This window comes from Bos grunniens, chromosome 1, assembly GCF_055505025.1.
Source record: "Bos grunniens cultivar Pamir isolate PY7600 chromosome 1, Bosgru_T2T1.0, whole genome shotgun sequence".
Lineage (NCBI taxonomy): Eukaryota > Metazoa > Chordata > Mammalia > Artiodactyla > Bovidae > Bos > Bos grunniens.
The window spans coordinates 56,630,177-56,774,355 of NC_141165.1; the positions used below are offsets into that span (position 1 = coordinate 56,630,177).

Here is a 144,179-nt window from a genome sequence, read left to right on the forward strand (position 1 = left end):
GGTATGGGGAGGGAGGAGGGAGGAGGGTTCAGGATGGGGAGCACATGTATACTTGTGATGGATTCATTTTGATATTTGGCAAAACTAATACAATTATGTAAAGCTTAAAAAAAAAACTAAAAAAAAAAAAAATTAGAGAAATAGCAAGTTAAATCCTCCCCAGAAGAGGATGGAGAAAATAAAAAAAATAAATAAAAAAATAAATAAAATCACTATGCTGTTCAACCAAGCCTGAAGAAAGAAAGTATGTCAAGATTTGAAGTAATTAAGGTTAACTTGGTAATGCTTATGGAAATATTTATTAGTTTGCTGGTTTTACTGGTATTTCAATTAAATGTGATAGCAATACAAAATTAGTTTTCCTTTTTACTTTAGTTTTATGATGTATGAAAACTATAGAGATTAACTCATTTTGAAAATAATCCCTGAAGCTTTAAAGTGCTATTTTTAAATAATCAACCATCTCCTCATTTTGTCACCTTTGTATCAAAACATTTCTAATGCTAAGCTAATCAAATAATTATGTTTTGTTATACATGTGTTCATCTATAAACCCATATAAAAAATTAAAAGCAGAATTATGATGTATTTTAACTATGAAAATTTTATATCCAGACAGTAAAAACTTGAATAAACTCACATACAAATGCACCCCTTATTTTGGGTTGCAACAATTACATTATTAAAATGTACCTTTAATATTATAATACATATTTAATTATCTAAAAAGAACTATGTATTCTTTCTCATTAAATCTACATAAAATCCTGTAAGATACAAAGAGGTGAAGTGACTTACCTAAGACTAAAGAGAATGGAAGTCTTCCGTTTTATGGCAGGTGCTTTCATTCATTCTCTGTCTCATTCTTTCTTTGGAAAAAAATCAACGATTTCAGTGAAAGAAATGTTTCTATTCCCTGGATAGTCTTGAAAAAAATATGTCTGCATAACTGTTCATGTATTTATTCTTTCTAAATCCTTACCAAAACATTTTTAGATAGTAACATGCTGATTAGTGTTGTAATGTTAAATATATCACAAACATGTTAATATTAACTGGAGAATGTATCATTAGCATGCTGTTCTACAAAATGCAAAGTTCAATATTAATCAAGAAAAGATTATACTACTAGCACCAAGATTATTATTAAAGTAAAAAAAATGTTATAAATAATAACTGAGATTTGAAACCTACTGCAAAAACAATGTGTTTGAGCTCATGGACTGTCTCTTATGAAAGAATGAGTATATATTTGAAAGACATAATTATTAACCGATTAGGATGAGGTCTTCAAGAAGCATGAATGGGCATAAGATGATCGTCAAAATGACTTCTAAGAAAGGTGGAGTCCTCTTCATGTGAAAGTGCCTGAGAGCTGTCCTCTGGAGGTAATTTTCTCAGAACAATGGAAGGCACACAAAGGATCACTAACTGAGGTCTGGTTGCTCTATTCTTTACCCAACATTATTCATGATTAAGAAATATTTTACAAATATGGTTTTGAAGAGGCTGCATATTCATCCTGGAGGAATATGCCCTTTTTCCAGAACCTAAAGATCAGCACTGAGACAACCCTATCATGATTTGTGAGGAACCTCATGAGGCATCTTCATATTTCATAGATGCCTCCTGAATACAGCCTGGAGCTGGTGCAGTGTGTCCTCAAAAATGGCAGCCTTCCGAGTCACATGGCAAATAGATTAGAGGAGTATTCCCAAAGCATGTTATACACAATCTTACCAGAACTCAAAAGAAGTTGATAAAATACTATGCGTCTTTTAACTGTTGGATATTCAAGACGAAATATATCACCCCCTCTTTTTTTAGAGGGCTTCTCAGGGGGCTCCGTGTTAAAGAATCTCCTGCTAAGCAGGAGAGGTGCATTGGGTCCCTGGGTCAGGAAGACCTGCTGGAGAAGGAAATGACACCCACTCCAGTATTCTTGCCTGGGAAATCTCACGGTCAGAGGAGCCTGACGGGCTACAGTCCATAGGGCTGCAAAGAGTTGAATATGACTTAGCATTTAAACAACAAAACCTTTTTTAGAGGTGTTATCCCAGAGTGCTCACATCCTATGTATTACACTGATCATAAAAGATAGTAGAAAAGCTTATCTTCCAATCACTGCTATGCAGGTGCCTTTCCAGTGTATCAGGAATATTTGCAGATTGTCAGGTCTTATTAACACAATGTCATCAAGATAGTGCATCAGTAGATGTTCTGTCAAAATGTCAATATGAGAAAATTTTACACAAACTATATAGAGACAGAAAGCAGGGAGAGTCAACTCTGCCCCAGAGCAAAACTAAAAATGATTACTACAGTCTGATGTTCTTTCTTGATGGGATTGAAAAGAAGGAATTCACCAGATCAACAGCTGAATAAAAAATTCTGGAGGCTGTAAACACGTTGTAGAAAAGATACTACATCAAGTGAGGCAGTGCAAATTGGGACCACAACTTATTTTTAAGTTTAACTTAATTATCTTCTGCTGTAATTCATCAGGATTTTGCGTCAGTAATTTTGATAAAATAAAAGCAAATATGATGGGCAGCATCCGTGCTGCATTCTTTAAGTCTGTATATTATGAGCGGTTCTAATTTCTGTCACTGCATCTGTGATAAAATGTTGTTTCAGTTTCATTAATCTGCCAAAGGAGAGAAGCTTTAAAGACCTCCATTTGCCTTTTCCTCAATAATTGTTCTTGTTGTTGTTCTTGAAAAATATGTTCCCTGCATAGGCCAGGGAACCCATTGTTAATCTTCTGCTAACTTTGTTGTTGTTCAGTCACTCAGACGTGTCTGACTCTTTGTGACCCCATGGACTGCAGCACGTCAGGCTTCGCTGTCCTTCACCATACCCCATGGTTTGCTCAAATTCGTGTCCATTGAGTCAATAATGCCATCCAATCATCTCATCCTCTGCCGCCCCTTTCTCCTACTGCTCTCAATCTTTCCCAGCATGCTGGGAAATATATAGGATGTGAGCATTCTGGGATAACTCCTCTAAAAAAGGTTTGTTGTTGTTTAAACACTGTCATATTCAACTCTTTGCAGCCCTATGGACTGTAGCCCATCAGGCTCCTCTGACCAAGGGATTTCCCAGGCAAGAATACTGCCTTCTCCAGTGGGTCTTCCTGACCAAGGGATCTAATGCACCTCTCCTGCTTAGCAGGAGATTCTTTAACACGGAGCCACCTGGGAAGCCCTCTATAAAAAGAGAGGGCGATATATTTCATCTTGAATCTCCAACAGTTAAAAGAGGCACAGTATTTTATCAGCTTCTTTGAATTCTGATAAGATTGTATACAACATGCTTTGGGAATACTCCTCTAATCTATTTGCCATGTGACTCGGAAGGTTGCCATTTTTGAGAACACACTGCACCAGCTCAAGGCTGTATTCAGGAGGCATCTATGAAATAAGAAGATGCCTCATGAGGTTCCTCACAAATCATGATAGGGTTGTCTCAGTGCTGATCTTTAGGTTCTGGAAAAAGGGCATATCCCTCCAGGATAAATATGCAGCCTCTTCAAAACCATATTTCTAAAATATTTCTTAATCATGAATAATGTTGGGTAAAGAATAGAGCAACCAGATGTCAGTTAGTGATCTTTTGTGTCCCTTCCATTGTTCTGAGAAAATTGCCTGCAGAGGACAGCTCTAAGGCACATATTAAGAGGACTCCACCTTTCTTAGAAGTCATTTTGACAATCATCTTATGCCCATTCATCCCCAGAGGTGGATGGTCATTTGTTGAGTAACTATATCCAGAGTAAAGATATCTTTCAAGGGCTATTGGATATAGTCTAGGGAGAGAACTAATATCAAGAGACTCTAAATACTGTCATGTGTGTGTGTTAGTCGCTCAGTCATGTCTGACTCTGTGATCCCATGGACTGTGACCTATCTGCCTCCTCTGTCCATGGGATTTTCCAGACAAGAATACTCGAGTATTCCTTGTCAAATGACATTTCCTTTCTCCAGGGATCTTTATGACCCAGGGATCCAACCCTTGTATCCTTCATCTCTTGTTGTGTAGGTGGATTCTTTACCTGCTGAGCCATCAGGGAAGCCCCCAAATATTGTCATACTTCCCCTCTTACAGTGAGATTATACAGAAACACTGTGATTAGGATAAGGACTTGGTCCAGGTCCAAGACCATTTCATAAGAATTCTGTAAGTTTAGATGCTATCGATGGCTATTTCACCTATTCCTTTACTCCGGATATAGTTACTGGACAAATGACCACCCACCTCTGGGAAATAGCTACTCTTTATATTTGCTGTAACATTACAAGTTTCTTCCTCAAGAGAACACAGTCTCTTCCTTTGAAATTCTCTGATTTTTAATTTTCTCTTTCTTATAAACCCATTCAACATACAGAGTAGCTTAGCCATCATTTTAAGCATCTACTTTGCTACTCAAAGTGTGGGGCCTGGGACCAAATGCCTTTTTATCATCTAGAAGACTTGTTAGGTCACTTAAACTTACTGAATCAGAAATCTGCATTTTTATCAACATGCTTAGGCATTCCTTAAGTATATTAAAGTTTGTGACATGCCAGTTTCACACAAATATTGGTCATGTGTGTTAACTAATATTTCAAGTTCTGTCATTTTTATCTTTAAAATAAGATACAAAGTTAGCTAAGGATAAGAACTTAGAAAAACATTTTTATGCTCTGAAAAAAATGCCTTAAAATAAAAAGTTACTGAATTAAGAACTTAATTAATGATTTTCAGTTACATGCTATTAATGTATGGAACCTATCATAGTGGAGTTTTAATTCATAAATTATGGATTCATGCACTCAGAGTCTCCTTTGTATGAGTGTACTTTTTAAACATTTCACAGAAATTGGCACTTTCTGTTGCCTATACATTATGGATTCTACAATGCACCAATTACTCACAGGATGTTCCACTAATACAAGATATAATATAACTGTAAACAGAGAAATATAACTATAGTTCTATGGCTAAGAGTACTTGAAGTAGAAGATTCTTTGCTCAGAAAGTAATGATTGAAGTACATTTTGAAACACAAAAACCAACTACCAATTATATAAAATAACAGTCTTATCTACTTAATGATATGGCAAATTAGATGGAGATTCTTGCATTCCTTGAGTTCAATTAAATCAGTTGATTGTTTTGTGTTTTTAAATTGTAAGATAACTTTTGTTTAACAACATTCAACCACATTTTCCAAATAAATCATTGAGCATTTTTTTTGAGACTCTACGTGTTGTAAACCAAAGATTTTTTATTCATTATTATCCTCAAAACGGCTTAATTGGAGAATAAACTGTGTATTGTGTTCCAAAAATAGAATTATAGAATAAACTGATACTCTATATTAAACAGTGGTACACTATATCACATATATGCAAACAAATGTAAATGTAAACGTATCTATATCTAGGAATACATAAATAGGGATACATGTGATATGGAGACAGATATAGCCACCTATACACAAAGACATAGATATAAAAATAGATATAGTTGGTATATTTAATGTCTCTCTGTTACAAAAGTTTTAACTTGATTATCATTATTGAAGTTACAAGTCAATTCTCCTCATTTGACTCAGAGAGATACTGAGGTGCATAGGGGTGAATTACCAGTTGTTGCTGCTGCTAAGTCTCTTCAGTCGTGTCCAACTCTGTGCGACCCCATAGATGGCAGCCCACCAGGCTCCCCTGTCCCTGGGATTCTCCAGGCAAGAACAATGGAGTGGGGTGCCATTGCCTTCTCCAGAATTACCTCTTAGGAAAACATTAAGCCAGTAGCAGAATCAAATCTAAATTGGTCTTCTCAATACCTAGCATATGAAAGTGAAAAGAGAAAGTGAAGTCTATCAGTCATGTATGACTCTTAGCGACCCCATGGACTGCAGCCTACCAGGCTCCTCCGTCCATGGGATTTTCCAGGCAAGAGTACTGGAGTGGGGTGCCATTGCCTTCTCCAGAATTACCTCTTAGGAAAACATTAAGCCAGTAGCAGAATCAAATCTAAATTGGTCTTCTCAATACCTAGCACGGTAATCCTTTCTGAGGTTTCCTTTTTATTCAGGAACTTTCTATTATGGCTCTTTACATTGCTTAATTAACATATATTTTAAAAGTCTGAAAAAGAAAGTATGTGCTACTGATAAAACATGGACTCATTTTAATGTCAAATAATCAAATACTTTTTGCAGTGTTCTCTGCTTTTAACAGCCCAGTGGGATTCATTCTGCCACATTATTCTTCAAAGTAATAAGTGTCCTAATTGCATGTGAAATGTTACACTGCATTAGTATGAAGGTATAATCAATAAGTGGCCAGTTCATTCAGTATTTTGAAGACTCTGCAGAATGGAAGGTCATGCCTGATGAGAATACAATAGCAAGAGTGTCACCAAGTGATTCCAGTGATTCCACAGTAATTAGAGTATTACTTTTACTTAGATGCAGTGCTTACCTTGCTTACTACCTAAGGTAAAATTTAATATCAAACTCTTCTTGCTTTAAATATTTTATCATCATTCCAATTCCTAATTGAAATGTAAAATCAGTACCTCACTATAAATGTCCTTGAAGTGTAGTCCATTTTGAGTCTATGAGAGCATACCTTTCAACAAGTGATGTAGTTAAGCACAACTTAAGAGGCATACAGTCAAATTTCTAAGAATTTTTTCAATAAAAAAAATTCAGCAGAATGATGAGTTCAGTATGATAGGTCACAATGAATACTGCAGCCAACAAATTTAAAAAGTAATAGCAATAATAATAATAATGATAATAAAAAACAGTAACAGTTATTCAGTTCAGTTCAGTTCAGTCACTCAGTCGTGTCTGACTCTGTGACCCCATGAATCGCAGCACACCAGGCCTCCCTGTCCATCACCAACTCCCGGAGTTCACCCAAACCCATGTCCATCAAGTCAGTGATGCCATCCAACCATCTCATACTCTGTCGTGCCCTTCTCCTTCTGCCTCGAATCCTTCCCAGCAGCAGAGTCTTTTCTAATGAGACAACCCTTCACATGAGGTGGGCAAAGTATTGGAGTTTCAGCCTCAGCATCAGTTCTTCCAATGAACACCCAGGACTGGTCTCCTTTAGGATGAATTGGTTGGATCTCCTTGCAGTCCAAGGGACTCGCAAGAGTCTTCTCCAACACCACAGTTTAAAAGCATCAGTTCTTCGGTGCTCAGCTTTCTTCACAGTCCAACTCTCACATCCATACATGACCACTGGAAAAACCATAGCCTTGACTAGACGAACCTTTGTTGGCAAAGTAATGTCTCTGCTTTTTGAATATGCTATCTATGTTGGTCATAACTTTCCTTCCAAGGAGTAAGCGTCTTTTAATTTCATGGCTGCAATCACCATCTGCAGTGATTTTGGAGCCCAAAAATAAAGTCTGACACTGTTTCCACTGTTTCCCCATCTATTTCCCATGAAGTGATGGGACCAGATGCCATGATCTTCGTTTTCTGAATGTTGAGCTTTAAGCCAACTTTTTCACTCTCCACTTTCACTTTCATCAAGAGGCTTTTTAGTTCCTCTTCACGTTCTGCCATAAGGATGGTGTCATCTGCATATCTGAGGTTATTGATATTTCTCCCAGCAATCTGATTCCAGCTTGTGCTTCTCCCAGCCCAGAGTTTCTCATGATGTACTCAGCATAGACATTAAATAAGCAGGGTGAAAATACACAGCCTTGACATACTCCTTTTCCTATTTGGAACCAGTCTGTTGTTCCATGTCTAGTTTTAACTGTTGCTTCCTGACCTGCATATAGGTTTCTCAAGAGGCAGGTCAGGTGGTCTGGTATGCCCATCTCTTTCAGAATATTCCACAGTTTATTGTGATCCACACAGTCAAAGGCTTTGGCATAGTCAATAAAGCAGAAATAGATGTTTTTCTGGAACTCTTTTGCTTTTTTGATGATCTAGCAGATGTTGGCAATTTGATCTATAACAATAATATAGTAATAATAATAAAAGATATCATTCCATTGCATTAACAAGCTTTTCCCCCTGGACACTGCAATTTCAATTTTATAAATATGCAAACTGAAAACTTAAATAATTTGCTTAGTATCATTCAACTGTATGAATGTTAACAATTTGAACTCATTTATTTTCAAGAAAAGTGTTCTGTATTTATGTCAAATCTGAGAACAATGGTTCCTGCTCACAAAGCTTCCATTACCTAGTGATGGATGGAATAGACAGTCAACAACACAACAAGCAACATTTAGCAGAATACATAAATGTTTCAGTTCAGTTGCTCAGTTGTGTCCTACTCTTTGAGACTTTCGCCAAAACAGTAAGTGAACTCTATAGAGTCACATTTAAATTTGACTTTAGTAAATGCAGCTAAATATCCCCAGATAAGGTAATATTTTACCTTAGATTTACATGGTGATTTCTTATGGACAAACAAAAAAAAGTTGACTTTATTTCCATGATACTGAAGTTTATGAGGAACAACAAATCAAGAATGACCCTGGCATGTCTGAGTATTATCAAGCAATTTGGTACCTACAAAACACAAAATACATAAAGAACAGGAGAAGAGGGTTCAGTATTTAGACATAAGATTATAAAAAGTCATTAGAATAAAACTTATGAAGTACTCAACTTGCCATGCTAAGACATTTTAAAATTTTTCTACTAGCAATAAAAAGAAATATAAAAAATGAACACTGAGATTTCTCTGGGAATGGTGTAAGGTGAAATGGCATGCAGAGTGACTGAAACCCAAGGGTGTAATTTTGGAGAATATTTTAAGGGTTTAACTGCAGTGAGATACCCCTCTCCACTTATGCATATATCTAATGAGTAAGTGTGCATCCAGAATCATTCCATAAACTGTATGGTTAATATTATTTATGATAATGGAATCCATTTTGATATTACTCTATAGCCTAAAATTAATCTCATTTATGCATGCAAAGATGGGCTCGATAAAGGACAGAAATGATATGAACCTAACAGAAGCAGAAGATATTAAGAAGAGATGGCAAGATTACACGGAAGAACTGTACAAAAAAGATCTTCAAGACCCAGGTAATCATCACGGTGTGATCACTCACCTAGAGCCAGACATCCTGGAATGAGAAGTCAAGTGGGCCTTAGAAAGCATCACTATGAACAAAGCTAGTGGAGGTGATGGAACTCCAGTTGAGCTATTTTAAATCCTAAAAGATGATGCTGTGAAAGTGTTGCACTCAGTGTGCCAGCAAATTTGGAAAACTCAGCAGTGGCCACAGGACTGGGAAAGGTCAGTTTTCATTCCAATCCCAAAGGAAGGCAATGCCAAAGAATGCTCAAACTACCGCACAATTGCACTCATCTCACATGCTAGTAAAGTAATGCTCAAAATTCTCCAAGCCAGGCTTCAGCAATATGTGAACTGTGAACTTCCTGATGTTCAAACTGGTTTTAGAAAAGGCAGAGGAACCAGAGATCAAATTGCCAGCATCCTCTAGATCACTGAAAAAGCAAGAGAGTTCCAGAAAAACATCTATTTCTGCCAAAGCCTTTGACTGTGTGGATCCCAATAAACTGTGGAATATTCTGAAAGATATGGGCATACCAGACCACCTGACTCACCTCTTGAGAAACCTATATGTGGATCAGGAAGACTGGTTCCAAGTACGAAAAGGAGTACGTCAAGGCTGTGTATTGTCACCCTGCTTATTTAACTTATACGCAGAGTACATAATGAGAAACGCTGGGCTGGAAGAAGCACAAGGTGGAATCAAGATTGCTGGGAGAAATCTCAATAACCTCAGATATGCAGATGACACCACCCTTATGGCAGAAAGTGAAGAGGAACTAAAAAGCCTCTTGATGAAAGTAAAAGAGGAGAGTAAAAAAGTTGGCTTAAAGCTCAGCATTCAGAAAACGCAGATCATGGCATCCGGTCCCATCACTTCATGGGAAATAGATGGGGAAACAGCGGAAACAGTGTCAGACTTTCTTTTTGGGGGATCCAAAATCACTGCAGATGGTGATTGCAGCCATGAAATTAAAAGACACTCCTTGGAAGCAAAGTTATGACCAACCTAGATAGCATATTCAAAAACAGAGACAGTACTTTGCCTACAAAGGTCCGTCTAGTCAAGGCTATGGTTTTTCCAGTGGTCATGTATGGATGTGAGAGTTGGACTGTGAAGAAGCTGAGTGCCAAAGAATTGATGCTTTTGAACTGTGGTGTTGGAGAAGACTCTTGAGAGTCCCTTGGACTGCAAGGAGATCCAACCAATCCATCCTAAAGGAGACCAGTCCTGGGTGTTCATTGGAAGGACTGATGCTGAGGCTGAAACTCCAATACTTTGCCCACCTCATGTGAAGAGTTGACTCACTGGAAAAGACTGATGCTGAGAAGCATTGGGGGCAGGAGGAGAAGGGCACGACAGAGGATGAGATGTCTGGATGGCATCACTGACTCAATGCAAATAGTTTGGGTGAACTCCGGGAGTTGATAACGGACAGGGAGGCCTGGTGTGCTGCGATTTATGGGGTTGCAAAGAGTGGTACAAGACTGAGTGACTGAACTGAACTAAACTGATGTATGCTCAGTCATGTCCGACTCTCTGCAGCCCCATGGACTGTAGCCTGCCAGGCTCCACTCCCCATGGAATTTTCCAGGCAAGAATACTGGAGTAGGTTGCCATGCTCTACTCCATGGGATCTTCTGGACCCAAGGATCAAACCCACATCTCTTTGCATCTCTTGCATTTGCAGGCAGATTCTTCACCACTTGCACGACCTGGGAAGTCCAAATGTTAAAGTAATCTCACATACAACTATATTCAACCTGGGGTGTGGGGGACATGGAAAAAGCAATACAGGTATTTTACCAGTATTCTGAAGTACAGAAAAAGTATTATATTAGAAAATATAATGTAAAATATAATATTGTATTAGAAATATGAAAATACCTGCTCAGATTCATAAAGCAATTACTGGAGAAAACTAAATGAAACCTTGAGCCTCCTGACCCTATTCATCATCTTATGGTAAGTTCTAAGTAACAAAGATACAAGATATCACATTTTAATCTGTGTTTATAAATATCAATATTTAATTTGATATTATTTATAAAGCACTGAATAGAGTGATACTTTGTATGTGTCTGCTTATTACAATTAGAAAACCATAGTACTAATAACTAATACTTATATTTTGCTAGTACAAATGAATCATTGATAAGGAAGAAGAGCTACCTATTCCTTAATGAAATCTCAAACCTCGCAGAGAACAGAGAAATTAATGTAATAATTACTAAAATCATAATTCCTCTTTACCTACTAATTAATTTTAAAAACCATAGTAATTTACGTATTTAATTTATATCCCTTCATCCACAATGCAACAGAACACATTCAGGTAAAATGTCTTGAATTAAATGTTATAAACTACTTAAAATCTTGTCAAAAGTAAGAGTCCAGTTCTTATCATCTCTTTTGGACACAGTCTGCTAGCAAGATTTTTGGAAATATACTTCAAAAGCTCTGAAATCAAAGTTTTGCTGGGAAGTAAAGACGGCTTATGAAAGAAAAAGAAGAAGATGAAGGACTTACAGCTCAGCTCCCCCACATAACTTCACAAAAGAAAATCAAGGAGATTTTTCTGTCAAAGGGAATATATGGGGTTCAATCATGATAAAGCTTTCAAAAGTATATCTAGACACACCTAGATCAAAATGACACATGGCTGAGCATTGAACACTGTAGAGTCTCCAATTTTTTTACACATGGATATATAGAAAAATGAAAATTCTCAGCAACTTGGAAAATGAAAGACTGGCAAATAAATAGAATTGGAGAGGGAATCTCTTTTTAATGATAAGATATTAAAGCATCCAAAGCTGAGAAACCGAACTGAAATTGAAATTATAGCACATGCTATAATTGCTTAATGAGAAGACATCAAGGAAAAAGCTAGAAAGTCATTTCATTCTTATGTCTATTATCTAACATCCACTGACCCACAAACTTGGGGCACAGAATGCTCAGTAAAGATGGCAGGAGTTACTTCCTCACCTGGAGAATTGTCTTATAAGATGTACCCTGCTTTCAACCTCTGAAATTCTATATTTTCCATATCATAGTATATTTTTAAAGTAGGCTAAGTAGTTGTAAATATCACAAGTCAAAAGCTGAAATTGGGAACTGACTGGTGGTAGCATTGTGCATTTAGAGATGTCAAGTCATGAAAAAGCATAGAATGAAGACTTGTGTACCACAAAAGCTTTAGCAACTTGAAAACCAGGCAAACAGAATAAAAATAAGACACCGTGGAAAATTTAAAAAAAAAAAGAAAAAAGTGCTAAAATCAAGAAATGTGCTAGAAATCTGGTATTTCTTGAGTTTACTTCCAGCTAGAGAACTGAAAAGTTTTTTAAGCCTTTTTAGGAGGTTGAATGGTGAACAGATGCTTCCTACTCCACATTATTGGATAATCACTGTAGTCTTTTCTAATAGGTAAAAAAGAATATGTGGGGTCAATGTATAACATCTAGGATAATCATGAAAAAGCTGGTTAATATTAAAAGGCAAGAAAAAATTAAATATTCAATAGAAGAAATAAGGAAAAATGTCATGGAAATGACAAATCTCTTCAAATTTATACTAAAAAATAAAGAACAGAATTAATCAAATCCAATTAACAACAAAAGAAACAAACAAAAAACCAATAAAGCACTAGAACAACTCACAGGTGTTGAGCATATTTGAGGAATAGTTCTTAGAATGGAAAAGAAAGGACAAAGAAGTCAGCATTATGAATGAGAGAATATTATTACAGATAATTGGGAACAAAAATCCAACATGTGCATACTAAAATAACAAATCATATGATACAGAAATTAAACTACTTGTGTACAGGAGAGATCCATACAGTCAGGCAAAAACAATAACAACAGCAAATATGCAGGTAATTTCTAATATTAATATCTAAACTTATAGATATTAGTAAGTTTATTGGCTACTAAAATGCAGTAATCAACTATATAAAATGCTCAGAGTTTTAAAGCAAAATTACTACCCTTAAACAACGTCTCCCTTGAAACTTGTAATAATATAAATACATCCTTGAGGTGTAATGCACAGCATAGTGATTATAGCCAATCATATTGTATTATAAAATTCAAATTTTCTAAGAGACTGGAATTTAACTGTTCTCACAATCCAAACAGTTATAATTATTTGTTAGAGCTGTTAGCTAACACAATAGTGATAAACTTATTGCTATGTACATGTATCAAATCAAAATATTTCACATCTTAAATTTATACAATATTTCATGTGCATTCAGTTCAGTTCAGTTCAGTCGCTCAGTCGTGTCTGACTCCTTGCGACCCCATCAATCGCAGCACGCCAGGCCTCCCTGTCCATCACCATCTCCCGGAGTTCACTCAAATTCACGTCCATCGAGTCAGTGATGCCATCCAGCCATCTCATCCTCTGTCGTCCCCTTCTCCTCCTGCCCCCAATCCCTCCCAGCATCAGAGTCTTTCCCAATGAGTCAACTCTTCGCATGAGGTGGCCAAAGTACTGGAGTTTCAGCTTTAGCATCATTCCTTCCAAAGAACACTCAGGTTATATCTGAATAAAAAAATAATAAAATTATAAAAAATAAAATTAAATTAAATTTAAAAAAAGAAAACGAAAAAAAATAAAATTATTAGACATGCAATGAAACAGAAAACTGTGCCCCACCTTTAGAGGGAAAACTAATAAATAAAATATTAATTTCAAGAAGGCTCATATTTTGAATTTAGCAGTAAGACTTCAAGGAGGCTAATATAAACATGCTACAACACAAGAATGAGGCACAATAAATAAATAAATAAATAAATAGTAAACTTACTGGAAAAGGAGTTTAAAAAGTACTTGCAACATGCATTACTGTATATGTATAAAATACTAAAAAAAAAAAAAAAACACAAAATTCTACTGGAATTAACTAAGTGGATTTAGTAAATAAGTAGACTAGGAAATCAATTTATAGCAACTAATTTATACATACCAGAAGTAAGTAGTGCAACATATAATACATTTAACTGTTTTTAACCATTCATCATATTACTAAAAGAAAATAGAATATTTTTAGCAAAGATCTGCAAGTCCTATACAATAAAATCTACAAAATACTATTGAATAATTAAAGCAGGCTTGGGCAAAGGGCTAACCACCCTGCTTTCATGATTTGTAAGGCTCAGATGTGTTAAAGAGGTAATTCTCCCCAAAGTGATTTATACATTTAATGTTATCCCAAACACAATCTCATCAGACTTTTTATAGACACTCACTAGCTTATTCTCAATTCATATACATAAAAACTGACATTAAAAAGCCAATATAAATTTTAAAATAAAAAAATAATACAGTTAAGGACTTGCAGTACATTATTGTTATACTATGATCAGGGCAGTATAGTATTGCTACAAGTACATACAGTAATTGTGTAAGTTATTGGAATGAAAAGAGTCTTCGCATGGGTTCAGACAGCAACCCACACATACACGGATTCAACTTAATTTCTTTAAAATGCCAAAGTAATTCAGTGTGAAAAGTATGGTCTTCCCAACAAAAGACAAACATGACACAAACAAAAAGTAAGAGCTAAAATCAGAAACTTCTAAAAGAAACCTTGGGGAAAATACATGTGACCTTTGGTTAGCAAATATTTCTTTGATAAGACACAAAATACACAAATCTTAGAAAAAATGATAAACTAAACTTTGTAAAAATTATTAAGTTTTCGCCAGCTGAGGACACTATTCAGAAAATGAAGAGAGGGACAGATTAATAGATTTTCTTTCTTCTGACACGGCCAGGTTCTCTGTTCTGAAGTGTGGCCGGCGCTGCACACACCTTTCCCCAGGAAATACTAGGGGGTGAAACTGCCTGTGTGATGTGCATGCGCTCAGCACACCAGGCGACCGGGGCCGTGGCATGCTAGGGGGATTCTGGGATCACAGTTTTCCCATAAATGCTGCCCCTCACTCCCACTCCTCCCATATTTGGTTCCCAGCATAGGCAGGCAGGGTTCTTCTGTGGCCTCCTGATGGGGAAATGCTGCAGATTGGCACCCCGACAGCTTGGAGCCTCGCTGACCTCCAAGCCGCATGGCTGGCCTCACCTGGACACCCAGTGCCAGTCGGCCCAGTGGCTCCTGTTCCTGCTCAGCAGCTTTTTTGGCCGGGCTCAGCCACTCCAGCTGCTCCAAGCGCTCCAGTTCTTCATGACATTTGGACATGCGGGTTCAACTACTTGAGCATCATCTTGGAGAGGTGCCTGAGAAGGAGCAGCGTGAGGTGTGTCCAGGATGCCAGGGCTTTCTTATTACTGGTTGGGGTCTGTGTCCTGGGACCACTGGGCATCCTGAACCATAGTTTACCTGCAGGGAAGAAGTGGCGATGGCTTCTGCAGTAACCCTGTCCACCCCCGGCTACCCCAGAATGGAGCACTGCACTGAAGGGTTACCAGGCCAGAGGAGGCAAGCTCAGGGGAGCACACACCTCCTATCCACCCTTGTTATGTGGCGGCCCCTCCACATGTCCTGATGCAGAGGCACCTCACGGGGCAGATGCTGCAGACCCCTGGGTGGTTAGGGGAGGAGGTGGGACTAGGTGGGTCCCAGGAAGAGCAGGGATAGGGTGCCATTTCTTTCTGCTGCTTGGCAACCAAATACGTGCCAATCCAAGCTAAGCTTCCTCCTGGACAAGGTCTCTTTTGTAAACTTTTTCCCATGGTAACTACAGGATTGGTTCCTATCCTATTTCCAGAAGGGCCTGAGGGTCAGGGATAGCACCCAGAAACCCCCTACTCCAATGGGGCTAGCTTTGCATTCAGCCGGTCCTGTCAGCTGGCCTGGGAAACATCAACCCTCTGTGAACCATGCTGCACTGAATTCTTCCTTTACCACAACCTGCTTGTCTGCTTCTCAAAATCTACAGCCATCGCTTCTCATGTTTTATGCTGAGCCTAGGCAGCAGCACCAGGCCATGATGTACAGGAAATGGTACAGGAAATGGGGGATGGTACAGGAAAGCATGGTCTAGCTAGGAACTTAAGAACCTACAGCCTTTTCCTAGTTAAACCTAAGAGCTGTTCTGGGAAGCAGTCCTGCGGGAGATATAGCTGTCCCCTATCCTGTGCTGTCTAGCCTTACCCTACCAGTGTCAGCAACACTGTCCTTTCCTCTCATATCAGTGCTGCAGAGCATGTCCTGATCATCCCCCATTCCTGGAAGTGGAGTCAATGTCTGGGACCCCAGTTAAATCTGTCTCCAACATTTCCCACATGCACTTCCCTTGCCCGGTCCCCCCGACACATGCTTCACTATAAATATTACTTCCTTTCCAGAAATTCCAAGGAAGCAAGACCCACTTGTTTACCAAGGATCCATTTTAGGTTGGAAGGCAAGTCTCAACTCCTCCAGGGAGGCACACTGTGGTCACCCTGGCCAGGAACTAAACCAGGCCCAGAGACTCTGGCCCTGCTGGGAGGAGCTTGGGAAGTAGAAGGCATCTGTTAATCAGCACCTAAAACGTGTAGCCGCCTTGGGTGCTGGTGCTGGGAGGCAGAGTTAGGGCTCTACACTTTATACTTGTAGCACTGTCCAGGCATCAGGTTGACCTGCACTTCTTGTGCAGAGAATATGTGTGGAGGCTTGCTCAGTATCAGATGCAGGGACTCTTACCCACCCCTCTCCAGCCTTTCCCCCAGGTGTATCCATCTACCAACTCAGCCACCCCTCTGTGAACCCGGCAAATCATTCAATCTATCAAAGCCTCTAAGCCCCAGTTTTTTCACCTGTAAAGTGGATAAATATAGGGGAGTCATGTAGGTCAGCCCCTGGCCCTGATGCCTATAGTCTCAATAATTAATGCTTATTTCAGGAGCTACAGAATGGTAAAACATACCCAGCCAGTGCTCAATGCACTACACATACCGTGAAGTGTTTAGCTTGACTTGTTAAAACACGTCATTGTAACACCTAAGAAAATATCCAAGAAATGTACACACACATAAAGAAAAAAAGAGAGACGGAAATCAAAGCAAAAAAAAAAAAAAAATCAAGATGAAAGCAGTAATGGAGAAAATGTGGAAGAAGGTATAAAACATATAGAAAACAAATAGCAAAACGGCATAAGTACTTTCTTATCAGTAATTATTGAGCTGGCCAAAAAGTTCGTTAAAGTTTCAGAAACACCCAAACTTTTTGGCCCACCCAATACTTTAAAATAGATAAATTAGTTTTGCCAATTAAAAAGCAGAGATTGACAGAAAGATAAAGACATGATCCAACAACATACTGTCTATAAAAGATTCATTTTGGACTGATAAAGTTGGGGTGAAAAGGTGGAAAAATAGCCCGTGGAAATTCATAATCTAAAGAGAGTTAGGGTGGCTATACTAATATCAGACAAAATACACTGTAAATGAGGAACAACAGCACTATATATTGATGAGTCCATTCATGAAGAAGATGTAACAGTTATCAACATATATGCACCAAACAGCAGAAATTCAAAATATACAAAGCAAGTATTTATGTTTTCTGTGAGTTGCAGTACTTGGATGCAATCTCAAAAATGAAAGAATGATCTCTGTTCGTTTCCAAGGCAAACCATTCAATATCACAGTAATCCAAGTCTATGCCCAAACCAGTAACGCTGAAGAAGCTGAAGTTGAACAGTTCTATGAAGACCTACAAGACCTTTTAGAACTAACACCCAAAAATGATGACCTTTTCATTATAGGGGACTGGAATGCAAAAGTAGGAAACAAGAAACACCTGGGGTAACAGGCAAATTTGGCCTTGGAATACGGACTGAAGCAGGGCAAAGATTAATAGACTTTTGCCAAGAAAATGCACAGGTCATAGCAAACATGCTCTTCCAACAACACAAGAGAAGATTCTACACATGGACATCACCAGATGGTCAACACCAAAATCAGACTGATTATATTCTTTGCAGCCAAAGATGGAGAAGCTCTATACAGTCAAGAAAAACAAGACCGGGAGCTGACTGAGACTCAGATCATGAACTCCTTATTACCAAATTCAGACTGAAATTGAAGAAAGTGGGGGAAACCACTAGACCATTCAGGTATGACCTAAATCAAATCCCTTATGATTATACAGTGGAAGTGAGTAATAGATTTAAGGGCCTAGATCTGATAGATAGAGTGCCTGATGAACTATGGATGAAGGTTCGTGTCATTGTACAGGAGACAGGGATCAAGACAATCCCCATGGAAAAGACAGGCAAAAAAGCAAAATGGCTGTCTGGGGAGGCCTTACAAATCACTGTGAAAAGAAGAGAAGCAAAAAGTAAAAGAAAAAGGAAAGACATAAGCATCTTATATCTTTAGAATGCAGAGTTCCAAAGAATAGCAAGAAGAGATAAGAAAGCCTTCCTCAGAGATCAGTGCAAAGAAATAGAGGAAAACAACAGAATGGGGAAGACTAGAGATCTCTTCAAGAAAATTAGAGATACCAAGGGAACATTTCATGCAAAGATGGGCTCGATAAAGGACAGAAATGGTATGGACATAACAGAAGCAGAAGATATTAAGAAGAGGTGGCAAGAATACACAGAAGAACTGTACAAAAAAGATCTTCATGACCCAGATAATCATGATGGTGTGATCACTGACCTAGAGCCAGACATCCTGGAATGTGAAGTCAAGTGGGCCTTAGAGCATCACTATTAACAAAGCTAGTGGAGGTGATGGAATTCCAGTGGAGCTATTTCAAATCCTGAAAGATGATGTGGTCAAAGTGCTGCACTCAATATGCCAGCAAATTTTGAAAACTCAGCAGTGGCCACAGGACTGGAAAAGGTCAATTTTCATTCCAATCCCAAAGAAAAGCAATGCCAAAGAATGCTCAAACTACTGCATAATTGCACTCATCTCACACGCTAGTAAAGCAATGCTCAAAATTCTCCAAGCCAGGCTTCAGCAATACATGAACCGTGAACTTCCTACATTCAAGCTGGTTTTAGAAAAGGCAGAGGAATCAGAGACCAAAAAGCCAACATCCTCTGGGTCATTGAAAAAGCAAGAGAGTTCCAGAAAAACATCTATTTCTGCTTTATTGACTATATCAAAGCCTTTGAATGTGTGGATTACAATAAACTGTGGAAAATTCTTCAAGAGATGAGAATACCAGACCACCTGACCTGCCTATTGAGAAATTTGTATGCAGGTCAGGAAGCAACAGTTAGAACTGGACATGGAACAACAGACTGGTTCCAAATAGGAAAAGGAGTACATCAGGGCTGTATATTGTCCCCTGCTTATTTAACTTCTATGCAAAGTACATCATGAGAAATGCTGGGCTGGAAGAACCACAAGCTTGAATCAAGATTTCAGGACAAATATCAATAACCTCAGATATGCAGATGACACCACCCTATGGCAGAAAGTGAAGAGGAACTAAAAAGCCTCTTGATGAAGGTGAAAGAGGAGAGTGAAAAAGTTGGCTTAAAGCTCAACATTCAGAAAATGAAGATCATGGCATCTGGTCCCATCACTTAATGAGAAATAGATGGGGAAACAGTGGAAACAGTGTCAGACTTTATTTTTTGGGCTCCAAAATCACTGCAGGCATGAAATTAAAATTACTCCTTGGAAGAAAAGTTATGACCAACTAGATAGCATATTGAAAAGCAGAAACATTACTTTGCCAACAATGGTCCGTCTAGTCAAGGCTATGGTTTTTCCTGTGGTCATATATGGATGTGAGAGTTGGACTGTGAAGAAAACTGAGTCCGAAGAATTGATGCTTTTGAACTGTGGTGTTGGAGAAGACTCTTGAGAGTCCCTTGGACTGCAAGGAGATCCAACCAGTCCATTCTGAAGGAGATCAGCCCTGGGATTTCTTTGGAAGGAATGATGCTAAAGCTGAAACTCTTGTACTTTGGCCACCTCATGAGAAGAGTTGACTCATTGGAAAAGACTCTGATGCTGGGAGGGATTGGGGGAGGAGGAGAAGGGGATGACAGAGGATGAGATGGCTGGATGGCATCACTGACTCGATTGACGTGAGTCTGAGTGAACTCCAGGAGTTGGTGATGGACAGGGAGACCTGGCGAGCTGCGATTCATGGGGTCGCAAAGAGGTTCAGACTGAGTGACTGAACTGAACTGAACTGAAGTATTTATGTAATTAATAGGAGAAATGGAGAAAAGTAGTATAATGAGTTGGAGACTTCAATATTCTGCTTTCAATAATGCGTAAAGCATCTAGACAAAAGATTAATAAGCAGATAGATGACTTGAACCACACTGTAACTAGATCAGAAAACATAAGAACATGACTTATTTATTTATTGAATATGGTTGATTTACAATATTGTGTTTCAGGTATAAAGAAAAATGATTAGGATACATATAATTTTTCAGATTCTTTTCCTTTATAGGTTGTCTCAACCTGTATGTTGAATATAGTTCCTTCTGCTATACAGTAAGACTGTGCATGCCTGCCGAGTTGCTTCAGTTGTGTCTGACTCTGTGCAACCCTATTGACTGTAGCCCACCAGGCTCCTGTGTCCATGGGATTCTCCAGGCAAGAATACTGGAGTGGGTTGTCATTCCCTCCTCCAGGGAATCAAACCCTGGTCTCTTATGTCTCCTGCATTGACAGGTGGGTTCTTTACACTTAGTGCCACCTGGGAAGCCCCAGTAACTTGTTTATCTATTCTGTAAACCATAATTTCCATCTGCTAATATCAAACTCCTAATTTACATCTTGCTTCCTCTTTTGTAGCCATAAGTTTGTTTCCTATGTCTGTGATTATATTTCCATTTTGAAAATAAGTTTATTTGTATTATTTTAGATTCCACATATAAGTGTTATTATATTTATCTTTGTCTAATTTACTTCACTCAGTATGACAATTTCTGTGTCCATTCATTCTGCTGCAAACAGCAATATTTCATTCTTTTTATCAGATCAGATCAGTCGTTCAGTCATGTCCGACTCTTTTCGACCCATGAATCGCAGCATGACAGGCCTCCCTGTCCATCACCAACTCCCGGAGTTCACTCAGACTCACATCCATCGAGTCAGTGATACCATCCAGCCATCTCATCCTCTGTCATCCCCTTCTCCTCCTGCCCCGAATCCCTCCCAGCATCAGAGTCTTTTCCAATGAGTCAACTCTTCGTATAAGGTAGCCAAAGTACTGGAATTTCAGCTTTAGCATCATTCCTTCCAAAGAAATCCCAGGGCTGATCTCCTTCAGAATGGACTGGTTGGATCTCCTTGCAGTCCAAGGGACTCTCAAGAGTATTCTCCAACACCACAGTTCAAAAGCGAGTTGCCAGTCCAGGTTCGATGCATGATACTGGATGCTTGGGGCTAGTGCACTGGGACAATCCAGAGGGATGGTATGGGGAGGGAGGAGGGAGGAGGGTTCAGGATGGGGAACACATGTATACCCGTGGCGGATTCATTTTGATATTTGGCAAAACTAATACAATTATGTAAAGTTTAAAAATAAAATAAAATTAAAAAAACAAAACAAAACAAAAGCATCAATTCTTCGGTGCTCAGCCTTCTTCACAGTCCAACTCTCACATCCATACATGACCACAGGAAAAACCATAGCCTTGACTAGCGGACCTTTGTTGGCAAAGTAATGTCTCTGTTTTTGAATATGCTGTCTAGGTTGGTCATAACTTTCCTTCCAAGGAGTAAGCGTCTTTTAATTTCATGGCTGCAGTCTCCATCTGCAGTGATTTTGGAGCCCAGAAAAATACAGTCTGACACTGTTTTCACTGTTTCCCCATCTATTTCCCATAACGTGATGGGACCGGATGCCATGATCTTCGTTTTCTGAATGTTGAGCTTTAAGCCAACTTTTTCACTCTCCACCTTCACTTTCATCAAGAGGCTTTTTAGCTCCTCTTCACTTTCTGCCATAAACGTGGTGTCATCTGCATATCTGAAGTTATTGATATTTCTCCCGGAAATCTTGATTCCATCTTGTGTTTCTTCCAGTCCAGCGTTTCTCATGATGTACTCTGCATATAAGTTAAATAAACAGGGTGACAATATACAGCCTTGATGAACTCCTTTTCCTATTTGGAACCAGTCTGTTGTTCCATGTCCAGTTCTAACTGTTGCTTCCTGACCTGCATACAAATTTCTCAAGAGGCAGGTCAGGTGGTCTGGTATTCCCGTCTCTTCCAGAATTTCCCACAGTTTATTGTGATCCACACACTCAAAGGCTTTGGCATAGTCAATAAAGCAGAAATAGATGTTTTTCTGGAACTCTCTTGCTTTTTCCATGATCCAGAGGATGTTGGCAATTTGATCTCTGGTTCCTCTGCCCTTTCTAAAACCAGCTTGAACATCAGGAAGTTCACGGTTCACATATTGCTGAAGCCTGGCTTGGAGAATTTTGAGCATTACTTTACTAGCGTGTGAGATGAGTGCAATTGTGTGGTAGTTTGAGCATTCTTTGGCATTGCCTTTCTTTGGGATTGGAATGAAAACTGACCTTTTCCAGTCCTGTGGCCACTGCTGAGTTTTCCAAATTTGCTGGCATATTGAGTGCAGCACTTTGACAGCATCATCTTTCAGGATTTGGAATAGCTCAACTGGAATTCCATCACCTCCACTAGCATTGTTCGTAGTGATGCTTTCTAAGGCCCACTTGACTTCACATTCCAGGATGTCTGGCTCTAGGTTCTAGATTCTTTTTATGGCTAAGTAATATTCCATTCCATATGTTTCCATATCACATCTTCTTTATCTGTTTGTCTGTCAGTGGACACCTAGGTGACTTCTATGTCTTGTCTATTGTAAGTAATGCTACTGTGAAAATTGGGGTGTAGTTATCCCTCACAGCTCAGTTGGTAAAGAATCTGCCTGCAAAGCAGGAGACCCCGATTCAGTTCCTGGGGTGGGAAGATTATCTGGGGAAGGGATAAGCTGCCCTCTGGAGTATTCTTTGGCTTCCCTTGTGGCTCAGCTGATAAAGAATCCACCTGCAGTGCAGGAGACCTGGGTTCAATCCTTGGGTTGGGAAGATCCCCTGGAGAAGGGAAAGGCTACTCACTCTAGTATTCTGGCCTGGAGAATTCCATGGACTATACAGCCCATGGGGTTGCAGAGTCACATAAGGTTGAGTGACTTTCACTGTCACATCTTTGATTTAGAGTTTCCATCTTTTCTGAATATATGCTCAAGCAGTAGTACTACTGGATCATATGATACCTCTGTTTATAGATTTTTAAAGAACCTCCATTCCCTGATGCATCAGTGGTAGAGAATCCACCTGCAATGCAGGAAACCACCTGCAGTGAAGGAGGTATGGGTTCTATCCCTGGGTTGGGAAAATCCCCTGAAGATGGAAATGGCAACCCACTCTGGTATTTTTGCCTGGAAAATTCCATGGAAAGAGGATCCTGGTGGACTACTGTACATGGAATACCAACATTCCAATGCAACTTAGTGACTAAACCACATCACCACCATACTGTTCTCCATAGTGGCTGCACCAGTTTACATTCCCACCAACAGTACAGTAGGATTCCCTTTTTCCGCATCCTCTCCAGCATTTATTATTTGTAGAATTTTGATGATAACCCTTTTGACTGGTGTGAGGTGATACCTTATTGTGGTTTTGATTTGCATTTCTCCAGAATTTTACTCCTAGGTATTTACCCAAGGAAATGAAAACTATAACCACAAGAACTAAGACTTTTATGCAAATGTTCATAGCAACTCTTTCATTCTCATTTCTTTTCTCTCTTTCCCTTCACACCCACCAACTCTGCCTCAGCAAGCCACCAGAAATTTTTAGAGTTTCTCAGTCCATATTTCATCTGGCATAAAGTTCTGTGGTTCTGCTAGGTGCTGGATTGTGGGTCTGGGTTCCTGTCTGGGCAAGCTTGGTGGGGGAATTCACCATCTAGAGATAACCATCTTCATTTTAGCCTTGAATCTTTCCTAAATTGCCATGATGGGTTTCAGTTTTAAAGAAAATTCATGCTTTTAACACCTGGTCTTGTGTGCATAGGGGTGTGTGTGTGCGTGTGTACACTGAGGTGGCATAAAGGGGAGCAGTCTTGCATTACAAATCTGTATTTTGTAAATCAGATTTGTACTTTGTGAATCACTAAAAATTAATATATTTTCTTTTTACCCTCCAAAACGTGTCTCCTGTCCTTTTTGTAGGTGTAAATTCACATACACTATTAATATTTTATTATCATCATAGTTTTCGGGAAGGAACATAATGAGTGAATTTAATCTTCCATCTTTACCTTGTAGCATTCTGTTAATATTCCACCTTTTTCTTCAAGGCCGTGCATTTATGTCTAAACACTGCATTGGTTGTGCTTCCCCAATGGCTCAGTGGTAAAACAAACAAACAAACAAACAAAAACTCACCTGTCAATGTAAAAGACGCAGGTTCAATCCCTGGGTCAGGAAGATCCCCCTGAAGAAGGAAATGGCAATCCATTCCAGTATTCTTGCCTGGAAAATCCCATGGACAGAAGAGCCTGGTAGGCTAAAGTCCATGGGGTTGCAAAAGAATCATACATGACAGCAAATAAACAACAACAGTAACTGCACTGGTTACACCCAATTTTAAACATGTAGAGCTTTCTTATTTTTCTCTCATAAATACTTATTTTAATATGGTTTATTTGACCCATGAAGTATTTAGAAGTGTATAGATGCAACATTTTATAAAATATGGATATTTTGTTGTACATTTTAGTTACTGATACCTAATTTTTAACTTGACAGATTACCAGGTCTATGTTATTCAATCTTTGTTATTTATGACTTGCATTTTGTAACTATTGTGTGTGCACTTGAGAAAAAATAAATATGAGTATTGTCTAATTATTGAATACAGAAATCTATGTATATCACCTGGTCATGTGTTTCTCAAATTACCTATATCCCTAAACTGTACACTTCATTCAGTGCTTTCTGAAACAAATCTGTTAGATTTTTCACTTTGATCGTTTGAATGTCTAATTCTTTTTGTAGTGTTTCAAATTTTGTTTTACATATACAGAGAATGTACTGTGAAATAAGTATAGGTACAAGATTTTCACATGCTATTTATCTTATTTATTTTGCCAACAGGTAAGAGCTCTATTCCTAATAATTATTTTAATATAGAGTCTATATTGTCATTTATGTCTTTTGCTTTTGTTTCTTCATTTTCACGTTTCTTTAGTAGAGCATTTTCCTGTACCTTCATGTTACACATTTTTTGTAGAGGTATTGCTCATAAATAACATATCTGGGTTTTTTCCATCCAACTTTAAAAATTATAAATATAACTGTTGATTTTACAAGTTTCACATATTTGTATTTTAATTTTTTGTTAATTTTATTTTTCTATTTATTTTTGTTTCCCCTTTTCCCCTTCCCTTTAATTAATTGTTTACTCTTTTCACCCATCATTTTTCTGTTTAACATCCCTATATTTTAATTCTGTTATATGTATCTTTGTTATAAAGCACCTATGTTTCTCAGTGGTTACTGTAACTTGTCAACAGATCTGTTCCCCAAAGATTCTGATTTATTGACAAGTTACAGTAACCACTCAGAGACTTAGACTTCTTTTACTGAAGACACTGCCTTGAAAAACCAAAGTGAATGCAATGTTCTCCAAAGTCAAATTCTGATTTAAGTAAGGAAGCCTTTATAAATGATTTGGATCTATTTTAAGCAGCTTCTTACTGTTACATATTAAAACCTTTTCTCTTCCTTTTTTCAGGATACACAAGATTTAGGACACAACGATATTGGTATCCTAACATAAAAAAAAAAAAATGACTTTTATTTTCAAGAGGTAGATTTAAATCCTGTCTTAACTAATTAAATGTATATCTATTGAGCATATTGAACTATGTGCTTGTAACAATGCCAGATTCAATGACTGGAAAATACTACATAAGAAAATCTTTGCTTTTGAGGAATTGACAGGATATTGGAGATACAGACTAGTAATTAAATATTCAGGGAAGTATGATAAGTGGAATATGAATTCATCCAACTCAATGTGATGGTTAAGTTAGAGTTTTAATAGCTTCTAATGTCTTGGCCACCAGGGCTAGTTCAGGATACGGGCTGCAGGGGGAAAAAACAAAAACAGGGTACTTCTTCTGTCAGACATGAGACCCAGGGAACTTCTTTCATCAGAGTATATAATTACTGAAGATAAAGAGATTTACATTTTGCAGTATTTTTTAAATGTAAAATGAGCAAATTTTTAAAAGAATTACATCAAGAAATACAAATTTGGGCATTATTTTTATAGCTGATAGCTACATTTAATGCTTTTCCTCTGTGATCCTATGGCTTCTTGGGAACCTCTTTAACTTAGATATCGAAAAAGTCTCACTACATGTCTTTCCCATTAAACTATCAACTTAGCACTGCTACTGCTAAGCTAAGTCACTTCAGTCGTGTCCAACTCTGTGTGACCCTATAGATGGCAGCCCACTAGGCTCCACCGTCCCTGGGATTCTCCAGGCAAGAGCACTGGAGTGGGTTGCCATTTCCTTCTCCAATGCATGAAAGTGAAAAGTCAAAGTGAAGTTGCTCAGTCATGTCTGACTCTTAGCAACCTCATGGACTGCTGCCTACCAGGCTCTTCCATCCACGGGATTCTCCAGGCAAGAGTACTGGAGTGGGGTGCCATTGCCTTCTCCAATCAACTTAGCACAGTTATCAAAGCACAGTTATCAAAGTATTTGGCAACTGCTACAGTTCTATATTTTATGATTTTCCTATATACTGATAACTGTGATCAACTTAGCACAGTTATCAATATATAGGAAAATCATAAAATATAGAACTGTAGCAGTTGCCAAATACTTTGAACTGAATGAATTTGCTGAACTTAGCGGGAAAAGGGCAAAAAATAAAAATAAACACACCCCAGTTCATATCTGAGACAAAATTGTATGGACAAAAATATATATCATATATAATTAGACTATTTTTTTCAAATTAAACAGATTATTATCTAATCTTTACTTTCTGCTGCTGCTGATGATGCTACTAAGTCACTTCAGTTGTGTCTGACTCTGTGTGACTCCATAGACGGCAGCCCACCAGGCTCCCCTGTCCCTGGGATTCTCCAGGCAAGAACACCAGAGTGGGTTGCCATTTCCTTCTCCAATGCATGAAAGTGAAGTTGCTCAGTCGTGTCCGACTCTTAGCGACCCCATGGACTGCAGCCCACCAGGTTCCTCTGTCCATGGGATTTTCCAGGCAAGAGTACTGGAGTTAGGTGCCATTGCCTTCTCCTCTTTACTTTCTATCATACATAAAGACTTGCTTGCTCAGTGATTGTGCTCAGTCACTTCGGTCTTGTCAGACTCTTTGCAACTCTATGGACTGTAGCTCTCCAGGCTCTTCTGTCCACGGGATTCTCTAGGCAAGAATACTGAAGTGGGTTGCCCTGTGCCCTCCTTCAGGCTCAGTAACTATATGGAGATGTATTTTAAATTATTTCAAAGATTCTGAATGAAGAAAGAATGGATGCACTGAACTTTCTTCCTTTACAATTAGACATTTCAGTGGCCACAGTCAATTCTTAATGACTCAGACACTAACTACAGCTTCTAGTATTAAGGTTTAGGACAATTTTAAAATAGTCTATTACAACATAAGGATATATAGTTTTCTTTTTTTAATATAAATTTATTTATTTTAATTGGAGTTTAATTACTTTACAGTATTGTATTGGTTTTGCCATACATCAACACAAATCTGCCACAGGTATACACGTGTTCCCCATCCCCAAGTTTTCTATTTTAATTATATTACAAATCATAAATTGTAATAGAGTTATTTTGGTTTTAAATGTGTGTTAGTTTTTTTAGAGATATCTTAATATTTGGAATGAGAATATTTGAATTCAAGTCTTTGATTGGACATTTATGCCCAGACTGATAGCAAGTGATTTTATCATTTTGAACCACAATTTTCCATTCTACAAAATTCGGGCAAAAGTATGTGATATGTAAAAGTGCCTTCCAACTATAAGTTATTGCTTTAAATGAAGTACATTAAGATGTTATGCATGCTCTTCAAATTACTCAAAATTTGTTGTTATACTAAAAAGATGAGATATGTTTTCTTTACAATGTTTTTATGCAGGATATAGTACTACCTAATTGTAAGAGTAAAACTGCAGTCATGTATAGTTGAAATCAAATATCTAGTAAAACCAAAAGTCACCACCAGCCCCAAAATCAAATAAATAAATGTAAATACTGGTAGACTGAATTTCATTTATAAAAGGGAAAGAACATGGAGAACAGAAAAAATCAAACAGCAACATTATTGGATAAAAGTTTAAAACTTGGATGCGTTATTGGATTTAGCTCAGAGCATTTTTTAAAACTTTATTTTATTATGTTTTCTTTGTTATAAATACCACATAACTTTAGCACCCTCTTCAGGATCCAACTTTTCCCAAGAATGGCCTCTCTTATTCGTACATATGTCCCAAGAGGGAAAACAAGTAATCATCCTGTAACTATATAAAGAGCAGCAATTCTGAATTCTCTTATGAATAATAGAAAAAATTGCAAATGTATGGAATTTACAAAAAAAAAAAATCAAACCTGCAAAGGCTCCAGCAACCAAATGATATTTATCACCAAGAAATATTCTTGATATATAAAAAAAGAACAAGGTGTTTAAATTTTGAGGAAAGGCATTTACTACCCAGAATTAAATCAGCTTTATAACTTGCAAACTGCTTTAATCTGTCACAGGAGGGGAGAATGATGGTTATATATTATAGGTAGTTAAAGGTGTGGTTTTTAAAAACAATTATTTGAGTTAGGATGAACCTAAGAATGTAAAATAATCTTATGACCCGTCCCATCCATTATGTTTGGAATAATAGTCCTAGACAATTATATGGCATAGTAATAAATAGTCTATTAAGTTAACAGATTTAAAAGTGTATTTTTCATCATCAAGATCACTAACTCGTACTTAGTGGAAGCTTGACTCTAATGGATATTGACCCTGTAAAGAATGATATTTAAGTACGAAATGCTTTGTCACAAGATAGACATTATAGCCAGTCATGTTAAATGGAATGATTTTGTCTCACACAGGTTTTCATTTTCAGTGATTGTTAATATATGTGTATTAGTTGTTCAGTCATGTCCAACTGTATGAGACCCCGTGGACTATAGCCTTCGAGGCTCCTCTGTCCTGGGAATTTTCCAGGTAAGAATGTAGGAGTGGGTTACCATTATTTTTCTCCAGGCAGTCTTCTGGACTCAGGGATCAAACCCAGGTATCCTGTGATGAAGGTGGACTCTTTACCATTTGAGCCACCAGGAAATAGAATACAGCAGTGCACTTGTTCAATATAAATATATCCAAGAATGGTAGGAACCAGGATTTTATACAACTGTCCAGTAACATACAAAATCTTAAGGTAAAATTAATTAAATCACTGGAGATTCAAAGAATGCATCTGGGCACTCATATCATTTACTAGATCCCTTGTTCCTGGACTCTGCAAACTGATCACTGCCAACTGTGTAACAAGATACCCTCTTCCTGAACACCAGTGGCAGGACACATATACTCAGGGCCCTTTTGCCCCATGTTACTCTGATATTATCCTGCACCCTGAAGAATGATCCATTGTAAAGAAGCTCTTAATCTCTTAGTTGTTCTGTGATCCATAATGATGCCTTCAACCAAGGTAGTTTTAGTTGCTCATGCCATAACAATGTCCTGTTCAATTATCTGTTGTGTTCTGAAGGCTAAAATAAAACATTTTCAACATCTATTGAGTACTGGGCACCAAAGACTGCTAAGATTTTTAATTCGTATTGATTGATTCAACAGTGGGGCTTCCCTGATGGCTCATATTGTAAAGAATCTGCCTATAATGCAGGAGACCCAAGTTTGATCCCTGGGCCAGAAAGGTCCCCTAGATTCAAAAATAAAAATGAATATATGAACTAAATATCATCATTATCTGCATCCTACACATGAGAGGATGATACATAAAATTTAAGATTCTTGATAAAGAAAATAAAGAGTAGAAGCTATGACTTAGGATTCAAATCCAAGCAGTAGGATTCTTGACCAATGTTAAGACTTCATAGGATTTCACTTAAACCCACAATAACATGAAATGACAATGTCCCTAAATTTTATCCTCAGGGAACTGAATCCCCAGGCCCCTTATGCCAGTTCTAAGTTGAAAATTTTAGTAAAATAACACATCTAATTTTCTAACTGAAGCTCTCCCTTATAAATGAAGATACATTGAAATACCATAAAGGACAGCTTCTAAAACAATATGTATACAACTGCATTCCCTAGTTTTATTTATTTTTTAATTATTCATTTGTTGTTTCTACTGTAACAACATTTCATTTGTTGTTTCTACTGCTGGGCTGCTTGAAGCAAAATCTGGAATCAAGATTGTCGGGAGAAATATCAATAGCCTCAGATATGTAGATGACACCACCCTTACGGCAGAAAGTTAAGAGGAACTAAAAAGCCTCTTGATGAAAATGAAAGAGGGGATTGAAAAAGTTGGCTTAAAACTCAACATTCAAAAAACTAAGATCATGGCATCTGGTCACATCACTTAGTGGCAAATAGATGGGGAAACAAGGAAACAGTGACAGACTATTTTGGGGGGCTCCAAAATCACTGTAGATGGTGACTTCAGCCATGAAATTAAAAGGCACTTGCTCCTGGGAAGAAAGCTATGACTGACTAAAAAGTAGAGCATACTAAAGTAGAGACATTACTTTGCTGACAAAGGTCCGTTTAGTCAAAGCTACAGTTTTTCTAGTAGTCAGGTATAGATGTAAAAGTTGGACTATAAAGAAAGCTGAGCATCGAAGAACTGATGCTTTTGATCTGTGGTGTTGGAGAAGACTCTGTTGGACTGCAAGGAGCTCAACCCAGTCAATCCTAAAGGAAATCAGTCCTGAATATCCATTCGAAGGACTGATGCTGAAGCTGAAACTCCAATACTTTGGCCACCTGATGTGAAGAACTGACTCATTTGAAAAGACCCTGATGCTGGGAAAGATTGAAGGCGAGAGGAGAAGGGGATGACAGAGGATGAAATGGTTGGATGGCATCAATGACTCAATGTACATGAGTTTGAGTAAACTCCGGGACTTGGTGATGGACAGGGAAGCCTGGCATGCTGCAGTCCATGGGAATGCAAAGAGTTGGACATGACTGAGCAACTGAACTGAATGGAACTGTAAAAAAGAGGCCTCCATTTTTTGATAAAACAAATCCTTCCCACTTGTTTTTCACAATTTAACAGATGAGCTTAACTGAATTTATGAATCAAGTGAAACATCATTCTTTCAAATATTTTTTCAAGTCTAATAGGAGAGCAGAGAATGGGCAAAGGTTATCCCTACTCTTCTCTCTCCATGATACATGGTGTATCTCATTTTTCTCATTTGTTCTATTGCACTAGCCTGGTGTGTAAGGGATAGAATTTTTTGCCACAGAGATAGGAGAAGGGTCAAGGATGGCTATCAGTGCAATCTATCTCGGAAAATCAGTTTTAAACATAACAGAAAGGATGTTACTCACAGAGCAGTATCATCATTGAGATTAAGACTCAGTAACCTTATGCTGGAGAAGGCAATGGCACCCCACTCCAGTACTCTTGCCTGGAAAATCCCATGGATGGAGGAGCCTGGTAGGCTTCAGTCCATGAGGTCGCTGAGTTGGACACAACTGAGCGACTTCACTTTCACTTTTCACTTTCATGCATTGGAGAAGGAAATGGCAACCCACTCCAGGGTTCTTGCCTGGAGAATCCCAGGGACAGAGGAGCCTGATAGGAGGCCATCTATAGGGTAGCACACAGTTGGACATGACTGAAGCAAGTTAGCAGTAGCAGCAGCAGCAGCAGCAACTCTATCCAGAAAAGAAGCAGGCTGAGTGAAGCAACAGGGATCTATGTAGAGGACTATTAGACATTCTGTATTCGATCTGAGTCATAAAAATATTTTGGAAGAATTAAGTAACAGCTTAAAGAGAGAGTACTAATTTAGATCGGGGTTGTTAAAACCATCAAACTGTAGAAAAGAGCAGATATTTTGTTTTGTTTAATTTTTCATGGTTTGAATTGATATGCAAAACAGCTTTAATTGTTTTAAGCATTTTATAAACACCATCTACCTTTGTTTTTATGTTTCCTATTTTTATAGGTGTGTGAGAATACTATCTTATTTGTTCTTCAGTACATTACCAATGCTTTCATTCAGTTCAGTTCGGTTCAGTGGCTCAGTCATGTCCGACTCTTTGTGGCCCCATAAACGGCAGCATGCCAGGCCTCCCTGTCCATCACCAACTCCCGGAGTTAACCCAAACCCATGTCCATTGAGTCGGTGATGCCATCCAAGCATCTCATCCTCTGTCGTCCCCTTCTCTTCCTGCCCTCAATCTTTTCCAGCATCAGGGTCTTTTCCAATGAGTCAGCTCTTCACACCAGGTGGCCAAAGGATTGGAGTTTCAGCTTCAACATCAGTCCTTCCAATGAGCACCCAGGACTGAGCTCCCTTAGGATGGACTGGTTGGATCTCCTTGCAGTCCAAGGGACTCGCAAGAGTCTTCTCCAACACCACAGTTCAAAAGCATCAATTCTTCAGTGCTCAGCTTTCTTCACAGTCCAACTCTCATATCCATACATGACCACTGGAAAAGCCATAGCCTTGACTAGATGGACCTTTGTTGGCAAAGTAATATCTCTGCTTTTTAATATGCTGTCTAGATTGGTCATAACTTTCCTTCCAATGAGTAAGTGTCTTAATTTCATGGCTGTAATCACCATCTGCAGTAATTTTGCAGCCCAGAAAAATAGTTAGCCACTGTTTCCACTATTTCCCCATCTATTTCCCATGAAGTGATGGGACCAGATGCCACGATCTTAGTTTTCTTAATGTTGAGCTTTAAGCCAACTTTTTCACTCTTTCACTTTCATCAAGAGGCTCTTTAGTTCTTCACTTTCTGCCATAGGATGGTGTCATCTGCATATCTGAGGTTATTGATATTTCTCCTGGCAATCTTGATTCCAGCTTGTGCTTCCTCCAGCCCAGCGTTTCTCATGATGTACTCTGCATATAAGTTAAATAAGCAGGGTGACAATATACAGCCTTAACGTACTCCTTTTCCTATATGGAACCACACATTGTCATAGGGGAACACAAATTTATTATCTTCCATTCTGGAGGTCAGAATTCCACAATCAGTCTTACTAGACTAAAATCAAGGTGTCGGTAGAGCTGATTCTTTCTTGAGGCTCTAGATCATTCCTTTTTCTTTGCTTTCTCAAGTCATTTCTTTAGGCTACCAATTTCATTCCCTAATGGTTACATCACTTTAATCTCTGCTCCATCACATTTACTTTTCTTCACTTTACCTTCTGGTAGGGATCCTGTTATTTAATTGGGCCTATCTAAATTATGGCAACCCACTCTAGGACTCTTGCCTAGAAAATTCCATGGATGGAGGAGCCTGGTGGGCTACAGTCCATGGGGTCATGAAGAGTCAGACAGGACTGAGCAACTTCACAACGAAATAAATCAAAATAATCTCCTTGTCTCAAGATGCTTAACTAAATGAGATATGCAAGGTATCTTTTAGTATGTAAGAAAAGATATTTATAGGTTCCATGGATTAAGACATAGGAATACTTGTGGAGCCATTATTCCACAATAATGTCTGGGAAATTTTTTTCTTTTAATGAAAAGCGAAATTCAAATTGAAGTTTTATTATTTTCATGTCAAGTAACCAAAGATTCATAAGTAATAAGATATAGACACTAAGGAGTAATTATTCATAGTTTTAAGTTAATATTATTTTTAGTTCTATTTGATCTTCACAGAAATTCTAATTATGTGTGTCAAATACCATGATTCCCACTCTCTAGAAGAGAAAATGGATAAGTATGGTCTACTTTCTTAGGTAAAATGTATAATTAGTGATAGATTTAGGGCTGATATCCAAATTCCTAAAACCTAGTCAAGTGTATTGTCTATTATTGTCCAATATTTATTCTTTTAAGACAAGAATTTTTTTCTTTTTTAAAATTAATTTATTTTAATAGAGGATAATTACTTTACAATATTGTGATGGTTTTAGCCATTTATCAAAATATCAACCACTGTAAAGATAGAGCATCTAGAAAATCTAATCCCAATATCACTAGTTCAAGTCATAAAATATGTCATTTTCATCTTTGTAACCACAGTTGCTTACATATAGTAGGTTACTAAATAAAGTATGATTGGAGAAGGAAATGGCAGTCTACTCCAATATTCTTGCTGGAGAATTCCATGGACAGAGGAGCCTGGCCAGTTACAGTCCATGGGGTCACTAAGAGTCAGACATGACTAAGTGACTAACACAAATAAAATATGACAGAGAGTAACAGTGGACTGAGAATTTAGATTAATAACATGAGTTTATTTGTATTTTCCTCCCATATGTTTGATTTTATTTAGTATGGGTATACAGTTTAATGCATCTAAAATATTCATTTAAATGGGAAATATTAATACCTACTCAAAGATATTTTACTTTGCTTTCTTGGTTGGGCACCTTCCTATACATTTATGTCCTACTGGCAATAAAACATGAAAAATCAAAGTCAGAGTAAAACTTAAGCAATATAAATAACCCCTACTGTATACTCTGGGCTTCCCAGGTGGAACAGTGGTAAAGAATCTACCAGCTAATGCAGGAGACACAAGAGATGTGAGGTAGATCCCTGGGTAGGGAAGATCCCCCAGAGGAGAAAATGGCAACCCTCTCCAGTATCTTGCTTGAAAAATCCCGTGGACAGAGGAGCTTGGCAGGCTACAGTCCATACAGGGTCGTGAAGAGTCAGGCATGACTGAGCAACTGAGCACAAAGGCACATACTGTGTACTCCAGGCTTAGCTGAAATTCTGCAGCATTAGGGGCACCCACCTAGTCATTAGGTTGGACAATTCCTTCAAAGATTCTCTATATTCACCTGGTGTTATTGATTTGTGTTGAAAATAAAATCAATGCAAATGTTAGGACTTTCATCACAGAGCAAAATCTTCAGTGAACCAATTTCTGCACTTTGCCAGTACTTTTCACTGCAGGTAACAAAGAACTATTAAAGGTGTGTTATCTATTTTCCCCCATGAAATTCTGTTTCAGTCTATAGTTTATTGCATGACTTTGTTCCCTACAGCCCCTATGTTTTGAGTGCCTTCAGCATCTCCTCTCACTGTAGCATGGTGCATTTTCTTATTTCTCTGGTTTGGGCATTGGCCATGTGACTCTGTTTGGCCAATGGAGTAGGAGTGGCTGTGGTGTTTTCAGAAGCTGTAAATGGCTTGTGTAGTTTGACCTGGCCCTTGCACTGTCACTATTCTAGAAAAGAACATATCTTAAGTAGCCACTAACCAGTGAAGATAAAAGATACATGACAGACTTGGGCTTCAACCACAGGCTGGATTGAAGTGGAATGTAACCACTGCCTGAGGAGAGCTGCCCACGCAAACACAGCTGACATTACCCAAGCTTTGTTCTGATCCACATAACTATGAACATGAGAGTAAATGTTTGCTGTAATAAACCGCTGAATTTTGAGTGATTTTTAAGCAGCATTCTTGTTTAAAAAAACTGATAAAACAACCTTTCCAAATTAAACTCAAAGTTCATTCGGGCTGGCTGGTTGATTCCTGTCCTCATCCTTCTCCCGTTTCTCACAGGTTATGACCCTTGCTTCTCTTATAGCAAAGCCACATATCATTTGCTTTTAAGTTTCTTCCTTAAAATGTTTAAGGAAAGAGCTGACATTTAGAGATAATTTGAATGTTAACAGTATTGAAAGATCTATTATTTGCAGTATTTTTTTTTTTTAATGAAAGGTTGAACACTACCTAAATAATGAATTTTCAGGCTATAACTCTGTGGTATGCAGTCTCTTGATGAATATATTACCTTTTTATTATTGGTTACAAAGTAAACAGTGCACTTTTGATTTATAAGGTCTTTCTTCTCCTTATCTTTTGAACTTTCCAGTTTTATCTTCCTGCTCCATAAGTGAGTTAGAAGTGAAGTGAAGAAGTGAAGTCGCTCAGTCATGCCTGACTCTTTGCAACCCCATGGACTGTAGCCTACCAGGCTCTTGCGTCCATGGAATTTTCCAGGCAAGAGTACTTGAGTGGGTTGCCCTTTCCTTCTCCAGGGGATCTTCCTGACCCAGGGATCAAACCTTGGTCTCCTGCATTGCAGGCAGACACTTTACTGTCTGAGCCACCAGGGAAGCCTCTGAGTTAACATGCAGTCAAATGACAAATGAGAAATATTGATTGAAAGTGAATATTAAACTTTTACTTCACATCTTATAGTCCTTGCTCAGACTTTACACTGTGTAGAATAGACATAATTAAAAATATCTCAATCATATAAATCATAAATTATTTTATTACACTGATTGCTTTTTACTGATTATTATCAGTTTTCCACTAATTTTCCTTTATATTCATTGTTATAAATCTACTATTTATATATGTTTACTTTTCTTTTCTGAGAAGTTTTCTGTTTGCTGGGGTAGAATATGCTCAATGTTTTGTTATTGATTCTTTAATGAGGACCAGGAAAGGCATATGAGCCTCAGCCAATCAGGTGAGGCCTTACCAGAGCCCACTCAAGCAAGCCAGGATTCTACCAGCAGCTCTCCTTTGTGCTACAACTCTTCCCAAAGTCTGGGGCCTGCTGGCCTACTCCGTCAGATTTTGTATTCACCAAGCCTCCATAGTCATATGAGTCAATTCCTTAAACTAAATAATTCTCCCTCTCTGTGTGTATATGCATTCTGTTGGTTGTGTTTCACAGGAGAACCCTGACTTGGAAGACAGAGGCCTACCTTCCCTTGCTGGATTTGGTAAGTGTGAGGATTTCAGTTTTTTTCTGTGGTGTCTAGATGGCGTAGAGTGGTTATTTTCTAAAAGTTTCCTGTCTTGCTGGTTGCTCTTTTTATGGTCCTTCAGCTACAGACAGCAGACAATGGGGGAAGGGCATGATGTTTATGCATCTATGAGTGAAAAAGAAAAACAACACGTTGTGGGGTTTCTGGGTTACTGCAGCCAGGAAGTCTGGACTACAGGAGGGAACAAGAACATCCAAGGAATTTACCAGAGCGTGTTTCTCAGTTACCTAATATCCTATATTTTGGATATTTATTTATCTTCAATAATAATTATGCTTTTTACCTTTAAATTTTCTCTACTCCTTTCTCTCTCTTCTCTCTTTCCCACCCCCCACCCTTTGCCTCTCACAATAGTTATTACTATTTGAGTTGAATCTAATCTCCCTTGCACAGTTTGAAATTTTTTTTCTTTTTTTTTTAAATTTTATTTTATTTTTAAACTTTACATAATTGTATTAGTTTTGCCAAATATCAAAATGAATCCGCCACAGGTATACATGTGTTCCCCATCCTGAACCCTCCTCCCTCCTCCCTCCCCATACCATCCCTCTGGGTCGTCCCAGTGCACTAGCCCCAAGCACAGTTTGAAATTTAATGTTAACTAGTGACATGAGTCTTTCTGGTATTTTTCTGTTTGCTTGGTTTAGTAACCCCTTTCATAATTATTTTCTTATTTAAAATGCTGAGTAAGATTACTGTTCTGAAATCTGAATATTACCCAGTGCTTAAGAATATTGACTTTTTTGTTAGTTTTCCTCTATTTATGATTTGAGAGAATTTTTTATTACCTGTAATATTTTATCATTTTCTAGTTGCATTTTATGATACTGTACATTATTTTATTTTGAAATTGCTAATAAGTTCCTGAAACCTCAGTAATAGTTATTTCTCTGTAAGTAGCATTAAAGAATTTGGGCAACTTCTCAGATTTCTTAAATCAATGTTTTTTTTTCTGTTGGTGTAAGTGCAATTTCTTTCATGGATGGCATATTTTGGGGAGAGAATATTAACTTTGAGGTACTCCTTTGTTTCTATAGAACATTAAATGATCTCCTTGTTTTCTTTTTCTCTTCACTGATTTTTTTTTACAAAGGATTCTTTCTTTTCCCTATAACCATTGTCTTCCTTAGATTTCACTTCCAGATTTGATTCCCTGAATCTTTGAGGTTTTAGGACTAAAGCCCTCTTTCTCTCACTAGCCAATGGCACAGTACTGTTTAGTTGTTAAAGGCCTGTTTTGGGTCATTGAATCTAGAACCCTGCATCTTAAAGTAGCAATCATGGTTCAAATTGGAACTTTCTGACTTCCCCTTTGGCTTTCTCCTACTTCCAGCTGGAGGCAGTTCTGTTTTTAAAGGTCAGGCATTATTGGTTACACCTGGATAGTCCAGGCTACACTACCTATTTTAATGTCTGTAGGCTCAGTGGCGGAGAAGGCAATGGCACCCCACTCCAGTACTCTTGCCTGGAAAATCCCATGGACGAAGGAGCCTGGTAGGCTCCAGTCCATGGGGTCGCTAAGAGTCGGGCACGACAGAGAGACTTCACTTTCACTTTTCACTTTCATGCATTGGAGAAGGAAATGGCAACCCACTCCAGTATTCTTGCCTGGAGAATCCCAGCGACAGAGGAGCCTAGTGGGCTGCCGTCTATGGGATTGCACAGAGTTGGACACGACTGAAGCGACTTAGCAGAAGCAGCAGCAGCAGGCTCAGTGGTAAAGAATCTACCTGCCAATCCAGGAGACATGGGTTTGATATCTCAATTAGGAAGCTCCCCTGAAGAAGGAAACGGCAAACCCATTCCAGTATTCTTAACTGGGAAACCCCATGGACAGAGTAGCCAGGCAGGCTGCAGTCTATGGAGTTGCAAAGGGTTGGATATGACAGCAACTAAATAAAAACAACAAAAACCAAAGTCATATGCAAACCATTTATTTTCCAGGAAGCTTTGCCATAAAAATTTTATCCCCCTTTCCATATTATAACTATTGTTTTACTTCTAAAGTATCCATATCTAAAGCCCATCAAATGCTGGTTTTGAGGCCATTAATCCTTAACCATCTGATTCAGCAACACTAATTCTCTCAAATAATTTTGTTAAATTGCAATACTATAACTTACTCATGCAGGAGGTACTAATTGTTTCTAGAAGACTCCAGGTAAGGACAAGATCTTATTGTTCATGTTTAAATTTCATACATCATCACTGTGAATTTGTTGGATTATCATATACTTAAAAACCCTCCCACTAATCAAGCATGAGAAGCCAAAAAATATATTCCGCACAGATGGGCAGTTAATTTCTTTCCCATTGAGCTTGCAATGTGCTCCATGATGTTGCAACAGCTGTGATGAGAATGGTGGATGTCCCCAGTCTATGCTTCATTTAACTTCAGGAATTCTAAAAGAGTGCATTGTGTAGGAAATGAAAATGTATTTTAAAGCAGTGGAGTTTGGTGTCCTGAAGCAGCATTTCATTTTTAACAACTGAAATTTTACCACAAATGTTGATACTTGTCTGTTTCTTTCTTCTGACAATTTTACCATCAACTTAGATTGTGTTTCATCACTAAACACATACTGTCGACCTAGTCCTAGACATCTATGAAAATCAATGGAATCTTGATACAGTAAATGGAAGAATTGTACAGTAAGTACTGTGTTTCAGTTGTCTGCCACTCAAGTTTATTTTTCAAAGACATTGATAACATGATATTATATTTGTATAGAACTTTTTATATTCAAAAGCATTCTCCTGTCAAGTGGGAATAAAAACGCTTTTCCTAACCTCTTCACAGAGCTGATGATGTGATTATCTGACATAAAAGAAATAAAATGCTTTCTAAAGAGTGCTATAAGAGATATGGGTTTATCATTGTCATCATGCCTGAGGAGGATTTTAGTCAGTAAAAGGTAGAGTCTTTGAAAGAAGAACTGGCTTTTGCTCCTGGTTCCATTACTTACACTATGCATGTGCCTGCGCGCTCTCACTCGGTCACGTCCAACTCTTTGCAACCCTATGGCCTGTAGCCCACCAGGCTTATCTGTCCCTGGGATTTTTCAGGCAAAAATGCTAGAGTAGGTAGCCATTCTCTTCTCCAAGGGGTCTTCACAACCCAGGGACCGAACCCATGTCTCTTACGTATCCTTCATTGACGGGCACATTCTTTACCACTATCACCTCCTGTAATTTCCTTTTTCACTGAGCCTCAGTTTTTTGCTGTGTAAAAATGTTGAATAATGTAAACTAATATATAAGGAATGTGTGTGTGTGTGTGTACACACACTTGAAAATTACAAGAGATGATATGTGGAAAATGCCTAGTTCAGTGCTGGATTACTAGGTGTCATTAAAATCTTTAGATACCATAAGAGCCATTATTTTGAAAGTATCAACTGTGGATAGACTGGTACAAGATATACTTTGACAACAGATATTAAGGACTTTCCAAGAAAGAAGAGGGAATATAATGGCCAAAGGAGATCACATTTCCCTTGCCTTCCATTCAGTATGCCTAAGTGGTATGTGCAGTATTTCTGCTTAGACAGAGTCATTTGATGACCATATTTCTGGTGGATCTGTAACTGCTAGATTATATATCATAGATCATAATCCCTTTAGAAAAATTCCTTGCTAAATTTCTACAGGTAACTCAAGACTCCTCCATAGCATTCTCTTCCAGTCTTCAAGAATGGGTCAGGTCACTTCATCCCCAGAGAGTAAAAGGGTTATTCAGGTTTTAGAGTGTCCAAATGTTTGAGCTACAATGTCAAGGGGGAATATTGATATACTGAGTTAAAATTTGAAGTATACCTAGTTATGGTCCTTTTTGAGACTTCCTCCACTACAGCTAGTGCACTAAATATTAGTGGCTATTTTCTGTGATTTCCCTTTTTTGATATTTCTTTTGCTGTTGTACTTTTCTTCCTATAAAATGGAGTACAAATAATAGGGTTCATTTTCTCAAGAAGGTGTTCATTAATTTCACATGCATTCTCAGTGATTCAGTCCTTTCTGACTCTTGGTGACCCCACAGACTGTATTTCACCAGGCTCCTCTGTTCATGGGATTTTGACTGGCAAGAATATAGGAATGGGTTGTCATTTCTTCCTTCAGGGGATATTCCTGACCCAGGAACAGAACCCACATCTTCTGTGTCAGCAAGTGGATTATTTACCTTTAAGCTACCTGGGAGTCCCCTTTGATTTCTTATGATCCCTTAACTAGTTTCCTTTCCTGCTTTCTCACTTCTGCAATTCTCAAGGGGACATAAACCCAGGCCTTTTAGAAAGAAAGCAAGCTCCACCATCTTTTAATTCATATATTTCTCTTTCTTCACCATACATATTCCATAATTTCAGTGCTGTTTTCTTTGACATCCTTCTTTACCTGGTGTTCCAGGCTCACAATTGTATATTTGGTGAGCTAAACCATCTTCTACTTGAGTGGAGGATAAGCTTAGATCAATCATTATATCCTCTCCTGATCTCTATTTCCTACTTAGAATTCAAGCTTTAGTCTTTATTATTATATTATCTGATGTAAATTGCCTTTTATTCATTTACCTATTTAATGTCTATTTCCTATTCCTCCACTAGAATATAAACTCCCTGGAGACAGGGGTTTTTATAGTTTTGTTTCTTTCTGTTGCTCAGAGGAGTGCTTGTAAATGCAACATAAATAATTGATGTAAAATAAGTCAGTAAATACATACAAAACTTTTTTTGAACTTAAAAGACATATTTCCAGATTTGGACTTCCCAGTATAGGAGAAAGGTGCAATGTGCATATTCCAGCTAAGCATGATAGAATTCTACCATAGAGGTGAGTCAAATCCTAGCTAATAATAAATTATTACTTTGCTTTCTTTTTTATTGTCTTTGTCAGGATCCTCACAGTTCATGCTACTAAAAACAACAAAGCAAGAGATCAAGACAATATTGCATCGTCATTACTATGTGCTGCTGCTGCTGCTAAGTCACTTCAGTCGTGTCCCACTCTGTGTGACCCCATAGACGGCAGCCCACCAGGCTCCCCCGTCCCTGGGATTCTCCAGGCAAGAACACTGGAGTGGGTTGCCATTTCCTTCTCCAATGCATGAAAGTGAAAAGTGAAAGTAAAGTTGCTCAGTTGTGTCCAAGTCTTAGCAGCCCCATGGACTGCAGCCAGCATATTAATCCATCATTTTCAAAGGTATGTAGTTTTCCTAATGATGAAAGAAATTATAATCATTCTACAAAACAAAACCGATGTATAGAAGTATAGAAAAAAGTATACATAATTCTAAAATAAATATAATAATTTTTGTACTTTTTTCTCAGGCGTTTTTCTTAGGTATATTTTTATTTTCTAAAGGTTCATAGTTTTTTTTTTTTTTTGATCTTGCCTTTTGTTTGTTTATTGTTATTTTATTTTAGTTTTTAACTTTACAATATTGTATTGGTTTTGCCATATATCAAAATGAATCCGCCACAGGTATACATGTGTTCCCCATCCTGAACCCTCCTTCTTCCTCCCTCCCCATACCATCCCTCTGGGTCATCCCAGTGCACCAGCCCCAAGCATCCAGTATCGTGCATCGAACTTGGACTGGCGACTCATTTCATATATGATATTATACATGTTTCAATGCCATTCTCCCAAATCATCCCACCCTCTCCCTCTCCCACAGAGGCCAAAAGACTGTTCTATACATCTGTGTCTCTTTTGCTGTCTCATATACAGGGTTATTGTTACCATCTTTCTAAATTCCATATATATATATGCGTTAGTACACTGTATTGGTATTTTTCTTTCTGGCTTACTTCACTCTGTATAATAGGCTCCAGTTTCATCCACCTCATTAGAACTGATTCAACAGTATTCTTTTTAATGGCTGAGTAATACTCCATTGTGTATATGTACCATAGCTTTCTTATCCATTCATCTGCTGATGGACATCTAGGTTGCTTCCATGTCCTGGCTATTATAAACAGTGCTGCGATAAACATTGGGGTACACGTGTCTCTTTCAATTCTGGTTTCCTCAGTGTGTATGCCCAGCAGTGGGATTGCTGCAATATGGAATTGTTAATGGCACAATATCAAGAGTGTCATCCCCCAGTATATGCTATATATAACATGAGTTCTAAAGTTTGCATAGGGCACCAGATTATCAATCATATTGCCTCATTTAGCTAATTCCCTAGGGTTGGGAGAATGCTATGATTTTTTCTTCTGTTTTGTGCTCTAATTTTCATAGCTTGGTATCAGTATTTGATTAGAAATTATCTACTAAAAATCCTTTGATTTTACAGGGAAGAAATATGAAGTCCATGGATGCATAAGTTAAATTACCCAATAATCATATTTTAAGACTTTAGAATTTCAACTCAAAGTATCAATTTTTATTTCAGTGCTCTTAAAAAATGCACATGATTATAAAAAAGTAAGTTTTATTACTTATTTTAAGCCTTAAATTGTGCTCTAGACTTTCATTGTTAAAGAAACCACCTGGAATAGTGGTAGCTGTTAGGGAGTTTTGGGTCATAAATTTTTCCACACCAAGTTCTTAATTTACTTTTATTTATAATAAAATAGTATTTATAAAATTATATCTAAAATAAGTCAATGATAAAAGACTACCCAAAGGTGTTGAGGGGATGGCTTAAGCATAGGCCAATGACCCTCATGTATGAAGAGGGAAAGAAGGGATGTGGGCACATGTTCATTCTTTTTTGTTTCTTTAGCACATTTCCTCCAGCAATGTACTTACTAAGGTTGATGCAGGAGATGAAGAAGGCATGAGTTCCATCCCTAGGTTGGGAAGATCCCCTGGAGGAGAAAATGGCAATGCACTGCATGGAAAATCCCATGGACAGAGGAGCCTGGTGGGCTACAGTCCATGGGGTCACAAAGAATCAGACATGACTGAGTACAGTATGTCAAGTTTTAGCTCTGTTATATGAAATAAATGAAAACAAAACGATAGGGAAAACTAAGCACATTCATTTAAAAATGATCTCAGTTAAACTCAATTTCATTTATGGCAATAATATATGTTTTAAAACAATGTATTCTATATATACATGTTTATACATATATGTTGGAGAAGGCAATGGCACCCCACTCCTGTACTCTTGCCTGGAAAATTCCGTGGACGGAGGAGCCTTGTGGGCTGCAGTCCATGGGGTCTCAAGGAGTCGGACATGACTGAGCGACTTCACTTTCACTTTTCACTTTCCTGCATTGGAGAAGGAAATGGCAACCCACTCCAGTGTTCTTGCCTGGAGAATCCCAGGGACGGGGGAGCCTGGTGGGCTGCCCTCTATGGGGTCGCACAGAGTCGGACACGACTGAAGCGACTTAGCAGCAGCAGCAGCATACATATATGTATGTGAGTGCTTATTTACAAAAAATGTAAATATATTTACAAATAATGCAATACACACACACACATATATTTTTTTGGCAATGTTATGCTCACACATACATGCATACACATTTTATGCTGTGGTTGTTCACTCAGTCGTGTCTGACTCTTTGCGACCCCATGGACTGTAGCTCACCAGACTCCCATGTCCATGGAGTTCTCCAGGCAAGAATACTGGAGTGGGTAGCTGTTCCCGTCTCCAGCATATCTTGACAACCCAGGGATCAAACCCAGGTCTACCATATTGCAGCCAAATTCTTTGCTGACTGAGCCACAAGGAAAGCCCCTTTCCCCAAAACAGCTTTCTAGGTTTAAAAGTACTGATTTAGATTGAATAAAGTTTTTGTTTCAATAGCACTACAGTATTTTAATTCATTGTATATTACTTGATATGATTTAAAAGGAAATAATATTTAAAATAGATTCTAAGTAAGATTTAAAAGGAAATAATATATTAAATTGATTTATAATTTTATAAATTGATTTGTAATTTATAATTACATTATAAATAATAATGTAAAAAACCCTAAATACTAAGATATTCTTGTGCTTATTACATTTGAAAATGATTGCAGCTAATAGTTCTTTTAATTAATTAAAAATTTTTATGAAACCCCACAGATATTCTTATGACATCCCTATTATTATCAGGTGAATATCTCTATATGGATGCTGCAACAATATTTACTAAAAAGCTAATGGAAATAACATCTTATTTTTAAATGTTGCTGATATAGTTTTAATTTTACCTAAACCTGAACAAGCCTGAAATTCAATTGAAAGTGGTCCTCAAAAGCAAGCAGGTGTTCTGGCCAATAGCTCAACTTTATTGAAATGTGCTGAAAGTCTTGAAAACTAATTAAACATTTCAAAAAGAAACACTCCCCTATGAGAGCTTCACTTTTTCTGTGAAGCCTTTTTGGAACTCCCACATTCAGAACTGGGAAAACTAAACACCTGCTTTTAAGGGACTCATGAATGTTTAATCCTGATGAATAAATTACTCCAGTGGGATCTAGGCAAACAGAGCGGATCAAGTAAACATGAAAACAAAATACTCCCCACTCAAGAAGCATCTCCTTCTGCTGCTTTACTTCAGTCATTCTTTTTTTTTCTATTTATTGAAATTTGTATTTTCTATTGCTTATGGTTATATATGGATGTATATTCTTGCAAAGTTACGGGCATGTGTATTAGACATAAGTAAGAATATTTGATGTAACTTTTAATTACTTTATTAATCTTTTAGTAATTTATGTATAACGTCTTAGCAAAAATTGTATCCAAAGTTGATTTCAAGTTATTTTAATAACTGGAGCTAATCCTAGGAAAATCATGTTCTCTAAGTGTAAGGTATACTGTAATACATTCTTTAAGTTATGAATTCTTAGAATATATGCTAAGTGTGCATAAGTAACCTTTAGAAATAGTAATCATACACTCAATGTGTTATTTTATTTATATGTAAACTGCAGATCCCCTTTGAAGAGAATTAAAATGAATCACATAAAGCTTATAAAAAATTAATGTAACTTACAGGTTCAGAGGAAGAAGAAACTGTGAAATACTGGTTACATACATACATACATTACATATAAACATTTACTTACATATATGCAGTGCAATTTAGATCAATAAGATTATTGTGTGCTGCTTTTAATTTACAGCCAAGTCTTCAATCCATTAATTCTATAAAATGTTAAGTTAGAGAGTGCAAATGAAAATTAAAAACAAAAATACAATTGAACAAATAATTATTCAATAGTCTGGTATGTCACTTATTTTAAGTGTGCACTTTACATTCTGAAAATTTTTCAATATCTCTTTGAGTGGATTTTATGTTCTTCATTGTCAAAGACATAAGTAAGACATTTAACAGCATTTTTCTACACCTTGAGTATGGTGTCCTATTTGAGCTGTGTAACTGAATCCAATTATACAGATATTCTGCTCACTCAGTGGAAAACTAGGGCTAGTGAGATCGTATGGATGGAATAAAGTGGTACAGAGGTGTCTAAACCTGGAGAAAACTCAAAACCCACAGGAAGTAAGACAGCAAAAAATATTGCCTGATTTTGTTTTCCCTCATACCTCAAATTCTACCAATCCCAACTTCCAAATTTATATTGTATGTGTTCCTTTCTTTTCACATCCACCATGAGTACCTCAGAATATGTCACCATTTCTCACTTCTGGATTACAGCTCTAGCCTTGTCTTTTTTTTTTTTTTTCTTCCCACTCTTCCCTATACTCTACTAAAGCGCTAGTGTGAACCTGAAAAAAAAAAAAAATGTAGATACATATTTCAGGTTATATCAAACCTCTGATAAAATAACTTGACAGTCAGGAAAAAAGCCAAGTTCTTTATAGAGAGTTGCATGATCTTTCCCTTGACTTGGCACTAGGAAAAAAAAAAAAGAGTTGGTATTTCCTAGTGACTCAGCTGGTAAAGAATCTGCCTGCAATGTGGGAGACTTGGGTTCAATCCTTGGGTTGGGAAATCCCCTGGAGAACGTACAGCTACCCACTGCAGTATTCTAGTATTCTGGCCTGGAGAATTCCATGGAATGTATAGTCAGCCCATGGGGTCGCAAAGAGACAGACACGACTGAGCAACTTTCACTTCATTTATAGCAACATCGATGAATTCAAAGGCATTATGCTGATTGAGAGAAGTCAGTTTCAAAAGATGACATATTATATGATCCATTTATATGACATACTGGAGAAGCCAAAACTACAGTGACAAAAAAATATTCAGTGTTTGCTATAGGTTAGAGGTAGTGATTTTAAACGAACAGCACAAGAGAGTTTTGGGGTCAGTGGCATTCTATGCCCTGATAATAGTGATGATTACACAGATCTATACATGTGCTAAAGTTGTACATCAAAAACATTCAAATTTTCTATTTGTTAACTGAAAAATAAAATTAAGTAAATAGTAGTTCCAGTTTTTCAGTTGGCCAAACATCATTTTGTATTCCTGATAAACTATTCAGTTTCTCTAGCCAGAGTTTCTTCATAAATGAAATGAAAAGTAATTAGCCTCCAATTAAAATAAATTAAAAAATGAAATGAAAACAATACTGTTATTTTTAAAGGACTGCTACCTCTAAATATAAAATGTTGTCTCCCTATCTTATCCTTCTTTTTTAGACTTGTTTATTCAGTAAGTATAGAAAGATGCATTATTTATATTTCTCAGGAGAGTTCAATTGATCTACTAATTTCTGTTAATGCAGTCTATGCAGTTACCTTGTTTTTGTAAGGGAACCAATTTTGTTGGCATCCCCATGGTTTTGTATACCATAGTGCTCTGCAGATGATACATACAAATTACAAATTAACATAATTTTGAAATCTCCTGCTATAAAAATATACTGATGACAGACTAAAATAATATAATTGTATTTTTCAAAGTGAATGTGATATGCTTAAATAATCAATTAAAAAGTAAGTCAAGGAGCCCTTCTAAAATTTAATAGGCTATACAGAATCATATTTTTCTAACTAAAGTATAATAAAATGTCCTGACTTTAAAAAATATTAGCAGTACAGATATAACATAATATCCCTTTCAAAACAGTGATCCTCAGGTGTGATACCTCTGAATTTAGATGGATACTTAACATGTTTATTCAGTCTTTTTGCAGTCAAAAGGAACCATATGCCTTTTACTGATTTAATATGAGAGGTGTAGAATATCTCTGCATTGAAGGGTGATTATTATATTTCTTTCATGAGTATGAAAGTCTCATAACTCAACAGACATCACAAAATGCCTATGGAGTTTGTGAGTTATTAGGGTCAGCCATGGGAATAAAGAAGATAATAACTTTTTACTGGTGAAATATTCAGTTTATTTTATGAGAAAACTTTTTATTGATTACCACTTCAAGAATGGGAGAAACTAATAAAGAACCCAGGGGAATTTTCCATCCACCTATCCAACATTCCAGGACCTATTGGACTGTACGGTTATTGTTTTAGTGATAGTCACACACTGAAACGATAACAGAGAAGAATAAAGATTTCTTCCATTTAATCTTGTGAATTTTTAAAAACATTTAAACATAAAATAATAGTTCTCTGCTTTAATCATTAACTTAGTTTCAGGGAGTAGGAAAAAAACAAAACAAAACAAAAGAACACTGACTAGAATGACCCTGCTGCTGCTGCTGCTAAGTAGCTTCAGTCGTGTCCAACTCTGTGTGACCCCGAGAGACAGCAGCCCACCAGGCTCCCCCGTCCCTGGGATTCTCCAGGCAAGAACACTGGAGTGGGTTGCCATTTCCTTCTCCAATGCATGAAAGTGAAAAGTCAAAAGTGAAAGTGAAGTTGCTCAGTCGTGTCTAACTGCTAGTGACCCCATGGACTGCAGCCCACCAGGCTCCTCCATCCATGGGATCTTCCAGGCAAGAGTACTAGAGTGGGGTGCCATTGCCTTCTCTGAGAATGACCCTAGTCAATGTGAAATAAGGATGTCATTTTTCAGCTTTCTAGAATGGGCTTTCTTTGAAAACCAAAGGCAGTAAAACACAAAAATCAAGGACTTCGGAGTAATTCTTGACTCCAGTACCTAAAGAACATTTTATAAAATGGGAAATTCATTTTGTTAAGGTATGTTTGCATAATTGCCAAACAAAATTCTAAGGCTCTGAACACAGTAAAAGAAAAAAAAATAATAATAATTGAGAAGGATGAAAGGATCTTAGATTTTTTGAATAGCGAATGATGTAATATCTAAGAAAGGGCATCTGTAGGTTTGTGTACGTAATGTGTATGCACTTATAATGTTAAGACTATTTAAAATCTATGACAGGAAAGAACGATACAGGGAAATGTTTAGGCAATGTCAGAAATCAGTGTTTGTTTTATGTTAATGCTTATGAAGGTGACTGATTTGTTTTCCTGTATTCACTCGTTTTTTTTTTTTAATTTTTTTTTAATGCGAATCACTTTTAAGGTCTTTATTGAATTTGTTACAGTTTGTTTCTGTTTTCTATGTTGTTTTATTGGTCATGAGGCATGTGGGATCTTAGGTTCTCAACAAAGGATTGCACCGGCACACCCTGCATTTGAAAGCAAAGTCTCAAGCACCAGACTGCCAGAGAAATCTCACTCATTAATTGTTGATTCATTCAGTTTTTATTCATCCATTTCTTAGAAGGTTCTCAATTTCATTGAGCAAAACGTCTCTCCCGTAAGGTTTTATATCCTGGAAATAGTTACATTCATTATCAGTATTTTAACATATCTAATTGTATTTCCTCAAGTATTTGAAGACAAATATCATTTCCTCAAGTTTATATTTTTGATAGTAAAGAGCCACAAGGTCAAGTTTTCCTTATTTAACTTATTTTGAAGTTCCTTCATTTTCTACTTACATTTTTCTCATTCAGTTTAGTTTTCCTTGCAATGATATTTTAAAATTGAAGTTTCTGTGTGGCATGGACATAAAGTAGATGTGAAATTCAAAAACCAAGTGTCATATGCAGTATGCTGGTCATCAAAATAGTTGGAGTGAGCTTGTTCTAGGAGTCCTGAAGATGCAAACGTGATGATAAAAAAGGTTGTAAAAAATATTCATTTGTTGAGAATTAGTGATAAAAAAAATAACGAAATTTTGCCATTTCCAAAAGCAAGGATGGAGTCGGAGAGTATGATGCTTAATGAAATAAGTCAGACAGAAAGATAAATACTGTATTATGGTACTTACATGTGGAATCTAACAAATGCAAGCTGGTGAATATAAATGAAAAGAAACAGAATTACAGATGAAGAGAACAAACTAGTAAGTACCAGTGGGGAAAGGAAAAGAGGAGAAGCCAACAGGTTTAGGGAATTAAGAGGTGCGAACTACTGTGTATAAATAAATAAGCTACAAGCATATATTGAACGGCACAGGGAAATAGCAAACATTTTATAACAACTGTAAATGGAGCATAACCTTTAAAATTGGTGAATCACCATGTTGTACACGTGAAACAAATAATACTGCAAATCAACTGAGTCAAAAAATAATAAATGGGTTGTTAGGTTTTGCATACTGCTGCCACCTGGAGGTGAGAAGAGAGGGCAACAGAAAGAGACTTGTCAACCAAGGGAAGTCTTGGAACTGAGATAAGAAATATTTGCAGCCACATGAAGCAAAACTCCCTCTCTTGGGTGAAAACTACTGTTGGTGGGAAGTACCTGGTAATAGGGATTTCTATCTCAAAAAAGTCCCTGAGAATACCATGAAAGAAAAGCTAGCTTTAAACAGCCAATAGCCTAAAAGACACCAAGACAGGTTTAGAGGATCCTAGTTCAAATAAGGATTCTCTGCCCTTTTTTGTTCCTTCCTTCCCATAGTCCTGCTCCAAAGAGGTGAAGCAACATACTTCATACATTTGATGTTTTCCTGCTTGTAATTTTACTTTGATAGGCTTCTTTAATTTAAACTTATATATCCTCTTATGAAGGGATGACATACTTTCCTATTTGTCTTAGTCAATATTTTATTTATTTGCCATAATAAGTGTTTCTAAAGTTCCTGGTTTGGAAAAAATCTGGAGGTTCACTATTTTATCTTCCTCTGTCTTCTGAATCTAATGTTAAGGAAAATAGAGACCTAGAAGTAGTTTACATTTTTTTGGTTATGTTGTAGGTCATCTATTTGTTTTACTTAGTAAATTCTATTAGACTAAGCACATTGAAATTGCATATACACTCTCTTTTAGCACAGCTCACTTCTCTTATTTCATTTGTTCTCTTCTTCATGGTGAAAGTGAACGTGAAGTCGCTCCGTCATGTCTGACTCTTTGCTACCCCATGGATTGTAGTCTACCAGGCTCCTCTGTCCATGGTATTTTCCAGGCAAGAATACTGGAGTGGGTTACCATTTCCTTCTCCAGGGATTGAATCCCGGTCTCCCGCATGGTAGTCTCTTCCTTTTCTGGCTCTGTATTATCAGTAATTCTTCTTAGTCCTAAAGCTTATACTATGCCTTTTTTTTTTAATAGTGTTAATTCTATATTTTGGGTATTTGTAAAATTTATTTATCAAGTTCTATGAAATAACTCTTGCTTTCCCCTTAATATCTATTTTAGGCATTATCAGATATGCTTTTATTTCATTCTAGTATATTATCTTTCATTTTTAAAACATGAATTATTCTTTTTAATCAGAGGCAATTATTAGTTTCTACCTAAAATTAAATACATTCTTTTACATCTTTCAGTTCTTATCTCAGTCAGAATTTTTCCAAAGCATCTGTGTTGTCTTAAATTTTTTGTTTATTTCCTTGTTTATTTTTTAACAATAGCAGTCCCATAGATAAATGTGTGTTCAAGGGGTATCTTTTAAAGACTTGCTTACCCTGAAGGGAAGAATAACTAAAAATACCAAATATATTTATTTACCAGTGGTGCAATTTTTAAAAAGATAAAACATCTTTTAAACTATCAGAAAATTTACACTAATGTACACTATTATCTAATGTTAATATCATTTTAAAATATATAAGAAAATAGGCAAGCAAACATAAGAGCATTGATCCAAACATTGATCCAAAAATTCAAGGACATATATTCCTCTTGAAATTGTGTCCTACTTTTAACAACAAAAGCAGGAACTCTTCTGGGAGACAGTCGCCAGGTATTCTGTTCCTTTAGGTGATATCTTGAAAATTAAATGACCCCACAGTTTATCTGTAGTCATGCATTAAGGTGAGCATGTCATGTTAGTAGTGCTGGAATTCCAAGGGGAATTCTGTCTATAACAATCATCACAAGTCACACTTATTTCTAAGTGATATGGTTGGTATATGAATGGTTCTCACAATGAGAAAATAGCTGATGATAAGTGCTTATTCCTGAATATTATGGCCACTGTTAAAAGGTTTTTTTCACTAAGTACTTGTAGATTTAGGCTTAAAAGTAGTTATGCTACAAAGGCTTAGAAATTACTTAAAAACTTTAATTAAATAGGGGATTTTGGTTATAGATTCAGAACCAGATCTGATATTAATCATTTTTTCTATATGTTTAGAATAGTGACTTTTGAACTTCTTAACTTTAGCACATATTAAAAACAAAGTTTCTACATCATGACAATCCATACACAGACACACATAACTGAAATGTGTACAACCTATGCTGTACTCTATTATTTCTCTTTTAATGTCTTTATTAGAAATAATAATAATGACTCTCACAAACTAAATTTTTTTATGACCCATAATAAGTGGCAAAACAACTAATTTAAAATAATACTCTGAAATACCCAAAGCCACAATATTTTGAGTTTGTCCAATATCAACTAATCAAAAGTCTAGAATCCCAGGGTTCTTATATTCAAATATAGATTTAATTACTAGATTTAGACAAAACCTCCTCTAACAGACATAGCAGATGGGGGAAATCCTTGTGAAAATCCTTTATTGCCAAATCCTAGAATAACCTATCTTTAAAACTCAGAGAACATATCAGATATCCCCCTCAGGGCTGTAACTGCTGGAAGATACTTCATAGTGAATTCTTCTTTGGACTTGGTTTAGACAAAAGTTACAATTAATAACAATTAAATCTGTTTAATTGAAATGTAACCAAGCATTTGCATTTTATAAAACAGTATGCTCTAATTTAATATGGAATATATTTTAAATTAATTTTTCTTGGAGTATACTTGCTTTACAAAGTTATGTTAGTTTCTGCTGTAGAGCAAAGTGAATCAACTATCAGTTCAGTCGCTAAATCGTGTCTGACTCGTTACAACCCCATGGACTGCAACACGCCAGTCCTCCCTGTCCATCACCAACTCCCGGGGTATACTCAGACTCATGTCCATTGAGTCGGTGATGTCATCCAACCATCTCATCCTCTGTTATCCCCTTCTCCTCCTGCCCTCGATCTTTGCCAGCATCAGGGGCTTTTCAAATGAGTCAGTTCTTTGCATCAGGTGGCCAAAATATTGGAATTTCAGCTTCAACAGCAGTCCTTTCAATGAATATTCAGGACTGATTTCCTTTAGGATGGACTGGTTGGATCTCCTTGCAGTCCAAGGACTCTCAAGAGTTTTCTCCAATATAACATTTTGAAAGCATCAATCTTACAATGCTCAGCTTTCTTTAAGGCCCACTTCTCACATCTGTATATGACTACTGGAAAAACCATAGCTTTCACTGTATGGACCTTTGTTGACAAAGTGATGTCTCTGCTTTTTTAATATGCTGTCTAGGTTTATCATACTTTCTTCCAAGGAGCAAGTGCCTTTTAATTTCATGGCTACAGCTGCCATCCACAGAAATTTTGGAACCCAAGTAAATAAAGCCTATTACTGTTTCCAAGCTTCCCCATCTATTCACCAAGAAGTGATGGGACCAGATGCCATGATCTTAGTTTTCTGAATGTTGAGCTTTAATCCAGCTTTTTCATTCTCCTCTTTCACCTGCATCAATAGGCTCTTTAGTTCCTCTTCACTTTCTGACATTGGGTGGTGTCATATGCATATCTGAGGTTACTGATATTTCTCCTGGTAGCCTTGATTCCAGCTGGAGCTTTATCCAACCCAGCATATCACATGATGTACACTGCATGTAAGTTACATAAGCAGGATGACAATATACAGCCTTGACCTACTCCTTTCCCAATTTTGAACCAGTCTGTTGTTCTATGTCTGGTTTTGTTACTTCTTGACCTGCATACAGGTTTCTCAGGAGAAGGGTAAGGTGGTCTTGTATTCTCATCTCTTTACAAATTTTCCAATTTGTTGTGATCCACACATTCAAAGGCTTCAGCATAGTCAATGAAGCACAAGTAGATGTTTTTCTGGAACTCTCTTGCTTTTTCCATGATCCAGTGGATGTTGGCAATATGATCTCTGGTTCCTCTGCCTTTTCTAAATCCAGCTTGTCCATCTGGAAGTTCCTGGTAAACATACTGTTGAAGCCTAGCTTGAAGGATTTTGAACATCACCTTACTAGCATGTAAAATGAGTGTGATTTTGTGGTAGTTTGAACATTCTTTGGCATTCCCTTTCTTTGGGATTGGGATGAAAACTGACTTTTTCCAATTTTGTGGCTACTGCTGAGTTTTCCAAATTTGCTGGCATATTGGGTAAAGCAGTTTAGCTGCATCGCTTTTTTAGGATTTGAAATAGCTCAACTAGAATTCCATCACCTCCACTAGTTTTGTTTGTAGTAATGCTTCCTAAGGCCCTTTTGACTTCACAGTCCAGGATGTCTGGCCCTAGGTGAGTAATCACACCATCATGGTTATTCAGGTCATTAAAACCTTTTTGTACGGTTCTTCTGTGTGTTATTGCCACCTTTTTTAAATATCTTCTGCTCCTGTTAGGTCCATATCATTTCTGTCCTTTATTGTGCCCATCTTTACATGAAATGTTCCCTTGGTACCTCTGATTTTCTTGAAGAGATCTCTAGTCTTTCCCATTTTATTGTTTCTCTCTGTTTCTTTGCACTGATCACTTAGGAAGTCTTTCTTAGCTCTCCTTGCTATTCTTTGGAACTCTACATTCAGATGGGTGTATCTTTCCTTTTCTCCTTTGCCTTTCTCTTCTTTTCTCACCTATTTGTAAGGCCTTCTCAAACAACCATTTTGCGTTTCTTCTTGGCAATGCTTTTGATCACTGCCTCCCGTACAACATTAAGAACCTACATCAGTAGTTTTTCAGGCACTCTTGTCTATCAGATCTGATCCCTTGAATCTATTTGTCACCTCTACTGTATAATCATAAGGGATTTGATACAGGTCATACCTGAATGTCCTAGTAGTTTTCCCTATTTTCTTCAATTTGAGCCTGAATTTTGCAATAAGTAATTCATGGCCTGAGCCACAATCAGCTCCCAGTCTTGTTTTTGCTTACTGGATAGAAGTTCTCCATCTTTGGCTGTTAAGAATGTAATCAATCTGATTTTGGTATTGACCATCTGGTGATGTCCATGTGTAGCGCCATCTCTTATATTTTTGGAAGAGGGTGTTTGCTATCTATGGCAAAACTCTCTCTGTTAGCCTTTTTCCTGCTTCATTTTGTACTCCAAGGCCAAACTTGCCTGTTACTCAAGGTATTTCTTGACTTCCTACTTTTACATTCCAGTCCACTATGATGATGAAAAGGATATCTTTTTTTTTTTTTTTGGTGTTAGCTAGTAGAAAATCAAAATCCAGTCACTTTATATCATTTTATATCAGCTATCTAATAAGTCATTTCAGTGCCTAGAACATAATCAGAAATAAGCCATGAATAAGTAGTCTAGCTAGACAATCTTAAAATGATATCAAATTTCACAAAGTGGAGATTAAGAGGATAATAAAACCATGAATTAGCCCAACATTCTAGGTTTTCCAATGGCCTTGGTTCAATAATAACAAACAATTGTCTTTAAATGTCAGTGTTCTTAAGAAAGCAACTAAAATGTCATACAGGCATACTTTAGATAGGTTATTTAACTGTACCATGACTCATTTTTCTCAGGCTCAAAACTTCAGTGTACTCTACTCAATTCTCTGTGGTTACCTAAATAGGAAGGGAATGTATAAAAGAAGGTATATAATTATATGTATAACTTATTGACTCTGCTACACAGTAGAAACCAACACAACATTGTAAAGCAACTGTATTTCAAAAAAATTGTTTTTTAAATTGATGAAATAAAGCTGCTGCTGTTGCAAAGTCACTTCAGTCGTGTCCAACTCTGTGCAACCCCAGAGACGGCAGCCCACCAGGCTCCCCCATCCCTGGGATTCTCCAGGCAAGAATACTGGAGTGGATTGCCATTTCCTTCTCCAGTGCATGAAAGTGAAAAGTGAAGCCACTCAGTCGTGTTTGACTGCTAGCGACCCCATGGACTGCAGCCTACCAGGTTCGTCCATCCATGGGATTTGCCAGGCAAGAGTACTGGAGTGGGGTGCCATTGCCTTCTCTGGATGAAATAAAACTACTTACCTCATAACGTTGTATTGTACATGAAACATTGGTTCACATAAAGCACTTAGTGTTCGCCACAAAGTAAATAACAAAAACCATTAGATATTGAATTTTCAAAAATAACAAATATTGGTTCAGTTTCTGGATTTTTTTAATTTTGCAAATGCACATAGCAGAATATTTTAAATGAACTAAAGTTTTCCCTGAAATCTTATCAGTGAATAAAATTATCACAAATAATATTAATAAGACCAATAAAATAAAGTAAAATAAAAGCACCAAGAGAAAAAAAAAATCTAAAAACAAATTAAAAAAAAAAAAAGGAATTAACAGAAACCTGTATGAAGTAGCATGGGAGAACAGAAAACTTTTCTTCCTATATATGATATATAAATAATTTACAAAAACAGAACAATAATGATTACTCACATTTCAGGCCAGAAAACCATATCTTAACCTTGTAAATTTTCTGAAAAGATATTAAATATAATTTCAAATATTCAAATTAATTAACACACTATCAAGCAAAAGTCACAGTTTATTGGATAAGATTCTCTTTGTCAAACATTGACTATTTAAGCTCAGTTTCACAAACAACCCACATTCTTTTGAGATGTACTGTGTGTGTCAGGACTTGAGGTACGTAGGTGAGGAAAACCATGTCTAAATAAAATGTCAACATTTGTTTTTTATAAAATGACATTTCTTGTATAACTTAATTTTTTTCTTTCACTTTTAAGATTGTTTTTGGCTATAAAAATATAGCCTTTCTCAGACTATTCCAACTGCCATTACATTAGTTCTTACAAATAGTTTTTTCATAGGTAATTTAACTTCTGGATCAAACTTCCCTTCTCTTGGATCCTTTTTCCCTTTTATAATGATTATTTTATTAATATTTATTAGGGTATAGTTGCCTTATGTTGTGTTACTTTCTGCTGTACAGCAAAGTGAATCAGCTACATGTGTACCTATATTCTCTCTGTTTAGGATTTCCTTCCCTTAGGTCACCATAGAGCACTGAATATAGCTCTCTGTACTATACAGTTCAGTTCAGTCGCTCAGTCGTGTCTGACTCTTTGCGACCCCATGAATCGCAGGACACCAGGCCTCCCTGTCCATCACCAACTCCCAGAGTCCACCCAAACCCATGTCCATTGAGTCTGTGATGCCATCCAACCATCTCATCTTCTGTCGTCCCCTTCTCCTCCTGCCCTCGATCTTTCCCAGCATCAGGATCTTTTCCAGTGAGTCAGCTCTTCACATCAGGCGGCCAAAGTATTGGAGTTTCAGTTTCAGCATCAGTCCTTCCAATGAACACCGAGGACTGATCTCCTTTAGGACGGACTGGTTGGATCTCCTTGCAGTCCAAGGCACTCTCAAGAGTCTTCTTGAATCTTGAGATCTTGAATCTTCTTGAACCCCATGAATCGCAGCATGACAGGCCTCCCTGTCCATCACCAACTCCCGGGGTTCACTCAGACTCACGTCCATTGAGTCAGTGATGCCATCCAGCCATCTCATCCTCTCTCGTCCCCTTCTCCTCCTCCCCCAATCCCTCCCAGCATCAGTCTTTTCCAATGAGTCTCTCCTCTTCGCATGAGGTGGCCAAAGTGCTGGAGTTTCAGCTTTAGCATCATTCCTTCCAAAGAAATCCCAGGGCTGATCTCCTTCAGAATGGACAGGTTGGATCTCCTTGCAGTCCAAGGGACTCTCAAGAGTCTTCTCCAACACCACACTTCAAAAGCATCAATTCTTTGGCACTCAGCCTTCTTCACAGTCCAACTCTCACATCCATACATGACCACTGGAAAAACCATAGCCTTGACTAGACGGACCTTTGTTGGCAAAGTAATGTCTCTGCTTTTGAATACACTATCTAGGTTGGTCATAACTTTGCTTCCAAGGAGTAAGCATCTTTTAATTTCACGGCTGCAGTCACCATCTGTAGTGATTTTGGAGCCCAGAAAAATAAAGTCTGACACTGTTTCCCCATCTATTTCCCATGAAGTGGTGGGACCGGATGCCATGATCTTCCTTTTCTGAATGTTGAGCTTTAAGCCAACTTTTTCACTCTCCACTTTCACTTTCATCAAGAGGCTTTATAGTTCCTCTTCACTTTCTGCCATAAACGTGGTGTCATCTGCATATCTCAGGTTATTGATATTTCTCCCGGAAATCTTGATTCCAGCTTGTGTTTCTTCCAGTCCAGCATTTCTCATGATGTACTCTGCATATAAGTTAAATAAACATGGTGACAGTATAGTAGTGTATATTTTGTCAATCTGAATCTTCCAATTCATCCCATGCCTCTCTCTCCTCCTACCTCCCCACCACCTCTTGGTGTCTATGTTTTCCCTCTACATCTATGTCTTCATTTCTGCTTTGTAGATTAGTTCATCTGAGTCATTTTTCTAGATTCCACATATAAGTGATAGTATTCGGTATTGTTTTTCTCTTTCTGTTTCACTCCACTCTGTATGACAGTCTGTAGGTCCATCCATATGTCTGCCAATGGCACAATTACATTCTTTTTTATAGCTGAGTAATATTTCATTGTATATCTGTATCACATCTTCTCTATCCATTCCTCTGTTGATTGACATTTAGATTGCTTTAGTTTTGGATCTTGTAAATAGTGCTACCAGGAATGTTTTGGTGCATGTATCTTTTGAAATTATTATTTTCCCCAAGTATATGCCCAGACGGTTTCCCTAGTAGCTCAGCTAGTAAAGAACCCAATTCAATTTCTTAGTCAGGAAAATCCACTGGAGAAAGGATAGACTACCCATACCAGTATTCTAGTATTCTTGGACTTCCCTGTTGGCTCAGACAGTAAAAAATCCCCTTACAATGCAGGAGACCTAGGTTTGATCCCTGGGTGGGGAAGATCCCCTGGAGAAGGGAATGGCTACCTACTCCAGTATTCTGGCCTGGAGAATTCCATGGACAGAGGAGCCTGGCAGGCTACAGTCCACGGTATTACAAAGAGTTGGACACAACTAAGCAGTATTCACTCACTCACTCACAGACCCACTTAGTTTTTATTTATTTATTTATTTATTTTAAGGAAGCTCCATACTGTTCTCATAGTGGCTGTATCAACTCACATTCCCACCAAGAGTTCAAGAGAGTTTCCTTTTCTCCACACCCTCTCCAGCATTTATTGTATATAGATTTTTTTATGATGGACATACTGACCAGAGTCAGAAAACATTCTCTCCTCCTCTTAAATATTGTGGTTATCTCAAACACTCAACTCTTAGAATAATTCTAAGTCTCTTCTCTCCATGCAGAATTACCCAATCTCACAATCTGAATGCTCATCTTCATATGGCTGCTTACAGAGTTTAAATATCTGCCTTTTATTCCAATTGATTTATAAGTTGCACCACCCAGCTTTCTATTTGGTAGCTAACTAATGATCCCTTAAAACTCAATATGTCACAAATGAAAAGTATTTCTTTCCTCAATAAACACTCCTCTCCCCTTATTTCTCTTTCTGTTGGCTGCATCCTCATTCTTCCAGTCACCTCATTTTGAAACCAGAAAGTAATCTTTTAGTCATTATTTTCCTCTGGTCTTTATATATATCCAGCTTATGAAATCTACGTCTCGGTTCCATTTTCATACTTTGACTTCACGTTTATGATTCTACATTAGGATTTTATCTCCTTACTGTCAGACTACTGAAAGGGCCTCTTAATGATACCTTAGTTTCTAGGCTCTGATCTTTCAACATATCCTCCTTGTTATTGCCAGAGCACTCAGACTATTTCGTTATTTCTCTTACTTCTTCAAAATTTACAAATCCCCTTTGTTTTTTAAATTTAAAATTTATTAATTCTTAATAAAAGATGTGTGTTTGAGGTATACAGCATATTGATTTGATATACAAATACACAGTGGAATGATTACTACAGTCAAGCTAATTGACTTATCCATCTCATCTCATAGTTAATATTTGTGTGTGGGTGGAAAGCAACTGAAACCTACAATCTTGAAAAATTTCCAATATTCAGTACAGTATTATTACCTATAACCATGCTACGTTAGAGCTCTAGGTTTATTCATCCTCCATGATTTTGTACCCTTCAACCAACCTCTCCCCATTTTCTGATACCCTATGGACCCTTATAATGACCTTTTACTTTCTGCTTCTATGCATTCAGTCTTTCTAGATTTCACATAGAATAAGATAATGCACTACTTTTCTTTCTGTATCTGACTTTAAACTTCGGATTATGTCATTCATTTTTATATGTACTTTAAGAAAGTGAGATTAGTACTTCAAAGAGATACCAGAACACACATATTTATTGCAGTGTTGTTCATAACAGGAAGGATGTGAAAATAACATAAGTGCTCCTCCATGGATGAATGGATAAAAATTATGGTATAGACATAAGTGAAAGTGAAAGTTATAGACATAACTATCGGTATAATAGACATCAGTTCAGTGAAGTTCAGTCGCTCAGTTGTGTTGAACTCTTTTCGACCCCATGAACTGCAGCACACCAGGCCTCCCTGTCCATCACAAACTCCCAGAATCTACCCAAACTCATGTCCATTGAGTTGGTGATGCCATCCAACCATCTCAGCCTCTGTCGTTACCTTCTCCCCCTGCCCTCAATCTTTCCTGGCATCAGGGGCTTTTCAAATGAGTCAGCTTTTCTCATGAGATGGCCAAAGTATTGGAGTTTCAGCTTCAACATCAGTCCTTCTAATGAACACCAGGACTGATCTCCTTCAGAATGGACTGGTTGGATCTCCTTGCAGTCCAAGGGACTCTCAAGAGTCTTCTCCAGCATCATAGTTCAAAAGCATCAATTTTGCACTCAGCTTTCTTTGTGGCCCAACTCTCACATCCATACATGACTACTGGAAAAACCGTAGCCTTGATTAGATGGGCCTTTGTTGGCAAAGTAATGTGCTGCCATTGACATACAAGCCCTAAATGACTTTCTCCTTTACCCCAAGGCAGTCCCCTCTAAAATACCTACGGGACTTTTTGGATCCCTTCCCCAGCAAACCTTCAGTCTTTTACTTGACTGATCTAGTTTGACTTCTAAAGGAATTACTGTTCACTCTGGAGTAATTGATTCAGATTATAAAGGAGAAATTCAAATTATGATGTCAGCTCAGATTTTATGGCAATTCAAAAAAGGGGATACAATTGCTTAATTACTCCTTTTACCTTACATTTCTAATAACTCCCCTAATGATGTATGGACTGGCGGATTCAGCAGTACAGATCAAAAACAGTCCTTTTGGACATCATTAGTATCTGAATTTGCCCGACCAACTATAAATATCAAATTTAATGGTAAAAGATTTTCTGGTCTCCTCGACACTAGATCTGATATTGTTATTATTTCCAACCATTTATGGCCAAAATCCTGGCCTGTACAAAATATTTCTTGACAAATTGCAGGGATTTCTCAAACCAAAGTATGAGAGGTTTATCAGAGTACTCAAATTTATCCATGTAAGGGACCAGAAGGCCAACTTGAAACATGTGTGATAGATGCACCCCTTAATCTAATAGGAAGGGACTTATGCAATGGCAAACTCAGATATGCATTCCACATTTTTCCCAGGGGCCACTGCTTATTTAACAAACAAACAATTATTAAAATAACTTGGAAAAACGGCAAGCCTATTTGGACAGAGCAGTGGCCCTCCCATGAAAGAGAAATTACAGGAGTATGTCAAGGCTGTATATTGTCACCCTGTTTATTTAACTTATATGTAGAGTGCATCATGAGAAACGCTGGGCTGGAAAAAGCACAAGCTGGAATCAAGATTGCCGGGAGAAATACCAATAACCTCAGATATGCAGATGACACCACCCTTATGGCAGAAAGTGAAGAGGAACTCAAAAGCCTCTTGATGAAAGTGAAAGTGGAGAGTGAAAAATTTGTCTTAAAGCTCAACATTCAGAAAACGAAGATCATGGCATCTAGTCCCATCACTTCATGGCAAATAGATGGGGAAATAGTGGAAACAGTGTCAGACTTTATTTTGGGGGGGCTCCAAAATCACTGCAGATGGTGATTGCATCCATGAAATTAAAAGATGCTTATTCCTTGGAAGGAAAGTTATGACCAACCTAGATAGCATATTCAAAAGCAGAGACATTACTTTGCCAACAAAGGTCCGTCTAGTCAAGGCTATGGTTTTTCCAGTAGTCATGTAGGGATGTGAGAGTTAGACCGTGAAGAAAGCTGAGCACTGAAGAATTGATGCTTTTGAACTGTGGTGTTGGAGAATACTCTTGAGAGTCCCTTGGACTGCAAAGAGATCCAACCAGTCCATTCTAAATAGATCAGTCCTGGGTGTTCATTGGAAGAACTGATGCTAAAGCTGAAACTTCAATACTTTGGCCACCTCATGCGAAGAGTTGACTCAATGGAAAAGACTCTGATGCTGGGAGGGATTGGGGACAGGAGGAAAAGGGGACGACAGAGGATGAGATGGCTGGGTGGCATCACCGACTCAATGGACATGAGTTTGGGTAAACTCTGGGAGTTTGTGATGGACAAGGAGGCCTGGTGCGCTGCAATTCATGGGGTTGCAAAGAGTTAGACATGACTGAGTGACTGGACTAAACTGAACTGAAGGAATTTACAGATACACAACTAGAATTAAAGCATATTGAGGAATCTAGTTCTCCTTGAAACTTTCCTGTATTTGTTATAAAAAAGAAATCTAACAAATGGCGTCTCCTAACAGACCTTAGAAAAGTTAATGCATCTATGAAACCTGTGGGTGCATTACAACCAGGAATTCCATCACCTACCACTATTCCTCAAAATTGGCATATTATTATTATTGATTTACAAGATTGCTTTTTTAATATACCTTTATGCTCTTTAGACCGAGAGAGATTCTCTTTCTCTCTCCCTTATCCTAATTATATTGGACCTCATAAACAGTACCAGTGGACTGTACTGGCACAAGGGATGATGAATTCCCCCACCATGTGTCAGTTCAGTTCAGTTCAGTCCAGTCACTCAGTTGTGTCCAACTCTTTGCGATCCCATGAATAGTAACACTCCAGGCCTCCCTGTCCATCACCAACTCCTGGAGTTCACTCAAACTCACGAACATCAAGTCAGTGATGCCATCCAGCCAGCTCATCCTCTGTCATCTCCTTCTCCTCTTGCCCCCAATCCCTCCCAGTATCATAGTCTTTTCCAATGAGTCAACTCTTCGCATGAGGTGGCCAAAGTACTGGAGTTTCAGCTTTAGCATCATTCCTTCCAAAGAACACCCAGGAGTGATCTCCTTTAGAATGGACTGGCTGGATCTCCTTGCAGTCCAAGGAACTCTCAAGAGTCTTCTCCAACACCATAGTTCAAAAACATCATTTCTTTGGTGCTCAGCTTTCTTCACGGTCCAACTCACATCCCTACATGACCACAGGAAAAACCATAGCCTTGACTAGACGGACCTTTGTTGGCAAAGTAATGTCTCTGCTTTTGAATATGCTATCTAGGTTGGTCATAACTTTCCTTCCAAGGAATAAGCATCTTTTAATTTCATGGCTGCAATCACCATCTGCAGTGATTTTGGAGCCCAAAAAAATAAAGTCTGACACGTGTGTCAGTACTACGTAGCTAAAGCCCTTGAGCCTGTGAGAAAGCAATTTCCTAACTTTCTTGTTATTCACTATATGGATGAAATATTGTTTTCAGCTCCATCTATCTTAGAAACTCAACACATGTTTGATATAGCTCAACTATGCTTAAAAAACTCTGAATTAATCATTGTCCCTGAAAAAATTCAAACCTCTACACCTTACCATTACTTGGGGTTTGTTGTTAATAGACAGTGTATTACTCCCCAACTAACTCAGATCCATACTGATAAATTATCAACCTTAAGTGATTTTCAAAAGCTCTTAGGTGATATAAATTGGATTAGACCTTCTTTACTGCTTCTGCTGCTAAGTCACTTCAGTTGTGTCCAATTCTGTGTGACCCCATAGACAGCAGCCCACCGAGCTCCCCTGTCCCTGGGATTCTCCAGGCAAGAAGACTGGAGTGGGTTTCTATTTCCTTCTCCAATGCATGAAAGTGAAAAGTGAAAGTGAAGTTGCTCAGTTGTGTCTGACTCTTAGCAGCCCCATGGACTGCAGCCCACCAGGCTCCTCCATCCATGGGGTTTTCCAGGCAAGAATACTGGAGTGGTGTGCCATTGCCTTCTCCAGACCTTCTTTAGGCATTGCTAATAATCAACTGAATAACCTATTTAATACTTTAAAAGGAGATCCTGATTTAAATAGCCCTTGTTCACTTTCTCAAGAGGCACGAGAGGAACTCTATTTGGTGCAAAATAAATTACAGTAACAATTTCTTACTTGCATCAGACTAGATTTACCTCTAGAATTTTTTATATTCCCCTCTCCTCATTCTCCCACAGGACTTCTTGCCCATCAAGAACACCCAGTAGAATGGATCTATACTAGTTTTAGGGAAATAGTCATTTACACCCTACCTTGATTCATTTGCTCTAATCATTATCAATGGAAGAAATAGGACTAAAACTCTAATTGGCTCTGATCCTCATAAAATTATAATACCTATCAATAAATCTCAATTTGAGAACACATTACAAACTTCTACCAATTTTCAAATAGCTTTTCTGGAATATTTTGGAGAAATTTCATTTCTTATACTTCTGGTAAGCTGTGGAATTTCTTCAAAAATACTAAATTTATTAGTTCTCGAATTATCAGCTCACAGCCTATTCTACAGGCCGAAGTTTTTTATATAGATGGAACTAAAAACTCCAAAGCTTCATTCTGGTCTCTGAAAGAATATAAAGTCTTTATACTAAATTTCATTCTGCTCCAAAAAATAAATTATATGCTCTTATTCAAGTTATTTGCCTACATCCTTTCCCCATTAATATAGTCTCTGACTCTATATATTCTGTTTTTGTGTTAAAAAATATAGAAACCTCCACCATAAACTCCAATCAACCTATTATTCAATAACTGTTTTTCCAACAAAGGACTTCTTGGGTGGCTTGATGGTGGATTAGCCCCACCTCGTCCTAGGATTGTCCTCCATAAACAGAGTGGGCCTGAACAATGGGACATTTAGAAACTTGCTGCAAGCACCAAGCACCTAAGAACTTGAAACTTGGACCGGACATTTCACAGGGACCAGTTGTGATCATAGTAACTATTTCTTTTGCTGTAATCAGTCATATCTTATATAGGCGTGTGTCCCACTTCCTTTTGTTATAGCCATAGACAAAGTATTACCCACAGCATTGGGTCTAAAACTATAACTTTGGTGATTGTCTTGGTAATTATATTTGTTGTTTATCATTGCCTTTCTATAAGGTTGGTTAATACTAAACAAACTCAACTGGTCAAGACCTTTTCTACAAATATAACAAAATAGGGGGAATTGTCAGGAAGCATTTAACAGGAGGCTTCCTGTGTGCTGTTGGGATCTGTCAGAAATCCTCTGTTCCTTAGAAATTCCTAAATATTCAGAAATTAAGAGGAGAGGCAGGCCTCTCCTGGGGCTGAGGAATCCAGGCATTTCCTTCCTTAGTTTTTCAAAACAGTGATAAGTTCTTATCAACTATAGGGTAAAAGTGATTGTTTACAACTCTCTCTCTAATATGGATCGCCAGTGTTTTGTAAGTCTAGAATTTTAATCTTTATCTTTGCTTAGAATAACTACCTTGTAAGACAGTATATATGCCCACACCATGTTGATTAAAACATCTTTGCTCCATCAGAGATTTGGTCCCCGTGTCTGTCTGTCTTTCTCTCTCTCTCTCTCTCTCTCTCTCTCTCTGTATTTCTGGCTGATTTCCTGGAACGCAAAATCCGGCTGCGTAACCCAGGAAATGTTAGCCTCTCTCCTTCCTTCACTTTCTCATCGTCAACTCCAGACTGCCAGGTTCCAGTCCATTAAAGGACCTCAACACCTGCTTTTTAATATGCTGTCTAGGTTGGTCATACCTTTCTTTCCAAGGAGCAAGTGTCTTTTAATTTCATGGCTGCAATCACCATCTACAGTGATTTTGGAGCCCCAAAAAATACAGTCTGACACTGTTTCCACTGTTTCCCCATCTATTTCTCATGAAGTGATGGAACCAGATACCATGATCTTAGTTTTCTGAATGTTCAGCTTTAAGCCAACTTTTTCACTCTCCTCTTTCACTTTCATCAAGAGGCTTTTTAGTTCCTCTTCACTTTCTGCCATAAGGGTGGTGTCATCTGCATATCTGAGGTTGTTGATATTTCTCCCGGCAATCTTGATTCCAGCTTGTGCTTCTTTCCAGCCCAGCGTTTCTCATGATGTACTCTGCATCTAAGCTAAGTAGGGTGACAATATACAGCCTTTATGTACTCCTTTTCCTATTTGAACCAGTCTGTTGTTCCATGACCAGTTCTAACTGTTGCTTCCTGACCTGCATACAGGTTTCTCAAGAGGCAGGTCAGGTGGTCTGGTATGCCCATCTCTTTAAGAATTTTCCACAGTTTGTTGTAATCCACACAGTCAAAGGCTTTGGCGTAGTCAATAAAGCAGAAATAGATGTTTTTCTGGAACTCTCTTGCTTTTTTGATGATCCAGAAGATGTTGGCATTTTGATCTCTGGTTCTTCTGCCTTTTCTAAATCCAGCTTGGACATCTGGAATTTCACAGTTAACATACTGTTGAAGCGTGGCTTGGAGAATTTTGAGCATTATTTTGCTAGCATGTGAGATGAGTGCAATTGTGCATTAGTTTGAGCATTCTTTGGCACTGCCCTTCTTTGGGATTGGAATGAAAACTGACCTTTTCCAGTCCTGTGGCCACTGCTGAGTTTTCCAATTTGCTGGCATATTGAGTGCAGCTCTTTCACAGCATCATCTTTTAGAATTTGGAATAGCTCAACTGGAATTCCATCACCTCCACTAGCTTTGTTCGCTGTGATGCTTCCTAAGGCCCACTTGACTTCACATTCCAGGATGAGTGATCACACCATCATGATTATCTGGGTTGTGAAGATCTTTTTTATACAGTTCTGTATATTCTTGCCACCTCTTCTTAATATCTCTTGCTTCTGTCAGGTCCATATCATTTCTGTCCTTTATTGAGCCCATCTTTGCATGAAATGTTCCCTTTGTATCTCTAATTTTCTTGAAGAGATCTCTAGTCTTTCCCATTCTATTGTTTTTCTCTATTTCTTTGCAGTGATCACTGAGGAAGGCTTTCTTATCTCTCCTTGCTGTTCTTTGGAACTCTGCATTCAAATAGGTATATCTTTCCTTTTCTCTTTTGCTTCTGGCTTCTCTTCTTTTCACAATTATTTGTAAGGCCTCCTTAGACAGCCATTTTGCTTTTTTGCATTTCTTTTTCTTAGGGGTGGTATTGATCCCTGTCTCCTGTACAATGTCATGAACCTCCACCCATAGTTTATTAGGCACTCTATCAGATCTAGTCCCTTAAATCTATTTCTCACTTCCACTGTATAATCATAAGGGATTTTATTTAGGTCATACCTGAATGGTCTAGTGGTTTTCCCCACTTTCTTCAATTTAAGTCTGAATTTGGCAAGAAGGAGTTCATGATCTGAGCCACAATCAGCTCCCGGTCTTGTTTATGCTGACTGTATATAGCTTCTCCATCTTTAGCTGCAAAGAATATAATTAATCTGATTTCGATTTTGGCCATCTGGTGATGTCCATGGGTAGCGTCTTCTCTTGTGTTGTTGGAAGAGGGTGTTTGCTGTGATCAGTGTGTTCTCTTGGCAAAACTCTTATTAGCCTTTGCCCTTTGCTTCACTCTGTACTCCAAGGCCAAATTTGCCTGTTACTCCAGGTGTTCCTTGACCTCCTACTTTTGCCTTCAAGTCCCCTATAATGAAAAGGACATCTTTTTTGGGTGTTAGTTCTGAAAGGTCTTGTAGGGCTTCATAGAACCATTCAACTTCAGCTTTTTCAGCGTTACTGGTCAGGATATAGACTTGGATTACTGTGATATTGAAGGGTTTGCCTTGGAAATGAACAGAGATCATTCTGTCATTTTTGAAATTGCATCCAAGCACTGCATTTTGGACTCTTTTGGTGACTATGATTGGCTACTCCATTTCTTCTAAGGGATTCCTGCCCACAGTAGTAGATATAATGGTCATATGAGTTAAATTCACCCATTCCAGTCCATTTTAGTTCACTGATTCCTAGAATGTCAATGTTCACTCTTGCCATCTCCTGTTTGACCACTTCCAATTTGCCTTGATTCATGGACCTAACATTCCAGGTTCCTATGCAATATTGCTCTTACAGCATCAGACCTTGCTTCTGTCACCAGTCACATCCAAAACTGGGTGTTGTTTTTGCTTTGGCTCCATCCCTTCTTTCTTTCTGAAGTTATTTCTCCACTGATCTCTAGTAGCACATTGGGCACCTACCGACCTGGGGAGTTCATCTTTCAGTGTCCTATCTTTTTGCCTTTTCATACTGTTCAACCCGACATGGCCTAATTTCACTGAGTTAGACAAGGCTGTGGTCCATGTGATCAGATTGGCTAGTTTTCTGTGATTGAGGTTTCAGACTGTCTGCCCTCTGATGCTCTCTCTCAGCGCCTACCATCTTACGTGGGTTTCTCTTACCTTGGACATGGGGTATCTCTTCATGGCTGCTCCAACAAAACGCAGCCACTGCTCCATACCTTGAACGTGAGTATATCCTCTCGGCTGCCATTCCTGACCTTGGACATGAGGTATCTCCTCTCTGCTGCTTGCCACTCCTGCAAGCAGCAATGTCAATTATTTATAGACATATATGTCTATATATATATATATGTCTATAATAGACATATATTAATAGATACAAATATTTTGTATCTATTTTTTATATTTTATATTATATTTTATATATTTGTATCTATTTTATGTTTTGTATCTTTTAATAGATACATATATTTTGTGCTCACTCAGTGGTGTCTGACTCTCAGTGACCATATGGACTATAGCCCTCCAGGCTCCACTGTCCATAGGATTTCCCAGGCAAGAATACTGGAGTGGGTTGCCATTTCCTTCTCCAGGGGATCTTCCAGACCCAAAATCGAACCCACATCTCTTGTGTCCCCTGCATAGCAAGCAGATTCTTTACCAGTAAAGCCACTTTGGAAACCCAATTATAAATATCACTCTACATTAAAAAAGATCTGCCATTTATAACAACATGAATGTTTCCTCTTTCTGAACTTTAAAATCTCACATCATCTTGACTACCTGTTTTGTATTCTTGTATATGCTCCTACTTACATTCACTCATTCTTGATTTCATGTCTATGGTCTTATGGTTGACCTTAGCCTGTAATGATTTCCCACTTTTTTCTATCCAAATCCTACTGATTTTTTAAGCCTGTAATGGTTTCCCATTTGATTCTATCCAAATACAGCTAATTCTTTAAGATCTACCTTCTAATATTTCCATTTGCGAATGTAATGCATTGACTTTTCTTTCCTCTTTCCTTCACCACTCTTGATGATTGCATCCAGCGGTTAGGCTCTAACCTCTTGGATTTTTTGTTGAGTGCAGAATATGAAGTTGGGAAGAAACTGTGGCCATACCAGATATTTTATTTTATAATTAAGAACCCTGGATTTTAATGCATTTAATATTCAAAAGTTTCTTGAAACTAGGATAAGTGCTACATCATTCCTCTTTATTCTAACACCCTCCTCCCATGCATTTAGTATGGCACTGAGATTCCATTAGGCACTAGTTAATTCTTACATCTAACCCGATAATATGACCTAAGTTGTATCTTAGAAGCTGAATTTTAAGCATGTTAATGATAGAATTGGTCATTCTGTAATACTTCTATACAATACATCTGTTAGAGATAAGGCTATATGAGTTACTAGTATTTATTGAAATCATGTAATTTTTCTCATATAAAATTTGCATGTATGTATATACACATTCATATGAGTATATATTTTAGACATACATATTCTCCCATATTACTGTGTGAACACTAGTTATTTACATGACTGGTAAGTGGTGAAGCCATGTTTAAAATAGGTCAGATATCAAATACTCCCCAAATAACTTCCATATTATAGTTCCACTATACACTTAAAAACAGTGGCTCAATAGATGCCTTTTAATTATGTTGATTACATAGCTTGGAGAAAGCAAGGAGGTTCTAGAAAAGCATCTGCTTCATTGATTACACTAAAGCCTTTGACTGTGTGAATCAAAACAAACTGGAAAATTCTTAGAGATATGGGAATACCAGGCCACCTTACTTGCCTCCTGAGAAATCTGCCTGTGGATCAGTTAGAACCAGGCATAGGAAAACTGACTGCTTTAAAACTGGGAAAGGAGTACAATAAGGCTGTGTATTGTCATGGTGCTTATTGAACTTATATGCAGAATATATCATGTGAAATGCTGGACTAGATGACTCATAAGCTGGAATCAAGACTGCCTGGAGAAATATCAACAACCTCACATATACAGATGATACCATTCTAATAAAGCCAAGAGGAACTAAAGAATGTCTTGATGAAGATAAGAGGAGAGTTAAAAAGCTGGCTTAAAACTCAACATTCAGCAAACTAAGATCATGGCGCCTAGTTGTATCACTTCATGGAAAATAGAAGGAAAAAATGTGAACAGTGACAGATTTTATTTTCTTGGACTCCAAAGTCACTGTGGATGGTGACTACAGCCATGAAATTAAAAAAAAAAAAAACAAAAAACAAAAAAAACAACTTCCTCCTTGGAAGGAAAGCCATGACAAGCCTGCTGCTGCTGCTGCTGCTAAGTCACTTCAGTCATGTCTGACTCTGTGCGACCACATAGATGGCAGCCCACTGGGCTCCTCTGTCCCTGGGATTCTCCAGGCAATGGAGTGGGTTGCCATTTCCTTATCCAAGCCTAATCAGTGTGTTAAAAAGCAGAGACATCATTTTTCTGACAAAGGTCCATATAGTCAAAGCTATGCTTTTTTCCAATAGTCATGTGCAGATGTGAAAGTTGGACCATAAAGAAGGTTAAGTGCCAAAGAATTGATGTTTTCAAATTGTAGTGCTGGAGAAGGCTCGTGAAAGTCCCTTGGATAGCAAGGAGATCAAACCAATCAATATCCTAAAGGAAATCAACCCTGGATATTCATTGGAAGGACTGTTGCTGAAGCTCCAATACTTTGGCCACATGATGCAAAGAGCCACCGCATTGGAGAAGATCCTGATGCTAGGAAAGATTGAGGGCAGGGAAAGCGGGTGACAAAGGATGAGATATTGACACAATTGACAAGAGTTTGACCAAACTGTGGAGATAGTGAAGTACAGGGAAGACTGGCATGCTGCAGTCCGTGGGATCACAAAGTGTCAGATATGACTTGGTGACTGAACAGCAACAAATATAGCTTGTATTTAAGTTGTTTATAATAACAAAATAATATTATATTGTTATATATTTGTGATAACAAAATGTCATTGGATCCATTCTATATGAAAACTTTTCTACTGAATTCCAGTAAATAAAGTATGTATTGAGAAAATACTAATTAACTACTATTTATGAACCAGGTACTAAGCTTACAATAAGAAATACAATGATTCTCAAATGTGCATTTAGAGGCATGTGGCATCTTCCCTCCTTTACACAAAGCACATAGAATATTTTTGCTACTGAAGTGACAGCTCTTTAAAGACAGGTACATTAACCAAGTGGATTCTAAGACAAAATTACCTTAACTTTGTATGACAGTATGGGCATACTCTTGATACAAACAGGTGAGTTTCTATATTGCCAAAATGATAGACTTGTCTACTGAAAAGAAAAGAACAAAGAAGATAGAAAAGAAAGGGGGAAATACCCTTTATCTGTAGCTCTAATGTCCTGAATCCTAGTGAGAGACCCATTGTTTTTTATGACTTAGCTCTTACTGTAAAAAAAAAAAACTCAATATGATTTGCATGTTAATTTGCATACTTTTGTATAATTCATGCTGCTGCTGCTGCTAAGTCACTTCCCTGTGTGACCCCATAGACAGCAGCCCACCAGGCTCCCCTGTCCCTGGGATATTCCAGGTAAGAATACTGGAGTGGGTTGCCATTTTCTTCTCCAATGCGTGAAAGTGAAGTCGCTCAGTCGTGTTCTGACTCCTAGCGGCCCCATGGACTACAGCCTACCAGGCTCCTCCATCCATGGGATTTTGCAGGCAAGAGTACTGGAGTGGGTTGCCATTGCCTTCTCAGTGTATAATTTATATATGTTATCAAATTTGCTTGTAGCTGATACATTTCTGTAGTCTCCTTGAATGCCAATCCTGTGTTCTCTGATGTGTATAGGCAAGATGACTAGATTGGAGTGAGTGAGAGATTATGTTGCTGTCTCTTTCACTTTGAAATTTTGTTCTTTTACTGAAATCCCATATCAAATGCTAACTAGTTGCACAGATAATTTATAACAGCTGTCACTAACATGCTGTTTACTCTGTGCCAAGCACTGTCCTAAAACATTTATTCTGTAATTTATCAAATAGCATTAAACCCTATGATATATATGCTAATATTATTTTTATTTTTCACCTGAGTTTAATTAGCTGATCAAAGATGACATAGCCAGGAAATGATAGTGCTAATATTTGAATACGTTCAGTCTGGCTTTTACATTTTTGTTCCTAATCACCATGTTATACTCACTCTTAGGAGTCTGATAAAGAGTGAAGATATATATGTTCCTAATTGCTTATGTTATTTTCTACATCATGATGTTTGAAGTTGATGCTAAATACATTCTGATAACATGGCTCACTAATATTTTATTTACGTGATATAAAATGCAAATGACTGGAGAATTATTTAAAGATAGGCTAGCACAAATAAGGAGCTAAAAAATTGCCAATAAATGCTGCAATTGAAATGTGAATAAATTTCTGTAAAAGAAATTTGACAACTTTGCTTCACAAGATTGAAAGGGAGACTGAAGAAAATTTGATCATTATTAAGAGCACTGAAGAATTGATGCTTTTGAACTGTGGTGTTGGAGAAGACTCTTGAGAGTCCCTTGGACTGCAATGAGATCCAACCAGTCCATCCTAAAGGAGATCAGCCCTGGGATTTCTTTGGAAAGAATGATGCTAAGGCTGAAACTCCAGTACTTTGGCCACCTCATGCGAAGAGTTGACTCATTGGAAAAGACTCTGATGATGGGAGGGGTTGGGGGCAGGAGGAGAAGGGGATGACAGAGGATGAGATGGATGGATGGCATCACTGACTCGATGGACATGAGTCTGAGTGAACGCCGGGAGTTGGTGATAGACAGGGAGGCCTGGCGTGCTGTGATTCATGGGGTCACAAAGAGTCAGACACGACTGAGCGACTGAACTGAACTGAGCTGAACTGAAGATATATTTATCTTCTTTATAGTTTTTCCTTTAGTCATGCAGATTTCTCTATCAAATTCATTGTTAAATCTCTTATCTATTATCCTTTTTATTTCCTCATGGAAAGACTCTTTTCTTTTGATTATAGAAGTTATTTATTTGTTTATTCTTTCCATCCTAAAAATACCAGTGAGAATCAAGCTAAGTGTTAGAATTCATACATTTGGTGAGCAAATGTTTAAGCTGAAACTTGAAAGATAACAGAATTTCCTAAGTAAAGTGAGGTGAAAGGGTAAGAAGTGTTTTGGGTTGTAGAAACAGAATGTGTTACTATCCAGAGATGAGAAACAAGTCATATTTGTAGGTTAAAGTTAGAAGTGAAGTTAGATGAGACAGGACATAAATATGACTGCTGGACCCTGAAAGCTTTAGTTGAGGGAGTTGTACTTAGTCTTAAATACAAGGGAAAGCTGTTGAATGAATTTGAGAGATTCCAGGTTCATCATGGAAAATGATTTCAAGTGAGCTAAATATGAACTTAGCAAGCTTAGTAAGGAGAATTTCCTAGAAGTCTATTTTAAGAGATGATGATCTGGACAGTACTTTGGCATTTAGAATAAAGAGAAACACAATTTTTAGAGTTATAACAGAGTAGGACAGTTTAAGTATTGATAATGGATTGAATTTGTCCGTATGGGAGAGGAAAGGGGTCATTGTGGCATTCTGACTTAGTAAATGCGTATGGTGGCACAATATATTGAAACAAGGAATACTGAAGGGAAAGCAGGTTTAAAAATGTTGAGTGTGAGATTCTTGTAGAGATGTCCAACATATAATGTGGTGAGCAGAGCTGGTAATTGGTGGGTAGGTCTGTGTTGATATGTAGATCTCTGAATATTTAATGCATGATAATGCTAGCAAATATAGCAAGGAGAGAGTTCCAGCAAAGAGGACAAGGTTAAACCCCTAAGGAAACTGATTTTAAGAGAGAAAGCAATGAACAGGTATTTTCTTAAATGGTGGAAAAAGAGCAGCCACTGAGGGGAGATTAAAACCATTAAAAGAACAGAATCCAAAAAAAAAAAAAAAGAAGAAAAGAAAGTTAAGACCTTAAATGTATTGCCTCCAGAGAAGAAAAAATATAAACATATTTGATTGATTTGGTAATGTTAACTAGATGTATCTTCTCTAGTTTATATTTTCTTATATAGAAAAAATTCCTGTGTATTTTTGCTGCTCTAATAAAAGAAGAAATGAGAGGCTTTTTATTTCATTTTGGTTATTATTTTGTTTCTTGCTCTGTATCTAATAGAAACAAAACCAACTCCTGCTACTTCTTTTGAAAGCAAATATCTTTACAACTTGAACTTTGAAACACCCAGCAAAATTCTAGAAAATTAAAAGGACAAGAAGTTGAGAAGAATGTCTGAAGAACTTAATGGCCCCCTTTCCCTTAATGGGTTCAATGTATAACTATTTTATCTAGTATAGGATCAAATATTTCAGTTTGTCAGCTGAGCATCACCTATAGGAAATTTTGCTTGAATTCTCAAGTGTGGCTAAATTTCCAACTTCACCTCCCTCATAGCAACCTGTGCTGTAGTCTTTTAAAATCATGTTCTTCTTTTTTTTTTTTTTTTCCTTTTTGCCAGACAAAGTTACGAGGCCAGTAAATGTGGAACTAAATTTTCATTTATATATTCTAAAACTGTGGTTAGCTATGTCCTCCTCTGATAGCTAAAGTAACCTTTAATTTTACTCAATAAGAATTCTGTCATAAATAAACAATTTTAATTAAAAAACAAGAATTTTCTTCATTATTTACATTCAGGTTATTATGGCAAGAAGGCAGGCCATGTAGATTTCATCTGGAGAGCTCTTTCCATTATTTTGGAGTAATGTCAGGAATTATTGGGGAATTGTTCCTCTTGGTGTTGCAATTCTTGATTTTTTGATGTTTGATCCTTGAGTATAGAATTTTTGTGAGTTTCTTCTTAGAGAAAAGTTTTAACAGATCTGAGGTTTGTTTGTTCCTTTCTCTCTTGCGTAAGGGTAGAGTTTTCTCGGTAGTTGAAAGTTGTGAGAGTGCCATGACAGAAAACTGACTCTTCCTTTTCTATACCTTTATCATCATGGTTACTTCCTTCTAAAGTGTTCATCCATTTATTCATTTTTCCAGAACTTCTCTATGACTCTTTCATTTTAATTAAGAAAGAAAACGGAAGCAATCTTATATGAAAGTCTGTTTATGTATTTTTAATGGAATTTGATATAATAAAGCAATATATTTTGCAAATCTTGCAAATCGTTTATATGGGTTAAATTCAAAGACTCTTTCTAGTGTGTATGCTTGTAGTATGTTTAACTATTTGACCATAGTAGAGAAAATTAATTGATTAGCCCTTAATTTGAAGAGTTTGTAATTATAAAATTGTATCATGCTATAACATATATTTTATTGAGTTTTATATGATAGATATATAAAAATTTATAGTTATAAAAGATAAAATTTGTCATTAAAACTTGACTGGGGAATTCCCTAGTGATCCAGTGGCTAAGACTCCACACTTTCACTGCAGGGGGCATGTGTCCTATCCCTGGTTAGAAAATCAAAAATTCTACATGCCAAGAAAATAGGAAAAAAAAGACAAATAAAAAAATTGATTAGTATTTACCTCTAGTGTCTTGAAGTCATGAACCCAAGAGGACATGAAAAAAATAGACTTAAGGCCACACTTTCTGTATTTTTAAGATTGTTTTTTTTTTAACTCAATTTTGAGATAATTGAAGTTTTGTATGGCTGCTCTAAGAAATAAAACTGAGAGATTCAGAGATTTGGATGCCTCTAGTTCCAATGGTAGCAACTTGAAGAGCTGTGTGATACAATATAACAACTAGGAAATTGACATGGATGTAATCCCTCAAAGGCAATGGCACCCCACTCCAGTACTCTTGCCTGGAAAATCGCATGGACGGAGGAGCCTGGTGGGCTGTAGTCCACGGGGTCGCTAAGAATCGGACACGAATGAGCGACTTCACTTTCACTTTTCACTTTCATGCATTGGGGAAGGAAATGGCAACCCGCTCCAGTGTTCTTGCCTGGAGAATCCGAGGGACTGGGGATCCTGGTGGGTTGCCGTCTATGGGGTCGCACAGAGTCGGACACGACTGAAGCGACTTAGCAGTAGCAGTAGCAATCCCTCAAAAGTACTGAAAATTCTTCAGTTTCACATGCAACATTTTGAGTATGTTTGTGTATTTTGTACACATGTAATTTGGTGTAGTTTTATCATGTGTATATATTGTATGACCAGTAGCACAATTAAGATACAGATTATTTCTATCACAAGGATTCTTCATGCTACTCTCAGTCATGACCTATTTCCCTCCTTCCTTTCCTAGCCCTGAAGTTTCCATTTTGAAAGTGGTAATTTTAAATCCTACTGCTTCTTTTATTTTCCTTTTTTTTTTTTTAAGTTAAAATGCTCTAATTGGCTGAAAATGGGTAAAGTTATACTGTCCAGTTTTGTCCCTTTTTCTTATCAAGAACTGTCTTGATGTATATCTGGCATTTACAAATATTTAATTTAATCATACTGATAATATGAATATAGAAATAGAAATAAGAGTATATTCTTTATGAGGAGGGAATGTGGAGCAGTAGTAAGAATATATGTAATAATAACCCACTTGGATTTAACATGTGCTTGGGGAAATCTGTATTTCTTCTGCAATTCCTGAAATGAGGGAGGAAAGACTTGCTGATAGTTTAGAAACTCTTCTAGGAATGTCAGGAACAAAGTGGAGCAGCCATCATGAAATAAGCACTCAATACATATTTCTGATGGTAGTATATGTGAATTTAATCACTTTGGACAGCACTTTGGTAATACATAGTCAAGCATTAAAGTTTGATTTGGTGTTTCCAACTCTGAAAATATATTTTGAGAAAATTATCTTTAGATGTTTGTTTTCATCTTGTCATTTCTGAACTCATGTTGCACAAGAAAACTACTTAAGAGACCAAGAGAGGCAAGTAGATAACTTGTGGAACATTTATTTGAAGCAATTTTATTTTAAAAAATAAAAATATTCTTCATACTGAATTTGTAACAACATCAAAATATTTAGTTTGTCATGTTTTATGAAAAAATCAGTATTTAAATTGATATTTATCAAAATATACACACAGACCATGGGAAGAAATCCATGACTATGGTAGGAGTTTTATGTTTGAGTAATGTTGTTGATCTTCTTTTCCAAAATTCTTTTGAAAAGCCTATGATGTTTTCATCTTTAATTAGTTTTTAATCTGAAAGGAGTGAGTGAATACAAGCAAAATGTGCTGAAATATTTTAAAAAGTTAAAAAAAAAAATATTCTCTGTGACTCTCCCCTTTCCATCACTGCCTCATTTAAAAAAAGACTATCAGTTTTAACTATTATGCATTTCTTCTGATACTTTCTATGTATTTCTACCAAAAAGTTACACAAATTGTTCTTTAACTTCCAGTTACAGGAGATGAAAAAGTTACTTCCTTCCATCACTGTCTACCTTCTAACCACTCCCAAAATAGTTCAAACACAACTTCTAGCAGTGCTTGTATGTCCTTTGTAAATATTGTATATGCCTTTATGAATAACTTCTCACTATAAACCCAAGAAGTGTATTAGGATTAAATTATCTTTCTTGTGCAACTTTGTGTTCTTTTTGGCATGGATAATTCTCTTTGCTTAATTTATTTAAACCCATTATTAAGTTATCCCTATCTAATAACATTGGAAAATCTACAATATATCTAATTTCACCTATCCCAAACTTTTTAAGAAATCGTCCAGTATATGGTCTTTTCTGAAACACTAGGACCCTGCATGCCTTTGCTGCCATTTGGAACATTCTCTGTAGTGCTACTGTTTGCCTGTCATCTGAGACTTCCCTTGCTTTTACTTTGAAAATCAACCTAATAAATTTCTTCAATTTTATCTTCAAACACCTTCACTGATTCTTTTCAGCATTTAAATAATTACTGTAAATGAGGTGTGTGCGTGTGTGTGTGTGTGTCCATGTGACTCAGCCTCATTCTGTTCTTCCTACTATGTAGCATCTTATTCTTGTTTTCCTATTCATTATTAAATGAATGATAACTCCTTCTGCTCGTTACACTTTCTCTGCTTTTATAAGTCTCTTTAATTCTCCTTGTTGGGCTCTTTGCCCTTCATGTTGGAAGTTCTTTACAAATATCTAATGATGCTTCTTTATGTATTACATCTGAATGAAGCCTTTAAGAGTTGACTGGAATGTCTTGTAGGAAAATGTTACTCAGTCAGCCTTCACCTGCCAGCATCACCATAATCCTGTTTATATTAGTAGATGTTGAGTTGGTTCTTTTTCCTGGGTTTTGTATTGTCACAGCAGAGAACTGACATGAAAGACCGGGATAGCTCAAGCAGGCATGATTTATTGAGCAAGCAGTAAGTGGTGCACTCTGAAGACATGAGAATGGATCAACCCCCAAAGGAGTGGTTGCCTCCTAGTTTGGCTTCCCTTTTTTAATCCTTGGTTTTCTCCCTGGGTGGGCAATGGGGCCTGACTGATTCAGCCCTTTGCAAATAGGGCATATGCCCAAGACCAACTGTGGAAGGGTGCATCTTGGGTGCATTTTCCTGCCTGAAGTCTTCACTCAGATACATGGTTTTCTCTCTCTCTCTCTCTTTTCTTTTCTTTGTTCACCCTCTGCGTGTGATCTCCTAACTGCCGCTTCCTCTGACTGCCATTTTGGAACCTTTTTCCCTACTCTAACTGCCTAACAGCTGGCCAAGTCAGCATATTGGTTTCAAAATTAAGGTGAGTAAAAAAGGGGAACAAAAAAATGTAAGCAAAGGAGACTGTCCAGGGAATTAAGTAGTATGTTTTCTTCCCCTTTCCCCAGTTTCTGAAAAGCTGACTTCAATAGTTAACAGAATATTAATATAGGGTTGAATATGTGATTTTAATTTCTAAGTGGTCTAAGTAGGTTTTTATCAGCTTTGGGGATTTCATGTGGGATTTTGAAAAGTTGGGAGGCCTCCAGTTTTACATTTAAAAAGGAATTGTGTTCTTTCTTCTGAGGCACACTGCTTCTCTAGGCCAGTTAAGTTTTTCCAGAGAATGATGGTATTGTTACCTACCTGGGATAGAAATGCCTGCAACCTAGAATTCAGGGATTGGATGGGGCACTTTCATGGTATGGGCATATTTTCATTTGGCACATTATTCCAGTCCTTATCTGTGACAGGATTCCCAAGTTCTGACTTAGAGACTATACTTGTTTCCTTCAAAATAGAATACAATCAATTAGAATCAGTCTTCAGGTCTAACTTATCTATAAACAGAGGTGAATACAACTCTCTTGTTTTTCAGTCCTTTCATTCTTCACGCACACTCACCTGTTGTTACATGTTTTTCCAACTTTGAAGGGCTACATGAGTTTTTTATTAACCTACTGCTCAGAAGTATGTTCTTCTGCAGGCATGAACATAACCTTCCTCATTTCTACAACATTATTTATTCTTCCAATTATTTTCAGTCTTCATACATGGTAATGTAGACTTAATATTGTCTCCTAGTTTCATCAGAGTTGTTTCTTTTTCTCTATAATTAGGATGAATTTTAAAAGAAGGGGAAATATATGAAATACAGCTACTTGTATCAATACTGTGCATTTTGTAAAGCATTAATATTGAGCAAAAGCTGCAGAAAAACATGTGGTTCCAATTATATAAAAGCAAATCCAATAAAAACTAAACACCATATTGTTTAAAGACATATGCATTTGTCATAATTTTAAAGGAAAACCTGGGAGTGATTACCATAGCATGCAGAATAGTGAATGTATTGAAGTTAAAGAAGAAATAAAGGTAAAAAAATTACTCAGAGAGTATCAATATATTGGCAAAGTATAGCTATCCAGTCTTCTATGTATCTAATAGATTTTATATTTACAAAGTATTTACAAAAAATTAAAATTATATTACAAAGTATTTGTACTGACAAAGTTTAAAGTTAAAAAAACAAAAAAAGGGGAATCATAATGTCTTTATCTCACCAATTTAATACAGGAACTTTGTATTACTCTTATTTTTATTCATTAACAATTTTTTTTCCTAGTTCTTCCCTCTGCCCACCCTCCCCCCCCAGAAACAAATTCATCTCTGTATTTATAACTCTGTTTCTGTTTTGCTGTTTCTTCATTTGTGTTGATTTTTAGATTCCACTCACATGTAAATTCATCAATATTTATCTTTATCTTTCACTTATCACAATATCATCTAGGTCCATCCATGTCACAAGTGGCAAGATTACATTCCTTTTTTAATGACTGAGTAATATTTCATTGCATATATTTGCCACATCTTCTTTATCTATTCATCTATTTATAGGCACTTAAATTGCTTCTTATCTTGGCTATTATAAATAATACTGCAATAAACAGAGAATGCATATATGTTTTCTAATTAAAAAAATTTTTTTTCATGTAAATACCCAGGAAGAATTGCTGCATCATTTTGTAGTTTATTTTTAATTTTTGAGTAGTCTCCATAATGTTTTCTGTAGTGGCTGCACCAGTTTACATTCCCACCAACAGCTCACAAGAATGCCCTTTTCTCTACATCCTCAACAACACTTTTTATTTGTTTTCTTTTTGAGAACAGCCTTTCTTATAGAGATGAGATGATATCTTTTTGTTACTTTGACTAGCGATTCCCTGATGATTATTGATGTTGAGAACATTTTTTCATGTGCCTGTAGGCCATCTGAACATCTTTCATGGAAAAGTGTATATTCAGATACACTGCCCATTTTTAACTAGACTCTTTGTGGGGTTTTTTTGTTTGTTTATGTTGAGTTCTTTGTGTATTTTCAGTATTAGCCACTTTTCAGATATATCATTTGCAAATAGTCTCTCCCATTCAGTAGGTGGCCATTTCATGTTGTGGATAGTTTCCTTTGCTGTTGGAAAGTTTTTGCTTTGGTTCCCTTTGTGTGAGGCAACTTATCCAAAAAGTATTACTGAGATTTATTTTAAATAGAATACTGTCTCAGTTTTCTTTTACAAATTTTATTTCAAGACCTATATTTAAATCTGTATTTTTAATTTATTTTTTGTGCATGGTGTAAGAGAGTAGTCCAATATTATTCTTTTGCATGGTATCATTCCAGTTTTCCCAGCACCATTTACTGAAGTGGCTATCCTTTTTCTTATTGTATATTCTCATCTCCTTTATCATAGATTTATCAACCATGTAAGTATGGGTTCATTTCTGGCCTTTCTATTCTGACCCATTGATTGTGTGTGTTTCTGTGCCAGTATTGTACTGTTTTGAATACATTTAGCTTTATAGAATAGTTTCAAATCTGGGAATATGATACCTCCAGCTTTGTTTTTCTTTTTCAAGACTGTTTTGGCTGTTTAGTTCATTTGTATTTTCCTATAAATTTTAGAATTATTCTTTCCAGTTCTGTGAGAACTACCATTGTTATTTTGATAGGAATTGCATTGAATCTATAGATTGCCTTTAGTAGTGTAGTATTTTAACAATATTAATTATTCCAATCCATTAACAGTATATTTTTCCATCCGTTTGTGTTGTCTTCAATTTCTTTCATTAGTGTCTTATAGTTTTCTGAGTATAGGCCTTTTACCTCCCTAGGTTGGTTTATTCCTTAGTATTTTGTTTTCATTGCTGTTATTATAAATGGATTTTTTTTCTCTTTCTGATAGTTTGTTGTTATTATATAAAAATGCAATGGGTTTCTATATATTAATTTTATATCCTGCAACTTTATTGAATTCATTGATCAGCTGTTAAATTAACTGATAATTCTTGGAGGAATTTTTAAACTGACAAGGTAAAAATATAGGAGAATTAAGATCATTGGAATATTCAAAATTATTTCTTCCAAGAGTGGAGAATGGTAATAAGGCATGTTTAAGGTTGAAATAATTTTAAAAGGGACAAGAAGGAGGTTAGGCATCAGACACAAATAGATATCAAAAAAATAAATATGAGGCTGGAGAATGAGGACAATTTCATTTTGTTTTGAAATTTGGATCGCAAATCATAAAGATCTCAGGAAGGTTCCTCAGAAAGATGTTTCTGATCAGTGAAATGTGAAAGAAAAGTTAATGTATATGAATACACATGTCACATATCCATACAGACACACATTTTATACATTTAATTTTAGGTGATTGTGATGGATAATTTGATGTGTCAACTTGACAAGGCCATCATACCCAGTTTTTAGTCAACCACCAGTCTAGATGTTGCTGTCATAGTATTTTTTTCAGATGTTATTAACATTTAAATCAGTAGCCTTTGAATAAAGCAGATTACCCTCCATAATCTGGGTAGGCTACATCCAATCAACTGAAGGCTGAAGTCTCCATGCATGAAGAATCTCTGCCAGCAGACTATCTTCAGACTTCAGCTCCAATATTAATTCTTGCCTGGGTCTCCAGTCCTACAGATTTTGGTCTTGCCAATCCCCACAATGGTTTGAATCAAAATAAAATAAATCTCTCTCTTAATATATTTATACATTGTATTGGTTCTGCTTTTCTTAAGAACCTTGAATAATATAAAGACCACTGGGATTTTTTATAAGAAGTCCTCCCCACTCCTCGCATTTTTTTTTCCTTTCTTTTTTTTTTTTTTTTACATAGTAGGAAAAGTTAAGAGTCTCTACAAAAATCAGTCCATGTGTTATTTCAGATTCTGATGTGGCTTTAGTAGAAATTTGTTGTGGTGTTAGCTAACGGCCACTGCTGTTCCTACTGATTCCTAGGCCTCATGGGTGGCAAAAATGGTTGAATAACTACAGACTGAAGTATCTATGCATTGGCAGACTGTGCAGAAGGCTCTGGCTTCTGCATCAGTCACCTGAAGAGGGCCTGGTAACAGGATCTTGTGGAATTGCAAGGCAGATAATGCCAACTGTCATCAAATGGGGTAGGAGGGGGAAGGAAGAAGGAGATTGTGGCTAGAAATAAGACATACGTTCCTCTACCACTTAATACCCCATGAGATGATGTCAGGCACAATAATTCAAGGGGCAGCTATGAAAGCTGCCCTATGAAACTGAGCTTATTTGGAAACTGTGGCTAGCTTAGAAAAGCACTTGCTCTAATTTCTCCCTCACTTTATGTCCTTTTTGTCCCTCACTTTTATTTCCTTGTGATTATAATACTCAATTAACTGTTAGCACCTAGGCTTTTGTCCCACATCAATTTATTTTGCATGGGACTTAGGCTTGGAAAAGGATTCTGGGAATTTTACAGTATTTTGTCTTAGTAAATCACAATTCTACACTTTAGTAAGAAATAAAGATGTATCTGCTGCATCTGAGATGAATGCCATAAATGTTAAAGTATATAAGTGTCAATTACAGCAGGTTGGCAGGGTCGAATGAATATAATGATATAATGAAATCAAGAATAAAATGTGTCATTTATTATTAGAAAAATACAAATAAAAAGGTGTTGTTTGAACTACAATTTTTTTAAACCAAAACTATCAAGTAATATATATATCTTGGATGATGCATTCTTAAAGGTAATGAAATATGCAGTTATGGAAAAATTAATTTCAAAGTGTTTTTCTTTCATGTTTTTCTTAAATTTGATATCCTAGCTGAGAGTTAAGTATAAAAATGCTATTCACATTACACTATTGTATTCTCCAGAAAAATTAGCAGAACTTCTTTCGTGTATATTGCTTTATAGTCTGTAGTGCGTGTAACCTTTTGTTAGCATTGAATATACTAGAAAGTAATATTTATTGCCAGATATTGTGACAATTCCAAGAATAATTGGGTTATCCCTGGGGTTTAATAATTCTAATTTTCAAATCCATGCTCTGATTTGTAAGGGTTACTTATATTAAAATATGAAGGTGTGAGAAAAAAATGATTTTGATGGGAAAAGTCACTTTCAGAATTAAATCTCTAATAACATGTATTATGGTATCCCTGACCTAGCCTGTGACAAGGTCTCTTCGTCTTCCTATTCCACTCTCTCCATCCTTTCATAATGCTTTTCTGAATCATCTTGAGTCTTTTATAACTTAAAAGTCTACTTTCTATAAACATTTTTTTCCTACCTTTAATCCAAACTGAGGTTTACCCATTTAGTTCCTCTGTTCAAAGTAGCTAAGTTCTCTGTATAATAGCTAAAATGTCTCAATTTTAAAATTTATTTGCTGAATAAACAGAGGCTCAGAGAGGAGGTGATGCCTTCCTCCTGGGCTTTAATCCACCTGAGTGGTAGGATTAAAAATAAATTTAGGATCTTATTTTAGCATTTGAGGGCCAGGAGCTTTGGAGGTCCAGAAACACATCTTATGAGCTGTGATTTCTTTTTTTTTTTTTTTACTAACATAACTCTACATCTTCATTGAACACAGTGTATCATTCTACATAATCCATGTTTATTATGAAAAGATCTTTTTTTAGATATAATGAAAGTCATTATTCTACTTATGGGCTTCCCTGGTGGTGCAACTGGTAAAGAATCCTCCTGCGAACTGGGAGACCTGGGTTTGCTCTCTGGGTGGGGAAGATCCCCAGGAGAAGGGAACGGCTACTCACTCCAGTATTCTGGCCTGAAGACTTTCATGGACTATCCATGGGATCACAAAGAGTCGGGCACAACTGAGAGACTCACTTTCACTATTCTACTTATGTGCCATTTCTTATATAATTTTTTCTTTCCCATTTTTATTTCTCTTAACCATACACCCCCTTAGCATGATTATTTTTGTTCCATAAAACAATTACCTCTAAAGATTGTTCTGAAAATATATTTAAAGAGCATGTGCTTTGAGGCTACAGAAAGACCATGGTACAAAGTATAAAGAGAAAAAAAGGCATAGGCAGGGTTAGATTGTGGAAATCTTGACTGGCAGTTATATTTTTTTTTTCCCCATAGATAACAGAGGGAGGGAAAATTTAGGCTTTTGAGAAAAATATGATATAATTATATCTGAACTTGAGAAACTAACCTGGTATCCATGCAGTGGACAAGAATACACAGAGCATAGCAATAGCATGACTGAATGAGAAACTAAGTTCAGGCAATGGACAGGGAGTGTTTGAACTGCAAACAGGAAATGAGGATGTCCTACAGGATATGACCTCCACATTTTCTCTTAACAGAAAATGATTCAGTGTTCAGAGAGAATCTCAACTCTCATGGTTGTGTTTATTAAGCCAAACTGTAAAATTGGCAACATTTGCTGTCTGAGTTTTCCATAGGGCTGCCCATCATCCCTTGTTTCTTTAATAAGGCTCTTATTTTTCCACACTATTAAATCCTGACCTCAAAAGCTTATGATAAGCTTAATTCATAAAAAATGCACAAATAACAAATAATGTTCATTATATCACACTTGTCAGGACTTTGAAATTTAAGAAGGAATATTTATGAATTTTTCATGAGTCATGGTTGTCTTAGGCATCATTAAGTATGTAAGGTGATTTTTGAGGGTATGGGGATCTCTAATATTTCCCATTAAGATTGAATCATATAGGTAAGATTATTATAGATATGTATAAGGTGTATCATATCAACACAATGCATACAAAAAGATAATAAAATAGGAAATAGAAAGCTGGATTTTCAAGTCACCTTAGGTGTTGAGAAAATTCTTTAGGCCTAAATGGCCCTGATTAGCAAAATACAATATCTTAACTCTTTGCTTTGGAAGTCTATGTTTAGTTCTATTCCTACTTTTAAAATTCTAAGTTTGTGAGCTATGGTTTAACTATTAGAGGTTTAGACTGAAAAATAAAGACTATTAATATTAAGGACACCAATTTATTAAGGACAACAGCATTTTAAAAGAACAGTTCAGTTCAGTCGCTCAGTCGTGTCTCTTTGTGACCCCATGAATTGCAGCACGCCAGGCCTCCCTGTCCATCACCAACTCCTGGAGTTTACTCAAATTCATGTCCATTGAGTCGATGATGCCATCCAACCATCTCATCCTCTGTCATCCCTTTCTCCTCCTGACTACAATCTTTCCCAGTATCAGGGTCTTTTCTAAGGAGTCAGTTCTTCGCATCAGGTGGCCAAAGTATTGGAGTTTCAGCTTCAACATCAGTCCTTCCAGTGAATACTCAGGACTGGTCTCCTTTAGGATGGACTGGTTGGATCTCCTTGCAGTCCGAGGGATTCTCAAAAGTCTTCTCCATCACCACAGTTCAAAAGCATCAACTATTCAGCACTCAGCTTTCTTTATAGTCCAACTCTCACATCCATACATGACTGCTGGAAAAACCATAGCCTTGACGAGACGGACCTTTATTGGCAAAGTAATGTCTCTGCTTTTTAATATGCTGTCTAGGTTGGTCATAACTTTCCTTCCAAGGAATAAGCATCTTTTAATTTCATGGCTGCAGTCACAATCTGCAGTGATTTTGGAGCCCAGAAAAATAAAGTCTGACACTGTTTCCACTGTTTCCCCATTTATTTGCCATGAAGACATGGGACCAGATGCCATGATCTTAATTTTCTGAATGTTTAGTTTCAAGCCAACTTTTTCAATTTCTTCTTTCACTTTCATCAAGAAGCTCTTTAGTTCTTCTTCACTTTGTGCCATAAGTGTGATGTCATCCGCACATCTGAGGTTATTGATATTTCTCCTGGCAACCTTGATCCCAGCTTCAATTCATCCAGTCCAGCATTTCTTGCTGCTGCTGCTGCTAAGTCACTTCAGTCATGTCCGACTCTGTGCGACCCCATAGACGGCAGCCCACCAGGCTCCTCTGTCCCTGGGATTCTCCAGGCAAGAATACTGGAGTGGGGTGCCATTGCCTTCTCCACCAACATTTCTTGGTAGGTTACAAAAAAGGGACAGTCAAATTAATCAATTGATTCCTCGGACAGGGGTGAAAGTGAAAGTTTTTCAGTCATATCTGACTCTTTGACACCCCATGGACTATACAGTCCATGGAATTCTCCAGGCCAGAATACTGGAATGGGTAGTCTTTCCCTTCTCCAGGGGATCTTCCCAACCCAGGGATTGAACCCATGTCTCCCGCATTGCAGGCAGATTCTTTACCAGCTGAGCCACAAGGAAAGCCCAAGAATATTGGAGTGGGTAGCCTATCCTTTCTCCAGCGGATCTTCCCAATCCAGCAATTGGACCGGAGTCTCCTGTATTGCAGGCAGATTTTTACCAACTGAGCTATCAGGAAAGCCCAAGGGATGGAGGTAGAGACTTACATATACAATTATTGATAATTTATTTATGATTAGACAAAAATTCCCAAGTTATAAACAGTGGCAACTCGCAAATTTCCAGGGTTATTTTCTAGTAGTATCATGTCACTTTGTATCTTATAGTAAAATACCCTACCCCTTTACCCCTCCTTACTTTTTTTCAGAATACTTCTTATTGTTTTAAAATATATCTTTTTATCTCATTATTGCTTGCTTTTCCAATTATGCCATGATTTCCACAGAAAGAAGAGGGTTACTTCTTACTCTCCAGTATATCTCTTATGCCTAAAACAAAGTCCGACACTTAGTCAACATTTGATATTTCTTGGAAGAGTGTTGCAAAACTGGGAACATGGAGAAAATATTCCAATAGTTAAATTATTGAAAGCTCACAACTTTTGAAAATTATTATGACATATACCAGAGGTTAGTAAATTTAAAATGAAAAGTATATTTTCATTCAACTGTTTAAAATATGAAATCTGCAAACATGACATAGTAATTATGAGTTACAACTACCCAGGGGCAACAGAAAGGACCCCTGCTGGGTTCAGAGAGAGCTAAATTACATTCATAAAGGAAATCAGAATGAATTTTGTTAATATAAAGCAAGCTTGGTTAAGTAAGTAAGATAGGAAGATCGCCTCCCTACCATCTCTGGGAGCTACCTGCTGTGTATACTAAAGTTATACTGTAATTTTCTCTGAGTCTCAATTTCTTTATTCTAAGAACGGAATTAAAAGTCCTGTTTTGCCTAACTCACAAGGATAGAGATACTGCAATATTCAAATATGATAATATATTAAAAAGATAAAAAGGTTATACAAAATATATTTGAAGTTTTTCAGCTTAAAAGATCTAAAAGCTATTTTATTCAAATAATCAAAAATAACCAAATACATAAGAAAAGTTTTTTTAAATATTAAGTTTAATGGAAATGATATTAGGTTTGGGGGTGGGAGGAGACAGAAACACTTGCCTTTATTAGCAACTTTTATATTTTGCAGCTGGACTTGTTTGCACTTTCAGTCTAATTTCTCCTTAACTTCACTGAAGGAATTAGAGAGCTTTATATTTAATCAGACTTATCAGCCAAGGCAAAATAGATACTGAAACAAAAGCTAAAAGGATTATATAAAACAATGTTATATGAAAACAATGTTGTATGAAAACTTTTTGAACTTTTTGTCCTTCAGTTCAGTTCAGTCACTCAGTCGTGTCCGACTCTTTGGGACCCCATGAATCGCAGCACGCCGGGCCTCCCTATCCATCACCAACTCCCGGAGTTCACTCAGACTCACGTCCATCGAGTTGGTGATGCCATCCTCTGTCGTCCCCTTCTCCTCCTGCCCCCAATCCCTCCCAGCATCAGAGTCTTTTCCTTGCAGAGAGTTAAACCAGATATTGGCACAGTTTTACAGAATAATTTCCTCAGTTGATTACCATGCTTCTTGTAATTTTTCTTTAGAATTATGGTGAGTTTGCTAAAGATTTCTAAACATGCTCTAAGATTTTTTAAAATTTAGAAGAAAAAAAAAATGACACTGAAGTAGTCATTTTCCAGATCATTTTTTTTTCTTTCTCTTTTCTCTTCTTTTTCCCTTTTCTCCTTCTGCGTCTCCCTCTTTTCTGATAAACTGCCACTATAGACATTTAGGTATGCCTATCCATAGCATTGTGTGTCTTAGAGGACATATTATACCTTACATATGTACAACAATTTATGTCATAACGTTTCCTTAAAGTGTTTGTGATGTGCTTACAACAAGGACTTGTTTATCTTGTAGATTTTGAAACCTATGATTCCCCAAATTTGTACCTGAAACTTTCCTAATATCTGATATAACTGAAAATATGTAAACCATTGCTGTTCTTTAATAGTATCTCTCTTCATTGTTTAAATGGCAATCCACTCCAGTACTCTTGCCTGGAAAATCCCATGGACAGAGGAGCCTGATAGGCTACACTTCATGGGTCGCAAAGAGTCGGACACGACTGAGCGACTTCACTTTCACTTTCAAGCGTTATTCATAGCTAATTATGTGCCAGTCACTCTTCTAGGCAGAGTAGGTTTCTGTTAATATGCATAAAAAAACTTTTTTTCCCCTGCTTTTTTAGAGATATAATTAACATGTAATATTGTATATATTTAATGTGTGCAAGCTATTAATTTGATAGTCGTATGCATTGCAAAATGATTACTCTCATAGTGTTAGCTAACACAGGTTTCCAATGCTTTCTGAAAATATTCCTTTGACACTTTTGCTAAATTGAAATGGTCTGAAGCAAAGGGTGTTGCCCAGCTTTCCAAAAATCCCAGTCAGGCCAGTTTGCTTTTAAAAAAGATCTATATTAATATATAATGGCTTTTTTCTTAAAAGTAAAAATCCTCTTTAGATTTTCTTCAGTTAGTGAAGACAGGTACTGATGTAACTACTGTGTTGGCAACTTTCAAGCATGTGTTTGTGCATGTACAGAGTTGTGTCTGACTCTTTCCCACCCCATGAACTGTAGCCCACCAGGCTCTTCTGTCCATGGAAATCTCTAGGCAAGGATACTGGACAGTTTCCTCTTTTATAGTTGTTAGCATTTGCCGTATGTATTGAGTTGTTCCTATGTTGAATGTGTATGTATTTATAATTGTTATATCTTCTTATTGAATTGATCTCTTGATCATTATGTAATGCCCTTCCTTATCTTTTCTCATGGTCTTTATTTTATAGTCTCTATCTGATATTGAGAGGGTAACAGGCAGGAAGGCCAGGGGTCTCCAAACGGAGGAAATAGCCTGCAAGTGTCAGACGTTTTTATCTCTCTTAAGTGGCAGGAGGAAACAAACTAGCAATATTTTTTTCCTTCTCTATACAAATTTAAAAGGAGGTTTCTCTTGTTGTCATAAAAACACCTGGTTTCACCTGAAGTTAACTATTTTCAAACCTAGGGATAACCAATGCCTTTTTCTTATGGAAAAGTTTGTCTTAAGCTATGCTAATGTACCCCAAACTCTATCTTCAAGTCAGTTCCGCCTCTTGGCTCAGAACCTACTTGATAAACCAGTATGTTATACTCAGATATTGTTCCCCTAATCTATGTAAACAAGACTATTTATATGGTGATGTGCCCTTCTTCAAGATTCAAGTTAATCATTTTATGGCCCAGAATGAACCATTTGGTGCCAAGATTATCCCAAAATGCATCTTATGGGTGAGGTGCCTGGTGCCATTCTGAGTTTTAAGATATTCCTTTCTTTCATTAACAGACTGCTAATGACTATATAACATCCAGCTGAAGACTAGCAGAGGGGCATGCTTTCTGCCCACTTCTGATGCCTATGTCAGAAGCTTTCTCTATCTCCTTTATACTTTAATAAAACTTTATTACACAAAAGCTCTGAGCGATCAAGCCTCGTCTCTGGCCCTGGATTGAATTGTTCTCTTCCGGGGGCCAAGAATCCCGGCGTCTTTGCATGATTCAACAACAACTTTTCATCCCAGAGGCTTGTCCGGGATCCTTCAGGACAAGGTAAGGATGCCTGGAGCTCTAATTCTTTAGCGAACACGTTTTCTGCTTTGCTTTACTAACTGTAAGGTGTGCTTGTGTGAATGAATGACATGCTCTGTGCAAAGCAAGTGAGGAGCCCTTCTTTGCAGTTCCATGGTGATCTCATACAGCTTATGGCAGAAACCTGTCGGGGGTTTACACTGACCTGCCAATGCCAAGAGGCACCGGATGTCTCCTTTGGGAACCGACCAGAAATGGGCAAAGTGTGTGGACTGAACTCTCCCTTCTCGGTCTGCTGGGGTCCAGCCCCGGTGGATCCAGGGAATTCAAAGCAGGGACGGCATCAGTGAGAATCAGGAAACAATTGCTTAATTAAACGTTAATTAAGGACATAAAGAGTAATAGAATAAGGATAGCTCAGTGAGGAAATTCAGTGGAGAAAAGAGGCTGAATAACTTGGTTTATGAGGAAAGCTAATAAAATTCCAAAATAAGGAATTTTGCATTACCTACGTAGGCCGCAGGCGTCCTCCCATTCTCCCGAAGGAGAGGAGACACTAAGGCCTCCCTGGTCAGATCTTAGAAGCCCAGGCAAAATTAGTAGGCTTAACGAGCTTCTCCGCCCCAGAGGAAAAATTCAGCCAGAAGGTGAGAGAAAGAACGACATGGGGAGACCAAATTTCGGTGAACAAAAAGGTGTACTTTATTTCCCAAAGTAGTTTTATACCTTAAGTTGTGCATAGAGGATAATGGGGGAAGGGGTAGAGTCATGCAAGGACAGCAGTCCCTGATCCTAATCGAAGCCAGGCTTTCAAACTTATTATGTGCAAAAGTTTAGGTGATTTACATCATCTTCTGGCCAGGAGGCCTGTTAACATTTTAAGAAACTTATTTTTCTCTAAAGATGATTATTCTAAAGTTAGGCGCCAGCCTCCAAAAGCATTAGATAAAGTTGCATTCCTATAGGGCAAAGGTGTGGTGGGCTCAATCAAGAAAAGAATTAACTCAAGGGTCCAAGGTTACAAACATTGAGGCTACTACTTACATTTCTATACACCAATTATATCAATCAATACACTGCCAAGGACACAGTAGGTAAGGGATATGAAGACTTAGCAGCAAACATTGGCCCAACAAGTGAAAAACCCTTCACCAATACAATTTCTAACCCTTCACCAATACAATTTCTAATCAATCTTTTAACTGCTCAAAGGAATCTGTATTTAGACAGTTTAGAACATCTCATGCCTCTCACAGTTGGGAGGCTCTGAACAATCACATGTGGCCGGAAAAACCTATTCAGGCAGGCTAGAGGACTTCCAAAGGAGTTTGTAGGTTGAAACACTGTCACACCCAGGAATTATTAACTAGAGCTGTAAGTTAACTTTTCTTTCAGAGAGAGGTAGTGGGGGACAGCCCCCCATAAAGTCAGAGGTGTAGGTGAGAGCACAAAGCAGAAAGTAGGCAGACTCTGGTTTTGGGGTTAGATGCTCGAGAATTTCCAGGGGGACTCCTGAGGCTCGATCCTGCCTTTGCATATGCCGAGCCTCCTTCCTCATGACCTTTGCCACAGGCGGAGCTCCTCATGCTGGCTTCCAGCATCCATCAAACTTTTCGGTCTCTTTGACCTTCCCGTAACTCCTTGGGAATTAGGAGTACTAACTTAATCTATTGGATCATAGACTTTCAAGGGACTTGTGATCTATACTGTTACCGTGTACTGTGGCTTAGGTCCCAAACTTAGATTGCTAGTCAAGAAAGCACCTAACCTCGCTAGGAATCAAAAGTTCAGAAGCTAGATGGAGCTCTAGCTCCAAGAACTTCTCTGAGGTTAAAGGTTACTCAGATTGGGACTGCAATGGGTTTTTTCCTTTGGTAATGCTGGCTCTTAGTGGACCAGAGGAGGCTCTTATACTGGTGTGGTGATGCTTGGAAGGAACATCTCAGTTTTATCTTTGTAACAGTCTTATTGTGGTCAGGAATACTCAGGGTCGCGCACAGGCACTCAGGCAATGAATGTTTCCCCCAGCAGTCTTAGCTTGGGAGGCATTCTGGAAGGTTACTCTGCACCCAGGGTGGCATCAGAGGCAAGCAAGGTTAAAGGTGAAGAGCTGGACGTCAGGTAGAGATGATATCAGGTCTACCCCTGGTACATCACCACCCGTCTTGGTGGTAGAACCAGGAGGGACGCGGACGGTGCCTGAATTGGTAAGGGACAGACTAAGTCCGACCAGGAAGGAAAAGCTTTTGGTGTAAAGTCTGTCTACACCCCCATCTAGAGCAGGGAGGGACGCCTCTGGTAGAAAAAATGGTGCTGGTCGCTTTTTTTCTCTTACAGACAGGAGCTAACAATTCTAGCCTCACTCCTTTGAACTGTATCCTGAAAAACTGGGACAGATTTGATCCCCAGGGCTTAAAGAAGACACACCTGGTCTTCCTATGTGATACTGCATGGCCACAGAGGATGGTGCACAGTGGCCAGTTGGAGGGTCTCTTAAGTATAATACTGTTTTACAATTAGACCGGTTCTATAAGGAACAAGGGAAAAGTGATCTTAAAAGATAGATTTCTCACTTGGTTGGCTCCAGATATCCGCTGTAAGCTATTAAAACGGGTATATGGACCAAATCAGTCTTTAGATACTCTGTTACAACTGGCTCAGACACTCTATTATGGTAGGGAATATGAGGAAAAGAAAGAAAGGCAAAAAAAGACAAGGAAAAGGCAGAAGCCTTTGCAATGGCTATGAAAAAACTTTCTTAAAACAGCCTGAGAAAGATGCCCAGAGGGACCCAGGTGAAAAGGGATGGGCTTGCTATTACTGTGGAAAGGAGGGGCACCTCAAGCGGGATTGCCCTCAGACAACTAAGCCGCCCCCAGCTCCATATCCAGTCTGCAAAGGACCACACTGGAAGAGAGACTGCCCCCAGAGGTGTAGGTCTCCGGGGTCGGACTCTCAAGACAATCAGGACTGAAGGTGCCTGGGGGTCCCCACACAAGCTCCTGTCCTAATTACACCTGAGGAACCCTGGGCATTAATAATTGTGGGGGGCTAATCCATTGATTTCCTTTTAGATACTGGGGCAACTTACTCTGTGCTTACTGAAGCCCCTGGCCCACTTTCTTCCCGATCCACTTCCATAATGGGACTGTCTGGACGAGCCAAAAGATATTATTTCAGTTATTCTTTATTTTGCAACTGGGATTCTGTGCTATTTTCACACAAGTTGCTGATTGTGCCAGAATCTCCCTCACCCCTTTTGGGGAGGGATATACTGAGCAAGGTCCATGCCTCTGTTTTCATAAATATGGAGCCCTCCCTTTCTCTCCCTTTAGTTGAACAAAATGTAAATACTAGAGTATGGGCTGATGGAAAATCTGTCGAAAACAAAATGCTATTCCTGTAGTTGTCAATCTCAAAGACCCACACTTATTTCCACATAAGAAGCAGTATCCACTGAAACCTGAGGTTAAGGAGGGGTTAAAACCCATCATTGAAAATTTAAAGGAGTAGGGACTATTAATTCCCTGTAACAGTCCTTGCAACACTCCTATTTTGGGTATAAAGAAATCAAATGGTAAATGGAGACTAGTTCAAGATTTACATATAATAAATGAGGCTGTAGTTCCTTTACACCCTGTGGTGCCTAATCCTTACATTCTATTGTCTGAAATTCCTGAACGAGCCAAATATTTCTCAGTAGTTGATTTGAAAGATGCCTTCTATTCAGTGCCTTTGGTGGAAGAAAGTCAATTTTTATTTGCCTTTGAAGACCCTACGCAGCCAGCTTCTCAGTTAACCTGGACAGTTTTGGCCCAGGGATTTCATGACAGTCCTCACTTATTTGTACAAAGTTTGTCACGGGATCTACAAAACTTTAATAGCTCTGAAGTGGTGGTGTTACAATATGTAGATGATATTTTGCTCTGTGCTGAGAAAGAAGAAGCTTGTTTGTGAGCCTCAGAAGATTTCTTAAACTTTCTGGCAGGCTGTGGTTACAAAGCATCAAGAGAAAAGGCTCAGCTTTGTCAACAATCCGTTAGATATCTGGGCCTAATCATATCAGAAGGGACTAGGGCCATAGGCCCTGAGAGAATTAAACCTATACTAAATCATCCCCTACCTATGACTTTAAGACAATTGAGAGGATTTTTGGGAATCACAGGTTACTGTCGCATTTGGATTCCGGGTTACGGGGAACTTACCCGGCCTTTATATAAACTTATAGCTGAAACTCAGCAGGCCCAAAATGACAAACTGGTTTGGTCTCCAGAAACTCAAAAGGCTTTTAAGGTTCTTCAGACTGCTCTCCTGCAAGCTCCAGCTCTGAGCTTGCCCACAGGGTCAGAATTTAATTTGTTTGTCACTGAAAGAAAACGTATGGCCTTGAGAGTTTTGACACAACTCTGAGGGCCTCACCAGCAACCTATTGTTTATCTAAGCAAAGAATTAGATGTAATTTCACGTGGGTGGCCCCACTGCCTAAGAGTAATTGGGGCAACAGCTTTATTAGCACCTGAAGCTTTAAAAATAATTAATGGATGAAACCTTACTGTACTGACTTCCCATGATGTGAGTGGAATCTTAAATTCTAAGGTTAATATTTGGATGACAGACAGTAGGCTTCTTAAATATCAGTCATTGTTGTTAGAAGGACACGTAACTAAGCTTAAAGTTTGTGGAAATTTAAATCCTGCCACTTTCCTTCCTGAGAAGAAAAATGAAACACCTGATTGAGATTATTCCCAATTCCTAACTTTAAACTATGCAGCTCGGGAAGATCTAATGGATACCCCATTAGACAATCCTGACATGGAAATATTTACAGATGGCAGTTCTTTTGTTCAGGATGGAAAGTGTAAAGCAGGTTATGCCTTGGTGACTGCTGAACAGGTTTTGGAAGCAAAATCTCTCCCCCAGGGAACCAGTGCTCAGTTAGTGGAGCCTGTGGCTCTGACCCGAGCTCTAGAGTTAAGCAAAGGGCAGCGGGTAAATATATACACTGATTCTAAGTATGCTTATTTGACTTTACATGCTCATGCTGCAATATGGAAAGAGAGACACTTTAAAACAGCAACAGGAGAACCTATTAAGCATTTCAGAGAGATCGAGAGACTTTTAACTGCTATATATTGTCCTAAAGAAGTAGCTGTTATACATTGCAAAGGGCACAGCAGGGATGGGAGTAAAGTAGCCGAAGGTAATCAGCTGGCTGACTGTCAAGCCAAAAAAGCGGCACTTTACAAAACCCCTTCATTGCAGACACCATTGATCTGGATAGGTCCTGTGGAACAGGAAAACCACGATATACTGAGGAGGAATTTAAAAGATATGGGAAACGAGGAGCAAAGATTACTAATAAAGGGTGGTTACAGTCTGAGGATGGACAATTAATAATTCCTGAAAATGTGCAGTGGAAAATTCTTAAGGGTTTTCATCAGAGTTTTCATTTGGGTACAGAGAGTATTTCCCAAATGGCTTCTCATTTGTTTGAAGGTAAAAATGTAATGAAAACTTTAAAGAATATTATCAAAAGGTGTGAGGTTTGTCAGAAAAATAACCCAAAGACTGAAAAGCTAGCAAAATCTGGATTACAATGAAGTGGGAAGTATCCTGGAGAGGATTGGGATATTGATTTTACTCATATGCTGAAAGCTAATGGATATTCTTGCTTACAAGTTTGGGTAGATACTTTTACTGGATGGATTGAGGCTTTTCCCTGTCATAGTGAACAAGCTAAGGAGGTTATAAAGATTTTAATCCATAAAATTATCCCCAGGTTTGGGCTGCCACAGAGCCTTCAGAGTGTCAATGGCTCCGCCTTTAAAGCTGCTGTAACTCAGGGGGTATCTAAAGCTCTAGGAATAAAATATCACTTACACTGTTCCTGGAGACCCCAATCCTCAGGAAAGGTTGAAAAAGCTAATGATATTATCAAAAGACATTTGTGCAAATTAACTCAAGAGACATAGGACAATTGGATTAAAGTCCTACCCATAGCTTTAATGAGGGCTCAAACTGCCCCCAAAAAAGGAGGGACTGCCCCCCTTTGAATGTACTAATGGAAGGCCTTTCTTACGCACAGACATTGTTATCGACCCTGAAGCCTTGGAATTAACTAGTTATGTAGCTCAGCTCTCAGCTTTTCAACCGTCATTAACAGAACTCTGGGAGATGACTCCTGACCCCGCTTCTGAGTCAAACAAGCCTCTATTTGAGCCAAGAACTGAGGTCCTCATAAAAACATTGGGATCAGGGGGCCCATCCCTCGAGCCCCTCTGGGAAGGCCCTTAACAGGTTATTCTGTCTTCCCCCACAACTATCAAAGTGCCAGGAATTGATTCGTGGGTACATCACACTCAAGTTAAGAGGTGGCACCCTGACCAAGACTAAGTGACATCTTTTTATGTCTTTACTTTCTATACTCTGACTTTGTACTTTTCAGATGGGCCTGAACCTATGTGAGCTTACTTCTGCTGATTCCAAATATCCTGAGTCTGCCATTTGATCCTCAAGACAATGCCTTCCTGTCCTGGCCTCACTCCTATGCTGCATTCCACAATCGGTCTAACTGCTGGGTCTGTGAAGCACTCCCCTCTTCATCAGTGGAAGGCTTCCCATGGTGGACATCTCTGCTTCAAGGAAAAGACTTTCTCCAAGTCTGTAAATACCTTCAACAACAATCACATGTGATGCCCCTTCTTCATCTGATGACATCTACCAACCCTAAAATGGACTGATGCAACACTTTGTACTTTAATTATGGACATAATGTGACTTTTAATTTTAATTATACATTGTCTTTGGTTCAATGGCTATTTTGCTACACATAAGGCAAATAGGTCTAGATCTAATGGTTTTTTACCTGACGTTTATCAAATAAGAGATGAGGTTATATGGCTAACTCCTGAAAAAGGACGTTTAATACCTACTGTCCCTATATGCTGGGAACAAACAGAGCCATCCCCAAAAGTTAGCCAACAACTTAATTACAATGATTGGAAACAATTGGGATTTTTGCCTCAGGAAATATACAACATAATCATTCCCGTGTTTTCTAACCCCAGTTCAGGTCCTCCCTTTATCTGGCCAGGCACTAGTTGGGACTGGATATCCCAGTCACGCTGGCTTGCTCCAAACAGGACTTATTGGCTATGTGGCTCTTACCTATGGACATGGCTTCCCCCTGGTTGGATAGGGAGATGCACCCTGGGTCTAGCCTTTACTCACGGCTTTATATTTTCAGAGCTTCCAGAAAAGCCTGCTAATTTACCCCACCTTAAAGCTCAGTGGGCAAGGTCTGTATTTCACTGGTATGATTATTTGGCTACAGTGTTTGTTCCCTCTTTGGAAACTACAGATGTTATGCTACGAATGGATGCTTTGACTAATTTTACTCAACAGGCATTACAAGATTCTCAAAAGGCTATTTCAGCTCTTAATGCTGAACAAGCACAAATTAAAAAGGTGGTTTTACAAAACAGATTGGTTTTAGATATTCTGGCAGCTACACAAGGAAGAACGTGTGCCATTATTCATACCCAATGCTGTACATATATACCTGATATGAGCATGAATGTTACTCATTTTACTAAACACATGAACAAGATGACTGGGGCCATGGATACTCCTGAAGCCTCAATTGCCTCACTTTGGGAGACGTTAACTAGTTCCCCATGGTGGACAACTATCTTAATTACAATAATTCTGACTTGTTTTTGCTGTTTTCTCCCTGCATCTGTAACTGTATAACTGGATTTGTTTCTAGCCACATGAAAGCTTTTAAGTTACAAATGGTTGCTCAGACTCCTGCTACTGCTACAACTGCCTCCAACTACTATTTGGGGCCTCTGGATCAAATATCCTCAATATGAGGATTAGGAAAATATGTTGCCTCACCAATTTAGGGACAACGCCCCTACTCAGCTCGGAAGCAGTTACAGAACGAGAACGATGCCCCTTTTCCCTAGGCAACATAATTCTCCTAAAAGAAAAGGGAGGAATGAGAGGGTAACAGGCAGGAAGGCCAGGGGTCTCCAAATGGAGGAAATAGCCTGCAAGTGTCAGACATTTTTATTTCTCTTAAGTGGCAGGAGGAAACAAACTAGCAATGTTTTTTCCTTCTCTATACAAATTTAAAAGGAGGTTTCTCTTAAAATACTGTGTTGCCATAATGACACCTGGTTTCACCTGAAGTTAACTATTCTCAAACCTAGAGATAACCAATGCCTTTTTCTTTTGGAAATGTTCGTCTTAAGCTATGCTAATGTACCCCAAACTCTGTCTTCAAGTCAGTTTCGCCTCTTGGCTCAGAACCTACTTGATAAACAAGTATGTTATACTCAGATATTGTTCCCCTAATCTATGTAAACAAAACTGTTTGGTGATCTGCCCTTCTTCAAGATTCAAGTTAATCATTTTATGGCCCAGGATGAACCATTTAGTGCCAAGATTATCCCAAAATGCATCTTATGGATGAGGTGCCTGGTGCCATTCTGAGTTTTAAGATATTCCTTTCTTTCATTAACAGACTGCTAATGACTATATAACATCCAGCTGAAGACTAGCAGAGGGGCACGCTTTCTGCCCACTTCTGATGCCTATGTCAGAAGCTTTCTCTATCTCCTTTATACTTTAATAAAACTTCATTACACAAAAGCTCTGAGCGATCAAGCCTCGTCTCTGGCCCCGGATTGAATTGTTCTCTTCCAGAGGCCAAGAATCCCAGCGTCTTTGCGTGATTCAACAACAACCTTTCAATATGAGTATTGCTGTTCCTGCTTTCATTCTGCCTGACCTCTGATGGATGAATGTTCAACATACCCCACAGTTGCACTTATCTCACGTGCTAGTAAAGTAAAATTCTCCAAGCAAGGCTTCAACTGTATGTGAACTGAGAACTTCCAGATGTTCAAGCTGGATTTAGAAAAGTCAGAGGAACCAGAGATCAGATTGCCAACATCTGGTGGATCATAGAAAAAGCAAGAGAGTTCACCCTTATGGCAGAAAGCAAAGAGGAACTAAAGAGCCTCTGGATGAAAGTGAAAGAGGAGAGTGAAAAAACTGGCTTAAAACTCAACATTCAAAAAACTAAGATAATGGCATCTGGTCCCATCGCTTCATGGCAAATAGATGGGGCAACAATGGAAACAGTGAGAGACTTTATTTTGGGGGGCTCTAAAATCACTGCAGATGGTGACTGCAGCCATGAAATTAAAAGATACTTGCTCCTTGGAAGAAAACCTATGACCAACCTAGAGAGCATATGAAAAAGCAGAGACATTACTTTGCTAACAAAGTTCTGTCTAGTCAAAGTTATGGTTTTTCCAGGAGTCATGTATGGATGTGAGATTTGGACTATAAAGAAAGCTGAGTGCCAAAGAATTTATGCTTTTGAACTGTGGTGTTGGAGAAGACTCTTGAGAGTCCCTTGGACTGCAAGGAGATCCAACCAGTCCATCCTAAAGGAGATCAGTCCTGGATATTCATTGGAAAGACTGATCCTGAGGCTAAAGCTCCAGTACTTTGGCCACCTGATGTGAAGAACGACTCCTTAAAAAAGACCCTGATGCTGGGAAAGATCGAAGGTAGGAGGAGAAGGGGACAACAGAGGATGAGATGATTGGATGGCATCATCGACTTGATGGACAGGAGTTTGAGCAAGCTCCAGGAGTCCGTGATGGGCAGGGAAGCTGGTGTGCTGCTGTCCTTGGAGTGGCAAAGAGTTGAACATGACTGAATGACTGAACTGAACTGAACTGATTGGTCCTACTTTCTTTTGATTTCGTTTTGCATAAACTCTTGTAACAGCCCCGATCTGTGGATACAACCAGGAATGCTGAGTGCAGGATGAATTGAGAAAGTAGCATTGACATATATACACTATCATGTGTAAAATAGTGGGAAGTTGCTAAATAACATAGGAAACCCAGCCTAGACCTAGAGGGGTGGGATAGGGTGAGAGATGGGGGGCTCAGGAGGAAAGGAATATATGTATATAATTACGACTGATTCACATTGTTGTACAGCAGAAACCAACACAAAATTGTAAAGCAATTTTACACCAACTAAAAATAAATAAAATTTTAAGAAGAATAGAGCAGATTGCCATATCCTATTCCATAGTATCTTCCTGACCCAGGGATCTAACCCACTTCTCCTGTGCCTCCTGCATTGGCAGGCAAATGTTTATCACTGTGCCACTTGAGAGGCCCCATACATTAGATTCCCCAGAAAGTATTCATTTTAAACTAGACATTTATTCTCTTTGACCAATGTCTCTGATTTTCTCCATTCTCCAGACTCTGGTAACTATCATTCTAGTTTCCATTACTCTGAGTTTAGCGTTTTTAGATTTCACATATAAGGGATATCATGTAATAATTGTCTTTCTCTGTTTTGTTTACTTCTTGCATTGCAGTTCTTATTGTAGATATATTACTATCCCATTTACACAACAAATTAACTGAGTCACCAAGATATGATTATTAATGATCTCAAAGAAATTTTATCTTAAAATAATGTTAAGCATTTATTAACTTTAATATATTGTTTTATTCTACAAGCAGAAACTATTAAATCAAGGATAAAATTAATGACCATGCAAAATTGGTGTCAGGACAAGGACTGGTTTATTCGTGGTACTTGATATCCAATAATTATAGTGTTTGAGATTACATATTTATGTCTATGTCCCTATCTATCCTTCCATCTATCTGCTTTGGAATCAGATTGTGAATTTACATATTGAACAGTCCAGTGGGAAATATATTTAACTTTTCTAAGTTGCAATTTCTTCATTTGCAAAAATAGGAAGTAGATGAAAATTAAGAATCAGAAAAAGGATGGAAAAGATGAAGATGGAAAAGAAAAACATAGGATGTGCCTTAAAGTGGTCATTCTCAGCTGGAGTTGATTTTTCTCCCTAGAGAACATTTGACAGTGACTGGAAGAGAAGCAAAAAGCAAAGGAGAAAAGGAAAGATATAAACATCTGAATGCAGAGTTCCAAAGAATAGCAAGAAGACATAAGAAAGCCTTCTTCAGTGATCAAAGCAAAGAAATAGAGGAAAACAACAGAATGGGAAAGACTAGGGATCTCTTCAAAGAAATCAGAGATACCAAAGGGACATTTCATGCAAAGATAGGCTCGATAAAGGACAGAAATGGTATGGACCTATTTCTGAAGCATAAGATATTAAGAAGAGATGGCAAGAATACACAGAAGAACTGTACAAAAAGATCTTCACAACCCAGATAATCACGATGGTGTGATCACTGATCTAGAGCCAGACATCCTGGAATGTGAAGTTAAGTGGGCCTTAGAAAGCATCACTATGAACAAAGCTAGTGGAGGTGATGGAATTCCAGTTGAGCTATTCCAAATCCTGAAAGATGACACTGTGAAAGTGCTGCACTCAATATGCCAGTAAATTGGGAAAACTCAGCAGTGGCCACAGGACTGGAAAAGGTCAGTTTTCATTCCAATCCCAAAGAAAGGCAATGCCAAAGAATGCTCAAACTACTGCACAATTGCACTGATCTCACATGCTAGTAAAGTAATGCTCAAATTTCTCCAAGCCAGGCTTCAGCAATATGTGAACCGTGAACTTCCTGATGTTCAAGAAGGTTTTAGAAAAGGCAGAGGAACCAGAGACCAAATTGCCAACATCCGCTGGATCATGGAAAAAGCAAGAGAGTTCCAGAAAACCATCTATTGCTGCTTTATTGACTATGCCAAAGCCTTTGACTGTGTGGATCACAATAAACTGTGGGAAATTCTGAAAGAGATGGGAATACCAGACCACCTGACCTGCCTCTTGAGAAATCTGTATGCAGGTCAGGAAGCAACAGTTAGAACTGGACATGGGACAACAGACTGGTTCCAAATAGGAAAAGGAGTTCATCAAGGCTGTATATTGTCACCCTGTTTATTTAACTTATATGCAGAGTACATCATCAGAAACGCTGGACTGGAAGAAACACAAGCTGGAATCAAGATTTCAGGGAGAAATATCAATAACCTCAGATATACAGATGACACCACCCTTATGGCAGAAACTGAAGAGGAACTAAAAAGCCTCTTGATGAAAATGAAAGTGAAAAAGTTGGCTTAAAGCTCAACATTCAGAAAACGAAGATCATGGCATCCGGTCCCATCACTTCATGGGAAATAGATGGGGAAACAGTGGAAACAGTGGCAGACTTTATTTTTCTGGGCTCCAAAATCACCACTGATGGTGACTGCGGCCATGAAATTAAAAGACGCTTATTCCTTGGAAGGAAGGTTATGACCAACCTAGATAGCATATTCAAAAGCAGAGACATTACTTTGCCAACAAAGGTTTGTCTAGTCAAGGCTATGGTTTTTCCAGTGGTCATGTATGGTTGTGAGAGTTGGACTGTGAAGAAGGTTGAGCGCCGAAGAATTGATGCTTTTGAACCCTGGTGTCGGAGAAGACTCTTGAGAGTCCCTTGGACTGCAAGGAGATCCAACCAGTCCATTCTGAAGGAGATCAGCCCTGGAATGTCTTTGGAAGGAGTGATGCTAAAGCTGAAACTCCAGTACTTTGGCCACCTCATGCGAAGAGTTGACTCATTGGAAACGACCCTGATGCTGGGAGGGACTGGGGGCAGGAGGAGAAGGGGACGACAGAGGATGAGATGGCTGGATGGCATCACTGACTTGATGGACGTGAGTCTGAGTGAACTCCAGGAGTTTGTGATGGACAGGGAGGCTTGGCGTGCTGCGATTCATGGGGTCGCAAAGAGTCGGACATGGCTGAGCGACTCATCTGATCTGATCTGATCTGGAGACATTTTTGGTTATTACAATTTGTGTGGGGGTGTAGTACTGATGTCTAGTGAGTAGGATAACACCCTACAACAAAGAATTATCTTGTTCAACATGTGAATAATATCAAGGTTAAGAAACTCTTAGATAAAAATGTTATGAGGATTACAAGTTAACACATTTTTAAAAAAATTTAGTGGCATGTTGGAGCCACCTCATACCAGCTTGTGAAAATAGATTTTTTCACATATCTGACTGACTTCTATTGATTGATATGTATTGTTAGATTGAAGTTGGTCATACTGGGGGTGTTTATGCCAAAACAATGCACAAACTACAAATCAAGGCCCTCCCCGATCTAGCCTTGTTCCCAGAGAACTAGTGGTTAGGCATTTACCAGCCACCAAAGCTTACATATAATACTATTTGGCTTATTGTAACCACAATGTAAATGTTAGCTATTATTACTAATACTAGTAAGTAGCCCTCTCAGTTCATCTGGGAAAACTTCTCTGGATTTTATTCTCTTTCCCCATTCTATATTAATTTTTCAGTTTCCATTTCTCCTTAAGACTTGCCCTTGACTTCCAAGTGTCACCACTTTTCAACCACTCCCTACTCTCCCTTTTACTTTTCAGTCATATTAATTGTTATATAACACAAATCTAATTTTGCTACTTCCATATTTAATATTTCACAATGCCTTGTTATTTCTTATGGTATAAACGGAACTATTTCATATAGCATTATGGGCCTTTCAAGCCTCATTCCAGTATACCCTGAAAGTCACAGACTCTCTACTTAGGTATGTCTACTGTACATATTCTATTGCTCTTATTATATTATACTCTCCCACTTTCCTATCAAAGTAAATTTAGCTGTTAGAAAAAACAAGCTTTGTCATCATTTACTGATCAATTTTCTTTCACATATGCCTAGACCTTAGCTTCAAAATAAAAAGCTAATGATTTGACTGTTTTTATATTGAGGAGTCATATTTTATTAAAAAACAAAAAAAGAAGTGAGCATAGAATTTTCCAAATACCTCCCAAATAAAAAGGAAGGTCACAACAGTTAATATGTTATGATTTGGTTGCCTGGTATTTAGTAATTTGAACATTTTTATGTTCTAAATTCTACAATGTGAATATCTCTACTAAATTTGTATATGAATTATATTTTTCAAACTATCCAGTACATTACAGAAGCCCAATAAATGTTAAGTACAACAATTGACATAGAAAGAAAATTATCAGACAATTTGTTCACATGAAGCTCAAAATCATTTGAACAAATTTTGTTTAAACTACAGCATTATTACAAAATATAAATATTTAATAAGCATCTGCTAACATACAATTTATTGTGAACAACACTAAACAGAAAACAAAGGAAAACATGTCCAACATGACTTTTATAAATATTTATGCATTATGAGTTCCTAACCCTATACTTAACAATATAAAAATGAAGACATACTTTTAAAAAGTATTTTTCACAGCAGAATTTTACTACTTAAAATTGCTATAATAAAGCTAAGCAGAGGAAGCCACGGTCAGTATTTATAGTACATGCAACATGCTCTTTTCTCGAATATGTTTTGATTTAACGTTTTTAGCCATGCATATCAAAATTCAAGGCACAATAGGAATCTGTACCCTAACTGGTAACATAAATTTAAGAACTTATGTACTGGCTATCACATGAGAAAGAAATAAAAAGACTTGCACTAGAACCTATCAGAAAAGTATGACTTTCAGTCATCAAACATTTAATTGAGCATCATAAAATACCAGTGTGGAAAAATGAATAATACATGGCCTCTGCCTTGGTAGCTCAGTCGGTAAAAAGTCTGCCTGCAGTGCAGGAGACCTGAGTTGGACCGCTGGGTCAGGAAGATCCCCGGAGAAAGAAATGGCAACTCACTCTAGTATCCTTGCCTGGAAAATCTCGTGGACAGAAGAGCCTGGTGGGCTTTAGTCCATGGGGTCGCAAAGAGTCTGGCAAGACTGCACGACTAACACTCTGCCCTTGAGAATATCACAGGCTACAAAAAGTTGTCGTGTATACCAGAAGATTAAAAAACAGATGGGCAATTTACAGGGGAGAAAATATAAAATGACCAAGAGGATATGAAGTTAGTAGAAAATAAATTAAAAACGCAGTGAGCTACTATGTCACATTCATTAAATTATGAAAAAATAAAATACCGAGCAACACTGAATGATGACAAACATATGGAGTCATAGAAACTTTCATATATTGTTTGTTGTGTAAAATTGGAACATCACCTTGGAAAACAATATATTAAAAGTTCAATATATGAAAATTAAAATATGCATGTCCTAGATCTTAACAGTTTTACTTCTTGATATGAAGCCTAGAGAAAGTAGCTCACATACATGCACAAAAATATTTGGAGGGACATTGTAACAGTATAAAAAATAATAATTGATGTTGGTTATCAGAATAAGAATTAAATGAGTTACATCTGAACCATGCAAAGATACCACAGATTTCCACTTAAACACATACATCACAAATGTATTGAAATTATTTTCCAAAAAAGTCAGTCATAGAGAATACACAAAAACATGTACATACATGCATAAAGAGAATATAAATCTTGAAAACATCTGAATAATATATATGTATAATGTATTATTATATCTCTGTATACTTATAAAAATATAGTAAAACATATAAACTATGTATAAAAACAAAAAATATCAATATTAAGATGGTTAATTCTAAGTAGAAGATGGCATATATTGTACTGATAATATTTTGTTTTTTACGGTAGCTTTTGTGAGAATAATTCTTTCATATTATTATTTAGGCTTTTTGAATATCAAAAAAATTTGATAGTACTTGTTAAGTGTGAATAATCCACTGGGAGCACAAAGAAGAAAATACCAAATTTGTTTGGAAAATTAAAAGAGAACTTGCCAGAGTACAATTTGGGGAACATATGTTACAGAAAAGCAATGAGTTTTCTAGAGTGGAAAGGAATGTTGTTGAAAATTCAGTGAGGGCAAGGAGAGAGTCTTACCGTTAGCTAAGACTGAGAAGTGTGAAGAATGAAATGTTTAGGAACCAATGAATACAAACTTCATCGGCTTATTTACCTAGAGTCCTGTAATAGGCAATAGTGGTTAATGATGAACCTGTATAAGAAAGTAGAAAACATTTTGATAGAAACTTCTAGAATAATATTTGACCACATATCTGGGTACATAGCCAAGCTGATAGAAATTTAGTCATCACACTCAATAATTCAGGTTTTACATGAGTAATTACAATTTAAATAATGAAAATCATGAAAATTTGTTTTAGTACCATATAGATATAGTCAACTACACAAAAGTTTCCCAGAAAATAACATTGTAGTACTTATCTATGATGGACTTTAAATTTTAATTTTAAAAAACAAATATAGATTTTTAATTGGAGACTTTACTCAGATAAGTTTCATGTATAAAATATCTAATTTTATCTATAATTTCTATAAAATCCAATTTGTAAACATGAGATGTTAATTATACACACTTCAATTTGTAGCATTTGGAATGATGTTAAAATATTCAATCTTCTGACTTTTAATATTATGGCAGCATATAGTCAAAATGTAGTGTACTCTGTTATATTGTTGTATAATTGATGAACTCATTTCTCAAAATGCATAGTTTGTGTAAGAATTTTTTCTAACAATTGTGTTCCAATATCATGTTGAAATTTAATGAGTGATTTATATAGTCAACTTTTATAATAGAAAGAAAAATTAGTCTGAGAACTAGGTATGGATTCTAGGTATGACTAAAAAAAACAAACCATGTGTGAGTTTAAAAGAGTGGTTTAATTTCTTAGAACCTAAATATCCTTATTAGTCCAACTATAGAAATGATTATCCTAAGCATTTTAATAAACATATGAATACCATAACATTATTTGAGGATATTATCTTATTATCAATTAAAATGAGATCATAGGAAAAAAAAGATTAATACCCATAGGAGTAAATGATACTTTCATATATTAACATAATGTCTCTTAAGCTTTTAGTAATTTCCTTTTGCCCTCCCAGCTAATTTATCACTGAATGCAGGATGGAATTCCATCATAAAAGAAAAACAACCAAAAACTGATTCTGACTATAAAATGCATATGCTTTCATGTTGTTATGTCCTGTAGTGTTGCTTTTCAATCCCTGAGGAAAGTCAAAGATAAATTATATTCCATGAAATACTACGGATTTTCAAGAATGCATCCTGATGTAAGAGCCAAGTTTTTACCTTTCCCTGACACTATGATGGATATTCTCTTCTCGCCTCTCCAGATGCATTCTTCATCTTCTCCTGCTGTGTCTCAGAAGTCTGGACCATATTGAATGCACTAATGACCTCCCCTGCCCTCTGGCAGAATATCAGAGTCAAGGATGAGAGAATGGCCAAGGAATGTAATCTCCATTTCCCTAGAGCTCTCTTGCTTTTGATCAACATTGGTTGGCTGTGTCCATTGTCTGAAGTGTGCAGGTCTTAGACCTTCATCAACTATCTTCTCCATATAGTTACTTTTTCTTGTTTCCAAAAGCTATTATCTCCTTGGCTGCTCTGACCTAGGGCAGCTAATATTTTACCATTGTTTTTAGTTCTGGGAATAGCAACATCCTGTATTGGTCAAACCAATCAACATTTGAAAATAGTCTCTTTATTTAAGTGCCCATAATTGCCCTGTTTGAATGTGCCTTTTTTGCCTGCCAGAACACTGGCATAGTTTCAAATGTTTTAAATATTTATAGACTGTTGCTAGAATATAAAAGGAGAGAAATAAACTAGGTGGTGGAAGACATTACCCAAATAAATCCAGACTCTTCTTTTTTGCTGAGTTGCACTCCACCCTGGAATTGGGCTGCTCCATTTCCTGAATTTGGACTTCCCTGGTGGCTCAGACTGTAAAGCGTCTGCCTACAATGCTGGAGGCCCGGATTCAATCCCTGGGTTGGGAAGATCTCCTGGAGAAGGAAATGGCAATCCAGTATTCTTGCTTGGAAAATTCCATGGATGGAGGAGTCTGGTAGGCTACAGCCCATGGGGTTGCAAAGAGTCGGACACGACTGAGCAACTTCACATTTCCTGAATTACCTGGAGAGATCTGAATCCTGATCAAGGCATAAAACATACTGATTCATTGTGTTGCTTGGTAACCATAGGTCTGTGGAGCCTGGAGATGGTTTTTTATTGGGTAGTCAGCATTTTTATTGATAACAGTGAAATTGATGATTTGTACTCAGTATCTGTCAGGTCTCTGGAACAACTTATCTTTGGGTCTACTAGGTGGAATACACTTACATGACCTTTAGAAACCTCAAGGGAGTCCCCATTTTGGGCTCTGTTACTGAAGTATTTTGTGTGTATATAATGGTTCTGATCTGAGGTGGAAAGTGTGTTTGATACTGCCTTACAGGACAATTGTGGCTCAAATTTTACATCTTTGGACACTTTCCTAAAAAGCATTCATCATCTGTGATACATATCCTTACTTTAATGCTGTTGGTATCTTTTCCTGAAAAGACTATACATGTGTAAGTATTTTATTTTGGGTCATATTCATCTTCTTTATCAATCAGACCCTTCTAAATGATGATGTTAATGTAGCCTTCCTTTTTTAGGTTGCCTGAGAAGTTGGCACCCTTCATTGCATGTATCAATTCAGTTCAGTCGCTCAGTCATGTCCAGCTCTTTGCGACCCCATGGACTGCAACACTCCAGGCCTCCTTGTCCATCACCAACTCCCAGAGTATGCTCAAACTCATACCCATTGAGTCGGTGATGCCATCCAACCATTTCATCCCCTATCATCCCCTTCTCTGCCCACCTTTAATCTTTCCCATATCAGGGTGTTTTCAAGTGAGTCAGTTCTTCACATCAAGTGGCCAAAGTATTGGAGCTTCAGCTTCACCATCAGTCCCTCCAATGAATATTCAGGACTGATTTCCTTTAGGATGGACTGATTGGATCTCTTTGATGTCCAAGGGACTCTCAAGGGTCTTCTCCAACATCACAGTTCAAAAGCATCAACTCTTCAGCCCTCAGAATTCTTTATAGTCCAACTCTCACATCCATACATGACTACTAGAAATCCATAGCTTTGACTATACAGACTTTGTTGGCAAAGTAATGTCTCTGCTTTTTAATATGCTGTCTAGGTTAGTCATAACTTTTCACCTAAGGAGCAAGTGTCTTTTAATTCCATGGCTGCAGTCACCATCTGCAGTGATTTTGGAGCCCCCCAAAATAAAGTTTGTCCCTATTTCCACTATTTTCCCATCTATTTGCCATGAAGTGATGGGACCAGATACCATGATGTTAGTTTTCTGAACATTGCATTTTAAGCCAACTTTTTCACTCTCTTCTTACTTTCATCAAGAGGCTCTTTAGTTCTTCTTCACTTTCTGCCATAAGGGTGGTGTCATCTGCATATCTGAGGTTGTTGATATTTTTTCCAGCAATCTTGATTCCATCTTGTGCTTCATTGAGTCCAGCATTTCTCATGATGTACTCTGCATATAAGTTAAATAAGCAGGGTGACAATATACAGCCTTGACATACTCCTTTTCCTATTTGGAACCAGTCTGTTGTTCCATGTCCACTTCCAACTGTTGCTTCCTGACCTGCATACAGATTTCTCAAGAGCAGGTCAGGTGGTCTGGTATTGCCATCTCTCTAAGAATTTTCCACAGTTTGTTGCACCTATAGCATCCAGCATAATTCAGAAGTCATTAGATAGAAATAGTAGCACAAACTCTTCAGTCAAAAGGGGCCTGAGAAACTTTTTGTTACATTTTTCTGTGCAAGTATGAGTAACCTTGTGTTTCCATTGTGCCCAAGAAAGGTGTGGATAAAGTGTTAACAACCAGGTTTAGAAAAATCTTGTGATGGGTATAAGGAAGCCTGAACAACACTTTATATTGTCCAGGTCTGTGAGACTTTGTGAGGATGGAGATAACTCAGCAGATGCCAGTGGAGTAGGATGACAGTACACAAAGAATTTATAATCTCACCCTCTAAGTAATTTACTGCCTAAGCTTCTGATTGTAGAACTCGCTCTGGGGTGAAAGAGACATATTTTGACTAGGGAAACACATTATGGATTGAAATTTTAATTATTGATTGAGTAATGCTTCTCTATCGTGTAATGTAATAAAGCTCATTTGTAAATTAAGTTCGTTAATAGAAAAGTGAAGTTACATTTGTAATACTTAGAGGTTATATAGCCTGAGATTACTATCCATTTGGAATACTGACTTTTCCCTCAGGCCACCCAGAACACTCATAAATTAACAACTTTCAGAGAATCTTACCCAGTACACTATATTAAACAAACGTTTATTGAATATCCAGTAGGAAATGAGTAATATTATGAACAAAATCTGAAAAGAATCTTGAAAATAATCTGACAATCAAATCATCACAAATAAATGTATAATTTATTGCTTAATAAATTGAATTATGGAATGCAAAGAACATGGTCTCAAGTTTCTGTTTAAAGTGTGGTCAGGTCTACTACTGGAGGAGTGGGCCAGTGGAGCTCTTTATTGATAAGACTTATATATTGATAAGACATTTGTATTAAAGTGTAAAAGATCAAGAAAAGATGAATAAGCACATTTGACTGTACTAAGACAGGAAGAATATCTAAGAAGGGAAAAAGATAAATGCTCAATAAGTTAAAAGATGAGTATTCCCAAATATCTCTGAAAACAAATCTTAGATACTATTTCACCTGCAGCTAAGATTCTCTGTCCTGAGGGTGTGTGTAAATGTATGTTTCAAAAGCAATTTAAATTTCAATGGAAAATCTTTACAAAAGTGAAAGAGGCCTTTTTATTAAACTTTTATTTTAGCCAAAGGTTATAAACTCAAGTTCCTCTGTGGCTAAAGAAAAGAGTGTAAATCATACTAGAAAATAGTAAACTGCAGAACTCATGCTTATCTAGAATGGAGAGTTATTAATAACAGTATTGTTGAGTAATCAACCAAGATAGGAGGACACCAAGCATGGTGTGCTAATTACTGGTGCTAAACGCTACAGCCACGCAAGGAGGCAGATGATATCATATCCCTTCTTTAATGATGAGGAAGCTGAATCTAATAAAGTTCAGTTCAGTTCAGTTCAGTCACTCAGTTGTGTCTGATTCTTTGAGACCCCATGAATCGCAGCACACCAGGCCTCCCTGTCTATCACCAACTCCCGGAGTTCATTCAAACTCATGTCCATTGAGTCAGTGATGCCATCCAGCCATCTCATCCTCTGTCATCCCCTTCTCCTCCTGCCCCCAATCCCTCCCAGCATCAGGGTCTTTTCCAATGAGCCAACTCGTCACATGAGGTGGTCAAAGTACTGGAATTTCAGCTTTAGCATCATTCCTTCCAAAGAAATCCCAGGGCTGATCTCCTTTAGAAATGGACTGGTTGGATCTCCTTGCAGTCCAAGGGACTCTCAAGAATCTTCTCCAACACCACAGTTCAAAAGCATCAATTCTTTGGCGCTCAGCTTTCTTCACAGTCCAACTCTCACATCCATACATGACCACTGGAAAAACCATAGCCTTGACTAGACAGACCTGTGTAGGCAAAGTAATGTCTCTGCTTTTCAATATGCCATCTAGTTGGTCATAACTTTTCTTCCAAGGAGTAAGCGTCTTTTAATTTCATGGCTGCAATCACCCTCTGCAGCGATTTTGGAGCCCCCAAAAATAAAGTCTGACACTGTTTCCACTGTTTCCCCATCTATTTCCCATGCAGTAATGGGACCGAATGCCATGATCTTAGCTTTCTGAATGTTGAGTTTTAAGCCAACTTTTACACTCTCCTCTTTCACTTTCATCAGGAGGCTTTTTAGTTCCTCTTCACTTTCTGCCATAAGGGTGGTGTCATCTGCATATCTGAGGTCATTGATATTTCTCCCAGCAATCTTGATTCCAGCTTGTGTTTCTTCCAATCCAGCATTTCTCATGATGTACTCTGCATATAAGTTAAATAAGCAGGGTAGCATTATACAGCCTTGACGTACTCCTTTTCCTATTTGGAACCAGTCTGTTGTTCCATATCCAGTTCTAACTGTTGCTTTCTGACCTACATTTAGGTTTCTCAAGAGGCAGGTCAGGTGGTCTGGTATTTCCATCTCTTTCAGAATTTTCCACAGTTTATTGTGAATAAACCGGTAATAAAGTTACCTGCTTAATTTCATCCTGTTTTTGAAAGTACTGATCTTCTACAATGAAACATGATACTCATACTCATGTTTATATTTATTGTGCTGTGTAAACTCTGAGAGAAGAGAATTTATTTACTTTTACTAAATAGCATATCAGTTTCCTAGGTTACTTACTGGTAAAATATCTACCTACCAACACAGGAGATTCAGGAGACAGGTTTGATCCCTGGGTCATAAAATTCTCCTGGAGAAGGAAATGGCAACTGACTCCAGTATTCTTGCCTGAAAAGTCCCATGGACGGAGGAGCCTGGCGGGCTATAGTCAATGGGTTCACAAAAGAGTCAGACAAGACTTAAAAACTAAACAGAATAAGAAGTGAGTTTGTGTGGTATCCATGTCATTTCTTCCCAGTGTGCAAATGCTGCTTTCTCGTTTTGTGAGAGAAACCTGATTGATGCACATATACTTCCTCAAGAATTCAACCCATGTGTTCCAAGGGAAAATGATTGATGGATTCTCAACACTCTAATCTAATCCTGGTAAACCCATTTCTCCTGCAAGTATCTGACATACAAGAGGGCAGGCCTAAGCAAATTTGGTCAATTAACCTGAGAACTATTTGATACAGGCTTCCTGAAAAGAAGCGTCTTTCCTATTAAAATACAAGCTGAGAAAGACAGGCTCCCATGCTCACAATTATGCATGTGGAAGCTTGGCCCAAATTGCTGCTGCAATTATGAAGGGTCCATTCTCAGGTTGTAGCAAACATGCAGGGGGCAGAGCAAAGCCAGGATGTTGCTCAGTATTTCAGCAAAATTTTCGTCCTTGTTTTCATTACCTACTTGTCTTCTCTTAAAGATTATGGCTCTGTAAATTAGTGAGTATGTCTGTGTTCACACCTGTGTTTTAAGTCAGTTTAAGTTTTAATATATTTCATTTGTTTAATGAACTTACTAACAATGTAGGCAGCCTCAATAGTTAAACAAACAGTATTTGGAAGAGGATTTTCAAGTGCACAGGAAAGGAAAAGCGATTTTAGGAAGATGAAAAAGATGAGAGGAAAGAAAATCATGACCTGGGACCAAAGAAGTTTCAGTATGATTAAAGCAGAAGTTTAAGTTAGGGCGGAGATATAAGAAAATTTAGAAAAACATAAGTAAAGTAGAAAAAAATACAAGACAAATTGATTGCTGCTTGGTTGGAACTTATAAGAAAAAGTATTTACAAATATAAATATACATATGCTTTAATAACTATGTACATTTAAACAGTAAGGAATAGAATAAAATCTAAAGAATCATAGCAGTTATGAAAATAAAAAAGGGCCCTATGCATGAATTCCTATCATCAAACACAGCACTAAATATTTTATGAAGATAAATATATACCCAAGGACAGAATTAAATATATTAGAGTATGTACACTTGGGGAGGAGGAAAATTATACTGGAGATTAGGAATAATGTGGAGAAGAAAATCATTAGGATACTGATTTTATTTCACTGGAAATATACCCAGAAGTGGAATTGTTGAATTATATGGTAGTCTTATTTTTAATTTTTTGAGGAACCACTCTACTCTTTTCCATATGGTTGAACCAGTGTACATTGCTGCCAACTGAAAACAAGAATTTCCATTTTTTACAGGATCACCAATACTTATATTTTTCTCTTTTTTAAAATGACTATACCAGGTGTGAGGTGATATCTCAATGTAGTTTAATTTGCATTTCCCTGAAATAGCAATATGTCAAGCATCTTTTCATATACTGGTTGGCCATTTGTCTGTGTTTTGGAAAAATGTATATTTAGGTTCTTGCAGATTGCCTTTTTTTTTTTTTTGAGTGTATGCATTCCTTATATATTTTGGATATTAACCCATTATCTGATATATGATTTGCAAATATTTTGTCCCATTCCATAGTTTGCCTGTTCATTTTTTGATTGCTCCCTTTGCTGTGCAGAAACTTTATAGTTTGATGCAGCCTATTTGTCTGTTTTTGCTTTTGTTGCCATGCTTTCAATGCCAAATTTTTAAAAATTGCCAAGACCAATGTCAAGGAAGCTGCCCCCCCGCCTCCAATATTTTATTCTAGAAGTTTTATGGTTTCAGGTCTTATGTTTAAGCCTTTATTTCATTTTGAGTTGTGTGTGTGTGTGTGTGTGTGTGTGTGTGTGTGTATGATGTAAGATAATGGTACATTTTAATTGTTTTTCATGTTGATGTATGGTTTTCCCAGCATCATTTTTGAAGATACTATTCTTTCTTCCCTGGGTATTCTTAAGTATTTTTGTTGAAGTTCACTTGGCCAAATATGTATGGGTTTACTTCTGGGCTCCCTACTCTGCTCCATTGATCCATGTGTCTACTTTTGGTCAACACCGTACTACTATGATTACTGTAGCTTTGTAATATAGCTTGAAATCATGACATGTGGTACTTCCAGTTTTGTTCATCTTTCTCAAGATTTCCAAGATTCATTCTCAAGATTACTCTGGAAATTCAGGGCATTTTGTGATTCCACTTGGATTTTACAATTGTTTTTGGTACTTCTGTAAAAGATGCCTTTGAAATTTTGACAGGAGTTGCTTTGACTTTATAGATCCCTTTTTGTACTATGGCTAATTTCAAATAATGTCTTTTAGTTTACAGATTCTTTTTCTGCTTCATCAAGTCTGTTCTTGACACTCTACATTGCACTTTTTCAAAAATTTCATTCATTTTATTCTTCAGCTCCATAATTTCTGTTTGATTCTTTGTTATGGTTTTCATTATACATCTTTTAATACTACTAAATGAGTTATGTCTTTCCCTCTTTAAAACAGAATTATCTCAATATTTTTCATTAGCTATTTATCCAAATGAATTGTATGTTTATCTAAATTAATATACCCCTATTGAAAATGTCACTTTTGAAATAAGTGCTGAGCTTTCTTAAACTACTAATATGACAGTGCTCATGAAATAGATGTGTTTGCTTCAGAGTCATACACATGTGCATTTTCTTTCTGGAGGAAATATGGCAGTATTTGTGCTTTTAAAGTAAAGGTTATTCTCTGAATTTAACAAGACATTGTGTGCATGTGTGCTAAGTTGATTAGTCACATCCGACTCTGCTATGGACTATAGCCCACCATGTCCATGGAATTCTCTGTCCATTGGATTCTCTGGGCAAGAATACTGGAGTGGGTTGCCATGCTCTCCTCTAGGGGACCTTCCTGACCTATGCAGTGAACCCACATCTCTTATGTATCCTGCACTGACAAGCAGATATTAAATACAAATCAACTTTGCACTTTTTCAAAAGATGAAACTATAACAAAATATTTTGTCTTATTAATCTTAAGAAGAGGAAGTGGTAGGTACTTCATTCATGAAAGATTAAATTTGGGGAGAGCGACAAACATGTAAAATAATTAAAATACAGTTCTCTAAATGATATATTAAAATGATATACAAAATGCTAAGAGATGATACAGGAGATATAGTTAATAAATATATTCAGGCTTATACATGTTCTTTTATAGGTTCAATTTCTTGCCAAGTTTAATTCTTCCCTAGAATGTGAGGAATTGTAATTAACAAATCAAATTATTCCCAGTATCTAAGCAGTTTCATTCATAACAACACTTAACAGGCCATAACAGTAATTTTGAAACGTAGAACTGTGTTACTATTTTATTATAAACATAATCTAAATGTATATAAAAGAAAATTATGTATTATAGAATCTATATTTTTAGTTAATTACAATATCTAGTTATCAGCATTAGTATTTTTAGAAGGAAGAGAAAAGAAATAAGGAAAAAGTTGTAGTGATAGTGATTAGCGTATTATTATTATATCTTATAAGAAATGAAAATTCTAAACATACACAACCTCAGGAAAGCAAAACTAAGCTCTTGTCCATGTTTGCAGTTTCCAGTCTAATGTTTCTCACCTTCAGTCCTTTTGCTTAAAATCTTTTCTCTCTCTTTTCTTGTCCTCATATCTATGTGTTCAAATTTTACTTTCTTTTCAAGACCTATTTCTCCTATAAGTCTTTCTAGATCACACAAGTTAAAGCTACTCTTTTATAGTATTTGTAAATCCCAAGTGATTAATTCTATTCATTGTAATCTGCAATGGATTTTCACATTCACCTTTATAGTATGCCAAGATAAATGCCATGCTAAGATAAATCACATGCCAACATAAATCACAAATGTTTACTCTAAATGGCTGTGACTAGTTTTACATATTCATTTTGCCTATGGTAAGAAATAATCACCAATTGTGATTAGATTTCAGATAGATTGAAAAAAAATTTTAAATAGAAATCAAAATAAATCAGCTTCACATAGCATGACATAATATGTAATATAACATGATTTTGGAACTCAGATCAGATCAGTCACTCAGTCGTGTCCAACTCTTTGCGACCCCATGAATTGCAGCAAGCCAGGCCTCCCTGTCCATCACAAACTCCCGGAGTTCACTCAGACTCACGTCCATTAAGTCAGTGATGCCATCCAGCCATCTCATCCTCTGTCGTCCCCTTCTCCTCTTGCCCTCAATCCCTCCCAGCATCAGAGTGTTTTCCAATGAGTCAACTCTTCGCATGAGGTGGCCAAAGTACTGGAGTTTCAGCTTTAGCATCATTCCTTCCAAAGAAATCCCAGGGCTGATCTCCTTCAGAATGGACTGGTTGGATCTCCTTGCAGTCCAAGGGACTCTCAAGAGTCTTCTCCAACACCACAGTTCAAAAGCATCAATTCTTTGGCACTCAGCCTTCTTCACAGTCCAACTCTCACATCCATACACGACCACAGGAAAAACCATAGCCTTGACTAGATGAACCTTTGTTGGCAAAGTAATGTCTCTGCTTTTGAATATGCTATCTAGGTTGGTCATAATTTTCCTTCCAAGGAGTAAGCGTCTTTTTTAATTTCATGGCTGCAGTCACAATCTGCCGTGATTGTGGAGCCCAGAAAAATAAAGTCTGACACTGTTTCCAGTGTTTCCCCATCTATTTCCCATGAACTGATGAGACCAGATGCCATGATCTTAGTTTTCTGAATGTTGAGCTTTAAGCCAACTTTTTCACTCTCCACTTTCACTTTCATCAAGAGGCTTTTGAGTTCCTCTTCACTTTCTGCCATAAGGGTGGTGCCATCTGCATATCTGAGGTTATTGATATTTCTCCCAGCAATCTTGATTCCAGCTTGTGTTTCTTCCAGTCCAGCATTTCCCATGATGTATTCTGCATATAGGTTAAATAAACAGGGTGACAACATACAGCCTTGACATACTCCTTTTCCTATTTGGAACCAGTCTGTTGTTCCATGCCCAGTTCTAACTGTTGCTTCCTGACCTGTATACAAATTTCTCAAGAGGCAGGTCAGGTGGTCTGGTATTCCCATCTCTTGAAGAATTTTCCACAGTTTATTGTGATCCACACAGTCAAAGGCTTTGGCATAGTCAATAAAGCAGAAATAGATGCTTTTCTGGAACTCTCTTGCTTTTTCCATGATCCAGCGGATGTTGGCAATTTGATCTCTGGTTCCTCTGCCTTTTCTAAAACCAGCTTGAACATCAGGAAGTTCACGGTTCACATATTGCTGAAGCCTGGCTTGGAGAATTTTGAGCATTACTTTACTAGCATGTGAGAGGAGTGCAATTGTGCGGTAGTTTGAGCATTCTTTGGCATTGCCTTTCTTTGGGATTGGAATGAAAACTGACCTTTTCCAGTCCTGTGGCCACTGCTGAGTTTTCCACATTTGCTGGCATATTGAGTGCAGCACTTTCACAGTATCATCTTTCAGGATTTGGAATAGCTCAACTGGAATTCTGTCACCTCCACTAGCTTTGTTCATAGTGATGCTTTCTAAGGCTGACTTGACTTCACATTCCAGGATGTCTGGCTCTAGGTCAGTGATCACACCATCGTGATTATCTGGGTCGTGAAGATCTTTTTTGTACAGTTCTTCTGTGTATTCTTGCCATCTCTTCTTAATATCTTCTGCTTCTGTTAGGTCCATACCATTTCTGTCCTTTATCGAGCCCATCTTTGCATGAAATGTTCCTTTGGTATCTCTGATTTTCTTGAAGAGATCCCTAGTCTTTCCCATTCTGTTGTTTTCCTCTATTTCTTTGCATTGATCGCTGAAGAAGGCTTTCTTATCTCTTCTTGCTATTCTTTGGAACTCTGCATTTACAGTCCTAACTCACTAATTTAGTTCTGTTATATAGGTCAAGCCTTGAATTGTAGTGCCCTTCTTATTTGTATAATAGGAATAATATTACTTAACATTCAAAGGAGATCTGATAATTATAAATCATAAATATAAATACTGGAATAGCACTTCTTTCAAATGTTCAAAAATTGGTGATTAATACCAGGAAAGGTAGTGACAGTCAGTATTATCAGTTGTCTAAAGATTGACTAGAATAAAGCACCAAGAAGACTATCATATTGAAATTAGAATTATTGAAATTGAAATTAAAAGATGCTTGTTCCTTGAAAGCATAGCTATGAAAAACCTAAACAGAGTATTAAAGAGCAGAGACATCACTTTGCTGACAAAGTTCCATATAGTCAAAGCTATAGTTTTTCCAGTAGTCATGTATGGATGTGAGAGTTGGACCATAAAGATGACTGAGTGCCAACGAACTGATGCTTTTGAATTGTGGTGCTGAAGAAGATTCTTTAGAGTCCCTTGAACTGCAAGGAGATCAAACTAGTCAATCCTAAAGGAAATCAACCCTGAATATTCATTGGAAGTTTTGGTTGCTGACGCTGAACTTTTTCATTGATGATTTTTCATTGGGAAAATACTGGGAAATATATAAGGCAAAAGGAGAAGTGAGCAGCAGAGGATGAGATGGTCATGTAACATCACCAATTCAATGGACATAAATTTGAGCAAATTCAGGGTGATCATGGAGGACAGAAAAGCCTGGCAGCATCTGAGGTCCATGGGGTCACACAGAGTTGGAAATGACTTAGAGACTGAACAACAAAAATTGGAATTAAGATAACAGCCAATTTGGCTAGCTCATATGTACATATTTGTGATAGTGTACTTATAAATCTAAATTGTCTGATAAAACTTATGATAATATTTATCAAACATTAGGTACTTCCAGCACAACAAAAGCTCAAATAATAGACAAGTATATTGATCAGATATTTTGTGGTTGGCCATGAGATAAGGAAAACTTTAAATATGTAGCCATAGTTTTTATGAAAATATATGCTATTAATTGACAATATAAGCTTATTTATCTTAATTGAAGGAGTAAAATAATTATTTTAGAAGCTACCAATTTTACTTGTATAACTCAAAATGCAATTTTATAAATATCCAAGTATCAGATGCATGAATATATTTTTATATCTCTTTGACTTCTACTTCATTTCCTTATTTGGGAAAAAATGTTGTATATCTCTGTGGGTAGTGTGTGTGAGAGAGAGAGAAAGAGGGAAAGAGAGGGAGGGAGAAAGTAGTCAGTGAGAAAGTACACAAGATAGAAATAGTTTTTTAAGTAATGAAATAAAATAAACTGAAGAGAATGCAGCCAAAATTTATCACTAAGAAATAGACTATAATACTAATACAAAACAACTGTTGTCTTTCCTTGAGATTTATGTTTTGAACGGACTTCTATAAAATATTCTCACCATAATAGTTCTCAAATCATTGTGCATATTTACTTTAGAAACTATACAAGTACATTTAAAAATTGTGGCTCAAGACAATGAAGAATCTGCCTGCATTGTGGGAGATCTTGGTTCCATCTCTGAGTTGCGAAGATCCCCTAGAGGAGGTCATGGCAACACACTCCGATATTCTTGCCTGGAGAGCTCTACGAACAGAGTAGCCTGGCAGGCTACAGTCCATGGGTTTACAAAGAGTTGAATATGACTGAGAAATTAACGTGTGCATGTGTGCATGTGCACACACACAGACACACACACACTCTGATTTCCAAAACTCACTTCTAAAATAATTGAAGTGAGGAGTTTCTAAAAACTCCTCTTGTGCTGTCAGAATGGAGTTAACATTCACACTTTTTATATTCAATTCCCTAAAATCATAAATCCTTTAAAATACAAGAAGATCCTAAAAATAGTCACCGGCCAGTAAGAATTAATCAGACTTTGCTCATCTCATCAGTTATTTATATAACACTTTCCCAACTAAGTATCCCTACCACCATAATGACCTGAATGCATGCAGTGCTCAGCTGCCGAGTCAAAGCTTACAAGCTGATTTTATTGCTCTAGACACATTGAACATCAGAAGAGCCCATCAGCACAGGAACATTAGGATGCCAGAAGTGTGTTACAATCATTTGAAATAGGAAATCACTCTACGGTATGAATATATATCAAACCTTGGGTCTCTTTTTTTGAAGTCTCTAACATCTAATAAACTGTATCTTAGCAGCAGTGATAAATAACATTCTCTTGAATTGCAAATGATATTTCTTTTTTATTGAAATATAGCTGATGTGCAATGTTGTGTTAGTTTTGTAAATGCTATTTTAACTTGATATTTAAGTTAAATGATCACCACTGCCCACTAATGGTTCTATAGTTAATCTCTTTGTTTTCATGGCACTACTGAAATTTGGGGGTATATTGAATTATCTTCTGTTGAGTGAGAACAATAATCTTTATATCCATGATACTTAATAGTACTTTTATTTTTTGGGTTGAGTCCCAGACCTTGCATAGAGTATTCCTATTCTTATACCATAAGGATTTAATTTGTGTTTACTTTGAGTCACTGAGTTAAACAGTTATTCATAGCTTATTCATCTGTCCTTGAAAAATAAAAGGGTTTTTAAGGGTATGTATGTATATGTATTTATTTATATCTGTAGTAGATCCATTCCAGAAACCAAAGTAAAGATGGGATAATTATCTCTAATTCACATATTTGTACCTAAACTTTTTTATCTTAGAAATTTCACATATGCCAATTTATAGCTACTATGGTTGATGATTTCATACTGAGATATCCTTATCTTATGCAAAATATATGTTTAATGTCATACCATACTAGGAGGCTTGAAAGAATTAGAGACTGTCACTAAAAAATGTATCACTGTAAGCATCTATTTTGATATCACAATTCATTTTCTTACAACATAAAATCTCAGATTGGCAGAATCCTCTAAAATACTGATTCATTGTCAGAGCTTCATTGCTGAGAATCAAACTGTAATGACATTTTAATTATTTTCAATCAAACAAAACATCTATTATGTTTAATTTTATGTTGATGACTTCAGCAAGAACCAAAAGTGTTCAAATATTTGACAAAGCAATGGTAAAGTAAATAAACCAAAAAATAAATTTTAAAAACTTTAACTCCCGTTTTTGCATTGTCAGGATAGCAAATAACTCTGTATATTTAATTCATGAAATTCATCATTTTTCACAGATTTTTTAATATAATAATGTAAAGTTGTTTATGTGAGCCCATTATAATAACTTTATCAATTTACTAATGTAAATGCAATTTTTTTTCTATCTTAATTATTTAATATTAAATTACAAGAAACAACTGAGAGAAATAAATAGGGTAAACAGCATGGTCTGTTCAAGTGGTCATTTTGCTAGTAAGGAGTACAGCTCAAAAACAGTGAGCATAAATCTGAATGGTTGTAAATGATAGGGTATTTCTCAATTAGGTAATACTCTATGTCATGAATTGTCAGAGCATCTAGCATAGTTTATGACTTGTAACATGTATTAAATAAAATTTTCTTGCTGAATTAACAGTAAATTATAAGGTGATCTTTAGAAGACATTAGAGGAAAACTAAAATTAATACATTTGAAGGTCCTCTGGACTTATTAAATAAGTTACATTACTAGAATACTTGATAATTAACATTTAAAATTTTAAGTGTAGTTTGTTTACTTGGACTTTTAATAGAATTAAACCCATTTAATTCAAAATAATTTAGAGCAAATTAGTATTTGAAGTATTCTGTTAAATAATATAATTTTACTAAATGCAGTGATGAAAGTGATTGATTTAGGGAATGGGCAAAGCATGTTGGACAAAGTGAAGTTTGGGTGGAGGGTGCCTAAATCAGTAGAATTAAAAGGCCAAAAATAATATTGGTTATAAAATCCACCAGATTCATTTTGATATATGGCAAAACCAAGACAATATTGTAAAGTTAAAAAATTAAATTAAATTAAAAAAAAATCTACCTGGAAAAGGAAATGGCAACCCACTCCAGTATTCTTGCCTGGAGAATCCCATTGATGGAGGAGCCTGGAGGGCTATAGTCCATGGAGTCGCAAGAGTCAGACACGACTTAGTAACTAAACCACCACCACCATATAATCCAATATGCGGTTGATTTTAACATTCAGTTAAGAAGATGCTGTGACCACAGGTGGTTGATAGTCAAATACATTTTTTCACTGTTATCTTGTGTCATTTTGACAACTCTTGGGAGTTTCTCTTTTAATGATCTTAAGTGATCCAGGAGAAAGTCTTTGAATAGCTTATCATTTCAAAAATTGTCATCTGTTAATTGGCTAAATAACAGTCATTATAATTTAAAAGAGATCAATAATTTTATCTAGAGATACGGTGAACTATATATGCAAAACCCCTAATGGAAAAAATAATGAAACTATGTAATATTAGGAACTATAAGACAGAAATACTATCCTGTGGAAACATTAATGTATGCCATTTTGTCATCAGATACATGGAGTGGAGACATTCAAAACTATTAAAGAGGAAAAGATCAATTATCTTGCCTACATGAAAGTGAAAAACTATTCATCAAAGGGGAGATACCTTAAAAAAAAGGGCAACAGTAAAATAGGAAAAAGATATTTATAATAATTGATTTAAAAGGATGCTTCAGTGAATTTGTCAGTATTTTTTGATGGAACTTAACCTGGAAAATTCCATGGATAGAATTGGCAGGATTCAGTCCATGGAGTTACAAACAGTCAGACACAACTGAGCACACACACTCAACCAATGATTGAGGCCTAAGAGCGAGGGCATGAGGACAGTTCATTTCCCAGGCCATACATGTCATTCATAGATGAACATATTTTTCCAGTAAGGCAATGAATCATCTTCAGGAAGTACGCTAGAATGACTTTCTAAGAAATGGTCTTGAGTTTGATGGTATAATTGATTGTATGGATTATGGAATCCAGAGCTGTTCACGGCCATCTTTAGTGCCACAAATAGACTGGTTGGCAATGAACAACATAAAAATAAGGCTATAATTGAAAGATAAAATGAAGGATTCTTAAGTATTGCTTGAAAATTTGAATCTATGTCTGGAATTTTTAAATTCCTGGCCCTTCCTACTTTATGAATTGGTAAGTTCCACTTTAGCTTCAATTAGAAATGTTTTGTCATTTGAAAATAAAAGTTATGAATAATACTAATATCTTATTTTAAAAATGAAGAACTCATACAAATTGATGGGTGGAAACCCCCATAATGAACAGATAATGAACAGATAATACACAGACACTCATTACATACACTTCTAATTATCAATAAGTTGAAAAATTGTTGAAGTTGATTTGTAATTGAATCTGGAAAAGCATATCAAATGTCTTAATTGGGGTACAATTGAAATATAACATGTAACTTTCAAGTATGATTTGATGTTGTATATTAATACATTGAAAAATGTGACCACATTAAGGCTAGTTAACATCTATTACCATTCGTAGTTGTAATATTTTTTTGTGATAAGGGCTTTTAATATTTACTCTCTTCAGTTCAGTTCAGTTCAGTCGCTCAGTCGTGTCAGACTCTTTGCGACCCCATGAACCGCAGCACGCCAGGCCTCCCTGTCCATCACCAACTGCCGGAGTCCACCCAAACCCATGTCTGTTGTGTCAGTGATGCCATCCAACCATCTCATCCTCTGTCGTCCCCTTCTCCTCCTGCCCTCAATCTTTCCCAGCATCAGGGTCTTTTTACTCTCTTAGCAATTTTCAAATATGGAATACAATATTATTAACTATAGTCACCATGTTTTACATTATAGCTCCATGGCTTATTTTATAATTAGAAGTTTGTACATTTGACATCATTTTATGCATCAAATCTTAACTGATTAAAATGATAACTTATTGTAGTCATGATTTGGACTGTAATTTGGAGTGTCCTTGAAAAGGAAAGCTGGTTTCTGCTGCCCCTGGAGCAGCTGGAAAGCAGCTTGCTTAGTGGAACCATCTGACTTGCTCATTCATGAAGTCTGAATTAAGAAGCCTTAAAGAGTTGGGCCTCCTTGATCATTTATGTCTCTGTGCAGTCTTTCTTTGTGTCTCTGCAACGTGGACTCTTTAAGGTAGTGGGTTTTGTTTGTTTGTTTGTTTTTTTAAGCTTCTCTTTGCTGAGGTGAAACTGCATTCCTTTTTAGGACTTAGAACTCAGCAGTTACATAGTATCACTTCGACTGCATTCTATTCATCCCATCAGTTTCAAATACAATAGTAGATTCAAGGGAGAGGAAATAGACTATCTCTTGATAGAGTGACAAGCTTCTGAAATATCACTGTTACTGCTGTTAAGTCGCTTCGGTCGTGTCCAACTCTGTGTGACCTCATAGACAGCTGCCCACCAGGCTTCCCCATCTCTGGGATTCTCCAGGCAAGAATACTGGAGTGGGCTGCCATATCACATGAGACTACAAATGCTCTTATGGTCATTTTTGGAAAACAGTGTACAAGTGGATCAGTGATAGCTTTCACTAGAAAATCCTCTCAGAGTTTCCTTGTCAAAAATGTTTTAAGCTTCTTTCCTTCCAAACACTTTGATATATTTCATTTATGATAGGGTCTTATCAGTGCATGAACATAATTTTGGTAGTTTTGTATGCCTATCTCTCCATACAGATCCTATGTTTGATGATAAAGACCATATCTCATTCATTTATATGTGTACATGTATGACAGTGTTTGGAGATTATATCTACCTGTAATATTATGGTAGTCAGTATGGCTTGTTGTGGATCACCTGTAATCAAACAATAGTACTGCTAGCACTGTTGGCCTTGTTTCATTTTCTCTGGGTGTAAGAGTTAGTAGATTGGTAGTTAGTGTGCCATGTGGGGTCCTACAAGAAGGGCAAGCATAGAGAGAAATTAACATGACTGGGATTTATTGAGGTTAATGTCTAGGAAATCTGAAGAAGAGAAAATCAGAGGTTGGCAAGAAAAACCTCCAATGAATATCTGATAGCTGTGAAAGAAGATGAGACAGAGGGAGGAGTAGATAGTAGGAAGCACTTTAGACTACAACTATTGTACTTTTAGTACCTTTGCTGCGCTCAGGCCTTGGCTGGGGGCAGCCCAGAGAGAAACTGGCCTCAGTGCTGCAATGAACTCAAAAGAAATAGAAGATGGAGGCTGTTGTCTATAGTTCTCACAGTAGTTTCTCATTTGAAAAACGATCTGAGTGTTACATTTGATTAGTCTGTATAGTTGACGTCTTATACATCTTGAGCTGCACCAAATTTTTCCAAAATTTTTTGACAGTGACTTCTCCAAGTTTTCTGTAAGCCTCTCTTCTGAGGAAAAACTTAGAAGAGGAAAGTCAGTTGGACAAATTATAGCTTATGCCACTATTGTTGGTCTTAAGCCTGCAACTGTTAATCCTCTTCTCCCCTGCACTATTCATTCTAAATTCCCCTTGTTCAGAGCTATCGCCTTTCTAGATCTTTATTACTTTCCTGGTAATGTGATCCAAACTTTTATTCATGAATCCTCTGAGCCTTATTCATGAATCCTCATGAATATTATGCTTCTCAAGGCCAGAGTGGTTGCATTTGTCTACTCACCATAGCTATTAGGCAAGAGAGAATCAAATGGTACACAGGTGAGTCACTGGGGTTCTAAACTTTCTGGCTCCCACTAGGTCCAAAAAGTAGGTTTCTCCTGTTGGTCAGTTAGTTATTCCTGCCAAAAAGATGACCCCTCTCACGCATCTGTGGGTTCAAACAATTCAAAGTGCCCAGATGGCAGCTGTAATATAAATTTCAATAGGACGCTTGCTATGTCCCCTGGCAAGAGGATGCTGCTGCTGCTGCTGCTAAGTCGCTTCAGTTGTGTCCGACTCTGTGCGGCCTCATAGACGGCAGCCCACCAGGGTCCCCATCCCTGGGACTCTCCAGGCAAGAACACTGGAGTGGGTTGCCATTTCCTTCTCCAATGCATGAAAGTGAAAGTGAAGTCGCTCAGTCGTGTCTGACTCTTAGCGACCCCATGGACTGTAGCCCACCAGGCTCCTCCATACATGGGATTTTCCAGGCAAGAGTACTGGAGTGGGGTGCCATTGCCTTCTCCGGGCAAGAGGATAGCCTTCATGGAAACCAGCACTCCAATCATCCTGAGCTCAGAATTTCAGGGACAGGAGACCAAAGTTCTCTAGTAGTAGGTCTTGGGTAGGAACTATAAGGGGGATACTCTTTCCTCTTATTTTGGTTACCAAAATCATGTATTCTTCCTTTTAGGAATGTACATGAAGGCCTTGCTTTTAGCATGTATAATGTATTTTAGAGGATGGTAACCTCTCCTTTTTGAGTATTTTTTCTGGACTCAAGTATGTTCTCTGGCTGACACTGTGGCTGTGTCTTCAGTAGGTCATCCCAATGTTTTATCAGACTTATTGCTTCTTGATAGTGTGTCATATGATACTACTAGCAGATCAAAAGATCATGTTCCCACTCTGCACCTGCAATGTTGTGGAGTATGTCTCCTGCTTGGAGGCTAAGTTCTATGAAATTCTATGGCTATAGGTCAGACATTTGGTAGAGACCCATTTATTGTTGCTAGATGAATCTCTGCAGGTAAGAAAAGGAAACCCATACCCAGAACAGATATCTGTCCCTGTGAAGATAGACCCGTGGCTCTTCTACTAGAGAAAAGGCTCAAAGAGATCAACCTGAAACCAAATGGTTGGTTATTCTCCTAGAGGAATAGTGCCATACTTGGGGAATCTGTACTTTCTCTGCCAGACTAAACATTCATATGAGGAAATATCCAGATTGACCTCAGTAACTAGGAGTTTATGCTTTGGCATCAAATATAGCCTCTGTATCTGCAACTGTGATTATTCCATTCATGTGCCCATCATTCAGTTATGGCTAATAACAAAGATTGACTGATCTCAATTAGTCAATTCATTTTGTATTCTTGGTATTCTAGTGTGTCTTCCATGGTGGATACTTTCTGGTGGGCATTGATACATAAATGCTCACAAGCATTGAGACATAAATGTGCATTATCTAATCCCATTGATCAATGTACATGACCTCTTTGTCTCACTTCTTCTAGTCATTATTACTCCAGAACTTGACCAGCAGTCTATCATCAGCCACTGCCCAGAATTCTGTACATATTCTTACCTCAGACCAGTTCATCTTCCACAGAAGGGATGATCAGTTCTCTTCTTGAAACTTTTCATTCATTGAATGAACTTTTATTTCATGCTGAGAGTTTACTACAGTATTATCTCTCAAGGAAAACCCTGAATGCCCCTGGAATGTAGCTGCCATCTATTTTTCAGCTACAACTACCCACTGAGTGGACTTGTTCATCAAAATATCTCCAGATTTTTTTCCCTCATTCAGCTAGTTAAATGGGAACCATCCCCTTTCTTTGTAGCACTGTATGTCAGCTAAGGACCCTTGTTTATACCATGGAGTTTCATGGGAGATTGTATGGTTCACTCATGTCCTCTATTCTTCTTTGGGCTTGGTACTTTATGTGCCTTTTCATCTTAGGATGAACTAATGATGCTCCATGTTTATGACTTAATAGGTCTAAAGAAGCTAGCTCATAATGAGCAGTTCCAAATGAATCAGCACTTAGTAATCCAGAGTCAAACATTTGTGTCTATCAGAACTAATAACATACTACAAACTATTTACTGAAGGATATAAGACTCCAGTATAGGTGACAGAGCCTTGTTCCATATCTCCAGTGGCTCAGATTGTGATTCTTCCACTGAGTCTGGCCATGGATTCCATGCTGAATCATTTCCCACCAGTGATACCTCTAACAACGTGAAGTCTGACAACCGTGTAGCCTAAACAGATAAAGCTATTCACATTGTATCCTAATTTAGAGAAGAACAGTTTCTTATTTTGGAATGCACTGAAATCAAGCAGAATTCCATGTCACAGAGAACAGGGGAAGTTGCAGTATTCCTAGTTGTAAAATATATTGCCTCGAAAATATAAAGAGGCATATCATACACTGTAGTAGTGCATGCAAAGTATAGCCAAGTGACTTTTCCTTTGGAGGGGATTTCCTGCTGTATTTTGTCTGATGTATCCTTAAATATTTTACAGGAGTCGCAGATCCTTCAATTTCAAAGGTTTATCTGTCACTCTCTGGAGTTCACATAGCTTACAAAAACCTTCAGCAGGCTAGCTATCTTGTATTCATTTGACTTGATCAACATGATACCGTTGATGTAATGATTGACTATGATATTCCATGGGATTCCCAGATAGTCTAGAGCAGCAGTTCCCAACTATTTTGGCACCAGGGACTGATTTGTGGGAGACAGTTTTTCCACACACCGGGATAGGGAGATGGTCAGGCGGCAATGTAAGTGATAGGGAGCTGCAGATGAAGTTTTGCTTGCTTGCTGGACTGCCGCTCACATCCTGCCATGCTGCCTGGTTCCCAACAGGCCACAGACCATGGCTGGGGCTGGAGACCCCTGCTCTAGAGTACGTTGGACAGAGAAAGGGAGATTTAATATAGACCTGGGGCAAAACTGTAACTGAATGTTGTACTGTCCAGGTGGATATAGAGTGGTTTGGATCTTCTTTCCTGCTGGAATAAAACTAATTGTATTTTCCAAGTTAACATCTGTCACCATGCATCTGAGGATTTACTAATCTATAGCAACAATAAATATGGCCAGTATGGCAGCTGCAACAGTGGCTACTATTTGTTTGAGTTGAAATGGCCACCAAGATCATTCAGATTTTGGCAGAGGACATACTGGTGAATGGGCTTCCCTGGTGCCTCAGACGGTTAAGAATCTGCCTGCTATTCGGGTGACCTGGGTTTGATCTCTGGGTTGGGAAGATCACCTGGAGGAGGACATGGCAACTCATTACAGTATTCTTGCTGGAGAATCCCACAGAGAGAGGAGCCCGGCAGGCTATAGTCCATGGGATCACAAAGAGTCGGACATGACTAAGCACATATTGGTGAAATGAGTGACTAAGCACATATTGTGAAATGAGTGGAATTACATTGGGACCACCAAGTTCGAATCCTTTAGAACCTCAAGTATTGCACCATTCTTTACCGTGACTTACTTCCTGCTTCTATTCTTTCATGAATTGCATTGTTGTCTTGACTTACTCTCTTGCCTGAAAGTGAACAGTATGAGGTTTATATTTGGTCTTTCCCTCTTTTACAGCTCTACTCTTTACATGAAGAATTTAAACTGCTAAGGATGTCAGTTCCAATTATAACACTTAGGAGCTGAGGAAGTAATAATATAAGCTTAATTAATATTTTATTTAACACCTTGTCCCTGCATGCCTCCACTCAAATAAGGATCCTTTATGCACTTCAGTTTCTAGGTATAAATATCAATTATGACCCTATATCCTGTAGTCCTCAAATATCAGGACACTTATGTTCATGTGGTTTGCAGTCACCTAAGTACATATCCATAGGCTCTTTTGGGGAAAAAACTGGAGGAATCACTAGAGTACAGACTGACTTAAGTCACTGAGTTCTAGATCTGAAAACTGGTTCATGTCTGGGAGTTGAGAAAGGGATCAGAAGATTTTATTGTGTAAACCACCTTCATATTCCTGTTCTTCCATTCATATTTTTTCTGATTATAAATATTGAATAGAATCTTCATCCCCTGCTTGTTTTGCCCCAGAAACATAATATTCTATCCATTCTCCAACGCTGTGCTTTTCAGCAGTTTGTGACTGTCTGGCATCAGGTGGTTGAGCAACACCTGGCCTGTTACAATCTAAAGACCCATTCTTTCCTTTTTATTAACAGACAAACTCTGTGGCTACATTTTCTACCACCAGCTCCAACCTGGGAACGAGAGCCTCCTCTCAGCTATGCCAATGTCACTCTTCCCACTGAAGTTAATAAGTCTTTGACAACAGGTGGGAACACTGGGCATTCCCATGGCACATGCTCTTTTGTTTGTCCTCTGGTCTTATTTACATAATCATTTTATGCACACGTCCATTAAGCCTGTTTATTCCTTTATCTAGAATCTGTCAAGGTAACTGAGACACTTCAACATCACTAAGTTCAGTTCAGTTGCTCAGTCGTGTCCAACTGTTTGTGACCCCATTAATCGCAGCATGCCAGGACTCTCTGTTCATCACCAACTCCCTGAGTTTACTCAAACTCCTGTCCATTGAGCCGGTGATGCCATCCAACCATCTAATCCTCTGTCATCCCCTTCTCCTCCCTCCTTCAGTCTTTCCCAGCCTCAGGGTCTTTTTCAATGAGTCAGTTCTTCACATCAGGTGGCCAAAGTATTGGAGTTTCCACTTCAACATCAGTTCTTCCAATGAACACTCAGGACTGATCTCTTTTAGGATGGACTGGTTGGATCTCCTTGCAGTCCAAAGGACTCTCAAGAGTCTTCTCCAACCCCACAGTTCAAAAGCATCAATTCTTAGGCACTCAACTTTCTTTATAGTCCAACTTTCACATCCATACATGACTACTGGAAAAACCATAGCCTTGACTAGATGGACCTTTGTTGGCAAAGTAATGTCTCTGCTTTTTTTTTTTTTTTTTTAACTATATACTTTTTTATATATTCTGGGGTTTTAGACAATATGTTTTTTATTACTGCATATTCTGATCTTTTTTTAAATATGCTATCTAGGTTGGTCATAACTTTCCTTCCAAGGAGCAAGTGTCTTTTAATTTCATGGCTGCAATCATCATCTGCAGTGATTTTGGAGCCCCAAAAAATAAAGCTTGTCACTGTTTCCCCATCTGTTTGCCATGAAGTGATGGGACCAGATGCCATGATCTTAGTTATCTGAATGTTGAGCTTTAAGTAAACTTTTTCACTCTCCTCTTTCACTTTCATCAAGAGGCTCTTTAGTACTTCTTTGCTTTCTGCCATAAGGGTGGTGTCATCTGCATATTGAGGTTATTGATATTTCTCCCAGCAGTCTTGATTCCAGCTTGTGCTTCATCCAGCCCATCGTTTCTCAAGATGTACTCTGCATATAAGTTAAATAAGCACAGTGACAATATACAGCCTTGACATACTCTTTTCCTATTTGGAACGAGTCTATTGTTCCATGTCCAGTTCTAATTGTTGCTTTCTGACCTGCATACAGATTTCTCAAGAGGCAGGTCACGTGGTTTGGCATTCCCACCTCTTTAAGAATTTTCCACAGTTTGCTGTGGTCCACATAGTCAAAGGCTTTGGTATAGTCAATAAAGCAGAAATAGATATTTTTTCTGGAACTCTCTTGCTTTTTTAATGATCCAACATATGTTGGCAATTTGATCTCCAGTTCCTCTACCTTTTCTAAATACAGCTTGAACATCTGGAAGTTCATCTGGAAATTTGGTTCAGGTACTGTTCAAGACTGGCTTGGAGAATTTTGAACATTACTTTACTAGCATGTGAGGAGAATGCAATTGTGTGGTAGTTTGAGTATTCTTTGGCATTGCCTCTCTTTGGGATCGGGAATAAAACTGACCTTTTTCAGCCCTGTGGCCACTGCTGAGTTTTCCAAAGTTGCTGGCATATTGAGTGCATCATCTTTTAGGATTTGAAATAGCTCTACTGGAATTCCATCACCTACACTAGCTTTATTCATAGTAATGCTTCCTAAGGCCCACTTGTCTTCACATTCCAGGATGTCTGGCTCTAGGTGAGTGATCATACCATCATGATTATCTGGGTTGTGCATATCTTTTTTGTGTAGTTCTTCTGTGTGTTGTTGCCACCTCTTCTTGATATATTCTGTTTCTGTTAGGTCCATACCATTTCTGTCCTTTTTTGAGCCCATCTTTGCATGAAATGTTCCCCTGGTATCTCTAATTTTCTTGAAGATATCTCTAGTCTTTCCCATTCCATTGTTTTCCTCTATTTCAACATCACTAGGGGCCATCATTTCCTCTAGATTTTATAAGGACCACCCTAACCATTAGTTTATATAATCCCTAGGTTGCTTGCTATTCTATTCCATAAAAGTGCCCCTACATCAAATGAATTCTTGCTTGTTTAGTTTCTGTTTCAGATCCCTTGAAATACAGCAGTAGAGGCCAGTGGTGCTACTTAACCACTGTAAAAATCAGCAAGGTCAGAGGAACAACCAAGAGGGCTTTGCTGACAGGAAGTTGATGAGTTAATTAATAAAACATAGTGTTGCTAAGGTCAAAATCCAATACCAGGAGTACTCCCTTGGATCCTGTTGTTACATGCTAGCTAATTTTTGCAGCTCCTTTGGGTTGTAATTTCTTCCCTTCTATATCAAAGTTAGCATATTGCCCACCTGGTTATGCTGAGATTTAGCTATAATTATCAGCCTGGGACAGCTCCTGTTGGGAATGCCTTTTAGTCTGCAGTATCTCCTCAAGAAAAGAAAATGAAAGTTCCTAATACATTAGATGGGCCACCTCTGTAAGCTCCAAGTGTTCAGAGAAGTCTGAGGAGCCCCAGTGATCAAGGAAATCATCTTGTTATCTCTATTCCTTGTTTCCATGTCTTAGGTAAGAGATCTTCCTTGGCTGAGAATTAGTCATATTTGGATCTCTAAAGAAACAATTGAAGATCCATGCAGAACATCGGCATGAATACCATACTGGATAATATTATATAATATAATATTAGAATAAAAAGTTTTTCTTGATTCAGGGGCATTAATGTTGAAGAATCAATATCATTTATCTTACAAGTTTATATATCCACCAAAAATGCACTGATCCATGTTTCTAGGATTTATGCAAAAGTGCAGAATTGGTAAGTATCAATGAATTTGAATTTGCAGATTATTCGCTTCAGTAATTTTTCCCTTTTCCTCAAAAAAGATCAAGATTCCCCAAGACATATATTTAATCTACCTACTGACCTTTTGATTAGAGGGAAAACAGAATTTAGACTAAAAGTTTAATTCTTCAGAAAACCCAGTAAAAAGATGAAGTAAAATAATACCTTCATAAAATAATTTCATTTTTAAAATAGATTTGTTTTCATTGTCCAGTGACATGCATTTAATTTACCAGAAGTGATTTCTATGAACTGGTTAATCACTTCTTGTTAGAAATTAGGAATATCTTGAGATTGAAACATGGAATGCATGCTGATATTTTGTATGCCAAACTTTGAGAGATTAAAGTTTCTGTAATTTTCTCCTTTGGGGGAAAAAAAAAACCTCTAATTAAAAGAAGTTCCCATTGGCTTATTCTTTAATTATCTATAATATTGACAAATAAACTATATAAATTATTAATATAATTGGATAAAAGTTTAAAATAGAAAATAAGTGAATTTTAAATACTATAGTTAGAGAAAACTGTATTCTTAAATGAGTTATTTGATACTTACAGTTTTATAAATATAACTCAATTTTATATATTAAAAAACTAAATGTTTATTAAACATGATGGTGTAAAATGAAAAATTTGGAAAGCAAGTGAAATAACAAATCATAAAACCTTATTGAATTGGGCTACATTAATTCATTGATTTGGTAACTTTCACTGGGAGCCCTGAATTTTTGTTCCCTTATTCTGTCTAACTAGAGATAGCTAATCAGATGTTGGCAAAGAAACATATACTGTATTTATTATGAAACATATATATATATATATATGCACATATATTCTTTTATTTCTAAAAATATTTATTTAAAAATTGACCCTTTAGTATAAGATATGATAGGGCATGGACAAACCAGATTTTTACTAATTAAACAATAATATTCTTCTTTAATTATATGAAGTATAAAATTTTTATGTATTCAATGACATATAAAATCAAACCTCCTCACATCATCCTCATATAGTTAACATTTCTTTGTGAGTAAGATGATTTTCCATAGTGCCAATCACATTCTGACTAAAGTGAAAAATGATAAAATTTAGATAGATGAAAATCATGACATTTTATATACTTGTCTCTAAGATTGTTTTGTATCATGTATTATATTGTTCATTTCTATTCTATATTGAAATAGTTCTATAACTTAAGTTTAGGGAAGTTAGAAGTTACAGTCAACATACAGATTGTGTTATATTTTTGAAATTTTAAATTAATTTTTATGAGAACACTGGTGAGAACAGAATTTGGTTTGCCATTAAATTGTTCAGATAATATCAATCTGTGATCCAAAGAAAAAAGGATCATAAGAAATAATAATTGTCATTATAGAAGTGTCAAATGCATGTGTGATTACTTGACATTTTAGAACCTTCTAAATTATTTGTGGACTCTCCCATGTAAGCCATTGTGTGTATATGTGTGTATGTGTGTGTGTGTTTGTGCATATGTGTGTGTGTATTTATTTCTCTCTTCATGCAAAAGTTTCAAGGCTGATGACTTACCACAAAAGTCATGGAAAATGAAATGGTAAAACAAAAATAGAAAATAATAGTCAAAGAAGAAGATAACAAAGGCACCAAGCATGCAATTTAATGCCCTTTTTATGCATGAGTTTCAGAAGTCCCAGAGTTACGTAGGCAGTCATCTAGTTGTCATTGTTGGAAAAGATGATGGATGCCAGTTCTTTAGGAGAAAAGTTCTCTATCACTAAATTATGACAGATATCTCATCTGCTGCATTATAAAAAGGAAAATTTGTATAAGAATATTATATGTTCTTAACATTTGCAGAAATTTTAAATCACTTTTACTTAGTATATTTGTTTCCTTGCAGCATTAAATCAATATTGAGTGGATTGACATCAGTATGTAAATAAAGATATACATTCTATGATCTTCATTAATCTATTATTGGATCTTAGAGAAACTTAAAGCCCAGAAAAATTTTATTTTGATAAATACCAGTCATATAATTTTTTTTTTTTGAGTGAAGGACCCAAAATACTAACATGAATTATTTATTTCAGGCTACAGTGAAAAGTCAGTGATGAACCATAGTGTCCACTGCTAAGACACATATGTCTTTATTCATTTGGTTATACTTAGTTATACACCTTTCTAACAATCACAGACCTGTAGGTAATTTACTTGGTTCACTTTGAAATTCTGTAATTTCTCCTTAAGTCAAAGTATAGACACATGAAAGGAGATGATGGTTCTAATGAAGAGACAGGCACAAGATGAGGAATGAGAAGGATGGAATGAGTGAGGGATTTAAAAAAGTGGAAAATGTCAACAAAGTAAAGAAAGGGTCAAAATGAGAGAATATCAAGAAAAAGAAATAGATCTTGATAGAAAAAAAAGAGACAAAGCTAGTAACATCAAAGAAAGGGTCAATACGAAAGATTTTATTCACCACTGCACTTACAGCACATTGGACAAAGTCTCAGTAAATTTCATATCCTAAACCTGCTAAGATATCTGAATCACTGAAACAACAGAAACAGACCCAAAATAACTTCAGCTGGATCATAGAAAAAGCAAGAGAGTTCCAGAAAAACATCTATTTCTGCTTTATTGACTATGCCAAAGCCTTTGACTGGATCGCAATAAACTGTGGAAAATTCTTCAAGAGATGGGAATACCAGACCACCTGATCTGCCTCTTGAGAAATTTGTATACAGGTCAGGAAGCAACAGTTAGAACTGGACATGGAACAACAGACTGGTTCCAAATAGGAAAAGGAGTTCGTCAAGGCTGTATATTGTCACCCTGTTTATTTAACTTATATGCAGAGTACATCATGAGAAATGCTGGACTGGAAGAAACACAAGCTGGAATCAAGATTGCTGGGAGAAATATCAAGAACCTCAGATATGCAGATGACACCACCCTTATGGCAGAAAGTGAAGAGGAACTCAAAAGCCTCTTGATGAAAGTGAAAGTGGAGAGTGAAAAAGTTGGCTTAAAGCTCAACATTCAGAAAACTAAGATCATGGCATCCGGTCCCATCACTTCATGGGAAATAGATGGGGAAACAGTGGAAACAGCGTCAGACTTTATTTTTCTGGGCTCCAAAATCATGACAGATAGTGACTGCAGCCATGAAATTAAAAGACGCTTACTCCTTGGAAGGAAAGTTATGACCAACCTAGACAGCATATTCAAAAGCAGAGACTTTACTTTGCCAACAAAGTTTCCTCTAGTCAAGGCTATGGTTTTTCCTGTGGTCATGTATGGATGTGAGAGTTGGACTGTGAAGAAGGCTGAGTGCCAAAGAATTGATGCTTTTGAACTGTGGTGTTGGAGAAGACTCTTGAGAGTCCCTTGGACTGCAAGGAGATCCAACCAGTCCATTCCGAAGGAGATTAGCCCTGGGATTTCTTTGGAGGGAATGATGCTAAAGCTAAAACTCCAGTCCTTTGGCCACCTCATGCAAAGAGTTGACTCATTGGAAAAGACTCTGATGTGGGAGGGATTGGGGGCAGGAGGAGAAGGGGACGACAGAGGATGAGATGGCTGGATGGCATCACTGACTCGATGGACGTGAGTCTGAGTGAACTCTGGGAGTTTGTGATGGACAGGGAGGCCTGGCGTGCTGTGATTCATGGGGTCGCAAAAAGTCGGACATGACTGAGCAACTGATCTGATCTGATTGAAAGTATCTGAGTTAAATATAAAATACATATGTTTAGTACATTTGATCCATTAGGAGATAAGACTAAATTTGTAAGATTGGCAGAAGAATATTTGAAACAATGCTTAATGAAATGAAAATAGTCTAGTTCAGATTTCAAGCTCCAGTGATGGATTAGCTAGAAGATTAAACACAGCTAAAGAAATAATAAATAGTGCTGCAATGAACATTGGGGTACACGTGTTTCTTTCAGTTCTGGTTTCCTTGGTGTGTATGCCCAGCAGTGTATGGGGAGGGAGGTGGGAAGGGGGTTCAGGATGGGGAACACGTGTACACCTGTGGTGGATTCATGTTGATGTATGGCAAAACCAATACAATATTGTAAAGTAATTAGCCTCCAATTAAAATAAATAAATTTATATTAAAAAATAAATAATAAACAGTAAAATGGATAAATTAAATTGTATAGGATGTAGTCCAGGTAGACAGATGGAAAATGAGAGAAGGTTAAATGGTATGAAGGATAGTATGAGATAGTTGAATATATACCTGATTGCATTTAAAAAAGAATACAGAGTATGGGGCTTTCCTGATGGTCAGGTGGTAAAGAATCTGCCTGCAATTCAGGAGACCAGGGTTCAATCCCTGGGTTGGGAAGATCCTCTGGAGAAGCAAATAGCAACCCATTCTAGTATTCTTGCCTGGAAAATTCCATGGACAGAGAAGCCTGGGAAGTTATAGTCCATGGGATTGCAGTCAGACATGACTGAGTGACTAACATAAACACACACACACACGGTATGGGAAAGAAGAAATGCTTAAAAATATAGTGGCTGTTTTTTTTTTTTTTCCATCATTTTTGTTAAAGGACTGCTAAGTCGCTTCAGTCGTGTCCGACTCTGTGCCACCAGGCTCCGCTGTCCCTGGGATTCTCCAGGCAAGAACACTGGAGTGGGTTGCCATTTCCTTCTCCAATGCATGAAAGTGAAAAGTAAAAGTGAAATCGCTCAGTCATGTCCGACTCTTAGCGACCCAATGGACTGCAGTCTACCAGGCTCCTCAGTCCATGGGATTTGCCAGGCAAGAGTACTGGAGTGGGCTGCCATTGCCTTCTCCATGTTAAAGGACAATAACCCCCAAATCCAGAGGCAGCCCAAGGATCTTAGGCTTACCATATCAGCACCTGGAGACAAAAGGTGTCCTTTGGTAGAAAGGGTGATTGATCTGTACAGGCTTTTCTGTGGCCTGCTCTCTCCATTGTTAGGTAACTCCTCTTTCCTGGAGGAGTTTCAATGTGATCATTGCTTCTCCTAAAAAAAACTATTCACAGCTAATGTATGGTCTCTTATCTGGATGTAGTCAGAGCTGATTGTCTTCCAGTCTGTTCCTCCACTTCTCCCTAGATCTGCAAATACCAGATTCATAGCTAAGTCCTCTAAATGGTCCTCAGCTAAACTATACATTCCACAGATTCTAATTCAAGGTCTCTTCACTCAACGACTCCATCCTTTGAAGGTCAGGACTGTCTCCCAAATCTCAGCTATGGTTGACTTTTTCCCCTAGAACCTCTGGATACATTCCATGCTACATAGGACTTAAAGGAGGGTGAAGTACCGCAATCTCTGAACCAATCTCTGCCTACTTGTATCCTGCTTCTATTTCTATAAGGCCACAATTACACTGTACTCACGTGGGTTCCCAGAATTTCAACAGAAAATATAGCCTGCCTCCTCTGCTAGGCTATACACTCATTCTGTTTAGTTTCCATTCTCTCATAAACTGTCTTTCCTCATTTATCAAGGTCTAGAGTTGCAGAGAATCTGCATACAGGAGGTAATGGATTAAAGCTCCATGAGTTAGTCCTATTATTAAAGTTTGCAAAGAAGAGGAAAAGAAGTTGTTTTCCAAAAGAGGAAACATAAAGAGGAGTGTGACAAAGTTTCCCACTTCCCAGGAGTCACTCGTGGTAAAGAATCTGCCTACCAATTCAAGGGATGCAAGAGGCATGGGTTCAGTCCCTGGGTCGGGAAGATCTTCTGGAGGAGGAGATGGTAATCGCTCCAATATTCTTGCCTGGGAAATCTCATGGACAGAGGAGCTTGGTGGGCTATAGTCCATGAGATTGCAAAGGGTCAGATACTACTAAACAACTGATCACACAAGAAAAAAAAAAAAATCCTTAAGCATACCATTCTGTCTTTGATTCTTATTTAAATGTGTATCCTATAAAGCTTGCTTTTAAATGAAAGTCAATATAAATTCCAAATTATCAGAATTTTCATGAAATGTAGTTACAATAATCGTTCCTTGTGACAGCCATCAATATGGTATAAATTAAAACAAATATTTGGTAATGGAGAGGAGAAAAAGAGATACTAATTCAAGAAAGTTTTATGTAATCATTATATTTGATTGGGTTCTTAATAAACAAGCAATGGTCATGTATTTATGATGTTTCCACTAATTCATGAAATGGCATCTTATTTATATGATATGAAGCTTAATGATGATCCATTATTGATCTCAAAAAGGACAGGGCAATAATATTTTATGCTCTCTCAAGACTACAACATTTTAATAATAGATGTATATTAATTTACATATTGTTAAATAAAATATGAGGTCTATCTGTTACAATACAGAATCAAGTTGCATTAAATTTTATTACATCATTTTATCCGAAAACTAAGATATAACTATTAAAACCTTCTTGACAAATGACTCAAAGATATTAGAAATTACCTCCTTGGAAAATCTATTAGATTTATAATTGTTTTAAACAGTATCTATTAACTTTTAGAAGAAGCAATTATTTTGTGTGCATCAAAATATCTTCATGTTCAAACATGTCAAGGTCATTATTAGGCAAAAGACATTCCAAACCCTAACAAATCTCTCTGTTTCATGAAAAGCACATATTTTTGTTACTAAAGCCATAATCCAGAATCCTGATTGGCTTTGAAGTAAATATTTATCATTTTCCCATTTAACATTTGTATTTCAGTGAAAAATCCTGTGATGTGTGAAACATTACATGTCAAATTCCAAATAGTGGGAGGGGATATAATACAAATCATATATATTTAGAACTTGTCATTGAAAAGAAATAACAAAATCTGATCAGATTTCTGGCAAATTTATGACAATACTGAAGTGTCCTACAGTTTTCAGATATGCTCCCCTTCTAGCAACATATCTCAGTAATGTTTTATCAATTTTCAATAAATGCATACTTAAGGAAAAAAGCCTCTGCCTGCTACAGATTATGCTTACTTTTAATTGGGAGTGGGGCACTGTGAGCAAGGATGTGGAAAGGAGTAGAGGGACTGGATAAGAGGATACAGAGGGGAAGAAAACATAATTTTATGACTGGTATTTTATTATTAACATCTCCATAAATCAAAGAGCTTGTATTTTTTTCTCTGTAGTAATTAAGTGACAGACACATTCTGTATGTTAGAGACTTTCACAGCAGCTGTGATTCAGTCTGAAGAGAGTCTTGCTTGTATGTGAGAATGGACTTTTTGTAATCTGTATAATCCCATTGGGTCAGTGTAATTTGAGACTAAAATATATACACAGTATCCTCAGTTTCTCTGTATTTCACTCACATAAAAACACTGAAAATATGCTACATTTAAAAAATAATTAAAAGTTGATTTCTCAGCATGTAAATCTAGAGGCCCATATCAATTATCTCATATATTTAAAAATTATGAAAATTCAAAGAATGATTTATAGCTCTAAATTCTCATGAGAGTCTTTATGTGATCTTATTATTTAATACTTAAGCTATTTATTTTTATTGAGAGATATAAAATATCCATAATTACATGTCTGTATGGGATATGCTGTGGAAAATATTTAAATTTGATATATCTATGTAACTATATTGAGAAATATGAAGACAAAAGAAATAGCTTTAAAATTAAAGATTTTTAAGCAAAATTTTATATTAAATCAGTAGAATGTAAGCACAAAAGAAAACAAAAAACATAATAGTATTTATATTGCAGGAAGACCCATGTGGGCAAAATGGTGACACTGAGGATTAAATGCCTGTTTTCTCTAATACCATCATCTCTTCCTTTTCTGTTCTCCTCTCTCCCCTACACTTCTCTTTTCCTCTCTTTCTACCTGTGAAAATAGAGAGTTATGTTAAACACAACTATTTTAATTTCAAAATTTTTAATTTAAAACATTATGAATTAATTATGTATCTTCAAGTGAAGTATATTTAATAAATAATTTGCTTGCATTTGGTACTGATTTTCAACAGATAGGTAGATTGTAGGTTTAGTTGAGTGTGTGCTCTGTGACTGGTCCTTACATCTCAAAGTTTGCAAACTAAAACACAGAATTAAAATATTGTTATCATTCACCTTACACTTATGCAGTCACACCCCCCCGCCAGGAATGTATGTGCTCTAACTACAGAAATAATACTATGAATCAGAGTGACAACTCTCACAATCAGAAAAGTGAAAAAAAGAAATTTAAAACTGTTATTGTGGGGTTACCTGTTACGCAAACTTTTATTACCATAGTTAATACTAATTCTAAGTTATCATTAATTTATATGTATCTGTATTTCTTTGGTAACTTATGGTTTTAATGGGCATTATTTTATTAGCCAATTAATCTAAAAATAGTGCTAAGTTGTTTATGTTATAACCTTATTAAAAAAAACAGAGGACACAATTGACTATGAATACAACCATTATTGAAGTGGTGGGTATAGCCATAATTTTTATTTTAATACTTTGAGGAAATGGATTGTAATAGAGGAACACAGAGAATAACAACCAAATATTTACTGAACACCTATTATGTGAAGTTACTATGTCCCGTTTGACTTGCCTGTGGAGAAGGCAATGGCACCCTACTCCAGTACTCTTGCCTGGAGAATCCCATGGACAGAGGAGCCTGGAAGGCTGCAGTCTGTGGGGTTGCTAGAGTCGGACATGATTGAGCGACTTCGCTTTCACTTTTCACTTTCCTGCATTGGAGAAGGAAATGGCAACCCACTCCAGTGTTCTTGCCTGGAGAATCCCAGGGACGGGGGAGCCTGTTGGGCTGCTGTCTCTGGGGTCGCACAGAGTCGGACATGACTGAAGTGACTTAACAGCAGCAGCAGCAGCAGCAGCAGTATATTGACTACCTCATTTCATGCTCATAGGAATCCACTTGTATATGATAAAACCAAGGTTTAGAAGCAACAACTAAGTTGTATATAGATATGCTAGAACTAGAGTTATACCCAAATCCTAATTATATTATTATAAATTCTACAAATGAAAAGTTAAGTGTTCATAACACTATTTTACTGTTATTTTTATAAAATTTAAAATGTGTTCTGGTGACTTGACTTTGAAAATTTATTTCCTTACTTTTAGTTTCCTATTCTGAAATCAGAAAAGAATCAGAGACATTTTCCTTTTTAAATAGTATTCGTAGTGTACCTTTCCTTTAAATATCTTGCTGAGTTCTGCAAAGTTTGACTGTTAATTGCTGGCCGCCGTCATTCAGCTGGTAAACTGTTTCAGCATCATTTAGCTTGGTAAGCATTTTGTTTTTCTTCTTAGGCTGCATAAAACATGGAATTTGTAAAGCTCATTTTGCAAAATGATACATTCATGGAAATTTTAATTTGAATTGCTCATATTTAATTTGCATCTAGCACAAGAACATGAGAATATACATTTGATATATTCTAGAGGTCAGAAGCTAAGAATTCACCAGCAATGCAGGAGACCTGGGTTTGATCCCTGGACTGGGAAGATGCCCTGGAGATCATGGCAACCTACTCCAGTATTCTTGCCTGGGAATCCCCATGGACAAATGATACCTGATGGGCTACAGTCTATGGGGTCTCAAAGATTCAAACACGATTGAGCAACTAAGAATAGCATAGGTCAGAAGATACATCTTCCATGATCATTTTAAAAGTTATAGTTAATATGCACATAAA

At 37.3% G+C, this 144,179-nt stretch overlaps 1 long non-coding RNA gene across 4 annotated transcripts; it reads left to right on the forward strand.

Moving 5' to 3' along the window:
- Positions 1-36,697: 36,697 nt before the first annotated feature.
- Positions 36,698-109,139, forward strand: LOC147379474 (uncharacterized). 4 transcript variants are annotated; one of them, XR_015133207.1, is made up of 4 exons: positions 36,698-36,970; positions 39,573-39,667; positions 41,906-42,211; positions 97,932-100,144. It is a non-coding gene; the product is annotated as an uncharacterized LOC147379474 (long non-coding RNA). The 4 variants fall into 4 exon arrangements; XR_015133205.1 differs by lacking the exons at positions 39,573-39,667; positions 97,932-100,144 and adding an exon at positions 108,615-109,139; XR_015133203.1 differs by lacking the exon at positions 39,573-39,667.
- The last annotated feature ends 35,040 nt before the right edge of the window (positions 109,140-144,179 follow it).